Consider the following 121,896-nt stretch of genomic DNA (forward strand, 5'->3'; position numbering starts at 1 on the left):
ATATTAATCGATATTTATTTAAAAAGAGGTTTCCCAACGGGATAATATACATCTAGATTTGCAAACTGGTAGTAAATTTAAATATAGAATCAATTTATAATCCTTTTTGTTGACGTTCAAAGAGTACATCTAAATATGAATAAAGTTATTTTGAGTTTGAATTTGGAACAGGCAAAAATAATAATTAAATAAGAACTTTGTAGGATGGATGATGTCAATATAAGTGATAACCTTTGTCTTACTATAATAAACATTCATTGAATAAATATGTTTTATTTATTACACCGATAAGTACACTGGTTGGATCTAGACTAGCGAACATGAAAAACATTACAAATAAGGCAAACTTAGGTTATAACTACTACACACAAGTGCAATATTATTGTATGAGTGAATATGCTGTCACTACAAGAGCTAATCGTTCACTCTTTAAGACGCAAACTGCACATACACATAGTAACTGTATGTGTGTAGAGAGACTTAGTTTCAGCACTTAGTCGTCCATTAGGACCGTTGTGCGTTAAGTCCTGTCTAAATAAGCCAGCCTAGCTCTTTCCAGAAGTTCAGAAGTTTCCTGGGAACTTCCCAGGCGACCGAGAATTTCTGTTCGATGGCCTCTGCACAAGAAGCCGTACGTCACGCCAAGGACATAGAGATGTTTATGTACCGTAATTGTAACTATCATTATGTTGCATAATAATTCTGATTCCGATTTACTAATAATTGTCAGAGAGATTAATAAACAATAATCATGTGATTTAAAAAGCGAGAAATATAAATGCAACTCAAACATTTTGGAAATGTCTCTGCTGTACTGTGAGTAAGAGAGGTGAGATCAATTTCAAGGGGAAGTATATTACTTACACATCCTAGGAATAGCAGAGTCATAATCTAGTCGGTCGGTCGGTTATATCAAGGGGATGGCAAATTATTGGGAAAACTAATTCCTATTTTGATAATTTCATACATAAAAGATCCTCTTAGTCGATATCTCTGGACAAAATTTTTAACGGATCAATCGCTTTTAAGCTATTGCATAGATTTTATGGCGGACTTTGAGCGCGGCGACTGAATCAAGAAATTTGTAACGAAAATTAAATCCTAACACACGATGACGCAATATAGGTGCGGCCGTTCCCGTACATGTTAGAAGAGGACAGAACGCATACTGCATCTCTCATCTTTCTGGCGTAACCGGTGACGTAGCGCATGTGCGTTAAAGTGGGACAGAACTCATACTGCGTATTCACATCTTTCTGACGAGATCGGTGCCGCTGCGGCTGGTGCGGCTGGTGCAGAAAATACGCGTTAGAGTAAGACAGACTGTATAGTCGTGTTAGTCTGAGTTGAAAAAAAAATGCTATGCAATGCTTAATTTACCGCGGCATTCCAGGAGTGCCACACTTTTTTTCTAAAAGACCTGTTGAGTAATGTATGAGAAAATGTCGAAATGTTATTGTCTTGTATTTGTACGACCAGTTCCACAAGGTTGAATTTAATTACTAAGTATGTTACCCACCCAAATAGGTTGTTGCAAAATTTTACGATAGAAATGATTTATGACACTTACTAAGAACTCCATTCGGAAATTCAACATATTAAAATGCTCGTACTATTTCATTGTGAACTTAACAATAGAAATGATTTATGACTATTCACTAATAATTTTCTTCGGAAATTAAATTCGTATTAAAACTCATACTATTGTGCACCTATCAAACACAGCAATACACTTATTAAATACGAATATCCCCGTACTAGACTATCTAAAATTACTATTTCTTTTTTGGGAAAAGGGATACTCTTATTTAATAAAATCCCTTTAAATAAATTTAAGAAATGTGTTAAATAAAAGCTGTGTAAAAAGGCTTACTATAAAGTTAGCGATTATCTAGTCGATAAAAGGATAGTGCTGGGCAGTACTTCTAATTAATTTGCTATATTTGTTTTTATAAAAATGTTATTTGATGATTTGCTTTTTTAAAAGAGTACCGAGAGATTTTACGCCAGCTTTTTCTCTCGGCCTACACCCTCTGTCTTACCGATGAGTAGGGATGCCTACAGGTTCAAATTTAATGACGTAATGAATAAGTGATACCTGTGTGTTGCGTTATAACCGTAGTTTCATTTTTATTTCATAATAGAATTAATAACACAATTAATGCGTCGATATTTGAAATAAATTTTACGAGGAACTTTTGACAACTTGTTTTCGAACAATAAATTATAGTAACTTACACTTTATATGGGAATAAAAGCAATTTCAAAGCTTCCCAACTTAGCCCATAAACACAAAAAGGTTAAATCTTGAGCAATCACGGCATGCCCCTCGCGTGCCAACTGTTATTCTTATTAATGTGTGTTAGCAACATTTTTATACGACCAACGCCCAATAAATACTAAATATTGCAATACAGTTAGGGTTCTCTGAGCGATGTACACGATTTTGTTTTGCTAATAAATAGTTTGATGCAACTGCGGGGTGCGGGGGAAGGGGAACGTGTGATGTGTTAACATCTTCTCCAATCTCCATTCGCTTTGCGTGACTGACTACACACGCCGCATGTCACTGCTTCCATAGGTGCACAACTTTACGAAAATATTCTTTTAATTTTTCGCTTCGTCATCAACAACGTTTCTTCACATTTGCTCATTACTAAAATATTTTCGAATGAAGGGTATATATATATATATATATATATGTGTGTGTTACAGCCAAAGTAATTAATCTGGATATTATGTATATTATCTAGCCATTATTTATAATGTCTACTCAATTTAGACAAAGTGATAATTGACACGGAATTAATCACATTAACTAGCAATTTTATATAATATCTTCAAAGACTTGGATAATGTAATAAAACAAGTAGGTACTGTTAAGGTTTATATTAAGAATTAAAATGACATTGCCATAGATAATAATTCTACATTAATTAACATTGTTATAATGTAATTAAACTTTATAAAGCTTACTAGCCGTTAAAAACAACAAAAAAGAACAGATTAATACAAGTATTTGGTATCTATCGTTGAAGACTACAATATTAAAATATTTAAAATGAACTGACATTCATTAACTGAGTCATAAGTATTATTATTATAGTCAGTTAGACCGTATTTATTACTTTGGCTAACTTTGACCCGCTATTTTGAATAATATCCGGATGAAGTGATTAATTTATCATATTGTCTAGTCAATTTTGTTATTATATATAATGACCAGTCATTATGTATAATATCTATTTAATCACTGTGACTGTAACATATATATGTATTTTTAATTTTGCGCTCAAGGCCCGGGCCTGTACTTTTATAACAGTTTTTTCATGCAGATTTTTTTTTCTGTGCGCGTAAGTAACGTACAAACGTTATGAATAAAAATATATTAATAAAACTTTATTTATTAACCATTTTCGGAGGTTATAAAAGCCGCTATAAGCCTGCAGAACCATTGGATGCGCGATGTTACGAAATAATATTATAAACGTTAATTTTCCTAAGACCTCTACAAATTATCACGAATTGCTATAAGCCAGCATTTATAGAAGATACATTTTCTATTCTTCACATATATCTGTTTTTCAGTTGTAAACGGGCGAATAAATTCTCCTTGTATTTCATCTAATATAGACCTTTTGTAACGAAATTTGGGATGTTTTACGTAAACTATTTTTGTACAGAAAGTGAAAGATATAATTGAATAAGAATATTTCATATAAGAGTCGGCACCGCTTTTCATATTTTTGTATGTATCATGTGTTTGTCTTAATTTTAATAAAAATAAATCAGTGGCGCTACAACCTCTTTAGGTCTTGGCCTCAGATTTCTGAATCTGTTTCATGATCATTTTTTAAATCTTATAGGCAAGTAGGTGATCAGTCTCCAGTGCCTGATACATGTCGTCGATTTTGTGGGTCTAAGACATGTCGATTTCCTAACGATGTTTTCCTTAACCGTTCGAGCAAATGTTAAATGCGCACATAGAAAGATAGTCCATTGGTGCACAGCCGGGGATCGAACCTACGACCACGGGGATGAGAGTCGCACGCTGAAGCCACTAGGCCAACACTGCTCTCTAATTCGCTTAATTTTGTGGTCGAAAAAAATGCCACCATTTTGAAGTCTTCATTAATTCTAATGAAGTAAGTTTGAAATCTTAAAAAATTGTCAAAACATTGCTAAAACTAAATATTCTGTATTCGTTATAGTATCATTTGCTTTCAGTAGAAGTCAAGGACAGTAATTACGTATATATTATATGTATTCTAACCAGGTATTTTAAATAACCGTTAACACCAAAACACTCTTCTCTTCGTTCCACAACTAAGCGATTCTTTAAGCAATTTCTGCCGCGCACCACCATGACGTGGAACCAGCTGCCCACTGAAGTATTTCCGAACCATTTTGACTTAGGGTCCTTCAATAAAAGAGCGTACCGATTCTTAAAAGGCCGGCAGCGCGCTTGCGAGCCTTTTGGCAGTGTGAGTCACTTAACATCAGGTAAGCCTCCTACCCGTCTGCCTCCTGTAACATAAAAAAATGACTCAGATAGCATCCGGATACTGGAAGGGAAGGCTAAGTTAGCCTCTAAGAAGCTTGGTGTGCTCAGAAAGGTGAGACGGGACTTTACTCCGGGCCACCGCTTGCTCTATAAAACGCAAGTTCTATAGTTGTTCTCACCTTTGGAGCTTCCCAGTAACAGGTCCTTCCACATGCTCGAATTCAACTAATCGACGAATCGACGAATAGTCACTTTCTGAGCAGCTTGCTCCCTTGGCGTTGTGTAGAGATGTGGGGAGTCTCTGAATCTTTTACCGTGTGTACCATTATGAGTGTTCAGAGCTGTTCAGATGACCTGCGGCTAAGATTTATCATCGGACGTTAAAGAAATTCCACTTCGTATCAACTCGACGTCCGTCGTTCTATAACTGAACTTTTGTTAAGACAGTTTTTGCCGGATACCATCACTATGTGGTGTCCAGCCTACTGAAGTTTTTCTGAGCCTTTTGACTGAGTCCTTCAAGAAAATAGCGTACGCATTCTTAAACTTAAAACATATACAAATTATGAATGTGCCACAAAACTTAGCCTAAAATTATCCACGCATTTCTCAGCGAGACAATTATGACCTTATAAATATAGCAATACCAAATCGTAACTTGCATACCTAATGTTCTGTACGGGTAAGCAATTGGCATCACGATCACATACTATACCGACTAATCTCGCACATTAGTTACATCACTATTCAACTGTTCACGGAGTTAGTTCCCAACCAAGAGTTATATTTATTTATTTTTTTATTATTATATATATCTATCTTTATTTATATATCTTCAGATCAACACCAAATGAATAAAAGTCACGAACTGATGCGTTTTCAAATAATACGAATTGATCTTTTCGTATGAAAATTAAACACACAGTAAAAAGCAGTGCAATACGAAGCCTTACAAAAATAACAAACAAGAGATGGGTCAAACATTCCCTTACTCACAATGTCCCAGTGCCCAAAAACTAAGAAAATGAAATAAATAAAATAGATTGGCGAGAGAAAAATTGAAGAATTTGGACAAGCCTTCACTCAGTTGATCAGTTCTTATATTAAATACTAGCGACCCGCCCCGGCTTCGCACGGGTGCAATGCTGATACTTAAAACGCTACAGAAAATCTGTGAACGTTGTGTATAAAATGTGGGTTATCCATAAGAGATAGACATATACGATCACGGACTTTTCTGTAGACCTTTTCAATGTGTACAATACTTAGTACATTATTTTGATATATTTATTTAAATTAAAGATCTATAAAAATATCCCCATATCCCCAAATTATAGACGATCAATGTAATGAGTATGTCATCTATGCGACGTCATCAAATTAAATTATATATACGAATTACCTGCATAATCCGCCAATGTTTCGGCTTTTATCGAACTATGACATCCATTATCAATCCATTAAAAAAGAGATGTCAAAAAGTACTTGAAGAAGCGGGAAGACTCAGATTTTGTTTAATTAGTAGTTTTATTATTTGTTGTTCAAATGTTAAATTTCAGTTTACTTTAGTTTTCTTTTTATGTATTTTTCTTTATTAATGTAATTGATTGTTTTCTGTTTAATAAACATATACAGTTTATCTATGTAATCTGTATTGGGTTTCTGTATTGTCTTAGTGTTTTTTCTTATAATATGTATAAGTATAAGCTGTAAGATTACTTATAATTAAATAAATATATGTTTTCCGAAACCATTTTCATTTGGTAAGTGCAAGTACGATCTATGTATCTTAGAAACTCTCCCATAGCAATTCCCTCGATATATCTAGATCCTATATCCAATCTTAATATACTGACATCAATGAATTAATGTGTAAATCTACTATAAGTAAAATACGTTGTTACGTGGTAACGACTAATTATTTATGTAACAGTGAAAAGGACACTTGACATTCATAGTTTTATTTATAAATAATTGGGTAATTAAATGAAAAAAATATGGCATAATAAAGTAACTACACTACCTAATACACAGACGTCGTTTTGTACTATTTTGATAGCATTTTTCGCAACAAGTACATAATATACATATAAAGTACTTAATTCTGAAATCTAGATTTTTAAGTATATGAACCCTAGGATATAGAAATCCAGCCTATTCTAAAGCCCTCTTTATTGGTGTTGCCGGGACCAATTCCACCGCAGGCGTCCCGTCACATGGATGCCAATGTAGGAATCGTACACTCCACCAATTGAAGATACTATGAAGCATACTTATTCAAAATAAACAAAAGATGCCGACGAATGAAGAACCTCTTCCTTTGAAGCTAAAACACACATCGTTGACTTTTAAAACAAGACTTAACTCGGGACAGTTACAAATTATACTTTTAATGAGATTTCTGTTAATCGTTTGAAAAGCAAAAATCCTAGTAGAATGATTTAGTTGGTGCATGCAAACTCATTATGAGTGCATTTTAAAGCTTATCTCATAAGCATCGTTGCATAACCATTGAAATTTCAGATGCGTTTTAATGAAGTATTCGAAAATGCTTTTACGTTAACTATGATTTAATTACACACTTATAATAAACCGTTTCTATGATATTTTTGATCGCGAGATGACGGGAATCAATTCTTAATACAATTATTTTTATTATTTGATTATTTTTAACACTGTTATTCATAGTGTATAAAAAAAAAATTTGAAGAGTAGGGCTCCGCCCACAAACTCTGTCGACTCTGGTGGCTTCAACAGATGAAGAATTTGGTCAACATACGAAATAGAAGAGCTTATTTTTGCTACTATAAAGCAGAAGAAACAGGAGAATTGGTTGAAAGTACAACGGATATCTCCGAGTATCCCAATACTTCTGCAAAATTTAAAATATAATATAATAATAGTAACTCAATAATAATAGATTTATTAGAAGTATACACTGTATTTTATAACAGTACATCGAAAAATAAATTAAGCGTAAACATGAATTTAACATTAAATAAAATATAAAACTTAAATTACTATTTCATAAAATAAACAAAGGAACGTAACAAAACATTTATTGTTTCTGATAGGTATGGAAGTATATGCCATAATTCACAATACGCCAGCTAAATACTGGGTTACTAGGTACTACGATTCTAATGTGATTCATAAACGCTAGTGGGCTTATTTAAAATTTATAAGCTGTACTGGGATTTTGTAAGGTCTGACGGTGAGATTCATAATCCAGACTTAGAGAGAACTGTGCCTTGCATATGTCCAAGAATCGAATACATTTCTGACGTACGAATGACTGTGGAATTGACTGTGAAAAATTATACATACCTTCCAGCTTACGTTTGACTTTTGTTTGAACAGGCTGTTACGAAATATATTGCTGCATAGCCGAGAATAGAGAATCTTCCGCCGCACCAGCGATCCGCACTGCGTTCGTATTGTTGTGAAAAAGCAATCAACGCGCTCTTCGGTAAACGTTCGCGATGCGTTGCGAGGCAACCCTAACAACACTCTTTACGCATTTTTATAAAACTATCCCATAGACTACATTTGTAGAACGTAGTGCCAGTGCTTCAAGAACCTCAGAAGTTTCGTGAGAGTGTCGCAGGCTTCACGGAGTGACCTTACTGCTCCGAGGATTTCCGTCCGTTAGAAAGCCACCGCCATTGCAAGACTAGGTGGGTGACTGAAAAATCCTCTGCGCATGAGACTGTCGCGTCAATGACCAAGAGATGTTTATTCAGGACACAATGGCCCATAATTATCCCTATTATGATTGATATTAATTCTGTTGAGGCTTAGAAGTCGCTTTCCCATTATCAGGTCTACTGCTAGCAGTACCATTTTGGACTCTCTGCAGTCAACTGTTTGGCAGGTTCGCACATTCAAGAAGGGCAAGGGAAGAAGCGGTTATGGGTCAGCCGGCATCCGGAACCTCTCATACATAATACATGTAATATTTAGATGAGAGGAGGCAATAATAAGTAGTAATTGTAACTACGACAAAAGCAATACAACTCTGAAAGCATAAAAATTGTTTTAATGTATTCTTAAACGAAAAAGTAGAAGGGAGTTGTTCTAAATAAAGGGTTGTGTTAGCCACTGGTTTATAAACGAATTCTCCGCATTTAACTTCCAACTGAAACTTCCATAAAATATTTTGCGAAACAGAATAAAATGCGGTTAGTACTTATAAAGTAACTAGTCCTGGATTCGTGAAACACACACTCGCCCAAGCTTCCGAACAGCTAAGCCAAACTCTTTTAATTATTCTCAACTCTCAAAAAATTCAACTTTTCCGACGCTCTTAATTAATTCTACTTTACTATCGCGCTCAATTCTCTGTAATATAATCAAAACATAATATCCTGAATATTTCAAGCCCTGCTTTTATTGAATATACCAATTTTCGCTTGTTTAACACTTAATTAGGTACTTAGAGCGATATGATTATGGCAATTTAATTATTAACAGCACGCTTAATGAAATATCTATAATAATAATAAGCCATTATTCTTCCACATCAAATTAACATAAATTAAATAAAATAGATATGAATACAATTTTAACTGAGATGCGGTCCCTGTCCGGGAGAAGGCTTCCTCCAACTTTTTCCACCTTAATTTATTTTGTGCTATCGTCACCTAATTTCTTCCAGCTACCCTCTCGATCCCGTCAGCCCATCGCTCTATTGGTCTTCCTTTGTTTCTTGTTCCTTTTGGACCAGTCCATTCGGTTACTGCTGCTGGTACCATCTGTCTTCTGTATGTGGCCTGCCCATCTCCATTCAGTTTTAGGGCATATTGCTCAGCGTCAATAATTTCGTTTTTCTGCGAATATATTCACTTTTTCGTTTGTCGCGTAGTTGATTTCCGAGAATACTATACTTACGTAAGAAAATATTAATTTAACAATACCTTATATATTGTTAAATATTACTCATGAGAAATACTTCTCCCCATAAATTTAATTAACCTAATTATTGTATTGGAAATTTTATGAGGAACAAAGTAATCAGCTTCAAAGTTTAAGGAGTGTAAATTAAATTGCCAACACTGGAATTTCAAGTAAAACATAAAGAATTAAGTTTTAATACCTTTGAGGGAAGGTTTGCTAATTCCCATTGAAACGAGCAGTATTAAATAATTCGCGAACAAAATCCTGTGTTGTGTGGATTCTGCCTTTTGAATAAGTTAGTCGCTTGTTACTCTTCACTTGCGAATTAGATAATTTAGCTTCTAAATGCCTACGATGTATATGTATGTATATATATATATATAACAGCCGTGTTTTTCGGACGTAACATTATTGTTAATTTTTAATATTATTTTTCGTAGATTGTTCTTTTCTTCCGCTTTTGCGTTTCCGTTTGCCTGGTGGCAAAGGTCTCCTCCAGTATACTCCATTCTGGCCTTTCTACCCCATGTTGTTCCCGCGACTTGTCAAATGTCGTCGTCCCACCTCGCCTACGATGTAGAACTTGTTATGTATTATGGAGCCGTAGATAAAAAATATAATCAGAGAAGAGAAGTTAAAACTAATAAAAACATTACTATTTCAACCCTTTTTTCTATTGTAGCATTCTTTAAGAAACATTGCTCTCTACTCCCCACAGAACAATTCAGTTTAACGTTTCAAATTTCTCATAAGCAAATACGTAAACAGAACACTGAAATTTACTTAGAGCCTTATTAGAAGATAATCACTATTCCGTTTTGTGTATCAAGCTTACCTCTACCATAAAAATGAATAAAAATGTAACGTGTAACGTATATGTAATATATAAAACCTATCGTAATACATAAGGCTGTGAGATTCCCTTTTCATTTTTTTTAGATTTAGTTCGTTTTTATATGATGTGGTTATGCGCTTTTTGCACTGAAACCATCATATTTCTTTTTTTAGCGTTTCACTTACTAGGGTTGCCTGGAAGAGATCGTTGGCGATTGATATTCGAAATACATAATTTTAATTTAATAATTTGCATTGAGGGTGATCCCATATTTTTTCACCGCCGATCGTCATATTTATTAGTTTCGTAATTTATGAGATTTACTCGGATAGACGCATGTATTTTGATATCTACTTTTTTTAATATATTTGATAATAGTTACGTCCCCAATTTAGAATTTTGAGAACTAATGAGGCAAGGTATCATTTCAACTTTGCTATTGTTTCACATATTAACGGCCTAAGTTTTGTTTTGCTTTCTTTTCTGTAAACGTTAATAAATCTATACAGGTGTATGCTAAGTCAGTTTCGACAGGTGGTACGAAAAGATTTGTTTGAAAACAATAGCCCTGACGCGAGCTGGAACATAAATCATACGAATCCTATTCTAATACTGAAATCTGTTTTCCAATATATTGTTATAATTATGTGTTATTTTTTATTCATTGCCAGTATGGCACGGAATCGGTATACCTAGTATGTTTTACATACTAGTTTTTAATAGTCCCTCAAGTCTGTGATATATTACATAATTATAAAATATATAGTACAGTGTTGGACTAGTGTGACGCTAGCCCCAAAGAGCCGACGATGTATGTCAGACACAGACGCCTGATCTACTTGCCAATTATAAAAACAAATGAACACGAAATAGATATATCCATAGCCAAAACCAACGGTTGTGGCGCCACTGGATTTTATTATAATAATGGAAATGTAATATTTTATTATGTGACAAATACTCATTACATATGGATATATATTGTTAAAGAAAAACAATTACAAATAGTATTGTCTTTCATTAACATAACTTTTACAAATTTTAAGAAAAAACATTTTTAACGAAACGTCGGTTAAATTTAAAATTATGTTTAATTAATTATAATAATACATAACTTCTATCCGTTAAAAAAGTGCTTTCTCTTTAACAATTACAAAGAAAATCTTGTAAAAAATATGCCGTTACTAAACTCGCTAAAGCGATATATTTTCTAAGATCGTGCAGAAAATCATTATAATAATGCTTCTGGTTATATATTTTAAGGGAAACGCTAGAAAAAGCGAATAAATATTAACTTTGGAAACGAGTCAAATATAATTAATATTTTCGTTCATTTTTTCAAAGCATCAAAGACCTTTCCACAAATAATCTGACCATTGAGTTCGCCCTCATTCATCATCGGCATCCGGCTCCGACGCTTTCTCAAGTGATTTTAAATGTTTCCGCTTGGATTTTTTGTTTTCTATAATTGTACCGTATACCTTGAATAATTTTTAAAATATTTTTAAACTTTTTAGACTCACTGATAGGTATTAAATCCATATAAATATCTCTTTGTACCCCTTTTTATATTTTACATATACCTCTGCTCAAATAAGAAATTAGATATGATATAGTACAGATGAAAATTAGAATAATTTATTTTCTTTAAATAATTATAATTGGATTAAGTTTTACTTGGATTTTGTAAGAAATAAATGGCTTTTTCAATATTCATGTATTTTATGTCTTATTATACATTAAGCTACACTGATTTAACCCAATTGAACACCCACTCGTACAAGATCCTTATTATGATATTAGATTTACATTAATTTAATAATTCAATCCAAAAATTGATATTAAGGATAACTTTGTAAATTAGAAACTAAATGAAGTAAGAATTCACATCTATGCTAATTAGTTTGCAAGGTAACTGAGATTAATCAATACGTCAGAAACACTCGACATAATTAGTAATAAATTAAACGAAACTTTGATGTGTTTGAACACAACATTTTGTGTGCCTTGAAGTCAAATCAATAAAAATAATAGGGCTCTGTATGACATAATATTAAAAGAAAAACAAATGAAAATAGCGCTAGAATCATTAAATAATATCGTAAACTACGCATTAAGCACTCCTGGGTTGAGTGTGCGACTCTTATACCCGGGGTAGTAGGATCGAACCCTAGCGAAGACCAGGGAACAATGGACTATATGCTCAACCAACGATGAAGGAAAAAAACTCAAAAACCACAGAAAGCCTTAAAAAACAATTGATCGTAAACAGTTACAAAAAATTGATCTCTTGGTTTTTATGATTATGTTTATGTGTTGTTACTTCAAACTCTGTCAAAATCAAAGAACAGCTACTAATTAAAAACATCAATGTAATCAAATACGCAGGTAAGTAGTAACAAAGGTATTTAGTAAAGCATAGTTCTTCGTCTTATGACTTCCGCCTTGCTGGCCAGAGGTACTGGCCAGGGAACGGAGATCTATTGATGAGGGATACATTTTTCTTCTATAGACCCGGTGTAGAATTGTACCCATATATCGATAAAATACTTGCATTCTTGCAGCTAACTTAACAAAACGTCACGTAAATTTACATTAACTTCCACTCTCTCCTCCTGCATATTATAAAGCAGTTAAATATTGTAAGTAAGAATGAATATATATTTTCTAAATAAATCAAAAAACTGTTTTAAAAACTTATAAAAATGCTGTTATCAAATCGCGTGTTTTAATATAAATTTGAGTGCAACTTCAAAATGATGGGGCGTACGACGATGCGGTGTACCCGAACTAAATTGCGGATTCGAGTGCACAAGATATGTGGTGAGCCGCACATCGCACAACAGCAATTAAATCAAAAGCCTTTTAACAAAGGATGATTTGTTTATATTTAACATTTTGTTCAAGAGTTTATTATTTATGAAATCAATATTTTTAATTAATTACTTCAAAGCTTCATTTGTTTCTTGTGGAATTATGTTCTCGCCATTATGGGAAACTGGCACATTATTTATATAACTTTAAAGTTATCAATTATTTTCGATTCAGTGTTATCAATCAATTAGTAACCAGGTAGAATTATGAATAACTTTATGGTGCGACTGACATTGAATATTCGCTCGATGTGAGCATGTTACAAGTCACATACTCGGCATGTCAGTCCATCGAGCCGAGCAGCTTGATACAAGCACCGAGCGCCCGAGCGCGCTCCATTCGCCTGTCGGTTTTTAGGCGAATCCCTTCGAATGTTACATTACATGTCAGTCGCCACCACCTCGCTATTTTGACTGGAACTGTGGATGGGATGGAGCACAGGCGAATCGCGAATATTCAGGTGTTGTGAGCATGCTGACAACGAACATATATTCACATGGAGCGAAAATTCGATATCAGTCGCCACCTTTCCAATACTGAGAATACTACGATAAAAAAGTGAGGGTCCTGGCTGTATTTGCTTCAGAGGCGACTCTCATACCTAGGGTTCTAATCCCAGCTATTCACCAATGGATTTTCTGTCTATGTGTGCATTTAATGCTCGCTTTTACAGTAAAGAGTACCGTGAGGAAGCATATGTTTGATGCATAAATGTATCTCAGGCTTAAAGCTCGCCTTATATATAACCTACTTGGCTATTACTAAAAACATACCGTCACGAAAGTACTAAAATCTGAATCTGAGACCAAAGGTTGGCGCTACTGTTCTTTTTCGTTTTTAGCCCTTATTTTCTATAAACTCGAAAGCAACAACGTTACTGTAAGTACATGCGGCGTGTATAAAAAGGTTCGATCCCTGAACATTAATTGTTATGAAAAAGTAGGCAGTGAATTAAAGTAGGCTGACTTCACTTATAATTAGGGCATACACAGAATTGTTTCTGCTATCGTGAATATAACTGGTCTTTAAACTCTCTTTATAGTGAAATTTAAACCGTATTAAAATTTAACTAACGTAATTAATCTACATGTGACCATATTGAAAATGTGCTTTAATAACATTAATTAAGTGGCAATCGATTATATTGTACGGCGCCATTCATAAATTAACCAAACGGCAACCAACTGTAATATGTTTAATATATTATCTTAATAAAATATTACACAATATTGACTGATTACTGAACTATTCAATAAAGTAACAAATGTATAAAATGTTTATAAAACTTGCGTTGTACAACTTTAAATATTTTTTTATTAAGTTTATTACATCATACTTAGTACTAAATCCACGGATTATTTTACAAAATATTCCATCTAAAATGTATGACAAAGTACACATAAGTTTTTCAAATAACAAACATGTCCTCTCGTGGGCCACCATTTTTATATATTTATATATATAAATTCGAATAAGTAATATTAGAATTTATAATAGTTTTATTAAGTTTAACCATATCCTTTTAACCTCGCAATTTTCTCTTCTAATGAGTAGTGCAAAGTTGCTCTCTTGCGAGTAACAGACTCTAATCTTATATACTTTACAATCTAACTTGTGCTGTTCTAAAATTGAAATACAATATTTTATTTAACAAGTGTGCATTTATTTACATCATTTAATTCTTTAATTAATATTGAGACGACTTAATATTTTATACAAATCGACAAAATTGTAATTGTTATTATCCAATATTTGAAGTTTTTAAATATAATGTGTAAATTAAAACTAAAAATAATGATACTTATAAGTAACGATATATTCACTAAATCCTAAAAAACCGCACATTACAATATTAGAATCCAATACTGAATTTCACTGAACAGTAAATGTGTAAAAAACAGTGGTGTTAATAAGACTACATATTGGAAGCAAAATGGTTTATTGAATAGAAGCTTTCAATCAATTTTGGTTACCACCAATAAAATCACAGCTATAAAATACGTTTTTCATATTAATTAATGGTACAATTTAAGCCTATTTATAGAGACGATTTTTGAAAATTGAATTATTTATACGTATACAGTCTGCGCAATGTAATGACATTATGTAGTCATGAAGGCTACGAATATAACGCCGTTAATGCTACGCTGTAGGCCTGTAGCGCTACGTAGACTAAGCTCCGTTTCAAAGATTCTTTTGTAGATAATTAAGTAAGATCGAGACATGGACTTACACCATTTATGAATATCAGATTTTGGTACATTTTACCTTAACATTACATAATTAATCTTTTTAGGCTAGTAGGTTTTGAGGCTTACTAATTGTGCATTGTTGACATAGAATGTATTGTTGCATTAGTTGAGAATATAAGCAATAATACTTTGATCAATCATGTTCAAATATACAGGACGATAGTGATAGTTTCTATTCTTTAAACTGAAAAATCGTAAGACATGGTGATTTTTTTCTATTATTTGCAATACGGACGTTGTTAATAATATATAATGTTTGGACATAAAAATAGAATCTATTGATATAGGTTAGATTAACATTGATCGATCATATTCTTAAAATATAATTAACAAAAACTTAAACTTCCGTAAGTAAACAGTAATAATTTAATCCAATGGAAAATTATTTTGAATCTGATAGAAACTTTTAAAATGAACGTTGAGGATCAGCTATAAAAGATTATTGTGCAACTTTAACATTTCATGCTGTTTCAAAGTTTCTCTTTCATTGGCTGTAAAACAATAAGAAGTTTGGCTTTTAACTTTACGCTCGTTTGATGTTTTTATTACCATTTACCTAATATCTATAATATACAAAAGATACTAGACATAGATATAAATCATAATTTTTGTTTTCTCTACTAGATATTTATCTATTTAATGAAAGCTTATAGGAGCTGTAAATTTCTTTAGGATTATTTATTAACATATTTCCTCCGAGTGAAAGCAACCGGTATATCCAGGTTTATAAAAACCAAACAACCGTGTAGCCATAGCGCATTTTTCTGATTTTGCTCTATATTTTATCTATTTTAGCAATTAACACATGCTTTGACGATGAGAGTAAACATCGTGCGGAAATCAACAAAACAAACGAAGACGTTTCTAAGGCACAGGTGTTTGATCGCATCCATGCTTATAAATAAAAATGATACAGATAGAGAGAACTGTGGTTCCAAATGAGTCGTACTAAGTCTTAAAGAAAAAATAAGATCAAACATTTTCTGTGACAAACAAAAAAAAGTATAATACATAAATTAAAAGCTTTTAATTTCTATAATAAAAAGCTTAAATTAACTTTTTTTACAACAAATAACATAATTCATGAAAATATACCTAATAACTAACCTTAAAATTTAATTATTAAAAAATATTATTAAAAGGACTCCCTTTAGGCAAGGTTCCGAAGATACTGGCAGCGTTCCCCCTTTGAATAGCTAGACTAATTCTTTGTGCGAGGTAGCTGCCAGCTCTTCGTTCTCCTGTGATGTCGACTAACCTTTTTGATAATTCCCTAAAAAGCCTTAACGCGCTAGGACCCCACGGACCAAGGGTCTCGACACCGAATGGGACAAAATCATATTCAGAGGCTAGACCCCTGTATTTGCAGGCTTTAGCTTTTTCAGCCGCAAATACAGGGACTATAAATTAAAATATACGTGAAAGTCGATTTAAGAAGTCATTGTTAAAATATTAAGTGACGTGCTTTTTAAATACTCAATGTTACGAGAAACAGTGTTGATTGCACACATTAAACGTTGATTGAGGATCATTCCGAGTTCGTTCGCCTGCTTTTAATTAGCTCTGATGCATTGATTAACTTTTCACTTCATTTTAACTTTAACGTGAATAAAATGAACAACAAACATTGATAGTGTTTTATTTTCCAATCGCAATTGTTTTATTTATTTTCGAATCGTATTTGCTATACGATTGTGTACAATAAATACGGAAAAGTGATATTTTATTTCTCACTTGTATAGAGAGAAATATACACATCTTACTTTTCTACTACGACATTTTTTATGTGGACTGTTGGCTTCAGCCCGTCCCTATGACTCGTTTTTGCTAGTTTGATATTAAAACTATAACCCTAGACCTCAGATTTGACACTTTCCTCGCTCAACGAACAATCATTGCAGCGAGAACATACTGTTAAAGGTACACAGCCACAGCATTGTACCATTAACAACAAATAAATAGCATGCACAGATTAGCAATATTTTAAATTTGTTGAAATCTTCTATTATGAAATAAATTAGTTGATGACACGAAATATTTCTTAAATAGTTTCAACATAAAAATGTTAAAGTTTAGAAATATACTTATCCAAGATAATATACACTTATCCAAGACGGTGCGTTGCATAAAAAATCTGACATTAATGACATTGACGTAAAATAACATATTCTTTATAATAACCATTATATTTCATACATAATAATATTGGACTTTCCAGAGAGTTTGTATTTTGGGAAATGGTAAATGGCAAGTTGGTCCTTTACGGTTTTGCTAATTATTCAAAGTTACTTAAATAGTTAGATTAATAATATTTAAATGAATGTTATTCACAAAGGATGTTCTCAAACGGTCCTAATTATACGTACCAACAACGCATTGAACAAAACAGCCTTTGGCAACAAGTGAGGTTGTTTGCTCTAAAAACATTCCATTTATTTTACCAAACGTATGAATTCGTTATACAATCACAAACACTTAATTAATTTTTACTTAATAATGTGCTAGTTTCGTTTGAGAATCTATATTTTTCTGTACATATAACTTGATCAATACCACAGACTACTCTGTGCTATTGAACAAGTCTTCATTCCAACTAAAATGTAATATAATTACATTTTACTGTAATATTTTTATAGACTGTAAATATTTTCAGATACATAACACATGAGTATTTTATTGATGTGGTCCTACTTAAATACTTTTTCGAATTTAAAGGTATATATTTTGGATGTCTCCAATTATGTTGAATAATCCTAAAGAAATAAACTTAAAAAAGTTATCACAATTATTCGGAGGTTATGACGTCATCCAAGAGGTACATTCTACTCGAAGCAGACATTTTTAGTGGTTGAACAATTATCAACAAGATACGTGATTCTTCAAATTACTATTAGAATCACTTACAAATTTTTGTTTGTAATTAATAAATATTTTGCTAACTGAATAAAAAATTACATCAACAAAATGTAAATAAATTGCGGTTGTGTTTAATATTCTGAAACAAATTATCCAAATCTTCATTATTGTTCCCAATATGTCAATATCTCTTCATCATAAAGGAACTCCATAACAAGCTTAATGCGAAGTTAGCAACTTCAGTGAATTATGAAATCCTCCCTAACTTTGCTAACTTCATTAGGATTTTGTTACTTTCTTCATGTAAGAAATATAACGTGCTGATATTCTAAAGTTTAATTATATTGGTTTATGAATGATAAAAACCCTATGCGATAGAATTTCCATCTGAAGTCCTAACTACTAAACAAATACATCAACCAATAGCGTGTATTTTACTCGATCTCCCTTTCTCACTCTCTCTCAATCGGTCTAAATCTATCTTTCCTTTTCTTCGACAAAAACGCTGCACATCTTCATGACGTTTCATCCGTAAAAATGTTACCATCATGCGCCGTCTCACTTCAAAAATCGCGTTTCAAAGAAGTTTTAGTTTATTAATCGCTATAATTAAATACGGCAGTAGCTTATTTCGCTTTTCAATAAATATCTAACGAAACAGACAGATGGCTAGCCTAAGGCACAAAAATATTTTATAAAAATACTTTACCGCAAAACTCATTAGTGTAGGAACATAATATTGTTCGGCCCTTGAAAAAACTTTACAAACATCTTAATTAACGTATGAAAATTTTCTTCGTTGTCTTTATTATGGAAATTTAGGTTATCTTACTGTATTGTTAGAACTGCTTATGAGAAATGCGAAATAACTGGCTTAAAAACAGAATTTAGCAAGATATTTGTCGAAGTTTTTTTTTATTGATTTGGGAGAGGATATGAATCTGGTTACAGGCAAAGATTGGGAATAGGAAGGAATAGAAAAATTGGCAAACAGACTAAAATTCGTTTTAATATTGTTTGTGAAGTAAAGGAACGTCTTCGGAGTTTTTCAAAATCTATATATATAAATAAATGAATCCCTATTTCCCTTGGTCACGGCATCACGCGTGAACGGCTGGACCGATTTGAATGTTTTTCTTTTTGTATTCGTTTGGGAGGTCTGTCCCTGGTCCAGTAATCTTATACTTTGTTTAATATACTAATCGCTTGAAATATATCGCTAGTAAGATAAAAAAGTTTGTTTTCTCTCTATGACTGCATTATTTTATTTTATGTATTGACATTAACATCCAACCCCACTACGCTCCAAACCCAATCAATTACTCTTTTTACTCCTACATCAGTTAATAAACAGTTGGCATTGGCATTTTATTACGAAGACCCTTTATGGCACAATCTTAAGGCGAAACCTAATGAGGTAGGTCTTTCAATTCCCTAAGGTATTATGTCGTAAACTTGGAATTACGTGATACGCAAATTCAATATTAAAATAGAAATTCAGAAACTCTTTAAAATATATATTGTATAAATATTTTCTATTTATAACTTAATGCTGGCTTCGAGAATACGAAACTTGGAAAAGTCAATATTACAAATAATTTGGTTCAACTCGCGTAAACTGTGTTCTCAGCTGTATCAACATCTACATAGAAACTTCGTATATGTACAAAACTATGGGGTCAACGTACCTAAATAATTCCCCTAACTAATTTCACTAATCGGATCAGAAATATTATAAGCGTCATCCTCCTAAATTGTTTACGTAAATTGTGTTTGTCTAAGTAATATTCCTCTCTTTATTTCATAATAAACGATATTCTAAGAGATTTATATTCCTTTGTTTTTAATATACTGTTTTTAATACAGTCACGGAGACTTTGGGCAATTGGTAGCGTATCACCCAAGAGGTTTCTAACAGATTTTCTCTTTCACCGAGTCAGTGTGGATTCCGTTTTCATCAACTGGGTGACAAGCTTTGGGCAGACCATTTCGACTTAGCTTGTATGATTTTATAAGGTTACTAGTGGATCCGACAGACGTTGTCCTGTCTACACGTCTTTAATTTCAAAATTTCAATTTTTAATAAGCCATTTTGATGAAAATTATTATTCAAATGTTATGACAATATCTAACGATCCAGCACATGGTCACACACGATATAACACAATGATAACAAAACTTTTTTTAAATTTCGGGACAGACTAAAATTAAAATTCGAATATTATTTAAAATTTGACCCTGCGATGGTAGCGCCGTCTGTCGGATCCAATGTAAAACTTTCCAAAATCAACAACAACTAATAAATTGAAAATTAATTAAAAAAACATTGTCCAGCGGACTAAATTATGAATCTAAACCATTCCCAGATCCCCTTGAACACACACAAAAAATTTCGTCTAAATCGGTCCAGTCGTTTAGGAGGAGTTCAGTCACATACACACGCACACAAGAAATATATATATTAAGATTATTTTTCAGAAAATTATCAGTTCAAGCAAGCATTAGTTTGTAGGTGATAATCATCCGGAGGATTTTTGACTGATATCGTTTTAATATTTCAATAGTTTGATTATTTATTTAAAAAAATGATAAATGGGTGATAGTACTGGTTGTTTTTTACTGTTACTATTAACAAAGCTATGTTGATAATAGTAAGCGGTGGCTTTCCAGTGGCTGCAATAAACTTTAAACCCATCACTTTAAAGGTCACCTCGGTCGGTCAGACGGCTTTGCAAGAGTCTTTCTGTCTATTTATGCATTTGACAATTTGCTTGTGTACATTCAAAAAACAATATCTAAGAACAGGAGTGGTTGTAGAACCTCTATTGTTTTTTTATGTTGATAATATTATATTGACTAGACTATTCTAGATCATATGGCCAGGTCAGACACGCAAACGTTCCTTACATACTTGACACCAGTTTTATGAAGTTCCTTAGACCAAAATTTAAAAAGGTTTTTTTGCATATGGCGTCGTCAGTAATATTATTCATGGAAAATGTGTGGATTTGGTCTATTGTCGCGTAGAGAATAGGCGTGGAGGTAGGGTCGCTCTTAAGAACTTTTCGTTTGAGGAACACTACCTATTGTGTGAAATAAACTTTTGCACGAAACTGGAGCATTCCCAAATTACTTAGAATATAAAAATACACTATTTAATTTCCTACTAAAATGAACAATAATGAATAATTAAGAATTATTTTTTATACAATTTGAACTTTGAATAGAGTGTCTTAAAATAAATAGATAAAGACTGTAGGTTATTGGACACTTTCTTATATTACAAATCCTTTTTATTAAATGAGATTAGTATATAACTTACTAAATAACTTATTAGTCTGAAGTTAGTTGTTTTAATGTTCAATTTTCTTAATTTTCTTAGTTCTGTCTTTATACAGGGGCAATTAAAAAAAGCAATAAATATAAATCATATTATGATGCGTATATATTAATTATATTCGTTTCCGATAATGTACAAAAGTGTCATTTAGATTTGTTAATCCTTAGATGTAATTTTATATTAGTGCTGATATTTTTATTCATTGATCCATTGTTACCAGCTTCAAACAAAGTGTTTCATCTAAACATATCCATACAACAACCGCCGCCAAACGTAATTCATGTAAATAAATTTTAGTAATGTGTAGAAATATAGCTTCCGCTTACATAATTGTATACACTTTGGTACATATCGTTAGTCCTACAAAACTTGTTCGAGTAAATAAACATATTAATTAAACGTAGAAACTCCCAAAGAAGCCGAGTAAATTAAGTATGGGAATGCTAAGAAACTGGATTTCCTTTAAACTTATGAGGAAACCATCTTAGTTTCAAAGTCCTCGCATTCAAGTATAAATAAGGCTGACTGTGTGACATAGTGAACACACACATTGATATCAAGTGTTACTATTTATGTATAGAGTAAGAAATAACGTGTATTATTAGTTTAATATGATGCAAAACAATTGAACATAAAATTTATAATATCATTAGTAATTAATAATAGCGTGGAATGCCAGCATACAATAAATAATTTGTTCTGTTTAATTTAATTTTAATTAAATTTGTTTAGTGTAAAAACAAAGAAAATATTTTTTACACTGGGAATAGGATATGTTAGCTGTTTTTGATTACAGTAAATTTAGATATGATTTGGAGATCAACGTATTAAGAGGCGATGATGCGTGGTGGCCGGCCCTAAGCTTGACATTCTGAGTCAGTTACACAATTACTTAGATGTTTTACAGAATATAGGATGCCTAAAATGGCGATTGTTGACATGACAAGAGCAAGTCGTCAGAAATGGACAAAACTATTAAATGGTAACCCTGACATGAGAAAAGAAAAAGAAGTCGACGATGAAGATTCTGTGATCCTGAGGCTGTGTTGACTATATTTTCCCGGCTGGAAACAAAAAAAGTGACTACACTAAATATTTTCTTTTGATATATTAAATTATATAGATAATATTTATATATATCTGGAAATAAAAAGGTTTTAATTTAAAAAAAAGATAACTAAGAAGTCTTGTTAATTCAAGCTTACTATAGAAAATATAGGATATTATAATATAATATGGATTTATTTGGAAAGCGATATTTTGTGGGAAAGGGTAAAATTTTCGACGTTTAAGCCTGAGTCCAGACCGATACTTTACACTCGAATAATTCAAGATGTTTGCGGCTTTGTCGCCTCACTCGAATCTATTCGCTTTCTCCGTTTCTTTTCTGCGATTTACTTTTGTTGCTCTATATTCAACACGCTCTGATGGCTAGATTTTAGTCAAGATCTAATCCATTTTACAAATATAGAATTTCTACAGACGCTTTATTTTCGCCTGGATGATAAGCGACGCTTAGATAATGTTATGTCGGTACCCATTTAACTGTATCTACAAGTAGAATTTATATTGAACATCTAAAAACGATGCAACTAAGCTACAAAATAATAATTATAACATTAATAATTCCTAGTCTAGGGCTGTGTAAGACACCCTCACTTAAACACCATCACACAAAACATCAATTCAAATCATTAATTAGACCACATAAAGTAGCACTTTGGAATGTTAAATAACATATAAAGATTTTTTTAGTTACCCGTTTCAAAAGGTTTAAGGTGTAGTTTCGTATGCAGAATAATGGATAAGAAATTCCACACTTACTCTTTTACAATAGAATTTACAATATTTGTATACATTAGTTAAATAATCTATATATATATATATAATGAAAATGGTTTTGTCGTTTGAGGCTCTTTCACGCCTAAACCACTGATCGTATCGACATGAAACTACCACTATTCGATGCGAAATTTTTCCTAGATGGTTTATGGCTATTATTTATACTATTATTATTATTTTTAGAATTCTAACGTTCCTTCATTTTTTTTCTTGCTGTTTTACTTTTATGAACATTTATCCCGCTAATTGCAAGCGTTTTCTCTTGATTCTTTTGTTTCCATGGCAACGGAGTTTACTAAACGGATAATGTTCTTTTACATTCAGCTAAGAATTCCAATTTCTATAGTTACTCATCACGAAATCTTGGGAACTATAGGACTTAGAAATGTGAAACTTGGTAGGAATATTACTTTTGTTATGTAAAGGTCAACTAAAAACGGATTTTAAGAAATTCATCCCCCCAAGGGGATTGCGGGGGCGATAACAATGAACAATTCCCGTTTTTAAACTATAGCTCCTATAAATTCCAAATTTGGTAGGAATATTCTGTAAGAGATGTAGAAATAGTCTATGAACTAATTTTATGGTAGCTCACCCCACAGTAGGTTGCGGGGGTGGTTTAACAATGAAAATTTTTATTTTTTAAGGCGTAGCTCCTACAGACTCCAAATTTAGCTAGAGTCGTCTATATGTGATGCAGAAATGATTTAAGAGCGGATTTTACAACAACCCACCGCCGAAAAAGATTGCGGCAGTGGGTGTTAAAATGTGAAATTTCTATTTCCAAACTGTAACCTCTATAGACTTTAAATTTGGTAGTAATCTTTTATTTGTCATGCAGAAATCATCTCAAATAGGATTTTACGAAATTCTATTTCCAACAGGGATAGCGGGGGTGGGTGTGAGAATGTTAAATTTATGTTTCCAAACTGTAACTTCTACAGACTCCAAATGATTATTTTTTTACTGTTTAAATAGAAAAGGTTAAAGTCAATTGTTTTTTTTTTATTAATTAATTTCATTTGATTTTATATAACCTAATTAATTTTATGATAAACCGAAAATAAAAATTTCAGAAAAAAAATAAAAATTAACAAAAAAGCAAAAAAAAATAATTAAAAAAAATATGAATAAAATTTACTTTATTTCCTTTGAAAATTCGACCAGCGAAGCGGGCGGGACCGGCTAGTAATATATATTTACATTGTACTTCTAGAATAATATTACTATACAGCTAATTTAGGTATTTAATCTCTTTTTTTAGATTTGTTTACTTTTGTATATGTTATGTATTCCAACTTTGGCTATATCTTTAGTATAATTGTCTTTTTTATATATATAATTTATGTTAGCTGTGGAATTGAGAAATAAATAAATAAATGCAACTCAAACATATATAAGCACGGCATCATAAAGAAATAAAAATTATCTTTGTATATAAACAATATTTATGTACATAGCATATTTAATGAATACATTAGAATTTCGGTACATAACATTTAACTATACAAAAATACAAATGTTTCTTATTTGTAATATTAGTAAATGATGTATTAATAACTAAACACTAATATGTAAAAATAAGTCTGACATAATAACAAACCTTAACAGGTAATATCTAAAATATATAATTAAAAGGAGTTCCTTTAGGGAAGGTTTCGAAGATACTGGCAGCGTTAGCCCTTTAAATAGCTAGACTAATTCTTTGTCCGAGGTAGTCAAGCGTACACTTTAATTGGCCATACGTCACGATATGGGTACATAATAAATCAATCGTCATTAATGCTATTCCATTTACGAGGCATATACGAGAATTACGTAATTATTTTATCCTATTACCCTAATCCGTGTTTAGAGACACTTAACCTATAAAATGTAATGACAAAGCGCTCCGTACTCGGGATTAACAGTATTTATTCTAGCGCTGAAATGGCTGAACTATTTAAGTTGTTGAAATATTTCCTTGCTTCCTTCGGAACTACGAGTGGAAATGAATGAGAGCCTCAGTGATGAATCGCTTTAGACTTTAGATAGGATGAGAGGTATTAAGAAATTCGTTATATCAAGAGTTTAATGAATTATTTACTCGAATGCATAATTCCACAGCAGAAATAGAGCTTTAAAAGTTTTCTGAGAATAGTGCAATATTATACTCGCATCTGTGCAGAATTATATTACTTTTTGTGTCAATATTTCATATAAATTTATTTTAAGTATATGCGTAGGTAAAATTTAATTATTTATTTATTTATAAAAAAAACACTCCTGCCTTAACAGGTAACCCTAAATTGACAAAAGTGAACTATAAGTGAATAAAATTTACAGACGAAACAAAAAAACAAATATATGAAATTAATTAGTGAAAGCAAAATAACAGAATAAAATACAAGAAATGAACTAAGTACCTGCTATAGCAAATAATAGAACTTTTGCAAGTTCACTCAACAGACAATGAAAAAGGTCCGTTTACCGTGTTTGTTAATACATCGATGTTATTAAAGGCTTGATACCTGGGTAAATAATACTTTTTTCTTATATTTTATTAAATTAACCTATACGGGATACAGCTAAAGAAGTAAAGATGTCTCCATCGTAAAAGAAATTTATAGTAAAAACTTCATATGGTGTCTCATTAATTCTATTTTATTAACTATTTTATAATGCTATTTGTCAATCAATTTTACTTGTACCTAAACGTCAACCTTTAAGAATTACCAATATTTCTAATTAGCAGTTTCAAATGACTTCAATGAAAATTATTATCAAATGAGAACTTTATTCAAAGCAGTCTGACCCTAAATCGTTGTGTAGATTTACAATGATTACTTTCTGTTTTCTAAATTTGGTCCGAAAACTTCGGTCTAAGTAATTTGTTTGTATCTTGCGTAATTGTGCGCTCCATCACAAGAAACTTAATTAGAAACATATATTGCTCCAGACGTACGGATTTGTACTTGTATTTTTTTTCTCCCAACAAAACGCAATTCAACCTAATTACAGTTGAAATAGTCTTTGATTTTAATAGATTATAAACCGGTGTATTTTGGCGCCTTTTTTGTAAACGTATGATTATTAATTTTATTTAAATAACATGAGCAATAGCTACAAACACATTAGTTTGGTTCAACACTAAGTTTGTAGTATTTTGTAAATAACATGCAAAAACGTGTATCAAATATTCAAAGTAAACTCTTTAAAAGTTTTGTCTTACGACCGTAATCCTTAAACCTTCAACATGAACCTTTAAATTAATTAGATCTTTCCTCGCCTCAGTTACCAAGGGTACGATTAATATCCAATCTACAAAAAAAATATTCATATAATCCCAGTAACGATAGAATAATACTTTGGGGCTTCAATCATAACACTCTCGAAACCATCTATTTTTTCATTAATACAAACGAGCCGAAAATCAGAGCCCTATCGATTTTAGTTAGGGTCTTCAAAATTCCGATAATCTCTCAATCTTTTCTATTGCCGTATAAAGAAGTGTTAATTGTATATAAAGAATATAAAGTTTTGACCTTAAGATTGCGGGGCGTTAGTTTTATCATACAATATCGACGCCAAAGAGCTCGCGAGTGTATTGCCGGCTTTTTAAGAATATAGCTCTTTTCTTGAATAAAAAAAATCTAAGTTCTCGAAAATATTAGAGTGAGTAGCTGCTTCCACATAGTGGTGGTGCGGGAAAAAAACTTCCTCAAACAACGCTCAGTTGTGTAAAGACGGGTATACATTTCAAAATAGATCAGTTGAATAACGAATGATATATACGATGGATGCAGATATGAAATTTTACCCTGTGGAGTAAGCCTGAAATGGAAGATCAATACGTAATATTTTTAGAAGTATTCAGGAATTAAAATCATTATCTTTGTAATTAGAACGTATGTAAGAATAAAAGATCGACGTTATTCTGTTGATCTTTGGGGTTGAGTGTTGAGTTTTGGGGGTTGATCGTAGAGGGTTGAAAATTTCGGGTTGTATGTATTTTTTAATGCTGTTGATACAGTTGATACAGTTGATAAAAAAATAAAAAAAAATCTAAAAATAAAAAATATATATTTAGGTTTTTGCGTGTAGCATTTATTTGTTTATTGTGTTAATATTATCACATCGACATCCGTCGTTTCACAACTGAGCGATATTTGAGGCAGTTATTTACCCGCATCACTATGTGGAACCAGCTACCCCCCTAATATTTTCGAATTAACTTAAAAGTTCTTCTTTTTTATTCAAGAAAAGAGCTATATTGTTAAAAAGTCAGCAACGCACTCCCTTTGGCGTCGAGATTTTATGTGGGTGGCAGTATCACTTAACATCAGATGCGCCTTCTTCCTATTCTTAAAAAAATCAATTTGTCGGTAAAACTCATTAAGTATATTGTGATCATAATACGTAAAACTTCAGCACGATGCGATGAACAAAAGCTGATTTTAATTAGCATAAAAATTCCCGCTCTCTCTTTATTATTCTTTACACAAACAGCTGTCCATATGACTACGAGATAGTTTTTATTTATCAATATAATGTTGATTTATATCCTATTACAACGACTCGTTTATGCATTCTTAAATGGTATGGTACCAAGATTAGCACTTAGACTTTAAACTTACATTTTAGCTGGAACTTTACTTTTCATCAAGCTAACATAAATTATACATTAACTGAAAATATAACCAAAGATGGAATACATGATACATTTTAATACAAAAAGATTTACAAAAGGGAAAAAAAACAAAAATTATTTAATACATTTAATTAATTGTGATTTAATATATTTAACTAAGCCTAATTTGGTTGTGTTGTGTGATGGTGTAAAAGTGTGGGTATGTACGTGATGGTGTGTATGTGGGGTGTGCGCATTATGGAAAGATATATTTATAAAAATATATTTTAGTCTTAGTAAATGTTATAAGATTGTAATAAGTTACAATTTTATCAGTACCTAATACCTATATTCGAATTCTGCAGATATTTTCGTGTCTACGATTTCATTTTAAGTAGGCGAACCTTTAAATCAACTCCCAATAAAATTTTGTGTCACCCGGGTCAATACGTAAAAACTAAGCTAATGTAGTCTCCAACTAATAAAAAAAATCAGTGGCGCTACAACCTCTTTAGGTCCTGGCCTCAGATTTCTGAATCTGTTTCATGATAATTTTTAAATCTAATAGGCAAGTAGGTGATCAGCCTCCAGTGCCTCAGGTTTCCTCACGATGTTTTCCTTCACCGTTCGAGCAAATCTTAAATGCGCACACAGAAAGAAACTCAATTGGTGCACAGCCGGGGATCGATCCTACGACCTCAGGTATGAGAGTCGCACGCTGAAGTCACTAGGCCAACACTGCTCCAACTAATACTTATCCAGAAATATTCACTTTCCCTAAAGCTTGATTAATAATTTACCATCAAATCGTTAAAATTTTCCTTGATCGTAAGTTATACAAAACAGTTGATGCTTCAAGTATCCCTTAGCAGAAACACCTGAGCGCTGAAATGTGAGGGACGTCGAGAGTTTCGACAGGACCGTTAATTTGTTCTCGATTTATGTGATTCTAACTTTCATAGTATATAACATTTACGTAATACCTAAGTAATTACATTGTGGATTTATTATTTTACGTAACATGGCTTGGAGCAGTGTTTAAAGAGACTGCAGATAATGAGAGATTAGCAGATAATGAACTAAGAGAAGTAGAAGAGAAGACTACTAAGAGAGTAGAGAGAGAAGCAAAAGGTTCGCACGTCTTCTGTGTATTCCACAATGGGTTGAAGTCATGTGGCGATTCCGATGAGGTCGCAGCAGGATACAAAAGGACCATGAGAACCACTTTGCTGTGGTAATTAGGTGTGTAGAAGAGGATTATCCTGATAGAGGACAAATGTTTGTTTTTATTTTTTTGACGTGACAACGTCTTAGAATTCGACTGCACATTCGGCTGCACGAAAATCATGACTCATGCGGCGTTACCTCGCTCCGAGGCGTTCAATTTAAGGCTTGCAAGCGAGAGCGCGGAACGAGCGACATAAAGTGACTTAACAGACAATCGATTTATTTTTTATTATTAATTAACTTTTAATTACTTAAGATCTATTGTGGAAGATTGTGTAATGGTTGCAGCTCCTAACAAACATTGTGTAAAACAAAAAACTTGATGATTAAAAATAGTGGTGGAGAGTTTATTGCTAGTTCTTCTCTTTCGTCCTGCGCCCTTGATTTGGGAACTGGCAATCTAAAATTAGAAGCAGTTTATATGTTTTTATTAGTGACGTTCATAAGTGTATATTGTGTTAATTAAATGAATAAATGATTTTGATTTGATTTGAAATAATTTAGCTTGAAAAATACAACCTTGCTAATGAACCACGTAGGTGAATACAGTAATAAAAAATGTATGCTGCTTTATCTGTTACCTGTGTGATAATATACTTAATTAACTTAACATATATAAATCGACTTGACTTAGCAACACCGTTGTCCAACCTTCTTAGTTAATTACGACCAACAGAAGATACTATCTTAAATTCTGGGTATTTATATTTCTATAATAGCAAAGTATCGATTATTTGCATACACAAGAAACATTTAGATACTAAAATTGCTTTATCGTTTATATTATTATTTTTAATAGCCTATGTAATTCAAGCAGGTGTTTTAGAAATAAAACAATTGCTTATTAAACGTTAAACATTTTATCAAGAAATTTCTCTACTCGTAACATTCTTTTATTGGTACAAAAATAATGTATATTTTTGTACCAATAAAAAGCATGGGAAATATCCAGCTGGGTTATGATTATGATTGAAATTCAAAGCATCGAATATCGGCGGGTCGTTTGTGCCTCGTTGTACATTAATGGATCATTGGAATTGTATATTGAAGAGACATGCGATTTACTTAACAGTGACTGGATTGAAATAACAAATATATTGAAAAATATTTTATGGTTAGACAAACATTTGAATTTAGAATTATATTTTGATATGAATTTTTGAATAAATGAACGGTTACCCGTGTTAGCAATACTGATCTTATTTACTATTTATATTTGGATACAGATAGTAGATAATACGTATACTAGAGATTATAGAAGTTAGTAAAGAACCTCCTAGTAAACAAAATATCACCTTGGAAATCTTTTTCGTACATAAGACTAAAGAGATTTATGTCCTCCTGGAAACGAGCCATGGTCTCTAAATTATAACCATTTGTTGTTCAAGTTGGTTAGCGCTAATTAAACCACAGCTTGATTAAAAGTATAGGTTATATCATGTCGTCAAACCATAAACAATAAAATGAAAGAGTTTAGAGAATTATTTGATTAATCATGTCGTAGACGTAAACGTCACGTCGGCATAAAAAGTATTTTATATAAATATAATATTTTAAATAAAAAGTAGGTAAATATTATATGCTGTACAAATTGTAAATAGGAGTAGGTACTTGTAAAGTGTTAATTCTCATATATATATTCGAGTCTATTTCTATACGTCTAAAAGATAATTCAGAGTCATGAGTTAACGCTAATTATGATCCATCACATCTATAAAATTACATTATACTATTTATCACATCTATACTATTACATATATAAAATTATTAATTAAGAATAACAGTTTGAATCAAAAACAAATTGAAGAGTTCAATTTTTAATTATATTGCAATTGGATCTTGTTTTGGTATTTGCTCGTGTTACATCGGAAGCCTTTCTGATTGAAATTAGGTTTTCGATTTGTTTACACTCAAAGAAAAGTAAATTCAACTTAGTTGTTTGTTTATAACAAGTAATGCGAATCATTTAATATTCTATTAATATTTCGTATTTTAAACCAATATACTCAAATATACATATCTTTATGTAACTGGTATTGTATATTTGAAAAGTATCAACTGATTTCGAAAACATTATCTTTTGACTAACATAAAGAATGTACTTATTTGCATATAAATGTATGGAATATTTTTTCAAATAAACATCTATTATATGCCTAAATACTATCGACTTTATTTGTAAGACTAAAGTTATAATACATATGTGCGGAGGCAATTAAAAGGCCGAAAATGCGCTTGCGAGCCTTCTGGCAGTGCGAGTGTCCATGGGCGGCGGTGTCCTTTAACATCGTGGCCTCCTGCTCGTCGGCCGCCTGTAACAAAAAAAATAATTATATTTTCAAAAAAAATCTGTAGATTTCGTAACAAGACAATAGACTCGATACAATCGTACATACGCCATACACTTGCAAGCAATTTCGTTCAGTACGGGACCATTACGGCTATCCCAATGTTCTTTACAATTGCCGTTCTAGATAATACGTAGCAATCTCGTGCATTCCACACGCGTTTCTTGGAAATGTTGTCACGTCTAACAATATTGTGCTATTAACTACTGGTTATTCCATTTTTAAATTACTGGATGACATGTTTTTAACTACCTTTAGGAGATTATATTAGTAACGGGGCTGTTAATTTTTATGTTTGTTTGTGGGAAAATTTAATGATTACTAAAATTACAGTTTTTGATATATTTCACGTATTTCTCAAGTATACATTTATTTTTTATGACATACACTTTTTCCTAAAACTACAGTCAGCCACCAATCAAATCTATAATCTTTATATATTTTTTTCTCACAAAAACTTCGTACACAAACAAGTTACAGTTATTTATAATAAATAAACAATTGTCTTTCTTATATTGAGGTAAATGCTTATTCCTGTGAGACTGATGCCTGCTAACGGTCCCTGTATTATCGGCCTGTAAACCACCCAGAATAAACAATTATTATTACATGTCGCAACGTTAACAAAAAATATATATATAAGGATGTATACGTATATATAAGAAACCCACATGTGTGTGTGTGTGTGTGAATATGAGTGTGGCTGTGTAGCATTACGTTTTGATATAATAAACTTAACACTATTATACTCTAAATTATTACCTAACATTTAACATAATATTTTGTGGCAACTTTATACTTAACTATTGAATTGTGGTCAGCATTTTTTGTGTATCCTCATGCCTCAACCATGAGCCATAGTGTACATACATCCAGTAGCCATAGTGCATGTGTGTGTCTTCTTGCCAAACCTAATAATGGCATGTTTAACTTTGTAAGATACGCTATGCTGTAAAACAGAAGTGGAAATTGGCGATGTGTACAGGAAGATGCACACATAAAAGATGGCCTTTAATGACAATTAGATAAAATGGAAAAGATTAAGAGGAAGAAGAAGAAGAGGGCGCCCTAGAGAACGGTAGATATGAGATTTAGAAGTATTACTAAGAAGCGTAAAGAGAATAAACCCATATATACAGAAATTTGGAGAAAGTTGGAGTAGGCGGTTTTACTCGTAAAGGTTTCCAGTCAATGGTACTGAAATTAGGATATCAAGTAACAAGAAAAATGTGTATAACAAATGTAAACTGTATAACATTTGTAGGATTGGAAAATAAATTATTATACTACTTAGTGCATTTTAATTTGTCAAAGTGTGTGGTCCATTGTTGGCTTATATAATGTACTTATTTTTCATATCTATGTATATTGTAAAAATAACGATTAATGTCTAGACATACGAAATAGAAACCTGTCATGCAAAGTTGCGTCTATGTAAATACAATTTATTTACGGGAATGCAGAATTGAAATAGCAATACAGTTGTGAATATATGAATAAGTAATTGAGGGATCATGAGGAATCCAACTGGTAGAAACGCTTAAACTTGAGTTGACAAACCAAAAATATTAATATTATATATAATAATCAACAGGTTCTTTTTCGTAGCAACTCTCAGCTACACTCAAATACATTCGCATACACCATTTACACTTTCATAAACTCACTCATACTTAATTTCTTAAAAGACATAGTTGTAACTCTAAAATTACTATATTTACGGAATAATTATTATCTAGCTACCCATAACAATGGGACTCCTAGCGATATATGAATTTTGTCACAACTCTTTTGTCATAAATAGAGTTTATGACAAAATTATTATTATAATTATAAATTGTATTTACCAGTTGCCAACCGACGTACCACACTATGCGTACCACACTAGGCGTACCAAACTTTGCGTACCAAACTTTGCGTACCGCACTATTCGTACCACACTATGCGTACTACACTATACACGTTATGAGACTTGGTAGGTTCATAACCGGCATAGTGTGGTACAAAATATGAATAAATACGTAGGCATATCTCAGAATGCATTACTATATTTAACACATTTATCATTGTCCGTTGAGAGAACTGACAAAAATTTACAGTGCCTTAATTTTTTTTAATGTTTTTGTTTATTTGGTGTTTGTATTTCTTTTATTAAATTCCAGTTGATTTAGAGCCTGTAAGACGAGTTCTATTTTTGTAAATAAATAAATAACGTTACATATATGAACCATCTGTTCAGACATTTCAATAATATTGTCGGATTGTGGCTGGCATAGCCCATAGCACTATCAAAGATTGCCAGGTATAAAATATCCTTTAGGCTAGGATATTGAATATTGACGAATATTTAAATGATAATATAGTGACCTAACATGTATTTTAAAATATCATGTCTGTCTTCGCCAGTAAACATGCATAAACATAGTTTAGACAGTGAATATATTCGTTCAATAATATATAAATTTAAAATAAACGTAACTTATCAGAACCGGTAAACACGCGATCATTGTTCATAATGAATACTAAGCGATAGTCAGCAAACTATCACGTTAATGAGAAGCGACCTAATTTAATTCAAACGATTAAAGTCGTATTTAGTAAACATTGCACGACTGTCAACGAAAAATATTCTAGCATGTCACAATACCCACATCACACGTTATCTTCAACACAAATACTACGCAAACCTGAAAACACCCAACAACAAAACTTACGGCTATATTTAAACTTTAGCTTGCGGAGTTTTATGAAAGGTCAATAACTAAAGTTTCGAAACGATAACGAAGTATTGTGTGTGTTACATCTTGATTTTTAATTCAACATGTACAAGACAGATAATCAGAGAATGGACGGCAGCGGGCAGCGTAGAACAACCGATGTGCTTGGCTAAGAAGTATGACGAGCTAACCACCTACCTCCAGTAGTGGAGAGGCACTACATGAAGAAGACAAGACAGATGCTAATTTTTTTTTTGAACATAAGATCATCATGGTATCACTTATTCCACGTCATTAAATTCGAGCCTGTTGGCATCCTTACTCATCGGCAAAACATCCCCAAATGGGTGATGGCCCCAGATTGTATACGATTCTGCGATCATTTTATAGACAAGTAGGTAATTAGTCTTCTGTGGCTGGCAAGTGATGGATTTTTGTTTTTGAGACATACCGTTCTGCTCACGATGATTTCCTTCGCCGTAGAAGCAAGTGATGATTGATACCGTCATTCGAACTAACAACCTCATGGATAAGGCTCTCACTACAGCCACTAGGCTAACACTGTTGTTTTTATGTACGAATATACGTATAGATCAAATGCTATGCAGTCACGTACCTCGCAACTATGAAGGGTGTAATCCAATCAATTATTCCCACCACTCCAGTCAAAACTGCAGTTGCGAATATAAAAATGCAAATTGATTTATAGCCGAGCAAAAATTACTATCATCTGTTCCACAAACATTTACGAAACTATTTAAAAATATTTGCTGTAAAAATGTATGAGTTTTATGACACAGGTGTTAAAATAGATGGTTAATTTAGTTTATGTTGTCATATAGGTTAGGGTAGGAAAAAACTTTATTATTTTCCGTAAACACCTTCTGTAATAACAATTTTATTAAAGCACTGATTGACCAAATGATGCTAATAATCGTCGTAGTCGTTTATTGCCAGTTCTTCTCTTCTGTTCTACGCCCTTGAATGGAGAACTGGGAGTAAATGTAAAATTAGAAGCATATAATGTATATTTCTTTTTTTGACGTTCATAAGTGTACATTATGAGCAGTGGCTTCAGTGCGACTCTCAGACCTGAGGTCGTACGTTCGATCTCGGGCTGTGCACCAATGAACTTTTTTTCTATGTGCGGTGAAGGAAAACATCGGTGAAGGAAATAACAAAACGTCGACGACGTGTGTCAGACTGATCATCTACTTGCCTAATAGATTTAAAAATGATCATGAAACAGATTCAGAAATCTGAAGCCAGGATCTAAAGAGGTTGTAGTCTACGTTATGTTACCTACATGAATAAATGATATTTGATTTGATTTGTCACCATTTCGGCTGCATCTATTGACACCCTACATAGAAACTCCAGCAGATAAGATCGGGACTCCTTGTCTGCTAACAGAGAGAGTTGCTTTCTGTGCCTAATTGTGATACCGGCTTGAATGTGGTATTCTTGTACTCTACAAGACCTCAATACTACAGGTATTAGAGAACTTCATCTAAATTATAGACAAAGGCGTACTGATAGGTGTCGCGATAAGTATTGAAAGTGTACCATTATACACACTATTTTATACAAATAATTAATTTCTACAATAAAATACGATCGTACCAATTCTTAAAAGGCCGGCATCGCACTCGCGAGCCCTCTGGCATTGAAAGTGTCCATGAGCGGCGGTATCACTTAACATCAGATGAGCCTCCTGCCCGTTTGCCCCCTGTTCTATAAAACAAAATACATTGAAAAATAATATTTAATGTTTGTTATTGAATGAGAAACACTTGTACCCTTTAACGAAGTCAAGTTTTTTTATAAATAAGTGGCAATTGTTAGGGTACCTAGATTGAATAAGGATAGGTAAAAACATAAATTTGTACTTAATTTTTTTTACATACTGCAACTTATATATTTTATAAATTTATTGTTCATCGAATTTGTCATGTATTTTTGAACAGAGAGATGGTAACTTAGACTGTAGAAAATGTATATATGAACTATTCTCTTAAAATTACAATTTAAAAGGTCGCCAATGTGACGTTTAGTGGAACAATGTCAGGGCTCATCAGCTCAAATCGCATGTTGATTTATGTACGTACTCCAAACTTGAACAACGGAGAGAATTTATTTCTGTGTAAGCGTGAAATATCTGCATTTGTAATGTTACAGGGCTGTCGGCAGCGACACGGACGAATGGAGGGAACTTCTACGGATTTACTGAACAACTTGTTAGATACAAATGCTAAGGTTAAGGGTGTTTGTTGAAGCAAATTATTTCATTCCAAATTTGAATATCAAAATTTTTGTCTTCACGTTTAATTTGGGTTTTTTCGACATAGTATAATACTTAGAGTCACGTTAAAAACCTGTTCCTTGGCTTGAAGTTTCTGTATCTGTTTTCCGAATCATTTTAATATTTTGTAACAGAACGCGAACCGGCAGGAGGCTCATCTGATGTTAAGTGAGATTGCCGCCCATGAACACATTGCCACAAGACTCGCAAATGCGTTGTCGACCTTTCACGAAGTCTAAAAAGTATGATATTTCTGTGCCTGACAGGCGTCATCAAACTGGGATTTGACATGCTCATGAAGTTTTACTTCAAAGTAAGAATCAGTGTTAATTGTGAATATAAAAAGAAAAATCAATTCTAACTCTAAATTAAATTGTGTTCTTGCATATATTTAGAAAATATTCTAAAGTTTTGCTTACGAAAACACTTCTAATGTTACATTCAATATAATAACGTATTAAATACGATTTAGAAGAACTAAGTATATAATTACTCCGAGGAAAATGTAGCTAATACTCCAGTTTCCGAGACGTGCGGCCACATCGTACGCAACAAACAACTTTTTAAGGAAATGAGCTAACTTTATGAAGCTATCGCCATTACGATTGTACTCAGAGTTTAATGGATATAACTCGTACATATGAGTTATAAATACAAAATATATGTATGTTTCGTAACAGTACAATTAAACAGTGTGAATATATTATATGTATATACATAATAAATAAATATTATTTTGGTGTTTTAAATCTATATCATTAAGGATATAGATTTAAAAACATGGGATTAGGTACAGGCCTATGTGCATAAATATTATATTTTTCCCCTCAGCCTTAATTTGCTAAATTAATTTAAATTTTCGGCCATATAATGCGTAGAGATAATGAGAACTTAGATAAACTAATCGTGGTTGGTAACACGGAAGACAAGATCATGGTCCTCAAAACTTTATACTGTCATAAGAGAGGCGCTGTACAGAAACCGGTAGAAACAGACAGTCCGCTCCAGATGCTTCTTTGATGACCACGATGTGCAGACATGAGCTGCAGATTAAAGCGAGAAATTAATTTAAGCTTATTTTTTATTGCTATTCCTGTATAACTAACTGAAAATTAAGGAGTAATTGCCCTAAAACATTTGAGTTCTAAATATGTTGAAGAGTTATCTGACATTAACTGCACACTGAACTCTAGCGTTTCAAGATGTAGTTCTTGAAACTGTCTTTAATAAGCCGTACTATACTCAAGACTGAAAATAGAAAGAATTTCGTGTGACATTTGTTGGTCTGATACACAGCCCGAGGCTTCAGTGGCCGACGTTTCAAAGCTATCTCCGAAATGAGTCGACAAAAAGACTCGCTACGAATCAATCGGATCAACGATTTTGTACCGACGTCGTGATTGCATTCATGAATTTAAAGTATGTACATTTACATAGAATGCATTTTCAGGAAAATACGATTTATAACGGGTATTATTTTAATGTAGACAAATATTAGTTAAGGCGTCTGTAATATGGAGTTTTCAAATGTACTAATACTTCTACGATGAAGAATAACCGTTTATGAATGTGTTTTAGGTCTTGGTACACCAGTATATATACCGATTCATGTGTGTGTAATCTCGTAAAACATCTCGACTTTTCTGCTTTATTTACGCGAATTTTGTGCTTAGTTTTATTGAAAACGTACCAGCTCGAGGCCGTGTACGTTATTCTACTATCAGAGTTTATACGTCAGCCTCATGTTTCTTATTATATGTAATTTTTTTTTAATAGAACAGGGGGCAAACGGGCAGGAGGCTCCTTTTAAGTTGTTGTAAGTTGCGTGTTGTTCTCACGAGTATTGTAAGTGCGTGCTCCTATTACACCATGCCTCCTGCTGATAGAGGACAAATCTTTGTTTTTATTTTATTTTATTATTCTTTATTACTCAAGATGTCATATGGAACATGGTGTAATGGTTGCAGCTCCTTACAAACGTTGTGTAAAAGAAAAAAAACTTGGCGATTAAAAAGAGTGGCGAAGAGTTTACTACCAGTTCTTCTATTCCGTTCTACGCCCTTTATTTGAGAACTGGCAGTAAATGTAAAATTAGAATCATTTAATGTACCTATATATCTTTTTTTGACGTTCATAAGTGTACATTATGTTACCTGTATGAATAAATGATTTTTGATTGATTGATTTGATTGAAATACCGCCGTCCATGGACAATCTCAACGCCAGAGGGCTCGCGAGTGCATTGACGGCCTTTTAAGAATTGGTACGCTCTTTGCTTGAAGGACCCTAAGTCGAATTGGTTCGGAAATACTTCAGTAAAATAAAAACATGACGAAATATTTATAGTCTATGCCTGCGTAAATAGCCTTTTTTATCTATAACCAAATTGACATGTCGATAAAGACTGTTTGTCTGAAACTATAACAGTGTTAACGGGCTAACTGGCATGAACTCACAAAGAGGCCCCGAGGTACTATAAGGCAGGCCAAGTTTTGCTCTATATTTAGCCGATATTGTTGGAAATTCTGCCCATTTACGTATGAATGGAGGATAATTTTAAGTTTTAGGAGCAATTTGTGTTTAAGGGATTCCGATGCCTTTCCCTTCATCCTTGAGATAGTTGAGCAGTTTATCCCCTTAACTCGCTTTATGCTAGTACTACGTATATTAATATCTCTTAAGCAGTATTCATATATTAACCTTTTTGGCGTCGCAATAAAGATGACTTTTGCAGGAATGTTTTATTTATTTAAATAATACAGAAATTTATGTGACGGTCGAACATAAATTGGTCGCAATTTCTCCGTCTTTAACAGCGTCTACTTTTATTATAATAATATTACAGTATCCAAAATCTATATTAACTTCTTAAAATTAAGAAAAAAAATGCAGTAGTGATTAACGATAATTATTAAAATTAATCAAAAATATTTTATTTAAATGAATAAACTATTAGTAACTACCGATACAGATAGTATCAAGTCAATATACCGATCGTATATGGAATTGATCTTAAAACACCAAAATAATATTTATTTATTCACACTGTTTAATTGTACTCTTACGAACACGTGTTTAAATATAAAAACACTAAAAACTTGAACATAGTTATCGATTTCCATACCACCTAGACCTAACTTTACGATGTCGAATTTAGGTGTTGGTGTGCGCGCGCTACGTAAAAATTCACTCTCTATCTATCATCATCTATCTATCATTTTTCTCCATCATGCCAAAAGAAGTATAACTTCAAAAATATAAAGCATTATAAATGGTTAACAATCTTAGTCTTAGGCACAAAGTGCTAAAGTAGAAATCTGTTATTGATGGCCATGCCAAGTGTCGAGTAATTAATATTTATATACACATTTCATCATCTCCTTTAAGCAAGTAGGCCTTAAAATAGTATAATCACAAATCTTCGTAAAATATAAAATTGTGTCTCAAAAAGCTGTATTTAAACAAATCAAACGTAGCAATCAACGACTTATTTTTCATCTTTGATATTTCGTTGATATATTGACATATATTAAATATGTTAAAATTATAAAATATGTATGTTAAAATTCATGTTGAATATATCTAATAAAAGCATGTAATTTCTGCTTAAATAATAAAATTACACAAAATGTGTTCAATTCAAATACACTTATTAGAGAGTATTAAATGCTTCGATCTATTTAAAACGATTTATCACCGGAGCTTTTCATTTCATTTCCACTTGAATTTCTCTATAGTGCAAAGAGGAATAACAGTTGATTGACAAAAAAGGACTATGTAGCAATATCCAATTATTTTTGCAAACGACTATTAGAAAATACACGACAGAGCTAATGTTTGTTTATATTGTGGTGAAGATTAAACTACTATTTTATGAATTAAATATCTTCGGCAACACTCAATAGAAAACTTGCAGTTTAAAATATTTTTAGATAAGTGTTACTATCGGTACTAAGCATGTACAAAGTAAATTTAATTATGTAATAAAGAGTCATGATTATGTATTAAAAATTTTAATATAAAATATAATAATTTTCGTACATGTAAGTAATATTTAAAGTTTAATCATTTACCTTAGAGCTTTATCTCGCTTGTTCACTTATTATAAAAAAAACTATATTTTAAAATATATTTTATATCAGTACATATTATACAGTACATTAAGGTTTTGCTAAGAAGTACATATCCAAGAAAATGTTATTTAACATAGATCTTTTATCTCAACGTTCCTCACATTATGTACTTGTTATATCTAATCATAAAAATCTATATATATAAAAGAAAGTCGTGTTAGTTACACCACTTATAACTCAAGAACGGAAGAACAGATTTGGGTGAAAATTGGAATGGAGGTAGCTTAGAGCCAGGAGACGGACATAGGATACTTTTTATCCCGTTCGACAGCGTTCCCGTAGGACTTGACATGAAACGTCAGTCACTATAAAACGAGGTATAACAAAAAAGAATAATAAAACGCAAATGATAGCTATGTAATTGACGTATAATGACAGCTATGTAATGACGTATATATGACAATTTGATATTTGTAAGAAATCAATATTCAAAATATTTCTATTAAATAAATAATTAAATGTAATGATAGTGCCATTGCCCATTCGTATAGTGAAGAGAACTATAAAACTAGATATGGTCGTATGTATACAGTTCGTCCAAAGAATGATGAATGTTTCTATTTGTTGTTGTTGTCGAAAGACGCATTTAATCGAGTATTGGAACGGGAACGTGAATATGATCACCAGGAATTAGATTTAGTAGTTCAAACGAATGTAACCCTGTTGAATTACCAACAAAAGGAAGTTTATGATACTTTAATGAAGGCAAACGATGATGAAAATGGTGGTTTATATTTCCTAGATGACCTTGGTGGAACTGGCAAGACATTCCTCATGTCATTAGTTTTAGCAACTGTTCGGGCGAGATCCAACATAGCGGTTGCAGTTGCTTCTTCTGAAATAGCAGTCACATTGTTAGAAGGATGCCGTACGGCTCATTCAGCATTAAAATTACCGTTAAATCTTCAAACTATTGAAGAACCAACGTGTAATATTGCAAAACACTCAGCAATGGCCAATGTTTAGCGGCATCGAAAATCATCATCTGGGACGAATGCACAATGGCGCATAAACGTGCATTAGAAGCACTTAACCGAACTTAAAAGATTTACGAAATGACTCAAGATGTTTTGGAGGAGCAATGATTTTACTGTCTGGCGATTTCCGCCAAATACTGCCAGTAATTCCAAGATCTACGGCTGCCGACGAAATAAACGCTTGCCTCAAATGGTCAAATCTATGGCGCTATCTGAAGAAACTGCAGCTGACAACAAACATGAGAGTTACATTGCTTACTGATACATCTGCTGAAGATTTCTCGGAGCAATTGCTGACTATTGGTAACGGTCAAGTACCTGTCGATGGATCGAGCGGATTAATATCATTTTCAAATAATTTCTGTAATTTTGTCTCATCAAAAGACGAACTTATCAACAATGTATTTCTAAACATTATTTCTAGCTACAAAAATAATGAATGGTTGAATGAGCGAGCAATTTTAGCGGCTAAGAATAAAGATGTAGATGACCTGAACTACATAATTCAAAATAAGATCATTGGAACAATGCATTCATTCAAATCTATTGACTGCGTCACAAATGAAGATGAAGCCACCAACTATCCAATTGAATTTTTAAACTCTTGGACGTGCCTGACTTACCACCGCACAATTTACGCCTAAAGGCGTAGTAATCATGTTTCGAAACATAAACCAACCAAAACTGTGCAACGGTACGCGTTTGGTGGTTAGAAAATTGATGAACAATGTAATTTACGCTACGATAATGATAGAAAAATTCAAAGGTGAGGAAGTTCTTATTCCGAGGATCCCGATGATCCCAACCGATTTGCCGTTTGAATTTAAAAGACCTCAATTTCTGATACGTCTTGCATTTGCCATGACCATCAACAAATCACAAGGCCAATCCTTAAAAGTTTGTGGTTTAAATCTAGAACATTCATGTTTTTCCCATGGTCAATTATACGTGGCATGTTCACGGGTCGGAAGACCATCTGCGTTGTTTGTTTTTGCGCCTGATAATAAAACAAAAAATGTTGTGTATCACAAGGTACTTAAGTGAAGAGTAACCTATGTACTAAAATACAGAAATAATAATGAATGATTAATGTAGGTATTTAATTTTTTTGTATTTTGTTCCAATAAAAAAAAACTGCTTATTTATTGCCATTAAGGCGGAACAAAGTTCGCCGGGTCAGCTTGTTTTAATATAAAATATAATAATTTTCGTACATGTAAGTAATATTTAAAGTTTAATCATTTACCTTAGAGCTTTATCTCGCTTGTTCACTTATTATAAAAAAAACTATATTTTAAAATATATTTTATATCAGTACATATTATACAGTACATTAAGGTTTTGCTAAGAAGTACATATCCAAGAAAATGTTATTTAACATAGGCCTTTTATCTCAACGTTCCTCACATTATGTACTTGTTATATCTAATCATAACATTCCTCTCTCTCACTTCACAGACGCGTGTGAAAATATTTTACTTCTGTTGAAGATATCTTGCATGTTTTCCGAGAAAACCTTAGATAATGTTTTACTTAGATAGTGCAACTTCTCTATTATTTAGCTTTCTGCTTGCCTGCTTAAAACTTTTATTCATAATAAAAAATGCATTATTTTCTTTCTTAAGGATGTAGTTGATGATTAAAAGCTAATGAGCAAAATTAAGAATGATATGTGAACCACCAAAAGAATTAGCATGAAAACTTTTGATTGTCTATATTTACATATTGTATATGTATCTTATTTTTTAATTAATGGAGCACATCCCAGTCATATTCATGTTAACACCTTTAGTATCTATTAAGGGGAAGACACTCTGTTTTTGTGTTATATTTATTCCATATTTTATTTAATTAATACTAATTTAAAAGAGATTCTTTTTAGCCTTCATATTCTTGACTTGAATGCGATTAAGATTTATTTTTAAAAAATCTAGTTGATAACAATATAAATGTATAATGAAAAAAAAATTTGTTTGTATATATAAATATTACATTTGCAATCTTTACACACATATCTAGTTATACATACATACATACATACCTACCCAGTTTTGAAGATAATTAATTATTTTTAGAATAAATTTCTATTTCCAATTAGCATTAAGTAGTAATGAGAAATATGTCGTTCAGACAGTGAGTACATAATTAGCGTTCAATTCAAGGAAAGCTCCTAATAACAGAGGAACACTCTAAAACATCCTTTCAAATACCTGTATCAAATTAGGGTGGTAAGTGCGGATATCAAAATAATATAAGATATAAATGATTAATAATAATAATAATGTATATACTTAAGAAGTTTATTTGCATATTATACCAAGATCTCTTTTTTACCTTAAAATTATATAGTAACATAAAAAATATATTATTTTACTATAAAATATATGTCTCTCTGACGTTTGTTATCTTCAAAATCAGTTTTACCTGATCTTCATCCTATCGAAAAATGACCGTTGTGTAATAGACACACACATGTATGCATTGTTCACACATACACATGTTTTACAATTACGCTTAAATGGCTGTTTCAAAAGAAATAAATCGACTTGCCCAAATTGAAGAACAAAAATTATTTAAAATGAAAAAAAAATCCATATGACTTATGTGGTCAGGTACAGAAAAATATTTTATTATTTTTTCGATAATATTCTTCTATATTAAATGATACGACCTCCAAAGCCTCTTAAAACATTTTCCTGTTCTTTTTACGAATGGAGGATGAGCTGAGGTCATCTCGGGTATAATAAATTTATAAAAAGGAAACTTACTTTTAGAAATAACAGCGACAAAATAAAATAGAGGTCTAGAAACGACCAAATTACAACAGCAATAATGCATGCTAGTCATAACGTTCCACAATAGCGCTGCTAACAAAAGTTGTCTGTAATTTAATTAAATTAACTTGACAATACAATGCTTATTTTAATAAACAACTGTCCATACACCACATTTTTATCAGTCCTTTATCTCCGTTGGTTCTTGGTTCAAAACTGAGAAAAAAAATTATGAGTCTTCTTGAATTCTTATCTATAAGTGCCTTTTACTTTTGAATTAATAATTGATTTTCTGAGAACAACTAAACATTGTTTCCTGTTTTGTTACTATACAATATATATATTATTTATACTTAACTACTATACTATAATTTGTAATTTATTCATAGGTTTTTGTTAGTTTATGCTGCCTTGCTAGTGTTATTCCTATTGTCATTGTCCTTTTAACAACCTTGTTCCACCTTCCACGGTGTTTGACTCATCTCACAAGCGTATAAACGTCACTAAAGGATGCAAAAATACTATCGTAACACCAACGATGCAAATTCCTATAGATTCAAATTGGAAGATGGTCAGTATAATTTCCATCATTGTTTATAATTTAGTACAGTATGTTTTATTCTCATTAAGAGTAATTTTTCAATTAACTGTGTTCAGTAAACCATTGAATATTGCTACGGTGTTGCTACAGTTTCTGCGTAGTCCCTCGTAGCACCGCAAAAGTGAAGACTTGTAACATTTATAACGGTAAAAATCTAATTAATAAAAATAGTTTTTATTACTTATTTATTTAAAAAAATTTTACGTTTTAATAATAAAATTTAAATAATTACGTAAGTAGGATTTTCTCAAGTACAGTGTAAAACATTTATTTAAATCAACGGAAGGAATAACTTCATTTAACAACCATATTTATTTTTCATTAGCATAAAGTTCTAGTTTTCAAGTCAGTTCGTTCAAAACAACAAAAAGTAATGAGTTTCTATAGCCACACTAATTAATTCTAGGAAGATTTTTCATATGTATGAGAAATGAACGTAAATCTCAAGCGAATTTTATGACAGAAAATTAAAATATACTCTTCCAGTTCTCGCTCGGTAAAATTATTCAATGCTCTAATAAAACGATTTTATTCCTGTATTCAGTCCTATGAGAAAAGACCGTTTGAATTCTTAAAAAGCCGGCGACGCACTTCCGAGCCTTCTTGCAATGTTTCATGGCCGTATCACTTAACATCAGGTCAGCCTGCACGTTTACCGCTGTTTAAAATTAAAATTAAACCAAGATGAATAACAGTCCTATTTACCTCCTAACTATCTATGCTGTAATCAATATTATTAGTACTAAAAGTTGTGAACAGTAAAATCAATCAATACTACAATGAAATAAGAATTAAGCTTAGATGCTGTAAACACTTGATCACATCCAAAAGAAATGTAGAACCGCTTCAGAGTTAAGAAGTAACCGGTCCTAATGCTATTACACAAGATGTAAACATTTTATCTCTTCAGAGGGATCGACCCCGTACGTAACGTAGTACGTGCTTCTGAGACGTGACATTACGTTATTTATGAAGCTACACAAGCTTATAACAAATGAACGAAAAAACAAATGACCATCTTTTGTACTTTGTACTCTAATACTAGTTGACCTAACAATCGTTATCAAACTCAAACTCAAAAATATCTTTATTCATATAGGTAAATATGTACACTTACGAACGTCAAATAAAACAAATTAAATTAATTCTACAACATATATATGTATATTGTTTACATTTACAACCTGTTCGCAAGTCAAGGGCGTAGAGCGGGTAAGAAGAACTGGCAAAAAACTTTCCGCCACTCTTTTCAATCGCCAAGTTTTTAATACAAATTATTTAAACTGGAGCAAATCAATCCAAAATCGATTAGGATCATTTAAGTATTCGTCACATTTATAAGAGGCTTTATTAATTAATTTAATTTTAACAAGGGCTTTGAATTTAATTACTAATAGTTCTCTAATTTCGCTTGGGAGTTTGTTGTTAAAACGAAAAATATCCTATATAATATGTCTACTAAATAAAAAGGGTTGAAAATTAAGTGTTAAGTTTGCCAAATCATTAAAATATAACCAGACAAATTGGCTTGGGACACTTTGCAATAGTTGTGTAAGCAAAAACTTCAATCTATTTTGATAATTCATAAAAATCACCAAAGAGGCCGTTTAGAAATTTTATTATCCTATTAAAGAATAATATATCAAACACAACAACTTTCGTAATAAAGTAATTGTTTATTACAAAAGGCGTCTAAAGGTAAGAATACAAAATGTTGTATGAAGCTCAAATACAAATACAATACAAATTACTAAATCTATTTAACAACTAATACAGTATTATCGCTTATCTGTAGCACTTTAGTACGTCATTATGACCGCGGATGGCTCGATACTGAATAGACATTGGATTTTACGATGTCATTAGGATTCGTTGGATATCATTGGACAAATAAAATGCTCTCTTGTATGAGCTTTGTAATACTACTATTTCATAGAGTAATTTGTAACATTACCCTATTATTTATAGAAATGCTATAAGGAATCATATGACAACTCTTTTTAACTAATGTGTGGCCTTCTAAGTTTTTCTTGATTCGCATTTGTTTTCCTCGAATTAAACCCAAATACTTCTTGTGTATCGCTTTTACAATGGTAAATTATCGTTCGCTTTGTTATCTAGGTATGAAAGTCTTTCAATTATAGGCATATATGTCTGCCTATCCTAATTACTATTATGAAGTAAACAAGAAGTCTTATACGTCTGACCCATGCCCTGATTTTTACGTAAGGTTACATCGCCTAATTATCTCTGTACTAGCAAATCATAATACGAAATTTGTAATATGATTACAATTATTATTATAATCAAAAACTCGAATAAAACAGCTCGCTATCTGAGTCTTACGTCCCAATAAAGCTATTGATGTATTACCAAGTAGTATATCTGTAGCCTATGCCTTTGGAATCAATCTGAAATTATAAGAAGGAATATATAATAATATTTTTTTATATAAAAGCAAATATTATAGCGTTAAATAAGCCTCATTTATTCCTTGAAACATTTTTAAATATTTCAATTTAAAAGTGGGGCCGACGAAATCGTGGAAATGGCTGGAAAGACCTGGACGAGATTGATATACAATATGGAAAAATGGAGGAAAATGGGGAAGGAAAGACTTTGCCCGTAGGCACAGAATAAGATATCTTAGATTAAGTAAAACAATAGCTATAATGTATATATTTTGTATTCTGATATAAGGCTATAAATAAATATTCCCTGAAATATTTACAAATTATACACACACTTAAAACACATTAAAAAAATCCAAAGACCTCTTACAGATTATAGACCTCTTGCAATTGGCTCCATCTCTCTCTGTTTTCTCTCTCCCAATCTGCTTTACCAACTGTTTAAGCTCGTCAGATCACCGTGCAGGCGACCTTTCTCTTTTTCTTCGTAGCCCTTTCTACTTTATTACCCTCTTTGACCACCTGCCATCGTTCATGCGAGCGGTACGACCCATCCATTTCTCCAAAAAGTTGTCGACAAAAACAGTGTTTTACACAAGGATTCGGTTCAGGTGTAGTCAACGATACATACTCGAGTAACCGAGTTGAGTCGGTTTCAGCTTTAGCTAGTCAAAGAATCCTCTAAAACAAATTGCATTTTGTACTACACTTAGAAAGAGAAACGTTAAGTAGATGTACAAGCACAATATTTTCTAGATAAAGAGAAGATAATGATTAAATTTAGACCAATATTTATTTTTATAATTTTTTTTAAATTAGTAAACTTGCTTGTGCAAACATAGAATGTTGGTCTGAGCACAATTTTTGTAATTAGTTTTATTCAGTAAAAAATAACAATTATTTTAACCAATACCGATCTAATTGTGACAAAATGATTTTTTTTATAATCAACCAAATATTTAACAAGCTACTTCTACAACTTTAATTACCAAAAATATTTAATTTAATTTATAAGTTCTAATACAACGTGTATGCATAAAATTATACAAGAAAATTTACAAAAATAGACAATGTTACTGATATTTCTTTAATGTTTATTCAACGTAAAGCAAATCTTCAATATATATTAAAGTTAATATTATTCGAAAATCAACTCGATTATCTTGAAACATTCAGAAGAATATTCTTTACAGAAGTTATTCGGGTGACTGGCTCACAATGAAAAGTCACGACTCCCAGCCCGCTCTTGTAGCGTACCGGTTGATAATTTAAATATTTCTCTTTAGCCATCGTATTTACGCCTAAGTGAAACGCAAGCATGTCTAACACAATAAGACTGGCTTTGTAGATACATAAATTCATGGCACAAAGAATTGAATAAGGTTTATACGATCACCATTTTTATTGAAAAGGGGCAAAGGTCACCTGATGTTAAGCGATACATCGACACTATCAATGGCAGACGGCTCGCGAGTGCGTTGCCGGCCTTTAAAATAGCATATTATAACAGCACAGTGACATTACAGGCTCAACCTATTTAAACTGCTATATTTAAATCAAACAAAATATTCCAATATAAGAAAATATTCCATAATTAAATTGCGCAACTAATATATACGTAAAAATATCCTTATAATAACGTGTAAATAATATAGCTTTTTATTACCAAATATATTACACATTAGTATTTTTAATACAATTTTTTATCCTCGGTTTTAAGTATGTACCCCATGATACGCCTCCTCCATAAATTTTTAGTAGTGAATTGTAAAGCTATTTGTATCAAATATTTCCAATAGTTTCTTCATATTATGGAAATGATATAGAACCATGAGACTTACGGAATGTTATTATTACAAAAGTTTTCTACGCTACGTTTTTGAATAACTAAGTTATAATTTGCAATATGCATGCACTTTGCAACTTTGTTATTTATGTGGATATTTCTCGGAGGTAGTCTGTTAATACGACTTGATTTTATCCATACGTTCTTGTCTTTAAAACTACATTCAACAAAGGACAGTAAACATATTTGTTAAAATATAAGTTGTGTATAATTTATCCTGTTTATTCTATTGTAAATTTCGCGCCTTTCTATGACTGTTGTAAGATTTCTCTCTGCTCTGTGACATAATAAAAGACAGTTTATTGTACTAGATAACTTTTATTACCCAAAAGTAAATCCACTATTGTAACAATATCACTCAAACAATCAAAGTTTGATAAGAAACACTACTTTCTTTTATTCATATCTCCCGTAAATTGACAATATTTGGAAATAAATACACATTTGGTTTTACGCCTTGCCCATCTTTGGAGATTTAAAATAGTGCCTTAATGTGTGTTCAGAGTGTGTATCCGACATCAAGGCAGAATACAAAATACCATCCGTATGACCGTATGACGTCCGTCGTTCCACATTTGAGCGAGTCTTGAGGCAGTTTTTGCCGCGTTATGTGGAACCAGCTGCCAACTAAAATATTTCCGAACTAAGACTCGGCGTCCTTCAAGAAAAGAGCCAATTCTTAAAAAGCCGGTAACGCAACGAGTCTTCTGGCAATACGAGTGTTCAAGGGTGGTGATAATACTTAACATCAGGACAGCACCCCGTTTGCCTCTTACATAGAAAAAAAGATTTCTATCTATATAAATACACCAAATATATATATCTGCCTAAGTACTTTGACAATAGTATCCATTTGTTTTATATTAAATCTTTATGAAATTCTACCTCATACAAATAAAAATAAGGGTTTAACAATAATTGTATTGCCGTGTACGAGTCACTCTCTTCAGCATCATAGCATTCATTTATTATTTTGTTAGTGAGTTGAGTTTGAGTTCGTGGGTCATAAATAAAGACTGCGAAGAATGTCCTCTATTATTAAAAGCAAAGTCGACCCAGGACGCGTAGACATTTGCAAATTCAATAAACACAACGAAGTTTATATACCTATTCTTTGATTAATAAATGTTCTGTGGTCTGTACGATTAAAGGAAAGACCATTTAAAACCAAAAGCGTATATAACATACATACATATGTTAATTGTCCTCTTTAAATTGAGTGAGATTTATGAAGTCCGCTCATATTAACATGTTAATTGAACCTTTTTCACTGTCACGCTGTGCATTTTTCATAAAACGAGTTTATTATTTATTCATTACAATCCCGAATTTTTACTTTAACCTTACGTTAGGAGAATATCAAATGAAATTGTATATGACCCTTTAAAAGAAGGCTTTTCTTTTTTATTCTAAAAGAGAAGATAAGGGTTGCCTGGAAGAGATCGCTTGATAGCGATAAGGCTGCCCGTTGCAGCCCTTGTAATTTTTATGTATTGTGTTATTTATGTTTCTTTGCAACGAAGTGTGAATAAATTAAAATAAATAAGATCTGTGTGTGATCTGTTAAATGTACAAAATTATGTTATTTTTTCTTAAATTGTTAGATTTCCAATGTGTTATATAATAATTAGTTTGTGATGAAATCGTTTTTCCATCACGCTAAGATTTTTTTTACACTTTAAATTAAATTGGAATAACTGCATGTAGTGTTAGCTAGATTGAGATCCCGAACCAATACTCTAACAAGAGGAAAGAAGACATTTTGGCACAGTTTGGCCTTTATAAATATACACATTAAAAGATTGACGATAACAGGCTCATTGTCTATCTAGCTGGACGATATCGGCTTTATTGGCTGCAATAAACCTGTCGGTGATGATAAACCGGTCCCAATAGAGCGTAGTATGACCATTATTAAACAGGCTAGGTCATGAACTGTGTATCTCGTATTCAACAAGTGTGAAAAAGCTTAATCGTTCTTCTATAGATTAGAATATAGATATGGACATTATTTGGTCCGTGCTTTTTATAAAAACTATACAACTGAACAAAGATATTATTTGATATATATGTAATCTATGTAGATTGTAGACGTAATATGAGCGAGTTAGGAACTTACACACTTTTGCCTTTTTATTTATTCTTTACAGAGGTTGCCTGAAAGAGATCGCTTCCTATTTAATAAATAAGAAATAAACTAAAGATCGTCATATACATATTTAGGAATATTTGCAAAAACGACAATTATATATATTTAACTTTTTCGTTGCATCACAGCAGCACAGATGGATTGGCATCGTTAGGCGTGTCTTACACGTATCAGATACAGAAGGTGGATCATCTGGGGACCAATTCACCCCTATCGACGTTTGAAGGTCATAGACCCGTCGTTCATGAATATCATTGTTGTTGTGTTGTTTAGATTAAAGTATTATGTAACACATCTTTTTAAAATTCGTTTGATTTTAGTTGTAATATTTATTTTTTATTAGGCAACGAATTATAATTGTTAATTATTATAAACGGTCTACTGTAAAGTTTTTATTTGCAAACTTTTATTCCAGCTTCAGTGAGATTTCTTTAAATCGATAAAGCCTATAAAAATCAAAAAATATGGAAACACGAAAATAATATCAGTCCTATAAAGACTTTATTTATATTTTTACACAGTATTCAGTAAAAATACTTAACATACTATTAAATCAAATCATTTAGACCACCCAAAATGACACTTTTGGACGTTAAATAAAAATCGAGATGATTCTAGTAGCCCCTTCCACCAGTTAAGTGAAGACAATGTACTCCTAATATAAAACTACTATACAGGTCAATTATATTGTTAGCATACATGTTTCTCATATATTTACAAATATCAAAACCGTAAAATATTATTACTATACAAAAAAATAAAACAGGGTGTGAGATAAAAATAACATAAGTACAGTTTGTAGTATTATAAAAAAAAATATCAGAAATAAATAAAATAATTAATATTATTTGCTAATGCAACAATTTGATTTTAACAAGGATCTTTGATAGCCCTATGGAGAAAGACCAGCATGTTTCCCAGGATTCTTATGTTGAATATAATCCTCTGATTTGTTTGTTAAATGCTTTGCTTTATTCCATTAATATTGTCTGAGTAATTTTATGTCTTGTTTCGCACTTCTTGGGCGTACCTTATCTAAATTTTTTTCATTGATTGCGCATAGGAAGAAATCGCTTCCTCTTTAATAAATAATATAATAATGATTAATTACATGGTGTACTTTTAATAAAAAAATAGTGTGTGTACTTATTTAAATAAATAAATTATCAGTAAAAACTATCACCTTCGTAAATGAAATTTATTTAACAACACGAAATAATATTTATTTAGTCACACTGTTTAATTGTACTGTTACGAAACACGTGTTCTAAATATAAAAAACTAGAATATACAACTTGAACATAGTTATCGATTTCCATGCCACCTAGACCTAATTTTACGATGTCGAATTTAGGTGTTGGTGTGCGCGCGCATCGTAAAAATTCACTCTCATCATTTTCTCCATCGCGCCAAATGAAGCATGACTTCAAAAAAATATTTCGTTCATTTAGTTTTACAATGTCACAAGGTATTTTATTTTAATATTTATTAACATACCCCATAAAAGATGTTTGAACTTTGACTAATCTGAATGATGGTTGAGCTTTTTTATCTATATTTCTGGTAATAAAATTATGTCTATCACTTATTAGGTATATAACATTACCTAGGTTAGACCGTAATATCCAGGTATTTGTCAATGTGCCCTAGAAGACAGCAGTTCATGACTCCTCCCTGATTTACGGACAACAATTTAATTGAATTATACCACCTGTTCGGTTCAATATTGTGCATTACTCATGGAACCACTGATATACATTACAAATATAATTCATGTACAATGTAATTAAACGAAAATCAATAACTTACCTGAAAAATATAATTGCTAAAGTATATTATTAAAATGCCTTTTAAGCAAGGATACTGGCAGCGTTCCCCCTTTGAATAGCTAGACTAATTCTTTGTCTGAGGTAGCTGTCAGCTCTTCGGTCTCCTGTAATATCGACTAATTTTTTCGGTATTTCCTTAAAAATATTTAAAAAACATAATATAGTATTGTCTTTTATTAACATACCTGTTACACATTTAAAGAAAACACTTTTTTACTGGATTGAAGCTATGTATTATTGTAAACTATAAAACTATAGTCACCGTGACCACGCACGATGTAAAGCACACGAAACTTCGGATAAATTTAAAATTATGTTAAATAATTATAAGTTTACTATAAGTTTACTTTTTTATAATACATGGCTTCAATCCGGTAAAAAAGTGTTTTCTTTAAATATTTTTATTTAACAATTAAATATAGTCCTTTAACCTGAAGTTTGACTTTCAACTCTGAGGTTGTGGTTTCTAAACCAGACAAACACACACACACACAAATCCCTTACTTCTATTAAGAAAAATGTATGATCACCAAACACATTAGCTTTTTTTTACTTAACACCTGTACGGTTATTAAGAAGCGTCCTTGCTCATCCTTTTTGGCAAGTACCTAATCTACTTTCCTAAATACAAACATTACCAATGAAATGGTGGGATTATTATTATTACCTACTAACCAGAGTTAATTGGTATTATGATAGCTCCTTATGAAACTTGAGGATCATGTTACGGACTAGCGTCTGTCTTTATTGGCAAACCACTAGAAACTTGGGCAATGAAAGATGTTGGATACACAACTTGCAACGTGCACTTAATAACCAACGAGGTTTCATAACATTGATTTTGAAGTTGAGCAACCACTCAAAAGATTTATTAAAATGAATTCCTAACAAATTGATGTGGCTAATATTTTAATACTATGTATTGTTTTTTTTGTTTACGTAATTTTACGCAAACGTAAATGGGGTGGTTTAATTAAATGTGATTATGAGAACGTCGCAATATTCTTAAAAATCAAATAATAAACAGAATTTCTATCGAGGTAGATCTATGTGTTTTTACACTGGCTAAGTCATTAGCGGCTTACTATATTATTAGTTGTAAAATTTTAGTAAATAAATATATTCTTTAAATGGTTTTTTTTTGTGTAGAATAATCTGTATCTATTAGTGTCGTTTTATCGCATAGAAGTAACTATTAAGATATGATAATAATGTGAAATAGATTAATAACAAATAAAAATAAATAAAATCTTTTATTTTCAACATTTTCGACCCTTTAGGTTTATATATTTTTGTTATTTTTTTATAAACTTTTTAAAAAAAATATTCTTACTGATCCCTTATACACTTTTATACCGCGGCTAATTTTAAATATCTTTATGGACTCTAATATGTTCCTTTAATTGTAAAAACAGTAAGAAGTCACTAGCAGCAAGGTCGTTTGATTATGGAAGATTCAATCAATTCGTAGCTAGTTTCTAGAACCTGAACTCGCGGGGGCGTTACCCTCGAGAAACAAAACAAAATGTTTTGCGTGCTTTGCGTGTTTACCACACAGGTTTATTATTAGTCATGTGTGCTCGTAATGGTGGCTCCTTAAAAGTTATTAGATAATTACTGTCCCTAGGCTGAACCAGAAAAAAACTGTATGAGCTAACCGGTCGATAATATCGACTTATTCTTTAAAAAGTTATGGACATGTTCATAGTTATAATCCAGCCAAAAATGGGGCGAGATCTTGTTTCAACAAACCCAAACAGTTTAGGAAAAATTTTCACTCACGCGCTGACATTTTTTTCATACCCAAATGTTGTGTAATATTATGGACACGTCCTATGGAAATCTTCATTGCATTTGCTATAAAACAAACAGAAACGACGACCCGCTACCGATGTATGGCATCCCGTGCGGAGGTCGTATTTAATGGACGTTCTGCCTCAGTTGAACTCTGCATACAAACCTTAGAAGCATAAATCCCTAATGTTGCTCTGAAGGCTTGTTGCATCAAAAATATGAAGAGATATGTTCATACCGCGCTAACTACATTTTTATCCATTTATAAAAACACGTTCCCATACGTCGCCTACAAGGACTTCTAAATTTAAAAAAGCAAAAGAAAATCGATTGCGTTTTTTAATTTCTATTCAATAATTAAAAGTAATTTGGAAAGATAATTAATTTAATTTTCTACTTATTAACTTTTAATTATAAATAACAGGCAGAATATACTATACATTTGTGTGTTGGAAATAAACTATCTTCAAATTATTTGGAAAGATCAAACCCACCTTTCAACACCAATTACCAAAGTACTCTTACCTCATACGTGTCAGATATACTTGGATACCTAAAAAACTACTGAGCCGATTGTGAAGAAACTGAGACTCCTTACAAAACTGAAACGAAAAAGATTTTTTGATATGACTTTTAGTTAAGAATTTTGTTGTATATGATGTATGTTAATATATACGTATTTACGTATGTAAATGTGATCCGATTTGAACAAAATAACATGCAGTCCAACGAGATAACTTCCATAACAAATTGCTGTAGTGTTTCCAATACCTTACCAAACAATTCATATATTTAAAACTCAATAAAAAGTGACTAAATAATAACGTTTTCGACAAACGTTGAAGCAAGAACTACGACAGAATTAAATATATGAACGAACATCTAATTAACGTCCGCTGCGTCGGGCGAATGAATAAACTTGGGAACACAATGAATGCGCCAGCTCTACAAATATTTAAAAAAATTATATGTTCCAGACTTAATTAATAATTAGCTTTGTTATAACAGTTTTTTATATGGAAAAGTGAAGCAAAAATCTCTTTTGAACTACGAAATTATAGGTATGGAATTCGTATTGTAAAATAAAAATTAATAAAATCATTTTATAAGCATATTCGCAAATATCATCAGATTAAACTATATTGTATAAAAACATCGATTCCATTATTAGATTAAAATGGTACAATTTTACAATTTATTTTATTTATTTATTTATTGTATAAATAATCATAAATAGAAGAAGTTGGTGTGGTGGAAACACAAACTGGACACAGTTTTTCTGTCCACCAGGACGTCGAAAATATTTAGTTAATTAACATATATACATACTAAGGCCAGTGACATAATATACAACAAAACACCTGTGTGTGTTCTAATATTCAAATATGAATTAAATATACATCTACAATTAAGATATCTTGCTCAAACTCTGTGTCAAAAGGTGTTATTTATTATTATATTATTAGCAATTTGCTGCCCAATACACGAACAGTCATTAATATCATGTTAAATTTTTGAAGTTATACTTCTTTTTGGCGCGATGGAGAAAAATGATAAGGGTAAATTTTTACGTTACGACCAACACCTAAATTCGACTACATAATGTTAGGTCTAGGTGGCTTGGTAATCGATAACTATGTTCAACTTGTATATTCTAGTATTTTTATATTTAGAACACGTGTTTCGTAACAGTACAATTAAACAGTGTGAATAAATAAATATTATTTTGGTATTTTTTAATCAATTTCATATAAAACGGTGATAGTATTTACTAATAATTTATTTATTCAAATAAAATCTTTTTGATTGATTGTAATATTTATCGTTAATCACTACCGCATTTTACTTATTTTCCATACGCCAAAGAAGTATAACTTCCAACGCGTGTACAAAAGTACACACACAGTTTTTTTGTTAATGTTTCAAACAATAATTATTTTTTAAAATATGCTATAATTCTGCTTTATTACGCCCGATAAAAAAAATACATGTAACCTGCTATTATTATAACTAGAGTGGTATAAATTACCCTCCCCTTTAGGCCGTACGTGCGATAGTTTAGACACAATTAATGGGTCTGTTTATTAACTAAAAGTGGACATCATGATCCGCTGTAAATGACCAAAATGGCCGTAAAATTAGGCAATGTCGAGGAAGCAAATCTGTAATGCTGAACGGACACCATTAGTCAGCGATGTCGATATTTATGGCTCAGTTGCGAGGCTTAACACGTCCGTATGTTTGCTCTAACGACGATAAATTTCTAACAAATATACGAACTTTTTCAATTACTTTCGGTTATATTTGGTTACCCGTTATTTCAGCTCTGGAGTTTTCTGGTTTTAAGCGGTTGCTTTTAGATAAGCTTTTAAAGTTTTAGTGCCTCGATTTTGTTATGGTGTAAAATTAAATTGATCAATCCGTTTACATATCAGTACGTCCATTGATTTCAGTTCAGTACCGGATTTTTTTTCTAGATTTACTGTTTGATTGAACAACTACATACCTTATTTGATTTTCTTCCCGCCACACTAATCATATTCAATTTAGAATCAGGTTTCAGATAAGTAAAACGTTTGAACATAAAAGAAATTTATTAATGATAAATTTGGAAGCTGCAATTGTGTTCACACTAAAATTTAAAAAGATTCTCAAGTTAACTTTAGTGTTTATAATATTCATATTTCGGCAGTAGTTTTTTATATATATTATAAAAGTCTCATTATTAAAAGTTCGGCTCGGATGATTTTCCCCATTAGGTACACACATGAATATTTTAATCGTCCGATGAGTGAAATTTCAAAAGGGTTCCTATATGTTAGTACATATTTTGTATCACAGTTTGAGTAGTATTTTTTTATTTACACGAGATAGTGTGTGTGTTAGGGTGATCTTTAATAACAAGTTCAGTGCATCAATAAATATAGTTACGTAATTCGTGAAACACATTATATCTGCTCACGAATTTGAACGACTCATAATTTTCAATAACATCGAATCCGAATGCAAGTGATGTCCCGAAAGACATTACCTGACTTGATTGCGAAATTATATGTTATTCATGTCAGAGTTCATCGAATGCAATGAAATCGTATGAGCCATAACACATTTTATGTCACAGTGACTAAATATATTGTGTCGCATCCAGAAACGTGTACAGAGATCACGTACGAAGCGCCCGATGAAAGGTATAATCCAATCAATTATTACGGCCGTGCTCCAATTCAGCAAATGCAAAGAGAAAAGATTTAATCCCCGATGAAAAATATCACTTCATATTTGCGTATTAGCAAAGCAATTACTTGTGCAGTTGAGTGTAAGTTCCGAAGTGATCCGTTTATAATCATACAAATTGAGCAAGTTTTTGTATGCCTTAGATAGAAAATGGGCCCCGCGATATTGGGTAGTAGACACCCGTAGCTCGTCTAAATACTCTTAATGTATTGCGTTTAACTTCATATATACTATAACTAAATTAATAACGTTAAAACACTATCAAAAGAAACGAATTCGCATGGAATTATAACAATAAAAGATTTCCGAAAACACATACATATCAAGAATATGGGTTCTTATTTCTTCGAAGTATATGTAGTATATAAGAGCTTCAAATCCATATGAGGACGTGCCTATAAAAATATAATTAAAACAAAGGCAGACATAAACCAGTTTGAAACCCTATTATGTGGGCTTACTGTCGAATTTTGTCAAAAAACCGAAAGAAAGAAGAATTTTTAAGAATATCGAAAGTTTTATTTAATTTCGATCTGAATCTCCAATATTTTCTTTTAAATACAACTATACATTTTGACTCAAAAAAAGCGGCTTAGAATTCAACGTGTTTTTATATCTAGCTGTCCTAGCTGATGAATCACGGTCGCAAATCGGCTAACAGCTGAATAACCAGCACCCAAAGCTTCCTACAATTTTGGTTTATCGTCATCATCCAAAAAAGCCTTATTTATATAGACTTGTATATAAATATTGTATCATATAACAAAAATGGTGTAACTAAACTACGTTAGAAATATTTGAAAATTCAATAAATTAATAACATAAATAGAAAATTAGTATACATAACGTAATTAATTGTAAAACTCATACGAGTGTTTGAATAAAAGAGAGTTTGTCGATGTTTTGATAAAATAAAAGTAAATATTATATACTTTTAGTATACTTAAAAGTCGGCTATATCAACGCTTATTCAAAATGTTAGGTAAACAGAATCCTTTAATCTAAACGCCATTTACCACAGCCTTCTTTTCATCGATTCACAGCCTGTGCAATGAAAAGTCTGCTCATTTAAACTGAATTTACTTAGCCCTTGATCGCTTGTGTTAGTTAAACTGGGTTTAATTGAATAAAGTTTAAAACTTAATCGATTGCAACTCTCGTTTGGTGTTTACGTAGTTTCTTAGATATTAATTGCCGTGGCAAGGGTGAGTAATGGCCGGCATTACATTTTAAAGTTTCGTTGGCAATTTAATATCAGATTTAAAATAACGAATACAAAACAAATCATGATTTATGTTTATTTTTCTTTATAAAGAGAATTTTGTTAAAATACATTAATTATACGATGGTAAAGCGGCAAGTACACTAAAATCTTTTTTGTTTGAATCGCCAATCCAATTACAGAAAAGGCATTCTGTTATTACTGCTTCGGTACTTTTGTTATGATTTATGATAATATTTGTAAACCTTTAGTAATGTTTATATTTATTGTTATCATTTAGATTTTAAGCAATATGTTAGTACTGTGGTCGGTTATAATTTATTTCTTTTCTTCTTCTGTTTTTGTTATCTGTGGCCTTGTTGGCGTGGCTCTAAAAAAATCTGTAAATTTTTTATGACGTTTGACATCTAATAAAAATTTAACTCTCACGTCGCATGATCGATATTGCATTGGTCATTCTTAATAATAATATTTCTATAATTGGTTTTTAAATAAATTCTTAAAAACAGAAAAAGAAAATTACTATATAATGAAAGAGTCTTTTGCTTCAGCTCCGGACTTAACAAGTAGACGATGATTATGAAAAAGATCTTAAACTTTTGTTCATTTGAATTAATTTCTCTAGAAAAGGTGAATTCTTTCTAGATTGAACCGTTCTTATGCAAGTCTCCACTCATTTAGCGAGTACTCTGCGATTGAGTACAAGAGTCTTTCATTACTTGATACTGATTTCTCTATAGATTTCGAGTAATTGAATTGATTTAAATTACGAGACCTGTATCTTGGAAAGACCGAGAATGATTATTGTTAAAATCTATTTGCAAATAAAATTATAATTTTATTTGTTAGTATAGATTTAGTAGTAGATTTCTGAAAATTTTAATACTTACTAGTTTGTATTAACAATTATATTATTAATTGCACAAAAAAATTCTACAGGCGTGCATTGAACACGCGGTTTCAGGGTCCTTATTACATAATTTGTGATATAAAATCATGTTATCTACTACCGATCTACAAACATATTTGATTGACTAAGACATATATTAACAGCATCAACAAGCATACAAAGGCATATAGAGGTACTGCGAACGTACTGTAAGACGTGTCATGATTGTAAAAAATCTATAAGGTTGTCAGATTTCTAATAAATGAATCCGTTCCTGGGGACGCATCTGAGACCGATCTGACAGACAGACTGAACAGATTAAATCGGCCACCAGATTCAATGGCACAAATGGAAAAAGATCGGTTACACTGTTACCCAACTAAATCCCCAAACTACAAGGAACTAGACTAGACGTTTTTAAACCTATAGGATTATAGCAGCGGTCTCCTTTTAGGGGCCCAAGAGGCTAGAATAATAAGTCAGTATTTGTTTATATGTTACAGAAAGTAAGTCAAAAGTAAAAGATAGTAAGTAATCTAAGTCCTTCAGATTTCTGTATGTTTCGTAATCTTTTGTTTTGTTCTAATGACGTAAAAAGGCAAGTAGGTCTAAGGGATGCCGGTAACGTCATACGAATGTTACATCTAAGGTCATAGGATTCGAATCTATGACCTCAGGGATAAGTGTTGTATACTGAAGCCTCTAAGCCAACACTGTCATAAAGACAAAATTTATTTAATTATACATTTCGTAGGGACTTTTTGAAAGTATTTGGGGGTTTCGCTCATACATCTTGAAGAATATCTTGGTCTGACAAATACAGCAATCCATTTGTAAGAAGGCCAAACATTATCACATAATGTAGGTGACTCGTAGCTAGTCGCATAAAAATGATCGCTAAATTAAATATTAAAAAAAAACACATACAAAAGTTATTCATATATTTTAATAGGAAATAATAATAATCATTTAAACTATAATTTCATTAAACTATCACAGGAAGTTCTGAGCTGACACATATTATATATAATTTAAATTAATATATTAAAATAAACCGACCAAGGTATAAAGTTTATTCTAAAAGCTTTTTTTTTAAATTTAAACATTGTAATGATGCATGGTTATCGTGAAATGAAATTGAAACACGCATTTAAATCCTTATAATAATTTAAATCTATATAAATTAAACTGTATTTGTTATTAAAATGTTTAATACTTCATATTACAATTATTAGAGTAATCGTTACAATGACGTTAGATTTAATTTATTTTATTTTTATTTAATAATTATATTAAAATTAAAAAAAAATGAAATTTGATCAGAATCAAAAAATAATTTTAAATAATCACTTATAACTCTCTGCTAATACTATGCGAGATTATTTAGTACAATTAGAAGAGCCATTTGTGGGAGAACAAAAAATAGTAAATTTTATTCACAAGAAAAATATTTGAATATTTATTATGTGAGTTTATGATTTGTCTATATCGAGGACTGTACTAGAAACCAGATACTTCAAAGTCTTCATGAAATGTACTATTTAAAAATACGTTTATACACAGATAATAACTACATATATTACAATACTAGGAACAATACTATACATTTTTTTACTTAACTAAATGCCTTTTTTAAGTTTCACGAATTCTATTCGCAGTCTTTGGCCTACGATATATTATGTCTACCAACCTTAAATATTAAATAGTGTGATATTTAAGTTAACGTGAATTTATTTATTACTTTAGGATACATTCATTCTAAACGGACTAACAAGTGAATGAATTGTCTAACATTGATTTTTGTTTTGACAAAATAATGCGCCTGATCAAGTTAAGAGAATAGGTTTATTTTCCGGCAAATACTAGGAAAGTTAAAATCAATGATACAGACATAGAAATGCGTTTGCCTATAAATAGGTGAAGAAAAAGATTTATAAATAAATGAGATTCAAGATTTTAATTTACGCGGTTATCATGAATTATAATGTAAACAAATTAAGAATATTAAAAAAAAATAACAGCACTCTATGAGCGTAATTTAGTACCAAACAAACACTTCAATTGAATAGTTTTCATGTCAGACGATTGAGCTGTGATCATTATTGTATAGATTTTTAAAACACGCTGCATAACTATGAAAGTTTCATAACGAGTTCTTGAGACTGAAATTACATTTAATAACTTATAATTACCAGGTAACATGAACTACAACGCTTACTTCGCAAAAAGGTGAAGTTTCACCATCCATAAATTGTTTACAGTTCAGTGAATGCATCAACTCGAAGTTCTTCACTAATTACAAAGATAGTAATTAAAAATTCGATTCCGCATGTACGCCGATTGCATTACGCGGGTACGAGCGCCGACACGAAGGGAAGTATCATTGTTACACTGAGTAGAAGTAGACTGAGCTGGTTTGAGTTTCCGCTGTCCGTTAGACCGCACTCTTGTCCGCGATAATCCAGACAGAAGTTCTGCGAAAATAGAGCATGTTTGAGCCATAAAATAGCTATGTACTTATGAACGTCAATAATTAAAAAAGGAAGACCTTAACCAGTTATCAAATCAAGAGCGTAGAGAGAACTGACAACTTTACATAAAAATTATTATTGAAAAAATACATGTTGATTTTGAAATCCCCTAAAATCTTTTTCACGAATATAATTATGAATATTAAGTTTAATAAATATGTTAACAAAAAAATAATGATAATATAATAACAAAAATATAGTAAATAATCTGTAAAAAAATACAATTTAATTTAAGGTGTATTTATTGAAGAGAACTATAATTCCATATTTTTTTAATATAAAACGTTTTAATCGCAAATGCAAATTTATCATATTCCTCACTTTTGGGTGTCAATTGTCAACACAAAACAGACTAAAACTCAATACATAAATATAAAAATTACAATTATAATAATGTTACTATAAATATTTTAGCAGATGTAAATTTGCTAATGTTAATACCTTTATGATATTAGATGCCATTCTCTTGAGGAATGCGCTTGTGAACAAGGCAGCATCGTCTCCACACGACCTCTGAACCGTCCGCTCGGAACACTGGAGGTATTCTTGGAAAGAGCTGGAATGTGCAATTGGTTATGAATACACCGCAAATAATTTAGCCTTCATGTTTTATTTTTAACAGGATTTATCGTTGTTTATTTTTAAACCGATGCAGTAATGTAATTAAAAAATTTGGGGTCAAGCAATGTTATTTAGACAATTTTTCGAGGTAGCTTTTTCGAACCACAGATAGTCTACACCGGATAAACCGACAAATCCAACGAGTTTGTAATACAACGGAATAGACAAGAATATTAAGAAGCACCGCAAGAGTACCCCGCGATATTTAATATGCATACATTTGCATATGGAATGAAATGAATTGGGAATCAAAGGCACTGATTATAAGAAAAAAAGCAACAAAAGACTATGACTAAACAATAGGCAAAAAGTATCTTATTAAAATCCAAGGCATAATTAAGTTTCGAATATTACCCTTAAACTTTCGCATACTACATCTTAACTCTAGTATTTAGAAGGAAAGCCCTGGTCCAATACTTGACAGTAGAAATTAAATTATATAGAACTATCGAATTGAAAAACCGCTCTATTGTTGGGATAATTATTTATTTATTTATCCTTTATTGCCTTATACAAAAACACACATAACAAAAATAAAAAATAAAAAAAAACAGTAACAAAAGATATAAGATATGTCGAATACAAGCAAGCAGCAAAAGTAATTCCTGATAGAATGTTTGAACTATTTAAATATGTCAGACTAAAATGCTACGTGATTTTTTAATTGCGTAAATTTTTTATTCTTAATTCTATTTATTTATCTTTTATACTGAAAGAATATTTATTCACTTTTCAATTAAAGGGTTTTAAAAGTTCGCAGTTCACACAGTTCGCACTGCAATTTTCAACGGAAATAGTTTTGTTTTTGTTTATCGTTTCATTGTGTCGACGCACGGCCAGCGATGTATAAGTCCGGTGATATTGGCTGAATGACTTTATAGAAGCTAGCTTTAAAATATTCAAACATTTTTTCTCATCGAACGTGACTGAAAAATAGCAACGGACCGTTAATCGTTAAGTGGCTCCAAAATCTCGAGTATTCAATGAGAATACTAAATGTCGTTGAGAATTTTCTTCTCACCTATCATATCAGTAGAAAAAACAATTGATGGTAAGTGATACCGTCGCCCATGAAGACTCACGTTGGCAGAATGCTCGCAAGTGCGTTGCCGGTCTTTTAGAATTGGTACGCTTTTGTCTCGAAGGACCCTACGTCAAATTCCGTTCGGGATTGGGCAGCTGGTTCCACATATTGGTCAGTAAAAACTGCCTTAAGAACAGTTGTTGAACGACGATGACATTAGTAAAATTCTTACATAATTCTTAAAGTACGTAAAGAAGCGTATTAACGGAATGTGTAATACACGCAAGTGTGTCGCTAGTATCCGGTGATTTAATCATACTTAATAGACTGAAAAATTGCCCAAAGAGGTTATTTATCTATTCCAGGTCAACTAGGGTTTATACATTTAATTATTTAAACAAATAACAATAATATTTAATAAAAAAGGTAATATATGTAAGAGTTTGATTGTACAAAGTTCTTTATAATTATAAAATGATTTTTAAAAATATTAATAAATGACTGTAAAGAAATTTTAATGTAATTATATACATAACAGAGTTAAATTAGAATTTGTTAAAATATAAAGTTTGTGAATTTATTATCAAAATTGTGGCAAGGTAAAGTTTCTAATGTCTAAGTAGTAATTAATTCTCTACGACTCGTTTTAGTAGCGATAAATTCCATTTCTTGACAGCTTTTGAAAACTTAGATTGAGTGATTACATTAAACGCGAAGAAACCTAAATTGTTCAAAAGGTCAAATATTTGAGCCACAATCAGAAGTTGCATGAACAACTAATTATTGTAATCATTATTTCACAATTTGTAAATTAATTAAGAAATCAAAAGAATGTCAGAACTTAGAGAACTTTCATACAAATTGAATATATAAAATTGTATGAAAATTAAATAAATCGATTAATTATTTCAGTTTAGCAAAAGTCAAAGTGCTCTGGACCAATTATCGACGGCTAATATCTAATGATACTGTCCTTTTACGCATTAATGTAGTGCAGTGATTCCCAACGTGTTACGTCACACAGGGGGCATATTTAATCAGCTGAATATAACACAACGTGGACTTAAGACTGAAGCTAACCGAGTTGGAACCCAATATAAATATCTGTGCAACAAGGATCTCATAATTTTAATATAGAAAACCCTTTTGTAAAATTATTTGTAATTTGAATATTTTTATTTTGTTTTGAATATCACTACGACTAAACGAAATAATACTTAATAAATTCTTCCTAAAACCTATAATTTAAATTTCTTAAGTGAAAAATTCAATTTCTTAGTTAATTACGTATGTTATTAGCGGGGGTGACAAGAATTTTGGGTAAGTGCGCATAAAGCTTAGGAAACACAGATATAGTGCGAAAGTATATGTGGGCAAGCTGATGTCGGTCAACTTTGGGTTATAAAATATCATTGCCCGCGCTTTTTTTTACGTAACCTACATAAGTATGAACTAAGGTATTTAATAAAATATGTACTGTGGTGTACTCCTTCAGGCACCAATGTGGTGGAACCACTTTTGGTGTTTTCTGTACTTTTAATTATATATAACTAGCTGACCCGGCGAACTTCGTTCCACCTAACAGTCTAATAATATCGCATTTACTTTATTTACACTTAATTAAGGATTTCATTGAATTAATAAAATTAACACAGAATTGCAAATACTGGATTGTTTTATTACTTGTCATTGCGAAAATAGAATTAATAAAAAAAGAATGGCAGTTTACTCAATAGGCCTCTTCTCTCAAGATATACAAAATTGTTTGATGAAGTAACACTTCAATTCAACACGTCATTCACCTCAAGATCGGAATTTCTTGAACTGACAAATGATGCGTAGTTTTATCAACGGATGCTGTTTGCAATGGTAAAATTTATTTATTATTACATAACTTATCCGATTTTATTACTTATTCTGCTATTCGAAACGACGAGGTTAGACGAGACGATCTTGAGTGGTGTAACTGTTTAATATGTTTAGATGTATATATTAAGCAAAAATAAAGCAAGAAAATTAAGCAATAATTACAAATATATCTTACCAGCACATAGTTCGAAGGTCTTCATGGCTTCCACTATCAGTCTCATACTGGTCTCTCTCCGGGTGGTTGCTGAGTGACGTCAAAGTCACCTCATAGTTCTTGCTACAAGTTTCATACTCCGGTCGAACCTTCTTCACACAATCAGCATGTCTCAGGTACTCATCCTGATATGTGCCTCGTGTACAAAGCTCTTGAACCACATCAGTTATCCCGGCGTACATCCGCCGAAACACGACTTGTTCGCTCTTCTCCATACAAACTTCCGTGTAGTTGTCTATACATTTGATACCCGCGCGAAGTTCTCTATAACAAATTTATTTCGATGTAATACAACCTCATTAATATGAGACTATAGCTAGAATCAGTTGAATCTTTAATTTTAATTATTAATACTGATTTTTTAAAAGGCAAAAATTGGTGATTACATACTTATTAATTATCAACAAAACGGACGCATTCGTCCCAATACGAGATTTCAGATACAATATTGCCGTAATACACAAATTGTATAAATGACTTTCTTCATAAATGCTCTTATGCATCATTAACATCTAACAGTAATTTAACACGTTAAAGTTAACACGTAAAATACCCAAGGACACTTTTAAAGCCAGAGGGCCCGCGAGTGCGTTACCGGCCTTTTAATAAACGCTCTTTTGTTGAAGGATCCTAAGAAGAATTGGTTCCGAAACACTTGTGTGCAACAAGTGCTCAGCTGGTTCCACAGCGGTGGTGCGCTGCAAAAACTCACAGTAGTGGAACGGCAGACGTCGAGGTGATACGAGTGGAATTTCGTATTGTGCCCCGACGGTCGATGATGAAACTCAGCTGCAGGTTTAACCATGGTAAATCCGGTAATGTTGCACCACGAACGCTACCAACTAATTATAATGGGTTAAATCCAGGGTAAACGGCGTGTGGGTCGAAGGAAGAAGTCAAGGCTTCGCAACGTTAGGGAGTGGACGGGTATTACAAATGCGGAGGAGTTGCTGCATCTGGCGCAGGACGAGACGCGTTTCAGGAAACTGACGGCCAACCTACAGTAATGGAGAGGCACTTGAAGAAGAAGAAATCCGGAAGAAGATGCAAAGTATTGTGGGGTTACTACTCTACGCAACACCAAAAGATCAATGTTTCACAAAAAAATTCGAACCGCTTTTCGTTGAATACGCAAAAATAATAAATATAACAAAAATAATATAAACACCTTCCAAGCTCATTAATTACGAGTACGAAACCAAAAAAAAATAATTAAAAACCTTTAATATTTCTGAAAACTATCTCCTCTAGAAAGTTTACACAATGATTCACTCGGCCAGTTAATTTTCACAGTCAAGAAAGGAATAAACTTTGAAACTGCATTAGTTAGTATGCGAAATTTATCTTACTTCAAAGTTTCCTGGTAACATTGAAAGGCTTTTTGTCAATAGTACTGAGTTCGTGGCGGAATAAAAAAGACTAATGAAAAAACTTAAGAATAGAATATTATAGTTCAGAAATACAGTGTGGGTTTATATATATGTATGTGTAGTATGTGTAGGCCGGCAACGACCTTCGAGGCCTCTGTTAATATGCTTATATCACTTAACATCAAAATAAAAAAACACTTGCCCCGTTACATATAAAAATAACATACAGCAATACTTGCTCAATCATATTTCTCTCAAGTCTCAACGGTTAGTACATAAAAAAATATAATATTATTTAATAGGACTCGCAGATCTACGTTACAATAAGAAATCTACGATACAAGAAAAAATATGTTTTTTTAAGTTTTAATGATTTTTTTAATTAAATCTTTGCTTTTAATCTAATTTATTATTCTTTATTACTTAAGATGGATAATGAACATGGTGTAATGATTGCAGCTCATAAGAAAAAACTTGGCGATTAAAAAGAGTGGCGGAGAGTTTATTGCCAGTTCTTCTCTTCCGTTATACGCCCTTAATTCGAGAACTGGCAGTAAATGTAAAAGCATTCAATGTATATTTATGTTTGACGTTCATAAGTACATTGTTGATGAATACATATACATGAATAGTTTTATCGATTTTGATTATGATTTAACAATAAAATCTTAAATCGTACTTTTAGTTTTCTGACCGTATAAAAAAATAACAAGGGTTTTTCAAGATACGCGGTCAACTACAAGACATCACAGGGCAATGTTCACGGACTTTCACTTGAATTCTTGGATAAACAGTTTTCCGTTTCGAATAACTGCAGTCATCCAGTATAAACTCAAAATAACTTGATTCGAATAGATAACCAAGTACACTTATGAAAGTCAACAGAAAAGATGTTAAATTGATTCTAAATTTACATTTACTACCAGTTCGCAAGTCAAAGGCGTAGAGCGGGCCAGAAGCTTTCATGGCACTTAAAAAGCCATACCTTCTAACCTGATATAACCCAAAAATTCTTTTGTGATTGATTGTTAACATGATGCATGGCCTTTTAACTGGGGTTGTCTGAAAGAAATCACTAATTGTCGATAATGCCCCCCGTTGTGCTCCTATTTAATTTTATGTTTTATTAATATTATATTTACGTATATATACCTATATATACGTAATATATAAACCTTTAAACTTAAACATTCTGTATTAAATAATGTAAACTTAATTACAGAATTTAAAATCATTGTTTGCAAAGCTTAAAAAAATGTTATTTATTCGTTTTAAAAGGGCGTTGACAAATTTCATCCAAGTCAAACTAAAAGTTCTGTACAATGCCTATGTTAGAAAAGTAGAGACTCGCAAGTATGGAACTCCCAATATGCAGTTTATATAGCAATCGTGTAGAAGTCATACAAATGTATCACACATCTCCAATGTAAAGCTAAGACCGCACTACCTAAACACTAACAAGCATTTCCACATTCTTCCACTCTCAGTTAGACGTAAAATAGGAGATGTTACATATTTAATTAATTTGGCGCAAGAAAATAGACTGTCCCGAATTACAAAATATATGTTTCACCGTGCGTACACACGCTTAAAAACATGAACCTATATATAGAGCTGAAGTCAACACATACATAAGGGTTTGACAATTTTACTATTGATATTGCCCTGTACGCCACAAGTATGTCGGCAAGAGCTCTGGCATCTGAATTATTTAGAAACAAATATAGTATAATATTTCCCTAAGTGTTCTTCAAGTAATTTATTTTGTTATACCATTTAGCTTAGATTAAAATGATTTCATGTATACCAATCCACCTAAATAAGTACATAGTTATTTACAAATAAAGCCTTTTTTATTGGCGTAGATTTTTTTGTATTTAACACATAATTAAGTTATTGTAAATCTTCTCAATAAATAAATTTTAAAAAAAATCTTGTTTTTGTATTTGGAATACTGAATCAAATCATGCCTGATACGATGCTTATATAACGAAAAAAATAATGATATACTGTTATACACAAAAACATAAACATTTAAAATCAAGCCGGAGATTTATTATTGAATATTAACTTTACAAACAGAATCCCACTAATCACTTATCAAGATAACACGCGATTATCTGTTGAAATTATTAAACGCATTTATTATTACAAAAGCAATAGAATCTTTAATATAAATATGACTAGAAACTGATAAAATCAAGCATTAAATATAGCGTTAAAATTATTCAAAGCCAGTCTCCACACAAGTTCTGACCATTCAACCGCCCAATCAAGTGGAATCTAAAGTTGAAGGACGACTATTCTAAATTGCTGTTTACCGCAAACAAGAACAGCAAATTAAGATGAGCTAACTGCGTACCGCGGACCGTTTTGCTGGAAGTTAGCTGGCGCTGACGGCATCTTGCAAAACTTATTCTACACGAACTTCACTTAAATGAAGCCGTAAATTTTCCCTTGGTACCAAAGTGCAAAAGGCTAAATGAAGTTATGAAGTGTAAACTATGAAACGATAGACGTAAAAGTTTAACAATTACTGAACTTTTAAAAAAAAACGTTTTTCATTGTAAAAAATTAAATCAGTTGTCGTACTACGCATTGTTGGCCTAGCTTCAACGACCCTCAACGAAGTCGTGGAAATTAAAATATCGTGAAGAAACCGGCATGTCTTAGACTCAAAATGTCTACGGCGGGTATTAGAAAGCTGATGCAGAAATCCAGTCCTACAAAGCTGCTACTGTTTTTTTTATTATCTATTCCCTAAGTCGACATTTAATATTTTGATGTAACAGAAGGAAAGGAGTAATATCGCCACCCATGGACACTTATATTGCAGTCGCAAGTGTGTTGAACTTTTAAGAAATCTTTCTTGAATACTTGATCTTATGTGAAATCTTGTTACTGTGTACTGTCATGTCTGTATTTAACTATTCTTTTTGTTTCTGTAAAACTGTTTGATGATTCCCCAACTTTATATTTAATTTGGCTTCTTTTTTAAAAGAGAGCTTCAAATTATACAATTATAAAATACGAATTATACTGTTCTAGAATACAGACTATTAATGTATCTAAATTAAATATCTCAATATGTGTTCATAATACAGTTTGGAATTCTCTCACTCGTGACTTGAATATTATTATATAAGTTTCTAAATGTAATTTAATTTTGTAGCATAAGAATTACTTTTATGATTTTATATATATATTGTTTTACATAACTGTAAACTCACGACTAAAAAGTCACTCAGCAAATATGTATATTTAACTATATAATATACTTACTGTAATAGAATAGTAACAATGCATTTTTGTATTGAAATCACAAACAGCGCTTAGTTTCTTCGAATTAATTGAAAACGCGTTAACACATTTCGAATACAATTTAGAAATAAAAATTAATCTATGATTTAGTGATATAGAAAAATTTAACGCGAATCCTTCACAAAACTGTTGGAAGTACTTTACTCACATGCAACTTTTGTCCAGTTCTTCTCTTGTGAGGGCGAAAGATATTTCCGGAGAACTAAGTACCGGCAGGGCCATCGAACACCTCTGAAGTAAATCCTCTTGTTTATTGCAATGTTCTTTCAAAGCATCTGCAACAATGAAAAATTATATATTATAACTAGCTAACCGGCTAAACATTCTTTTGCCATATATTTCTTGGAAGCTTTTTTCCATCAATAAGAAGAACTATTTACTATAATAAAAAATAGGGTTTGATTGTAGAGGGGTGAGAATTAATGTATTTTGTATGTAATATCATAAAAAAAATAATAAAAAATTTTTGGGGTGGACAAACCCCAATCACTTTCGGGTTTCATAGATACATAGTTGACGATTTTCCGACTGAATATGCATAAAAATTTCACAAGAATGGGTCCAGCCGTTTCGGAGTAGTATGGGAACGAACATTGTAACACCAGAATTTTATAAATATATAATCAATTTTAATAAAATCCCGGAACTTCAATACGTCTACATGACGTCAAAATATTTTATTAAATTAATTACGATTATAATATATGCATAATTTTTAATTAATATATGATGATGAAAATTTTCAGTATATAACATAATATCATACACGAATACTATAACAATCTACGATATTATTGTATTTACATGACCAAACATTTGTTAAGATGATGTTGAAGACTGATTCCACGTGGTTATCACGCATCTAACAACGATTGGAAAAATTATACAGAATTCATTGAACGGAAATCTACCGTTAGGGTATTTTGTATAAACGTCATTATCACAAACTAGTTAGTAAAAACTGTATAACACATTGCGAAACCAAATATGGAACGCATAGCTGTAGTTGAACATTATCATCCTCTATTTAATACACGAAGTTCTCAAAATTCTTTAAATTAATTAATAATAATAAATAAATAAATTATGAGTACTATATGTTTACAAGACAAGATACAGCAGTGTCCTTTCACTTATCTAGATAACTGATTCTTGATAATGGCCTCGAAACGTGTGTGGCTCGTTGACTAGTTGAACGAGTTTATTTTTACCGGTGCCATTCTAACCTGATGCATTCCAATGGTGGTGGGGTGGCGAGCCCACCACGTGGCACCATTCCATTGGTTGTCCACATCGTACGATGCCTTGAATGTATCAGACGTCAACCAATGTAACATGTAGACCAATTTGACGAACATCTGTATACGCAATCAATTAAGTCCATCTGATACCATAGGAAATCTATTTCCCTTGGTATTAATTCTATAGATTGTTGCTTGACCTTTTCATTACTGGTGCAGTCGAGTCACGCTAATTTAAATTGGGAGTTGTCGAGAAAACAAATGACGCGTTATCTATTTATACATCTAAATATAAAGTAACTTCTTTACCGTACAGCTGTACAAATGAAAACGTGTATAAAACCATAATTAGAATAAAGCCGCGATTATATCTCGTGATTACGTGGCAAATGGCGTTAATTGCAGTAATTGTTAGCAATATTAACAGTAATTCAGTATTAACATAATATGTACGGATTATCCAGCCACAACAAGCATTAAAAGTCAAATGAGAATAATAAATTGGGGATAAGCCAGCGGCTAGCTACGTGTGGTATCATGTGCGATACATACTAAGTTTTAAATTACACTCTCAAAAATTAAGCATTTTATTCTATGGCGGTTTAAAATTTTTAAAAAAGATAAATGTCTTCTCCTTTGTATTTAACAAAATATATGAACATGTCATTATTTTTTGGAGTAATTTTTATAGAAGTACAAATAGTAGTTATTTAAAATAAATTAATTTTATCTGCCGCGCGTGATCATACAAGTGTACTTTAAATTTGTGGTGCTTCGAATCCTTTCAATAAAATTGTCGATTTAAATTTATTCTATAAAAACATTTCCAGTAGTTTATTTACAAACTAAACTGCGTCGTTAGGATAGTTCATGCTCGCGCTTATTAACCTTGAAATTGAGCCAAAAAAAATAGATAAATAACAAAAACCCGGAATCGAGAATCGTGTTATCTTTCACTATAGCAAGAACTGCGAATGATAATATATCAAATTGTTATCTGAATAGATATTCCCATGTGAATAGGGGAAACTAGAACTGATCGCGAAGCAAATCGACCATCACTGATATCCCCGCGTGCACAGTCATTTGTCATTTCTCTCAAATCAGATTGGGTCACTTTTTTACCTTTTCTCGCTTCGCTTAATCAGGACTCGTAAGGTGTGACATCTATCTTATTTGATCTAATCCATGTGATTTTACGTAACTTTAGCATTTTAATTTACGTTAATACCTTTAAATAGAAATTATTATTATTTAAATAAGTGACATTTCTGATTCTTTCGCCAATCTTCTGCTATTTTCGTTCGACGAGATCTGCGTACCCGAAATCTGTTACAAAGAGACAATTGATACAGTCAACCAACGATCCCGACATCAGTATTATATATATATTGAGTTAATTATAAGAAAGTTACAGAGAGCGGGCGTGTATTTCCATGAAATTTTATTAAAATTGTAACATTATTAATTGATATTAAACGTCAATTAATAAACAATAGACTTTATGTATACGCTTGTTAAATATACAAACTCGCGAGCCCTCCGGCATCGAGAATGTCCATGGGCGGCGGTATCAATTAACATCAGGTGAGCCTCCTGCCCGTTTGCCCCGTTCTATAAAAAAAACACTCGAAAACACAAAATCATTGTAATAAATTAGTATTTTGGTGCATATCTGATAAATATCGGAATTGTACAAGCCGGTCTCCTGTGGGCTATAAATTATTATCAATGCTACAATTTTACCAACCTCATACTGACAATTCAGACCATTCATAGATGTTCTCAAATGAATATTTACATTTATTACCTATTTGAATGTTATATCTGCTATATGTACCGTTCTTATACTAAATCGCTGAACGCTTGATTAAAAATAAATATATACATATCCATATTTTTTTCTTTTTGTTTCTATACGCCGATTGATAAACTATTTTTTTTTTAATTTAGTATGTGCGGAAAGAATACCGTCGTGGACAGTTGGACAGTAATGGTCTTCACTCGTATGAAAAAAAAATATAACGTATGTGAATAATGGAATGACGTAAACAGAATAAGAATTAATTATATTGATTCGCACAACCGCCACTCCGGTTCTCTTTCATACTTACTAAGAAGAAGTAATTTCCCATCTGTTCATGTATGCATTGAATCATTTTAAAGCGTAGGAATTTAAGATTAAAATAAAATTACAAACGTAAAATAAAAATAACGTTAATATAACTGCATTTACAAAGTGGCATGGTATCGCAATGGAGCCAAAATTATTATAATTATATTAGATTAAAATAGCCATCAAGGTGTTTGGATGATCGCCTGAAATATCCCTACTATACACAAATATACTGGAATATTTCATTGAGATCGCTTATACTAATAATATTATTAAATCACATACATCATCTGAATAACGAAGTCGATTCAACGTGGTCTGTAATTGTAAAAGTAGGTCTGTACTTTAGCGTAATCGCAATATTATATATTAAAGTAAGAAATTAGAGTATACCTCCTTCGGTAAAAAAGTGTATAAATAAATAACCAATTTAATATCTCAGATTTTAAAAACCTCGACCTCATTTGATTTTAGTGATAACAAGTAAACAACAATAAAAAGTACAAAAAATCACTATTTATTGACCTTGCACGGATGTAATATTTATAATAATGGTAACAGGAATTCCATTTTTAACAATATCGGATTTTGTTAAGAGATAAATATATCATAAAATTATAGTCTTGTAAACCTTACTAAACAAGAGCTGATAACTGAGCAAATCGAAGTAATAAAACTATGTATTACATTTGTCGTGAAAAGTAAAATTAATTCACATTTTTACCTAAATCTTTAGTAACTTACCAATTTTATTAATTAAAACAGCGGCCATCCAAAATAATATAACTTTTTTGTGGGTCATTTTGTAAACTTTCGTAAGAGTATAATAAATCTCACAAAGTATTTCTGAGTCAATATTTGCCACTGTAATAAAATATTTTAAAATAATTTCACAATAACATTCGTAAATTTAAAACTGAAATTTTGTTTCGTGATGAAACGTGTGAATTTTTAAACTTTTCCTAAGACACGACACAATTCCCCCATACCCAAGGCAAAACTAATTTGTTTCTGCTCTCTCATATTTTCTGTGACTTTGTCTTACTCAACAAATAATGTGTTCTGTGCTCAACACAGCCCATAGACTTAAATTTCTATGAAATATTGTATATGTATACTTGCTCTAAACTCAAATAATATAAGCTCTGCATACTCTGTGCCAGACGTTTTGGCGTTTTAGAACAATCAAACAAATGACAGTGCTTCCAAATCCAGTCTCATACACTCATTCATCATTTCCTCCCACATGAAGATGCATTGCCTACTCACGCCAACATTGTAGTTTGAATTTTAGCGCCTAATCAATTTGAATTTACATTCGAGATTTCTGATTTCGTAATTTAGCAATATTTTGTGAAATTTTAATTTACCTACTACTAAAAGCATTTTTTAGTTGAGCAATAAGTAAAACTGTTTCTGGACGCAAAGGTATTATTGAAAACTCGGGAACTTAAAAAAAGGTATAATAATTAATGCTATTATTGTAATTTTAGAAATGCGACATTAACGTCATTATTTTTATTAGAATTTTTCTTCGGTAAAGGAGACCCTAATTAAAGAGTTCATAAACAATAATTAACATTTTTATATTTTATACGTTTTAATCCTTAATGAAGCAAAAAAATATATACATGAATTTTATATTCATGCATTGTGATTTTTAAAACAAACACAATATGTCAATTTGCGAAAGAAAAGCCTAATTCTTAACGTTATCGGTGATTTGATATCCCAGACATCAAATCACCACAATAAGGCACTTATGTTAATCAATACAAAAATATTAATATTTTCAAAACACTTACACCTAAGAAATAATAAAATATTTTGTAAATAAAAGCTCAAGTAACAGTTATACAAATTAAGGATTAACAAACTTACAAAAATAGTTACATTGAGTTTCAAAATCATTAACAGCTTTAACTTTTTCTATAAAATCTGAAAATATTTTTTTATAAACATTTTTATCTGTTTCATTTATATTATCAGAAAGTGGCATCAGCGACAATGCAATAAGGGCCCTCTCTTTATCACAATTAGTAATTAATTTATTACAAACATATGCCTTAAGTAAATTTTCGTTAACATTTTTAGACAATGCAAAGTAATGAATATTCTCAGTTATCAATGTGGTAAATGTTTCATTTAAACTTGTTATGAAGTGATTTGTGATAACAAGGTCAGATATAAATTTAGATAAGATCTTGAAAATCAATTCTGAAGCCTGTTCAATGCCCAAAATTTTCTCATGCATAATTTTCCTTATATTTATAAAAAGTTTCATGTTCGATATTAATATAAATACATCTGAATGTGGAGAAAATTTGTCAAGTAATGTCACAATATGCTCAATTAATGGAACAACATAGACATTTTCCTCTTGGTCACTTTCACAACTAATACTTTTGATTTGATTAATAAACTGATAGCAAAATTTTATGTAAACAAAATTACTTTCATAAACAAAGTTCCATTGGTTAAAAGTCTCTTTTAAAATTTCTGTTGCAAGTTTTTGAGATGTGATAAATTCATCATCACTTTTGCATGTTATTAGGTATTTACCAGTTAAATCCCATAAAGCTTTATTTAAAGCCTCTTCACACCAATCAAAGTGCTGTTGCATCCTCTTTTCATAAAACATTTCTTTAACATGCATTTCAATTATATTGGCACAAAACTCCCGATTTACTAGGTCAATATGTTTATCTATATGACTTATTAATTTATTTTTAATTAATATGTTTTTCTGTTTTTTATGTGATAGATTTCTAACAGAAGACCAAGTAATTTCAAATAATTTACCTACAAATCGCTTAGGAATATTCTGTGATACAATAAGATTATAAATTTTATCTTGGTCATCTTCATGTAAAGTTAAAGTAAATGATTTTAATGTTTCAAATAAATCATCTTGTATCATAGAATTGGATCCTTCAATTTTACTTACAAGAGCCTGGTAAATAATAAGTCTAAGTGATACATTTTTTGTTTTGTGCCAAATACCTGTTATTAGAGTTTTTAAGTCTTCAGTGCCATAAGCTTTGAATGCCAATCTTATACCATGTTTTTGTATAGAAAGTGGTGCTTCTAAAATAGCAGCAATGAACTCAATTGATTGTGGCAATGGTAAATTAGATGAATACACATTAAACATGGGTAAGCAGTAATGGACATAATCTCCTTTAATATACTGCAAAATATAATTTAGAGGGACTGGTGGCCTTGAATAACAAGCAAAACGGCATATTGCTTCTTGAATATCCAACAATTTTCTATCAATCTTGCTGTGATCAATTTTAGGCTCTTTAGGAACATATTTAGACAGCAATTGTGTTTTAGCCTTCTCATCACCCAATACAAAAATACCATAAATTGCTAGTCTTGTAACCCAATCATGGTACTCCTGTTTATTTTTTAAATGTTCATTGAAGAAGTTTAAGAAATCCCGATCTATATCATTATGAAAGTAAACTTTTATTTTCTTTAGTAAAGAATTTATCTTAATTCTTTGATTTTCTAAATCTTTTTTTATGTGTGGTACTTTTTGCACTAACAAACTTTTATCTTGTTTTAGAATTCGTAAAAGTGATGCTTCTGTTGTGCTCTCTATTTTTAGTAAAGAGATAAATTTAAATGCTTTTATATTTGATTTTATAAATCCCAAAATTGATTTTGGTATATCATCTTTAGTCTTATCAAAACAATCAAGAATATTTAAATATGTGCGGGTCAAGCTTGTCTTCTTTTCTTTTATATCATTATCATTTTCTCCCTCAAGCACTTGAAATTTCTCCAAAAAATAGTCACTTAGATAGTTGTAAACAGTTTGCCATTGTTCTGATGATAATTTTTTTGAGTGACGCTTTAAAGAATTGCAAGTTATATCATTATCTATATAATATTTCAATGCTTCTGGCATATCCAATTGGTGTAATATATTATAAATTACACAGAAAACTCTACAGTTGTTCTTTCCAAAAAATCCTGGCGTATAAACTTCCATACTGTACAAAATTTTATTGAATGCTGTCCAACATGGCTCATCAAATTTAAAAATGTTATGTTGGTTAAGAACTGTTTCAACAAAATATTCTTTGTGATGACCACTTTCATTGACAAATCTTTCATAATAATAGTGGAATAATTTTTCCAAATCCCTTTGAGTTCTACAGGATTCTATTAATATAACTGCCATTTCATTCCTTGCATCCTCATCAGATGTCACAAGAATGTACTTCTTGATGGCATTAAATGCTTGATCATAATTAACAAACTTATACCAAATATAATCCCGGTTGGTGCCAAGTATCTCCTTTCCTTCTTCAATATGTTTTAAAGCCCATTTCTCCCTATCTGCTTCATTAAATAGGTCATAGTAGTGGAACTCATAAAATTCAAGAGTCATTTCAAATGGTTTATCTCCAAATAAAGTGTTAAATGCGTTTTTAAAGAAAGAAAAGACCACATTTTTAGGAATTAAATCAAAGAGATACTTGTATGTGCCATAAATATTTTTGAACCAAAACTTTTTTATTTCAGTTGGCATTATAGCAGTTAAATACTTTTTAGCATCTTCACTAGTGCTATTACGTGCCAACATATACTTATTAAGTTTATGTATGTATAGACTTGGGAATTGCAGAATTCTATTTTTATGTTTCTTGATAATACTTTTAGATATTCTACCACCAAAGCATTTACCACAATTAGTTGTCACATTTTTTTCAAGTAGGTCCAAGTACTTTTCTTCATTTATTGAATATAAGTATGAAAGTTCCATAATATGATATTCTTTAACAGAAGCAAACTCTATTATTGCTACAAATGCTTCTGCTAATATAAATGAATTGCCTATAAAATTCTTCAAATTTATATCATTCTTGACCAAACTATGGCTACTATTGATAATATCAAGTTTAAAAGATTCTGATGTAAAATAGAGAAACTTTTGAGCAAGATGATCCATTTTAAGATTTTTAAAATATGTGTAAAAGTCAGCTGCCCTGGACTCATTTCTTATTTGTGAAGCAATTTTGTTAACAAATTTGGTCTTCATTTTCATTGACATATAAGGGAAGACTTCATGATGTAAATAGTCAGGGTTCACTACATGTGAAAACTCATCATTATACAACCAGTCAGCCCTCATTGCCCTGGAAACATACAAACTGTCTCCACATTTAAGAGTTGCAAATATGTAGTCTTTATTTTTATATTGTGAAGCAACATCAATTTTATACAGCCTCTCAATATCAGAAGTTTCCTCAATCTCTTTTAAATTGTCGAAATCTTCCTGTTTCTTAACAGTTTCATAAACTTTTTTATTTAGGTCTTTTTGACGCTCTCCCAAGTTTTTGCCAGTCAACCAAGTCATTTTCTGCAAAAAATTTACTTAAGTTTTAGACATATTATTTTAATGATTCCATTTTATTTAGTAATCCTACTTATATTCTAAATTGATCATTAGTTATTAAATTAAATACTCTTTAGACTGATTTATACCATGCTAAGCAATGTCACTTGCATACCCATATTATCAAATACTCATTATTAGTACACATAGTAAAGTTATGATTATTAAGCTTGACTATACTTCGGCACCAGTCAATTTAGAGTTTAGTGAACCAAATCAGCGTATTATAAAATAAGAATATTAAGGAGCAAAATTAACTACAAAAGTGGCACATACCTACATTTGTAGTTTGAGATTTAGATGGTTTAAACTATTTTGATTAGGATTAAAGATTTTATTACAGAAACGTTAAGAGCTTGTAAAGCTACTTAAAATAATATAACAAAGAAATTTATCGATATATTACTCATTAAAAACTTGCGCGTGCGTTAGTTTAAAAAATAAAAAATCCTTACTTACCCACTTTATTCGAACTATCAAGTTTTAATTCAAAATAATATTTTAGCAATAATTTCCGGCCTAAAAGTTTTATCTTGATCTAATCTGCGAGTAATTTTTAATATTCAGACTAGTTTCAGTAGATTAAAAGTGTTACGTTCTAAGATAAAAATTTGAAATGACTAATGCTGTAAACGGGGCTTAGACAAGATGGCTTAACAGCAGTGTATGTAGAAAGTCGGAAACTAAATTTGTATGAAAACGACAGTCGGTACCAGTGTTCACAACCAGAAGCCAGGCAATTATCGTACCAGGGCCGAAAAATTATCGCACATGGCTAAAAATTATCGTACAAGTCAGGAAAGTGGATAAAATACTTTTAAAAATCATATAAAACCTGACAATAATATGTTGTAAATGATTTATAGTTTAAATCTTGTAAATTTGTGTTTTTTAAATTGAAAAAATAATATTTCAAACTAAATGGCAAGACCTGAGCGGGGAGTGGACGAGGGCACTTCGAGTGTGATGCACGTTCGAATTTATAATTCGAATTGAACAACAGTAACAACCAATAAAAGGATTGCGCCATGAAGCAACGGCATGTGATCCTAATAAAACAATGAGGCAATAGATGGCACTAACACTAAAAAACTGTAATTATTATAGGGCTATCTATGTAATCATCAAATTTTTCATGAGAACGGAAATTATCGTACGATCTGCGTACGATAGTCGAGTACCATCGTACATCGTACGTAGCTATGAAATTATCGTACGGTTGAGTGTAATTAGAAGTTTTAAATATAAATATTGCAATAATTGTATTTGTGCAAAAAAGCTGATTTTTGAAGGTTTGTACGGATTTATTTCTTTAAAATATTGATTTCGCGTTTTAATAGAAACCTAGATTAATGCACAAGATGCCTTTTAGTTTAAAAGTTTCAAAGAAATAGCTGTTACAACGCCATAATCCCGTACGAGCGTTTGTATAAAAAGACAGACAGGTAGGCCGCTCTTAAATCTTCATTTATCAATCCGCAGTACTTTCTTCAGTTTCTTCAAGGCAGTAACTAAAAATGTTGCTTAATGCTTCCTCAATTAAGAGCTTATTACACCACGCGATATTCAGACAGTCTTACTAAGATTCAGCCTAATGTAATAAGAGTTAGCCAGTTAGCCTGTCTAATTAGACCGACCGAATGGGTTCGGCGGTGCTTACTGGCTTACTTGCTGAATATCGTGTAGTGTAATAAGACTTAGCACGCTAAACCATTCAGTCAGCGCGCGGCAGTCGCAGAGCAAAGACGTTTGTACATGATAAATAAATAAAATAAAATAAAATACGTTTATTTTGGAACATAAGATCTTCTAGGTATCACTTATTCCACGTCAATCAATTCAAACTTGTAGGCATCCCTACTCATCGGCAAAGACAGAGGGTGTAGGCCGAGAGAAAAAGCCGGCGTAAAAAACTCTCGGTACTCTTTTAAAAAAGCAAATCATCAAACAATATTTAAAACAAATATATCAAATTAATTAGAGGCAGCCTGCCCAGCACTAGTCCCGGGCCCTTTTATCAACTAGATAATCAATAACTTTATAGTAAGCCTTTTTACACAGCTTTTCTTTAATACATTTCTTAAATTTATTAAAAGGCAGAGATAAAAGAGCCTCTGGGATTTTATTAAAGAAGAGTATCCCTTTCCCCAAAAAAGAATTACTAACTTTACACAGTCTAGTACGGGGAAATTGCAGCCTGCGTGTGTTCCGAGTATTGACATTGTGCGTATGTTCTAATCTAGTATATTTATCACTATTTTTGTATACAAACATAATATTTTCATAAATATATTGCGAGGGAAAGGTAAGTAAATTAATTTCCTTGAATTTATCTCTGAGAGATTCCCTACATTTTAAATTATAGATTGCACGAATAGCCCTCTTCTGCAGAATGAAAACAGATTCGACATCAGCAGCGTGACCCCATAACAATAAGCCATAAGTCATTAGGCTGTGAAAGTAACTAAAATAAACAAGTTTAGCTGTATCGACATCAGTCAGTGAGCGAATTTTTTTAACCGCGTAAGCTGCAGAACTAAGTCTCTTCGCCAATCCGTTGATATGAGGGGACCACTGAAGTTTTGAATCCAAGGTGATCCCAAGAAATACAGTTGTATCATCCAGATTCAATTCTTCATTATTTATAGTTGGTCTAGTACCCATAACCCTCGCATTTCTTGCACAAAATTTAATGCATTTCGTTTTCTTAGCATTAAGCAGAAGGTTATTCATACTAAACCAATGGACAATCGAAGAGAGAGCGTTGTTCACATCGTCAAAATTGGTTATTTGTCTTTTGATTTTAAAAATCAAGGACGTATCATCTGCAAACAAAATTATCTGATGTTTTTTCTCTACCATGAAAGGTAGATCATTTATATAAACAAGAAAGAGGAAAGGGCCAAGAATTGAGCCCTGTGGTACCCCCATATCCACTGCCGACCCAGAGGACCTCTTACCATTCACTTCGACCTTCTGAGTTCTACCATGTAAGTACGAAGTCAGAAGATTCAGTGCGGTATTCTTGATGCCATAGTGGCGGAGTTTCCCGATTAAGGTCTCGTGTTGGACACAATCAAATGCTTTGGATAAGTCGCAGAAAACACCTAAGGCGTCATGCGACTCCTCCCAAGCCTTAACTATATATCTATATAACTCAACGCCGGCATCGGCTGTCGAGCGACCCTTGGTAAAACCGAACTGATTATTGTGTAATAATTTGTTTGCGTTAAAATGACTTACAAGTTGATTTAATATAGTTTTTTCAAAGATTTTACTACAGGTAGGTAGTACGGAAATAGGTCTAAAGTTACTGGGGTCGGACATATTACCTGCTTTAAATAAAGGAATTACTTTACTATGTTTCATAAGATCGGGAAACTCCCCACTTTCGATACAATTGTTGAAAATTATAGCTAGATGGGGGGCAATTATATCAATTATGCTACTAATTATTTTTACAGAAATACCCCAAAGATCGGTAGTGTTCTTAATATCAATAGTTCTAAATATTCTAACTATATCGTCGGCACCAATGGGTCGGAATGTAAAACTGACCTTGCACTCGTTTACATTATCTTTGAGCAGCGATTCAGCGAGAGCGGGAGACGATTTAAGAGACTTGGTAGTCGAAATTGGAATGTCAGAAAAGTACTTATCAAAAACAGTCGCTATCTCTATTTGTTATCTGTGGCCGCGTGCAACATGGCGTGTTCGCAAGAAAAAAAAGTACTTTGGAATGTTTTTTATTTTTTATAGATAAAGTTAGCCAACGCTCGACACACTGATACATTGGTAAAAACAAACATGAATCTTAAATTTAGAAAGAAGGTTCGGACAATCAATCTTATTATAAATTATCTTAGCTGCAAGCGATGTGTCAAGAAATTTAAATAAATTTTCTGCGATTCTCTAATGACAACATACTAAAGTGTGCCAGCCTGGTTCTGTTCTTGATTTGTACCGAGACATGCCATTTTTATTGCCATATTGAATGTATGGAGTATCTATTAAATTACATATAATAATATAAATTACTAATATAACATTTTAATAGTCATTCAAACTCGGCAACTCCTACTATAAGGTAGTTTCTTAAGTCACATGGTGACATCCGTCACCGACTACGTACGCTTTGCAAATGAGTAAAAATGAGTTAGCATGCGGTATTCAGTCCAGTGTAATAGCGAGCTTGCTAATTAGATTTTAAGACAGTCTGAATATCGCATAGTGTAATAAGCCTCTTAGTTGTTGTGATATCTCACAACAACTAAAAGTACTACTAATTATTGTATATCGCTAGTGTGCAGATTAAAAATATCGTACTTATTTATAACCTTAAATTTAACACGAAACAAACTATACATAATTATAATATGCTATTTACAAATATTATGCCTTTTTATCCACTAAAATCGAAAATTGTTACGATTTTGGTCGAATTTTTATGTCCATGTTGCAGCTTGCTATTGCAAATTATACCTGACTGCTGACAGCTGACATAAGATAACTGACAGTGCCATTAAATTAATAAAAATTTTGAAAACCAATAACCAAACTGAATTTAAATTTCTGAGAACAACTTTTATACTAATAACTATTTACTAATTAGTTCAAAGGGGCAAGGGCTCGTTAAACGAGTAATGAGTTGTACCAGATACTGGGCCGGAAACATAAAAAAAAAATTGTATGAAGATTAAAGAAATTATACCATTATTTCAGAAAAATATTTAACCACTTTTGGTTAAACTTTCCAATATGACCCGTCGATTTTTGAGGTTTTTTTGATGGGAGATGGAAGAGGGGATGGAGAAATACCCCCTGTGTCATTCCCAACCTGCGGAAACCCATAGTTACGGAGATATTCATGTTTAAAATTTTAAGGCTAGAATGGTAACAATTTAGAAATGTGTCCCTGAATTTGATAATACTGATTATGTTAGTGTCTCTTTACCTTTAATGGAACACCTCCAAGTTATTTTTTCTGCCGGAGTTCCGTCTAAATATTAATAAAGATTATTTAAACCTGTATAATGTATAGAAATTCGTAAATAAATCGTACATTTTCCATTGCTTATTTTTTTTTATTTTCAATTTATCCCTAATGGGAAAGGCAAAGGACTTTAGCCATACAGATTCCATTAGTTATTAGAGACGTGACATTTTGCATCAAAATCGTTTTTTTAATTTGTCGATAGTTTTTTTTGAATAAAAACTTGAATTTTATTCAAATATAATATAAATATTAGTTTTAATATGATAAATATTAGTTTTTATATGATATAAATATTAGTTTTTTATATGTTTATTGATGATTTCAGAAACAGTTCTTAGAAAAAAGAAATTCATATACTAACCTAACCTAACCGAACTAGATAATCATTCGGTTTATGAACGGCTCCGGCGCTACGGAAAACGCAGCCCCTCCACCCTTGCGTACCAAAGCACAGGCATTTCATGCCTGTGCTTTGTTACGGCGGGTGGGGCGCCTCCGATTTTATATACACTCTAGGGGTAGGGCAGACAAGACCACGTGGATAGTGGGGTGCTCTGATTCGGTGTTGGGTACTTTTAGGTTATTAAATACGAGTGATGAGGAAACCGGCATGCCTTAGACGACGGTGTAAGTCACAGAAGGTTGATCACAAACTTCCCGATTCACCGAAATTTCTAATTTTTACGGAACATATCAAACTCAAACTCAAAAATATCTTTATTCGTATAGGTAAACATGTACACTTATGAGCGTCAAAAAAAATTACATTAATTGTAAATTTACATTTACAACCAGTTCGCAAGTCAAGGGCGTAGAGCGGGTAATTAAATCAGACACCCATATATAAAAGATAGCTGACCTGGCAAACGTCGTCTTGCCAAACTACTACCTTTAACTCAGCGCCATCTGTTAGAATTGTATCAAATAATAAACAAATGTTAATGTTATCGTAATTTTAGTAAGGATGCCTATTTTTTTGAAAATGAAATATAGCCTATGTCACTCAGGAATGATGTAGCTTTCCAACAGTGAAAGAATTTTTCAAATCTGCCAAGTAGTTTCGGAGCCTATTCAATTCATACAAACAAACAAACAAAAAATCAAACCTTTCCTCTTTATAATATTAAGTATAGAAAATGTTATTAAAAAAAAATATTCATATACTAACCTAACCTAACCGAACTAGATAATAATTCGGTTTTTGAACGGCTCCGATTATTTATATACGCTCTAGGGGTAGGACAGACAAGACCACGTGGATAGTGGGGTGCTCTGATTCGGTGTTGGGTACTTTTAGGTTATTAAATAAAATGTTATTAAAAAAAAATATTCATATACTAACCTAACCTAACCGAACTAGATAATAATTCGGTTTTTGAACGGCTCCGATTATTTATATACACTCTAGGGGTAGGACAGACAAGACCACGTGGATAGTGGAGTGCTCTGATTCGGTGTTGGGTACTTTTAGGTTATTAAATAAAATGTTATTAAAAAAAAATTCATATACTAACCTAACCTAACCGAACTAGATAATAATTCGGGTTTTGAACGGCTCCGATTATTTATATACACTCTAGGGGTAGGACAGACAAGACCACGTGGATAGTGGGGTGCTTTGATTCGGTGTTGGGTACTTTTAGGTTATTAAATAAAATGTTATTAAAAAAAATATTCATATACTAACCTAACCTAACCGAACTAGATAATAATTCGGGTTTTGAACGGCTCCGATTATTTATATACACTCTAGGGGTAGGACAGACAAGACCACGTGGATAGTGGGGTGCTTTGATTCGGTGTTGGGTACTTTTAGGTTATTAAATAAAATGTTATTAAAAAAAATATTCATATACTAACCTAACCTAACCGAACTAGATAATAATTCGGGTTTTGAACGGCTCCGATTATTTATATACACTCTAGGGGTAGGACAGACAAGACCACGTGGATAGTGGGGTGCTTTGATTCGGTGTTGGGTACTTTTAGGTTATTAAATAAAATGTTATTAAAAAAAATATTCATATACTAACCCAACCTAACCGAACTAGATAATAATTAAGTTTTTTGATTACAAATAATTAATTTGATCATAAGTTACAAATAATCTATGGTCCATATTGGAAAGTTTAGTAGTATCGATACGTCAAATTTTTCGAACCCTTCACTAATCGATACGTGAAATGGTTGATGTTTGACATCAGTTATTTGTCAAATTCAATGTGTTATGGCGTGTTATGGAATGATATTTGTCCATTTGTATGGAAAGTATAAATAAATATATCTCATGAACCGTAAGTTTCCGCAACTTAATACTTTACAAAACGCTTTCTTATGGTGAGTACTATCTACAAAAAAAATTTGAGCATTCAAATCGACGGGTCATATTGGAAAGTTTATCCCCACTTTTTATCGCAATACATACATTTAATTTTACGCTATTAAATGAACGAAATATATACAGGACTATAAAATACTGTGCAACTGGTACATACAATTTATAACCTAAAATGGCCACTAATATTTTCAAAAGTTTTTTAAGGCCTAGAATAAAGACCATATTTTTCAAAAGATATGAAAGTTCCGAAAAACGAGTGGCTATTCACGACCCATTTTCTAATAAGCCAGAAAAAAATAAAGAGTCATATTTGCAAGTTATTAAGTTTTTCGAAGGCCGTGATCAAAGAAGACGGGGTCACGTAGAATTTATTTACGCTGCCCTAGGTCGGATGAAAGAGTTTGGTGTTAATAATGATCTTGAAGCGTATAAAGCTTTAGTAGATGTCTTACCAAAAGGAAAATTGGTTCCAACAAATATATTTCAAGCAGAATTCTTACACTACCCAAAACACCAACAATGTGCAGTTGATCTATTAGAACAGATGGAAAATAATGGTTTGTAGAATAATTTCCTTAGCCATGCTAGTAGTAGTTTTTTATATTACTCCTAAATTATAATTATTGTTATATTAATTTGTCTTAGGTAATTTTATTATTTTAAATAAAAACTTATAACATTTCAGGTGTAATGCCTGATATAGAAATGGAACAAATGCTACTAAATACTTTTGGTAGAAGAGGTATACCTCTTAGAAAATATTGGAGAATGATGTATTGGATGCCAAAATTTAAAAATCTGAGTCCCTGGTACCTGCCTGATAAAATGCCAGATGATACCCTAGAACTTGCAAAACTTGCTATTCAGAGAATCACATCAGTAGATCCTGACAGTAATATAAATGTTTGGCAGGTGATTTATTCAGTTACAAATTTCATAATTCTTCTGTTTTATGTAAAATATAATATTTATTTATGTACTTTAACTGAAATTTTATTAGACAGAAGAGATAGAGGTTGCACTAGACAAGACTTGGATAGTAAGTGGTCAGAGTCGATTACAGAAGTTGCTCTTAGCTGAACAACCAATCGAAGAACCGCTTGTAATTAAAGGCCCTTATTATGTATACTTGAGAGATCAAAGTGTTACTTATTTTACTCTTCTAGGTAAAATAAGGCCTGAACCAAAAGATGACATTGATTGGGACGGTAAGTGTTAATTGTTTTGTATGTAAAATATTATTATGCAACTTATATTTTTATTCATTACTTTCAGATGTTTCTAAAATTGAAAAACCCTCTGGAATACCTGGCTTTATTGGAAAGACTACATTACCCTCAATAAAATGTACAGTTCATGAACAAGATGATGGCACAATTTTAGCCATTTGTGCTACAGGTATTTATTTAGATCAATTAAGTGTTAGTTAACAGCCTTATTTTTAAATCAGTTACATTATAATTTAAATAGTAAAAGTTTTGTATAAAACCAAAAAATATTTTTGTATAAACCCTGTGTATGATTATTTACATTAACATTAATATTATATACTATAAACAACAGTTTTAATGCCTAAATTAACATTAAGACTATAAAAGATGTGCAATGTACTTTTTCCTTCTTTAATTAAAAAACAAATTACTTAATAACATTGCTCAACATAAGCACATACTTTCATTACAGTGTAAAGTTGCAGTACTATTGTTGAAATTAATATAAGTTAATGAGACTTAATTTTAAGAATAAGTATGTATACTTATTCTTAAAATTAATCCCATATTAAATAAGGCAATTCATTTCTTCAATATATTTCAGGTACTTCATCGAGAGATTCATTACTTTCATGGATAAGGTTACTAGAAAAACATGATAATCCCTTACTTGCTAATATACCTGTTATATTCACTTTGCTGGCCCCAGCATCAGATGTCTCTCTCCAGGAAACCCAACCAGCCTTACAAGAAGAGGATAATATAGAAAGAGCCGGGTAACAGTTAATAAGTTAATAAAAAGTTAATCATGTAGTGATTTAAAAATACCATAACTTATGTAAAGATTTATTTACACTTTATACAATAACATTTAAGTTAAAACTGTATAGAATTATAGAACAAATTACAAAGTTTTAAGAGTTTTCAATTTATCATTTATGTATTGTTAATTTTAAAACTATTAGATGCAATTAATACTAAGGACAGGAAGATCTTTTTTGAGATAGCACTACTATAACAATATTATGTGAAGAAATATTCACTGTTAAGTCCAATCATACTCTTCATCGACCTCAAAAGAGATTATACCCCACTGTCAAGTAATATTGTGCCAGTCTGTTTGTGGTAGTAGATATGTATCATTATCACTTCTTATTACATTAACACCAGCTCCATAGTAGGGTATAACATAAGCAGAACCATCAGATGGCCCAACTACCTGCAATATAAAAAGAGAATGGAATAATTATGAACAAGTATGTTGTTATTAATGTTTTAACTAAAATTATGCGAGATTTAAACATCTTTAAATTACACTATTAATCAAATTGTAGCAATCAATATAAGATAGATAATATAGATTTACCTGTGCTGCTATAAGTATAATGTCTAGTAGTTGACCTAGAAACATGAACCCAAGAGTACACAGTTTTGCCAGTCCTATGCCAGGATATCCTAAATAAAAGCGGTCCAATCCAAACATCCCTAAAAATACAGACAGCAACAAGGCAATTTCTAAAGAATATCCATTCCTGAAAAGGATGAAACTCATTTATTTTTATACTGTTAAATTTAACAAATAATTGTTAAGATCATTCTACTTACGTCCATTTACATGGCATTTTTCGAGTGAATGTTGAATTATTAGTTTCATTACAAATTATTCCATCAGCAGCGATGCATCGGACTGAAACAAAAATATACATTCTACATGTTCTTTCTTAAACATATTTTTTTGATGGAAAAGGATCTACATTGTTGAATATATTAGAATGAGTAGTAGATGCTAAATAAATGAATGTAAGGGCATGATAAAGGAACTGTTCAAGAATGCTATATACAAGTTTTGTTCATTGGCTATGTACTATAAAACTTGGGGCTGTTAATATATGCTTATGGTATAAGTACCATCTGCTTCTCCTTCAGAAGGCACGACAGTGCCTTTGGTACAACCTCGAAGTTGCTGAGTATCAGGATCAATGTGGTTAAAGGTAGGATCAGGGCAAATAAACTGCCCTAAACGTAGCGTACTACAGTCAACAACTACATTTTTATCTCCTTTAACTTCATCTGAAGCTGTTACAAGAAATGTAAGTCTGAAACACCATAAAATAAACAAAATCGAGCGAAGCATATTTTGTTTTATTTCATTCTAATGCACTGCACTTTTCATTAGTAACTTTTAAGAACAATGGTATTTAATTGTTGTATAACTATTTAATGATAGGTTAAGGTTTACAAGTCAATACCTCGATTTTGAGGTCGGGGGAGGGGATACTTATCACCCCCAACCAATTTCAAGTACTAGAAACAGTTATATCAGTAGAAAAATAAAAATAAACCAAAACATACATATAATACCTAACATTAACTGGGCCCATCGTCCTCAAAGTCATCCACATAAGCCGGTCGTTTACCAAGCAAAATTCACCAAATTTAAAAAAAAAACAAATAAAAGCACGCACATTGACGAGAAAACAACAGAAATGTAAAAAGTAACGGCTTTTTAACGAATAATCTGCACTGTAACACTAACACACTGTTCTGGCGGATTGTTTACAAATTTCTAATATTGCACAAAACATCGAAAAAAAAAATTAATTAGCTTAAATTACAACTCAAGCAGCATAAATTACTCCAAATCTCACAGAGGTTTTTGAATCAAGGTCCCCCGAGACTCCTACATACTCAGTATAATCAAATTCAAGGTATTGAATATAAGATCCAACCCCTGAGCTGTAATGAATCATAAAATTAAAACACTTTTTAGTATTTATTTTTAAACAATAAATGTCACAGATTAATTAGTGGTAAAATATACGTACCATCTATCAATGTCAAGTATCAACTGTAATGGATGTTATTTATCAAACCTTAAAGGCGCGTACGTTGGTACGCATTATACTCTGTAGCCGGTAAGCGACTACAAATAAAACACAAAATGTCTTTTATTAATAAAGTTAAACTTTAAAGTCGTGTCTCGAGATTATGTATGCCGTATGTATGTATTGATTGATAGGACCGTTAATTAATAATAAAAATATAGTAACTTTTATATATTGTAAAGCCAATTATTCTAAAATACCCCGACTGACATTGATATGCTTTGTTTTATTAGCTAATACATCCATCTAATTCATTCATCAGTATCATACATATCATACCAATCCACGTCGCAGGACGTATACAGTATACAGAACGTATTCCAAGGCCCCTGAAGATAAAGAAGGTAAATACAATTATATCCTAAATAGTAAACAAGGGAAGAAATTAAAAGAACTAAACAAAAAGCACCGCTGCATAAGAGGTAGGTATGAGGTCACTGAATTCCAGAGCGTGTATCTATAGAAGCCAATAATATAGCCACAGAAGAGTTGAAGCCAAGAAACTAATTACATTCACGCTTGAGAATTATACGAAGGCTATAATTCTCAAGCGTATGGTAGAAGATCCCGAATCATTTTGGAGTATCAGTGGTAGCAGATAACCATCGGGTACTATTGAAACCGCAACGCTATTGCCCAGTACTTTAGCACTGTCAATGGTGTTCAAAAGCCAAAGCTATACCGCGTCTATGGCCGAAGCGAGTATTAATTCATATTAGTAAAACCTATTGTGGATACATCCAATGTGTTTATTTTATGTTTTATTTTAAACTAACTTTTAACTTTATTTTTATTGTAAAGATGTATCTGTTTTGTTTCCAAATAAATAATGGTGGGACAGTTGATATACAGGAGGCACACACGGACTTAAGACAAAAACAGCCAACAGGCCAGGATGGTATACCGCAACCGTCATTAACGGATCAAACATTAAGAGAGGGATGCCAATCTCGGATGACATTTGTCAAGAATTATTTTTTAAAGAAAAACATCTGATCGAGAACAAAGAAATCATCCGTTACCTCTACAAGAGACTGCACGGAGTACCTTAGTAGTACTTATGTACCCGACGGCCGACCGTATTTGTTCTGGGTATTGTGGATTATGACTTTTAACGCTGAAAAAAGCTTGCTATATGAGTGCTATATCATACTTACGGGTCGAGTGCATAATGTGGATATAACAGAGGGACTGAATCTAAAGCGGAAGTCACAACTTTTGTACGTACCCGGTACCGCGCGTGCACTCTATTTTAGTAAGCGAGTCGTCAATCACGCATGCCGCAAATAAGATTTTTTGGTATATTATTAATTATAAAATCTAGGTATATTTTTTTTAACTTTGTATATTTAGTAGTAGTTCTATAATTACCGTTATAGAAGTTATTGCGTAGTACTATCATAATATAAGTGATAACTGTAAAGATAGGAGAATTATTTTGGAAATAAATACAATATTATAGTTATACTTAGCTTTATAGATTAACAATTATTATTTTTTATTATATTATTGTGCGTCTGTAAAATGTATCCTTGTTGAATGTTATATGGCCAGAAGTGTTGATTATAAATCAATATAATGTCATTAAGGCCAATCGGGTGACGCATCTAGTATCAAAACATCTCATAAGACACCGATAAGTACCTAGTAAAAAGAATCAAATGTTCAAATCTCAAAAACCTTCGCACATAAGTCGATAAACTTACCAACTTAACATATAAAGAAAATACCAGTAAAACAATTTAATTAAAGAAACGATTTAAAATGAACACTTGAATATATCGTGAGTTCTCGAATTGATTGAGAGTACTTATAACTCGCACTCCACTCAACAGATATAATTGCAATTTTCATGAGAGCAAGCATGCACAGTAAAAATGTTTGAAGTAGTGGTATTTTTATAGTTTATTAACATACGATTTAAGATTAAGTTTCCCGGGAGAAAGGGAAGCTCTCTATATCAACAAATCAGCGAAGCAGTGTTGGTCTAGTAGGGGTCGTAGAGTAGGTCACCAATGGACTTTCTGTCATAGACTGTCAGACACAAAAGGCTCATTTTCTACTTGTCTATTAAGAGAAATAAATGGTCACAAACACAATAATGTGGGAAGGTTGTAGATTATTTTTTAGATTAAAGAATAAAAAAAAACGATCGACTATTTTGGACAGTTGACACTGCATAGAAATCAGATCTACTTAGTACGTCTACCAGTCTGTCAGCATATTATTTATTATGCATAATAGTAGCTTTGTAATAAGTTAGTCTTGTTAGCGCAGTAAAGTTAGTGGCGCCTGGCTAGTTAAAAACTCGGCCATACTTTTAGCTAAGTTGATAACAAACCGTCGTATCTTTTCAATGTTCCAACGAGCACCAAACGAATCTAGTTTCATCATAACGAATGAGAATAGTCGAAATAACATAACTGTGTTACAGTTTTCTTCAACAATTTTATTATTCATGAAGTCCGATAAGGTTACTTGATTACCTTATAGTTTAACTTTTTTAAGTTAACATCTCTAGTTAGCATTCTGCGATGTTTTAAGTACCTCTAATAAATCCAGATTTAAGCGGGAAAATATAATTATCGTTCGAAAATTCAATTATACATCCATACATTTATTATGTTGGTTACAATTTTGTCCTAAATGCAATTCTTTAGTAAAGTAATATTTGTTTTTGTGCTCTTTAAAAAGTGTTGAGTTTATAACTCAACACTACTAACTTTATTGCTATTATCCCCATGATCGGATTTTACTCAGTTTAGGACCTTCAGACAAAATCATTCTTCGATAGGCTTGACCTAACACCAGACGACTTTGTATGAAAAGGGTCACGTGACAAAATGTCATTAGCCAAGTCTCCACCGGGCGCACGCGGCCTCGCGAACCAAATACTCGGTCTGTGTGGACGTTCCTAGGGGTTGTTCGAGCGCACGTTGTATCGGCCGAGCGTGCCTCGGGGTTGAGCCGATTGTTGTCGGTAAACGGGACGCGCTCAAAGATGCCTCAATGTGCGCTGTGTGTTCGATGTGGACGGTTTAACATTCGTGTAAAGTTACGAACGGTTTTAATTCCACATTGATTGCGATGCTTGCGATGGTTTTTAATCCAAAAGCATCTTGGTATTTTTTTAAAACGTGACTTTTTCCTAAACCATAAGCTACTATGAAAGTCGCAGGAAAAATTACACAACTGTGCATTTTGGATACTCGATCAATTATGATGGCTCGGCCTGGCTCGCGAGGTTCGCCTCGGTGTTTCCTCGCAAACTACCGAGGCTGCCTCGCGAGGCTAAGCTCTGGAGGAGGGACATAAATAATTTAAACGCGTCCAATAAAGTCTAGGCTAAAGACTTGTATGAAAAAATGTACAACACCTTCTGTGGTCAGAAAAGCTAAGGCTGACTTAGCGCTAAGCCTCAGAAATGCATGGATTTATTTGACGTATTTTTTTAGTTATTATTAACTTTTGTCAAATAGACCCTTGCCTTTGCCGTTGGAATGAAAATAAAAACAGACGTATAATTTAAAAAAATATTTTATTACAAATATTAATATTGACACATTATTTATTAAAAATATTTAAAGAAATAATTCTAGACTATCAACCACGCCAACCAGTAAACGACGGCGATCTGAAACAATACAGAGAAATTATTTTCTTTATCTTTTACAATTGTGAGAATAAGACAGTAAGTTTACTTAGTTTTTTTTTGGTTTTTTTTAATGTATCTATCTATTAATGCACTTGCTTGTTTTCTGTTTTATATACATAAATTGTTTATCTATGTAATCTGTTTTGTCTTAGTGTTTTGTATTATAATATGTAAAAGTATAAGCTGTTAGATTACTTAAATTAATTAAATAAATATTGGAGATATAAATACTAACGCGTTAAAGGCAGGTGCGGCAGCCGGCGCCTGTCCAGAGTTCTGAGCGAGATTTCCAAATGTCAACGTGTTCTGAGTAGCTAAGTTCTCGAACGTTGCGTTCGATTGCGTCGGGGTACCAAAGCCTGCTGAATTAATAAAATATTTTGAATTAATTATTATTAACATTTTAAATAGTAAATTGATTCTACCACAGAAATTTAACCACAATAATATGTAGACCAGAGATTTTTTCGCGATCAAATAAAACTTTAGCTCTATAAATTATGGTGTCAATTATTACCAGTACAACTTTTTCGAAGTTATACTTCTTTTGGTGCGTTAGGCAAAAATTACACACACCGTCACAAAAAACCGACACCCTGAAGTTAGCTATACATTTTAGTTTTTTCTAATGTTAGTGTAATTTTTTCCATAAACAGAATTAGGCGAAAGATAAAAAAATTAAAAAGTTTTTTTATCTTATTGTCTCATGAAGTATAACTTCTAATGCGTCTACATAAGTACACACATGTTTTTTTAGAACAGGGGGCAAACGGGCAGAACTCTAAAACGAATTGGTTCAGAAATATTTCAGGGGGCATCTGATAAAACTTTAAGATTAAATTTAAAGTAAAAAATACTTATAATCTCAAAATATATGTAAAATATATCCGCGTAAGTGCCGGTAATTTGTAATATTAAATTAATTAATTACATTTAATAAAACGACACTTATGCTATTCTAATTATCCACACGTCGTCGACAACACTCGCTGTAAGGAGTTAACACAGTAGTGATGTACTGATACATGTAATATATTAATCTGAGTTATTAATTAATAAATATAGCTTTTATTCTGTGATTACAGACAAATAATTGGTAAAAAAAAACCAATTCATAGGTTTTTTTAGCAAACAGTTTTTCTGTCCTCTGACAAAGGCAGCCTATTTAAGCCTATTCTGATCTATCCTGCTCTATCTCTGCAGGTCACCTGCTTCTGCTTCTACCTTGGTCTTAATTAACAAATACTTACTGGGTGAAGCGCCACCGAAAGCTTTTCCAGGCGAAGTGTTCCCAAAGGCAGTTCCACCGAAAGTCGCGCCACCACCAAAAGTGGCAGATGACCCAAAACCGGGGCTTTTATTTACACCACCAAAAGCTGGGCCACCAAAACTAAAAAAAGAATTATATTAAATACTTTTCCATAAAAATGAGAACATGATATGACTTTTAGTTTCGAATTTGGTATTTTTGCTTCATTGGCATTCAGAAGTATAATAGTAACTAATACATTCATGTTTAATTCGGTATTTTCCTTTTTTGTGTAAGAAAATAATGGTTTTTTTATAAGAAACGCATGAAGACGCAGAACTTGTGTGTCCTCATAATTTAAAAGTATCCATTTTTTAATTTAAGACAGAATATAAGTGCATCTAAAATTGTACGTCCAAAATGATAAAAATACTCTAATAATAATTATTGTTATTTTTAATCTTTGAAAATGTTTGGCTTTAAATTTAAGCAACTATATATATTACTATATTTACCTTGTAGGGGAACCAAAAGCCGGCTTCCCACCGAACACAGGTGAACTTCCAAAACCGGGAGCTAAAAAAAAAAAGATTTTTAGCGTACAAAATACACTACAAACCATTATTGCAATTTACTTATTGTATATAATATGTATAACTATATTTATTCAAAATATGTCTAACTGTGCCGGGTAGTAAAATTTTAACGTGAGGAAGTATTCCACACTACTTATAGTCTATTAAGGAATTTTAAGAGATGAACAAATTATTACTAAATTAAAGAAATACTGAGATTTAAAAAAATTACCTGTTTGTTGAGGTGACCCAAACGCAGTCTGCTGTGGGCTTCCAAAGGGTTGTGCACCCGTTGAAGGCTGACTGAAGCTGCCTGCTTCTACTTGACCTAACAAAATCCTTTTAATTATTAAGATATAAAACTATTGTTTTTATTTAAACGAAATGGGATGGGAATATAAAACCCATAGATTATAACTATATCGAATTGTTATATTAAAAACTGAAAAAATGTGTCTGAAAATATTCTGTAAAGATTAAAAACGCCCTGACTCAATTGATGGCTGACCATCAATCTCGTGAATGGGTGCTATTAGTCGGACTTGAAGTTGTGTATGCGTTGAATTAAGTGTTTTTTTTTTACTTTTTAATTTATTTTCACTACAATTTTCTATCTTAACAGTAATTACTAATACGATAGAATTCCAAAATCCCACACCAACTATTCTGGATAAAAACATTAAAAAATTAAACTTATATTCCTAAATCTATCTATCCATAACTAACAATATTACATACAAGTTATTTCGACTATGTATTTGCGTGTTTTTACCAGGAGAATGTAAGTGCGTGCTTCTATTTTACCATGCCTACTGCTGATAGAGGACAAAGATTTGTTTTTTATATTTTATTATTATTTAAAGATGTCATGTGGAACATGGTGCAATGGTTGCAGCTCCTTAGAAACATAAAAAAAAACTTGGCAATTAAAAACAATGGCGGAGAGTTTTTTGCCAGTTCTTCTCGTCCGTTCTAGCTTCTTTATCCTATTTGATTGCGTTTAATGTAAAATTATAAGCATTTAATATGTACATATTTTTTTATCGACCTTCATAACAATACACTGTGTCACCTAAAGGAATAAATGATTTTGAATTTGAACTTATAGTTTAAAAAAAAGTTGAATTTTATGTAGTTTAGAGTAAGTTTTTATCGTTCATTGATGTTTGTATACGGATATTATTTTAACTTCAGACTATTGCAGCTTTAGAGGTCAAATTTTATGAAACAATGAAACCTGTCAATTGAGGAGGGCGCTACTGAGACGCGGTAAACAACACAGTCCGTATAAAAAGTTACTAAAAATTATAATAAAAGTGAATTTAGTGATAACAAAATCGTACAAATGACTATAAACTAGTGATTAAGTCTATATAGTGAAGGCAAGACTCTAAGTTAACGAATAATACAGAAAAATCCACAAAAATCTGAAGTGTAAAGAAACAACAATTTCGAAGCTCTTCAAGTCTACTCTCGCTAATCCAAGAACTTAAACTGTACCAGTGCTAACTTATGAAAGTGCCGAAGACCCGGAGTGCAAATAAATAGTGGATGGTGAAAATTATCTCGTTTTTTGAGAAACATAACCTCACACCTGAATGAATCTGCAACTTCCCTTGTCATAGAATAAAGAATTGTAGTACAGCGCCATCTATTTGAAAAGAAACGCACTACCTTCGACTAGACTTGTTCGCTACAGAGCGTACAACAGATCAAATAATACTACCCAGTCCTACTAGAGGGCGCCACGAGTATCAAAACAAAAATAGTCACCATGGAGGAAATTATGAAAGCTTTAGAAAATATCCAAAAAGAACTGAACGCACAAAAAATTGAAATCCAGAAAAATGGTGAAAGGGTGACAGAACAAATAACACATAACATAACCAACAAACTAGAAGAAAAATTTACAATTCTGGAAGGAAAACACCAGATCTTGAATGAAAAAGTTGAACAACAAGAAAAAAGAATTCAATTTATGGAAAAACAAGCAAGACAAAGAAATATAATTTTCTTCGGTATTGAAGAGGACGAGACGTCGTACCATAGCTTGGAGAACAATATATTGCACTTTATAAATGAAAAACTGTCCTTAAAACTGAATTGCCGAGATATTCAGGAAACAAAGAGACTGGGAAAGAAAGGTGATAAACCCCGGCCAATAAAGGTGACTTTTTCTACCCTTGGTTTAAAGGTCAGTATTCTCAAGCAAAAAAGATTATTGAAAGATACCCAATACTATTTGAACGAAGACTACCCTAAATACATATTGGAAAAAAGGAAAGAATTACAAGAAGAAGCGAATAAAGAGCGTGAGAAAGGAAATAAAGTCACAATAAAATACGATAAACTCATTGTACTAAAATCAAACAACAAAAGATCACTGGCGAATTCACCAGAGTCAGATCCCAAGTCTCAAGGACTAGTTGGTAACAACACGAGAGCCACCAAGAAAAACAAAATAAACCAATCCAACCCATCTTTACCTCGATCAAACAGTGTCTCAGAAGGAATTCTAAAACCAAGCATACTAAGCTACCTAGCGAAAAATAACGCCAATAAACAAATCAACGACAAAACAGCCAGTAGCTTACACTCATAGCAATTAACAATCCCCTCCCTCAAAGATACAACATCTAATAAATTTCAACTAGACGACGAAAACCATCTTCCAACCCGGCTGGTCACCGTGGAAGATCAAGACCAAAACCCTCTAAAGAAAAAACTTCAACATTCTTCAACGAAAGAAACTAAATCCCTAGAAATACTTAACTCAAATAAAAAGAAGAAAGACCAGCTCTACATATTATCTACGTTGAACAAGAATATATAGATATAATAAAACAGCTGGTACCTGCTGGCCGCAAATAGCTCAAGATAGAGACTCATGGAGTTCTTTAGAGGAGGCCTTCACCTTCACTTGAGGAGGGGTTCATGCAAAACAAACCTAGTTATACATTTAAACTATTTTCTAAATTAATTGGAAACAAGTGTAATTAATGTCTTTACTATTATTTCTTTCTTTCTTAAAACTACACATGTAACCTGAAAAAATTGCATGAAATAAAAGGCTTATTATTATTATTATATTATTAATGAAGTGTTTACCTGGGTAGAGACTATAGATTAGTCCTGTCTGTCTTCTTTTTAAATATGAGTTAATTGTTATGGTTTAATTTCTAACTGGCTGTACTTTAAACTAGTCTCATATACACATAGACAATGAAAAAACTACGTAATATTTTATCGTGACTATTTTCTGTATCTTCAAATAAATAACTCAAATTATGTTTCATCTTACCAAAGCCACTTGATCCAAACGCCGTGGTGTTACTTTCCCCACCCCAGAAATCAGTTGCAGGCTTTTGACTGAAGGAAGATCCGCCCCCGAATATGTTTGCAGCTGTCGTATTGGAGCCGCTAAACGTAGATTTTGCCCCAAAGACGTTTGTATTTGCACTTCCAAATCCAGAACTATAATGATAAAAAACTATGATATCATAGCATAAGAACCACTGGAATTTGGACGTATACGAACTATATAAGACGGGTTTCTCCTAGGTTACATATACAATCTAGTTGAAATATCAAGATAAAAAGAATATTACTATTTGTAAAGTTGAAAAGCTACTCCATATGCCAATCCTAAAGTAATTGTTATTTAAGAGATCAGTAAATTATTCAATTGTGTAAAAGTTAAAACTATCGAATAAATTTGTATTTATAAGTCATAAAGAAGTTTAATTACAATGTATAGTGCGCGCGTAAACCAAAGATTAAGTATACAACGTTATAAATATTTTGCTACAATATATCAATGTAATCATTGCAAGAACGACATACCTTGCTCCAAATAAGCTGCCTCCAGATTGTGAAGCACTACTGGTAGAGATATTGGCAGCCGCGAATAAGTTAGAAGCGCCGTCACCGAACAACGACCCACTGCCAGTATTAGTAGGAGACCCAAAGACTGAGGCTTGCGTCGTCGGAGTTGCACCAAAAATTGACGATTGAGTAGTCGGGGTACCGAAAACGGAGGTGGGTGAACTTGATCCATACGCGGGCGTTGATCCGCCGAACACTGGCTGCCCTGACCCAAACACTGGCTTAGGTGATCCAAATATAGATGTCGTTGTTGTTGTTGCACCAAATGCTGATGTAGTCGGGGCTGATCCAAATAAAGACTGCGTAGTGGACACTCCGAAACCGGCTTGTGTTGTTTGACCAAAAGCAGCTTGAGCAGCCGATCCAAAGACCGCGCTAGGGGAACTGGGTGCAGCACCAACGACTGATGAAGTGGCAAAAGCCGGAGTGGTACCGAATACACTGGACGCGGTCGTTGCAGTGCCAAAAGCAGAATTGGCAGCGCTAAACACACTCTGCGCGGTACCAAATGCTGAAGATGTTGCAACAGTGGTGCTAATAGCGGATGTTGTGATAGCAGCCTGACCAAAAGTGTCTTGGGGAGTTGATATTGAAGCAGCCTGTGTTGTTGGTGAAGTTGGTGCGAATAACGGCTTTGCTTCAGACGTAGGGCTGAATAAGGACTTCGAAGCGCTACTAAACACAGATTTCGCAGTTGGGCTTGTGGACTCGCTAGTGACAGGAGTTGGCGTGGTTGGTGTACTTGGTTCGGTTTTAGCAGGCACAAGGACAGGTTTTTCAACCTCTTTATCAGATTTAGTATCATTTGTTGGAGTTGGATCTTTTGGTGTTACAGCCTTAACCGTAACAGTTGCGGATACTTGAGGTGTAGAAGAGGAAGCTAAAATAGAAAGAAACAAGAAATATATAATAAAATATTAGTTATAGTTATTTAATAAACAAGACGAAAGTAGTACCTGGAGTTGGAGTTGAAGTATAAAATGATGGAGGCAGAGACGATTCAATCTTAACTTCGCTTGGTTTCTTTGGGTCAACTGGAAAATTGAAACGTTCAGTATATGCAAGTAAGATTATCAGTTATAAAGCACAATATAATGTTGAGTTAAAGAATATATCATTACCTATAAACACCGACTGCGCAGTAGAGAAAGGCGGTACAGTTGTGCTCTGGATGGTAAATGGCTTCAATTCTTCCTTTTTAGGCGTTATTTTAACTTCAACTTGTGGCACGTTCTCTTTAGGTTTTTCTGTTTCTTCAGTCTTGGGTTTTGATTCCGTTTTTCCAAGGATAGCTTGATTTTTTAGGACGTCCGGAACATTTTGGACATTTGTTAGTGGCTTTAGACTAAATATGCTGCCTAAGGGCTTCTCTTTGACTGGTTGGATGGGAGTCTTGACAGGAGTTGAGGTAGATTCTACTTCTCCAGTTTCATCTGATGTCGGGGTGGGCTTGACTGGTTTAGTATCAGGATTCGTCAATTTATTAAACATATTACTCATCTCCGCTATTGGTTTTGATGAAAATACTGAATTTGATGTCGTTTTTGGAGCTAAAAAAATACATACAATAAAGAAATTGTTAGGGCTTGTTATGTAAAAAACAAGCACACATAATTTCTTATAGACGATACTTTCAAAATATACATTCATTTTAATATTTTCTTAGACTAGCGGAAGATATCCGGCAATTCAAGTAGTTAACAGCCAACCTTAAGCAATAAAGTGACACCAGCAGAAGAAAAATATAAATACAGTGTAACTCCATTTAACATCACTCGATTTAACAACAGACTCTTTAAAACGTCGAAATCCATTGAATTTGGTTGGTTTAGCTTGTCTACCATACAATGATAGACTCTACATAGCATCACACACACTCTCAATAACGACAAGAATTGTGTAACAAAAAGTACCTTACCTTAAATAAGCAGCTAAATTTTTGAAAAATTTCCTTTATCACCAAGATGTCTCAATATCACAAGATATGAATAAAATAAGTAAAAAATACAACAAAATTACTGCTGCAGCAAAATACGTCAGACAACAATAACAGACTATAAGCAATAGTGTTCAAAAAAGATTCTTTTTGTATACATTACTATTAAGACTAGTCTGAAATATACTATTTATTTTTCTAATTCTTATTCACACACACCTCTCTATAACGCCATAAGATGCAGTCCTTTCAGTGTCGTTATATAGAGTTTACACTGTATTTAGATAAACAGAACGTTCAAACATTTCTTTTTCAATTGGACCATAACACAAAAACACTTCACTTACTTGCAAAAGCAGTGGGAGAGCATATTTTGGGCAATTCGACGTCACTTTGTAAGTAATCTTTCAAAGATCGCTGACTACTTTCCGTTTTCACGGGCTGAAGTGGAGGCAAGGGAACTTCTTGTTTTGGTACTGAAATATATTTTTTAATAAGTTTCGGAAAGTTTGTGTAATAGGTTTGTAAGCATTCAATTGAAAGAAACCTGTTTTTCTCTATTCAATTGTCGTTAAGTTGAATTGTTAGGGAAGGTTAAAATGGTCCCTTTTTATGATAAAGAGGTAAGCGTTTATAACCTATGAGTCGAACTTGAGTAGAATATCATTAAAAATGTTATTTACCATAGTAACAATATATTTGTGTCTGAAAAATTGGCACAGAGACAAATGAAAATTAAACAGACTCTTTTTCACCTCAAGTCAAGACTTAGATAGTTTTGGAGAAGATTTGAGAATGAATCAAGAAGTATTGACAACAATAATAAATAACTTCTTCTCCGTCCACTTTTTTATATGCCTGATTGTGCGGTTCTTTTATAATTAACCAAACTGAATTTCCCAGTTTCTTTTAAAGGATTTATTAATAAAAAATATACATATTCGGAGACTATAAACTATCAAAACATTGTTAAACATACCATTGCTAAAAAGTGGCTTTTGCAAGTTGGCAAAGGCCGGTTTAGCCGGTTTTATTGAAGGAGCAAATGCGGCCATAGGTGCTAATGTCTCTTTGGGACTTGGTTCACTCTTTACGAAAGAGTTAATTTGTGGTGCTGAAGCTGCAAATCACGCTTTGTATTATGGACATATATTTATCATATTATTATCCTGATAGTAATCAACCATTCTTGCATGCAAATCATGACTTTGCACCAATTTTTAAGTGCGATATTCTAAATTAGCTGGAACGCCTAAGAAAAACATCAGAAACACTCATGCGTTAGACCCAAAAAACTCTAGAATGTAAGTGCGTGCACCTATTTCACCATGCCTCCTGCTGATAAAGGACAAATCTTTGTTTCTAATTTATATTATTATTATTAATTACTTAAGATATCATGTGGGACATGATGTAATGGTTTATACCAAACATTGTGTAAAACAAAAAAACTTGGCGATTAAAAAGAGTGGCGGAGAGTTTATTGCTAGTTCTTCTTTTCCGTTGACATCCCTTGACTTGAGATCTGGCAGTAAATGTAAAATTAGTAGCATTTAATATGTATTTCCTTATAGACGTTCATAGGTTTACATTGTTATAGGTCAGTTATCGAAAGCTGATACGTTCACACTACTCACACTAATGCAATTTCACTATACAGTATATTTAAAAATCCCACTTTTTTGCCAAGCTATATTTACTCTACTCTGGTAGGGTGGGTTGAAAATAAAATCGTACAATTCTATCATTAAACTGTTTTCATTAAATTGCTTAAAATAATGAAAATCATTGTACACTAAACTATTTCACGAGATTGTCCTGTTAACATTTTGCCGGAATCAATTACGAGTTTTTCCTAAGTATTCTAATCTCCAAATAAGTAAACAATCACAGACAAAATAATAATGAAAAAAGAGATCAACATGTATTTATAAACACTAGCAAAAGCAAAAGAATACCTGTCTCTTTTATACTCATAAGCTTGTCTGAGCGCGAGAGAGACAGACAGTCTTTTCATGATGCATATTCAGTGTGACGTCACGCCTGGCGCTTATTCACAGACACTACACAAGCACAAAGTGTAAATATGTTGAAGCCGCCAGCTTTACTTAACAGACCTATACCTATATGAATAAATGATCTTGAATCTTTACACAGCCTCACCTGGTGCAGGAAGTTCTGTTTTCAATTGCGGCTTAATATCTTTTTGTCGTTCAGCTTCAATTCTTTGTTCCTTCTTAGCTTCCATTAACTGGTACTGAATTCTGGCTTTCTCCTGAATTTCCGCCTCAATTCTCTGCTTCTCTAGTTTCATCTGTTCATGCTTTTCAAACTCCCTCTTTTCTGCTCTCTCTTTTACTCCTTTCTCGTACCTCTGTCTCAGGTTCTCCATATATTGTCTTACTTCAACGCTAACAGGTTTAATTTTTTTTGGTCTATGGTTTGACAGCATGTCGCGAAGTGCGTCTAACTTTTGCGAGGATAGCTCTTTATCTTTGTTGTCTTGTGGTTCAATACTCATGTTAAGAATATTCTTCGTTAGTTTCGATAGCGGATCCCTGTTAAGTTATTATAAAACAGATAAGCAGTTTGTTCTACCGTCACATAAATTTGTATTCATTCAAAATTTTAATATGTACATACATTTAAAATAATATTTACAATGGATTTTTAGTTTTTAAATGAAAACTAATTTATATTTCATAAAAAATTACGCAAGCCGAATTGGATTCCAATTGTACAGAGGCCTGATGTTTCAAAAAACTAACACAGACAAAGCGTATACACACGCACACATTCACATACAAATAATTTGATTAGAAAATGTATTAACATGCACCATGTATCACGGAATAATTGTAATCCGATTTTTAATTCCGAAATCTGACATTTCATTAGTGTTGTTACTTACAAAGTTGAAAAGACAAATTTGTCCCCTTTTCAGTGGAGGTAATAAAAAATAAAACGTATTTTTTATGTTTTACCTACAAAAAGGTACTTAGGTATTTACTTACTCAATTGACCTAATACAAAAATAACAAATATTTCAATATCACAAAAAATATATCGAATTAACTTTAATTACTTTATTTTATTCTTTAGCTCGTATCACTGTCTACTAATTCCAGGTTTATTAAACTTTTTTCAAAATATAAAATTGTATCTTTACTTGTGCGTTTTTACTGTTTGTGGTGAAAAGGGACGTAATTATTACTCGTAGAACCACTTTTAATGTGGAGCAACGCATTTAATAAGATGGATACATTCACAAATAAAATGTATGTATAAAATTATATTACTCGTATTGATATTGAAAAATATGGCCGGCCAAAAAATGTTTGTAATCTCTGACATGTCAAAAATGACAGCCGTCAGAATTCTACGGAATTAAAAACAGAGTACAGTTACCAACATTGGTGTGGGAGTTTTGTTAGATCAGTACAGTCACAACCATATTTCTGTCATGAATAAAAGTGACAAAAGAAACCTTACAAGCATGTTAGATATTATTTATAAAAATTGATTCTACAATAAAGATAATATTTTGTTACTCACTTGTTCTTAAAGGGCGTACTGCGTAGTAGTGAGGTGGATTTGAAAAGGGGCGTGGTATTGCACTCGGTCATTGTATTTCTCAAGGTTCGAAGTACGGCTTTTTGGCGACAAAGGATTTCTTGCTGTTCCACCAATGGCTGGTATACGTCATCTAGTATAGGGCGAATCATACGGTCACCCCTGAAAAAAGTTAGAAGAACCAATAGTTAATAATAACGTTAAACATAACCCCTTTTTTATTATATAAATTTCAAATTTTAGTTTTTTTGAATAGTGAACACACATATATAGATTCATAAATAATAGAGTAAATGTTACTACAGCTCAGTAACCCTACCACAGACCTTATTAAAGAAATATATTTTCAAATAACAGATGATACACACATTAAGTTATTGGGTTATAGTACGTGATGATTTGATTTATACGTACGTACGTGATTACGTTACTTACACCCTTGCCTTGAGAAGTGGTAAATATAAATTTTGAAATATCTTCAAATATTAAAAAAAAAACCTTGAAGGCTGCAAACTTTTTGGGTCTTGGCATCAGATTTCTGCATCTGTTTCATGATTATTTGTTAATCCAATAGGCAAGTAAGTGTTCAGCGTCCTCAGTCCTGTGCCTGACACACGCCGTCGACTTTTTGAGTCTAAGGCAAGCCGGTTTCTTCACGATGTTTTTTTTCAACGTTGGAGCGAATGTTATATAGCTACAAAGAATTGGTACGCAGACCGGAGTCGAACCTTCGACCTCAGGGATGAGGATCGCACGTTATTATATACAAGTTACCTATGAATAATTGAATTTGTGATTTGATAAAAAAATACTGAACATTTTCCAACTAAGTTATGACTTAAAGGTCTAAAAGGACAGTTGCCAGGTCATAAAATTAAAAAAAAACAAATGATTTGATATACATATACGTACTTCCCACGTTGCGTCTTCGAAGCCATATCATTCCACCTGCTCTCAAGCTCCTTTTGGGCTTGATCTAATTGGTTCTGTACGTAGTAGGCCAGTTGCTTGATAGAAGAGAAACGTTTGACTGTGAGCGGGTCGACATGGCTCCACTCAAGATGCTCCTTCGCTCTGAAATAATTAAAATGGTTTATATAATAATTTCCAACCAGAGAAAAACAAGTGAGAATGTACAACGGAAATGCACGAGATAGATAGATTTATGCTCTTTTTTCTCTTTTGCTCTTTAGACGACTGAACGAACTAAATGTGATGCTTTCTCAGTCTTTTAATGCGTTTATTGGAGTGCTTAACTAGTATAGCTTAATTTAGACTTATTTTTGTATTATTTATTTAGACTGACACATCAAAAATAGTACAACGAGAAAACTTAGGTCTTAGGGCAACGAAGACATTGACGCTTTTCAGGCAATTAAGTATTATTAATATTAAATTAGTAATAATAATACTTACTCAGCGTGTGTCCTGGCTTCAGCAACTACAGCGCAGGCCCTCACAAGCTCTAGTTTGAGGTGAACAATAGAGTCCCTTAGTTCTTCGAGACCACATTGCTTTTTTAATTGTTCTCCGTCCAAGTTTCGGAGGTCTAAGTCCGGTTTGACCGCATCCAGCTGTTGTTGGATCTGTTAGTAAATATTTGTATCAATGTCCGAATGCACGTTAAACAAAATTTGACATTTTTATGTCAATATTGCCTATTTTCTGAGCCCTAGGTGACATTATTTAGCACAAAAATGTTGTACTAAGAATGGATTCATTCTAATTTCTTTGGTCACTTGCTTTTAAGTTTAATGCATGTACTATCTGCCTTTTATTCTGATTATTGTATTTACACACCGATTCTTGCATATAATATCTGTGTATAAGGCAAGTCGTAAGAGATAACTTGGCCCTTTGCCTAAATAACAAAATTGTATGAAATTTTTGGAGATTCTTAACCGCCCCATCTAATGCGCCGTAAATGTTGTTTTCTGTTTTCTATTTAATCTGTGTAATCTGTTTTGGCTTTGTGTTTTGTATAATAATGTGTTAAGTAGCTGTTGATTACTTATTATTAAATAAATAAATAAATAAATTCATCGCACCAATTCCCTAAGTAAAAAACCCTACCTGGATCTGACTCCCACAAGTATTAACACGAAACTTATGCAGCTCCGACTGGAAATCGTTGACTTCCTTTATAAGTATATTCTTCAACTCTTGCTCTACTTTGGCTTGATTCACTTTCTCTTGCTCCTGTTTGATAGCAGCGGCTTCCGCTTTCGACTTCTCAATTTCGGCGGCAGATGGCGCGTTTGTTTCAAGCTGTATATATTTAATCAAGAATTGCTGGGTTTGTTCATATTTGTAATAATAATTAAAATAAATTCAGGTTCGCAAGGCATATAAGACTGATGAAGTATTTATTAAAACAAATGTTTTTAGTATCTATTCCTCATATTTGGCAGATACATTGTGCATCAATATTCAAAATGATGTCCAAACATATTGTGAACCATTAGTATTGTATGTCACAAGATTGTAGGTATGTTTTATAAAGCAATAAAAATTCTATACAAACAATATATTTATGATTATATTTTAGTCTGAATTTAGTATATTTTTACTTTATACGTCCGTTAAGGATTACTTTCTTACTTTTCTAAGATTTGTATTTAAAAGGGGTTATTTTTTTTGGAAGGAAAAAGTTATAAAATGTTTTTTTTTAAAATATAGTTTCTTACCTTAACAGAGGCCGCCACCGCAGCCGCTGACGGCTTCTGGGCGTTTGAAGATTGAGAAGCTTTGGTAAAAATAATTTCAATTATTTGATAGAGGAATAAATGTTTGATAAACAGTATTTTTTTTAGAAAATCTGTGGTTAATGTTTAAAAAAAATTAAAACTTGCTCAACATACTGGGCTATTCATGTTGTTAACAGCCTACCTTTAACAATAATGAGGGGAGCGTCTACCATTATTTTTGAATATTAATTAACCGGTGGCTACAACCCTATTTTAGGGCTGTTGCTCATAAAACTGTAACTGTTCCAAGATAATATTAGGTGATCAACCTTCTATGCCCTGTTGAACTTCTACGACCGGTTTCCTAACGATGTTTTCTTGCCAGTACGAGTGTCAAATGCGCACATAAATAAAGTCCATTGGTGCAGCCGGAGTTCGAACTTACAACCTCAACGAAGAGAGTCGCTGAGGTTACAATGGCAACACTGATATAATAAGAATGATAATACATACAATTAATAGTCTATTTCCAAGTTATATTTTCCATAAGAAAAGGTAAAATGGTAATAGATAAATAAATTTTCCAGTATTATTCGAGTTATTACTAATTATTAGTATTTTTCAGAAATTCAATCTAAAATAATTTATTAGGAAACTCTTAAAAATAAACATTACTTTGTGCCGAAAATAATTCAGATGACGGTTCTACTTTCGGCTGCGCTTGGGATTGAGCAAATTGTTGACCAAAATGGCTTATTGCTTGTTGGGTCGGTTGGGCAACTTGTTGAGCGACCGGTTGGGCAATTTGTTGAGGGACTGGTTGGGCAACTTGTTGAGCAAACGGTTGGGCAACTGGTTGAGACTGTTGGTTGGCTGCTTGAAGCGGTTTGGCAATTGGTTTTTGACTGATTGGTTGCAGTTTTGGTGGTTCTTGTATTAGCTGTAAATTATTTAAAAATAAATTAAGTTTATGTATTGCTTTATACAAGCTTTTAAATTTTTTTTTCTTAACTCAAAGCAACTTACCTGTTGTGGTTGAGCGGGCACATCATTTGGTACCTCACTGTAAATGAGAAAAAAAATCTGTTTTAACAAATAAAATTCCAGAGAGAATAATACAATTTGATCAAATTTAAATGACGAACAAAATGTCATTAATTAATTTAATTAAAATATTTGAATTTTTATTGAATGAATAATTATTTTTCATACGCCACAGAAGTATAACTTCTAACGCGTGTACATAAGTACACACACTCTTTTTTTTTTCGCTGTACGTTCGCTTCACGTAAAATGTCCCATGTTTTGTTTGTTTTCGCAAAAAAATATTTTCAACAAAACTGTTTGCATAGTGGAGATTAGACCTTAGAAATAAGACCGTCAATTGTGAGTATATAAAACTTATAAAAAGATTTGTACCTTGTAAACGCAGCTTCCGGCAATGATAGTGCTTGTATGGGTGTGCATATTTGTGGAGCGGCTTTATCCAAATTGATGATGTTGAATATAGTCAGCATACCAGTATGGGATAAAGCCAAGAGGAACGGCATGGGAGGTAAGACTTCATTCTCACCTGAAATATCAAATTAAATAAATATGCGAGAAACATTGGAATTTGAAGAAAAAATATATTATACTCCACGTTCCAAGAATTTATTAGATTTTGACATGACGTCAAGGAAATCGATAAATTCCGGCTGTACGCAGAAAGTATGACTAACTGTCTTGTAACGCTCATTGTACGCTTTCGCCTGATATTTCTCCGCACTCGAAGATTTAAGTATGGAATCATTTGTAATGTTTTTATGACATTGTCAAATTAAATTATCTTCCATAAACTTTTTAACAGACAACCATTTTTTTGCATAACTCAACTGTTTGTGACAATGATTTGAGTCTAATTGAAATGTTGAAATAATAATGTATGTAAAATTTGGAGTTTAGTATTAATATTAAATAAAAAAATTATATTATTTCTTTTTTATAACTTACCCCAAGGTAACTGGTGCGCCGCAGCGGTATCCACACACAGACCGACGGGGTAATTTTCCACTTTTCTATCTGTTAGCGGTAACTCAGGTCGCGCTTCATCGCTCTAAAATCAATTTCACGAATTCAAGTTTTGTTTGAAAGACGATACGATTTACGATCCGTTGGATTATTGAACCATCTTAACTCTCCGAATTAAGATGGTTCAATAATCAAATCTCAACTTTTCCGAATGCAGATTAAAACAATAGATTTATAGACAAAGTATGCGACCCTTATTTAACCCCTTCCTGCATTTTGGTACAAATATGATCCACACCGTTCTTTGATCAATATTTCCTGTTTGAATAAATAAAACTTCGTTTTCTGCAAGAAGGATCCTAAACGGTACATACGCTTCCATACTAAATACTAACAACACCATCTTTGAGTAAATAGCTGTACTAAAAATTAGTTGCAAGTTAGAAGGACATATTTCGACCGGTGCCCCGCGTAAGTGTCTTTTTAAAATTGGTTTAAAAATAGTTATCATCCCAATTTCTATAAGTAAAAATACGTAACGTTGGTGAAATATTACAATTTATCTGGACAAGGTAAGGTTTTCTGTATTTTTATGATTTTACTCTGCGAAAATGTTATTTTAAGGTTTGGACTAAATATGAGCTAACATGCAGAAATATTCCTTTTACTGTTGGTTTATATTTGGTACATTATGCATTAACGTAATACTTGCGGACTGTGGCTTTTTATTTCATTGAAAGGCAGCAGGTTCAATTATCGCATGAAAAACATTTTTTTATAATTAAAGATATAGAAAATTCATTTTTAACATCAATAAATACCTATGTGATTTAGGCTGAATGCAATCTAAATGAACAACACCCCATTCGGATGAAATACTAAGAGACTCAATTTTTAGATTCATATTGTTTTGTTGTAGTACATATAATGGACCCAATAAAATTTTATGGTAGTGTACATACATACCATCATTCAAAAACTTCCTAACGGCACCACTGATGAAAAGGTTTCTGATTATGATAACTACAGAAAACGGGCTAGAAATCGGCCACCTATAATACTACCTGAATCAGATTCTGACATGGAAGGCGACATTCCATTATCAGAACTTACCAGTACCAGTTCACGTGCTAACAGACACGCAAAAACTAGATGGAGGGACAGCTTTTTAGAGAAAACAGAAACAGAAATTCAGTTCTTAGGCAGTACCAGCTTGCCTGCAGATATAACGGAATTAGAGTTATCATCCTGTAATCGCTTTGAAGAAATTAAACGTTTCTTACATTTCAATGATAACTCAACCCAAATTCCCAAAGGTTGCTGAGTTTGTTGAGGAGGAGATGAGCAAACCCATGACCGAAGTGAGACGTTACGATGAAAAAGAAAAAGTGTACCGAGCTGTTCCCCGACCAAAGGCTGTCACGACATACAACAATCATATGGAAGGCGTGGATCTGTTTGATGCACTTCCTGGTTAGGCGGGATCCAGATCTGATCACACAAATTTTATCACCGCATATTCTTTCATCTTTTATATATGACGACGCTCAATACTTGGCTGTTATATAGACGTGGAAATATTGACGCTGGTGCATGGTTTCCCCTTAGCGATTTCAAAGTAGCTGTGGTGGAAGCCCTTACTATGACCAATAAGCCCAGCACAGTCGCCAAACGCGGATCCTGCAATCTTATCGAAACTGCAATCCAAGGGAAGAAGTCCAGAGGAGCTATTGCAATAATGCCATCTTTTTGGATTCGAACTGGATGTTCGTCTTGACCAGCTGGATCACTTGCGTATCGGGTTATCCAGGTAGCGTTGCAAAGTGCCTGAGTGCAAGGGTAGATCCCACATGCTATCCAGGAAATGTCAAGTCAACTTATGCTTGAATGAGAAGAGAAATTGTTTCCTGCTGTTTCATACTATTTAATACTTTTTTTCTGCAATTTCTGCATATTGTGCCATATTTGAACCAAAGTGGAAAAACCTGATTTTCTTTCATATTTTTGAATAAATTTTAATTTGTTAAAATACGTGTCTTTTTATTTATTTTTTTACGTAACATATATTTTTTTGGCTCGAAAACAAAAAATCATGCAGGAAGGGGTTAAGTTTCATCCTGGGAAGCCGTTTAAGCATCCATGTGTTTCGTATGAGCAAGTTGTCTCCTGCGTGTTGTCCATTAATGCCCGCTCTACGCCCTTGATTTGCGAACTAGGTATTTAAATTTTTTTGACGTTCATAAGTGTACTTGTTTACCTAGATGAATAAAGATATTTTGTTATTGTTGTAATGTATGGGAGCAAACTTGTGCATTAATCCTTATTCTTGTAAAAAGGCCAATTGCACGATTTTGACTAGGTAATCTAAACGTTTATTTCATTAGTGTAAACTATACCAGATGACTGAAGTGTTTTGAGCTAGAATTAATAAGTTAATTGCACTGTATTTAATAACTTTAAAATACACATAAATAACAGGTTGAATAATATATTATGCAACGGGCCTTAACGCTAACAAGCGATTTTGCTGTTTTCCATAGTAAAAATAGAAATATCCACAGAGGTTAGTGTAAGAAGTGCATACGTAAAAATAAGATTACAATTATATGTACTAAAATAACGCATTGTATGGTATCGCAAAATAATTTATTGAAAATAATCCCTTATAGCAGTGTTGCCAGATTGTTTAATATTGGATACAATTTATTGTAGTTTGTATTGAATAGGACACACACATGAACATTAAAAAATCTAAATAAACATATAAAAATTTGTTTTCAACATGCTTCATTAGAAAAATAATGCTATGGCTTACAAATTAATTCTTATAATTTTATTTTTTATCTCTGGTTTGTTTCGATTGTGTCAAATTTGGAAGGACCTTTAAACCTACCTGACACCATTGTATCCAGTTGGCGCTATCTTTGGATCCCATTGTTGCAATCTCCATACTATTTGATGAAGACGCTATGATTATGTTCCTGTAAATTTGACCTTATTAGTTATACACAATTATTTCTTAAAAAAAATTATGACAGTCCTTATTCATACGATTTGTCAATTAATATTATATATATATATATATATGTTTTGTTTTTCATAGAACAGGGGGCAAATGGGCAGGAGGCTCACCTGATGTTAAGATATACTGCCGCCTATGGACACTATCAATGGACGGTAATTACAGTGGGTATAGTTATACATGCGACCTTTATATATTTTATACCATAACTGATTTATTGATTGAACTTGATTAAGATAAAAATATTCTATATTAAATCATCCTGAACATGGTAAAAAACGATAGAACTCCATTGCGAAATTTATTGTTAGATTATATAAAAACTGCAGTTTTTAGATTGTATTTGCTATTTCACTATAAAATGTGTAGTTAACGAAGAATTATTACTTATGCTTCTCTACTCTTTCTAGCATTTAATGGATTTTGATACAAGATACACAGTGAAATTCTTTGTGACATAATATAAAAAATGACACACTAAATATTACAGGATTATAGTGAATTTAAATATATTAATTAAAAAGGAATCAAATGTTTAAGCATGGAATATAAAAGTTGGCCTAAATGAAAAATATAAAATAGTTTAGAATTGTACCATTGGGATAATCCTTGTAAATAGTAAAACCAGGGTCGGTTAGAGCCCATACTGTAGCATATATCTTCCAAGTTCAGGCATGAAGGTTTTCCACCCTTTGGAGTATTTACAATTGTGACCACTGAAATTTTAAACAAAAAAATAGCAGTAGATGATATCAGTAAATACAGTAAATAATATCAGTAGAAATTACTTCTATACTATCTTGTAAGTAAGTTCAAAACCTTTAAAGAGTCTGTATTATTTAAGACATAATTATTGATGGAAACTTTTAAAGTTAGAAAACTTGCATTACTAAAATATCATCAATGTTATTAGGACATTGGGAGGACAGCTGTAAAAGCAATAGGAACTGGATACCCAATTAATAGCGGGAACATTATTATATACATTGGACAGAGAAGTACACTTCTTACACTTAAATACCTGGAGTTTGTATCTTCTGACCTTCACTTAGAGCCAATTCCACAGTAGGAATAATAAATAAATAAATAATTAAATTTATGTTTCTATTAATATTGGGCTGTATATAAAATACCACATAATTTAGTAAAGAAAAGTGAAATCCACTGTTACCCAAAGAGGAAAATAAAAAACCAACCATTTTGTATTCAAACTTGGAGGTAGCTTTACACTGTTAAAATTTTACTTTGATTGAGATAAATATTTATAAATCTTTAAAAGTATAATTTTGATATACTCATACTGGAAATTTAGGAGAGGTCTATGTCGAGTGGATGTTGATTGTTGATCAGATAAAATAATAGATGACATGATGATTCTGACATGGTAGTTTTAAACCATTATCAGATTTCAAAAGGATAAATCATGTGCTTGTTCAAATTCAATTCAACTGTATCTTTCAGTAGTAATTCTGCCGTTATCCAATCTGGACGCTAAAAATACCAATACATTCTCAATGTATGTGATAAAATAAAGTACCTGGTCGGCTATTATCAGATGCATTCCTATACACAACTGCAAACTGAAAAGTAGATATCCAGTAAATGGCAAGGGCTTCAACGGGTGCTCCTTCAAACAAGTTGGGTGCTGGCACAGACTTCATTGGAGACAGATCAGGCTTGTACTGGCAGAGAGTTCCATCAGCATTACCAGTCACAAGCTGCTTACCCTTTGGGCTCCAACACATGCACCTAAATTTACAAAAGAATATGAACTTTTACAACTAAGATTCTAGACATCTTTAGGTTTAAAAAATTAAACACTTTAAATATCACATTTGTAAAATGTGATATTTTAAATATTGTCATTATATGGTCATAATTCCTATTGAGCCACTCAGAATATTCTATATATTGTATTGCATAGGATCTTTAGTTTTATGAAGACACAAATCAAAATAATTTCAACAAGGCAAATGGTGTCATTTCAACATTGTTTATATTCTAAATGAAAATGAACTGGTTATTTTGTTTGTCCAATATAGAGAAAAAATTTTTTTATGATTTTGATGATATTACTAAAATCCCGTTGAAAATATTCTTTTTACCTGGCATTTGATTGTATCTGTTTCTTCTGCATGGTGTTTACTTGGCTCACAACAAGAGTACCATCAAAATACACTAAGGCAATTGTGTCTGGGATGCAAGGATTCCATTGTATGGATGATAGAAAAGTAGATGTATTTACTTCACATCTTATTGATATTGAAGGACCTACAGCCTGAAAATATAGAACATTATTTTTATGTTTGTACTCCTCCACTGATCCTTTTATATTATATTTATGTATCAATAATCATTATAATTTAAAAAATAACTTTGCTAAAAAAACACCTGAATATAACTAAACAAAAGTAACCAACCTCATGAAAAAAAAATCAAGTTACTTACAGGATTTTGAAAATCAGTTATTTTATAAATCAGAAGCATTTGGCCTCCCACCACAGCTAGCCATTCTTGATCACAGTTTACTGCTATATGAGAAGGTTGTACTTGAAGATTTGTTGACAAATGTCTTGGCTCAGATGCTGGGTCTATTAGTTCTTTAATGGTATAAGCTGTAAAAAAATTATTATATGGTAATCAAGGTTATCAAGCAGGAGAAAAAGCAAGTATAATTAAATGACTTACCAGACAAAACACCCTGAGGAGATGCAACAAAAACAATCCCATACTTGCTAGATGTGGTTATTAAATTATATCCACGGTGAGGTAATGAGTTAGACGTATTAAACACCTTAACTTTACGTTGTAGTTTGTAAAGCAAATTCTGAAATGCCGGTAGGTTATTGCTCGTTGCTTTATACATTTAAAATTTAAATAAGGTGGCCCGAAGGCAATATTTAAGTTTCTTACCGGTTCATCTACAGGATTTGATCCAAACTGAACTTCCATCGTAATACGATTCTTTAACTCGGTAATAAAAAGTTCTAAGCTAGACTATTTGAGGAAAATCAACTAATTTTATTTAATTTCCTAAATATTTAAGAATTATTAAAAGCAGTACAAAAATAAGAGTTTAGTCGGATAACTTCCAATTTCTTCGATTAAAAATAAGTAATTGTGGTAAATATAACATTTCATGAAATTCTTTAAAACTGTAACAACTATGAACTAACAACTAACAAGTAACGTTTTATACTGACAGTGACAATTCACTAATAGCAGCGGACAAGTAATAATAAAAACTTCCAGATTGACAATGACCCGAGCAGTCAATCAATCAAAAGGTTATGTTAAAAATATTTTCTGTGGTAATGACAAAAAAAAGGGTAAAAGTGTTTAAAAATGAAATACTTTAATATAATCAATAATAGTTTATTATTAACATTGTCGGTGGCTTAACTTTATTATTATTCATATATTTTAAGCGTAAATATATATAACATGCAGTAACCAATTGTATGCTTATAATTAAGGTGCTTAATTAACAGAGTTTAAATATATATATTTTAATGATGTTTTTGTTCGTGCGCACGCGAGACATAGGAATCTAGTTTGTAATAACTCACACTTATGACACATATTTTAATATCTATGCTTTAAACTGGAAATCTCAAAAACTTCTTAATGAGCCAAAGATGTATAATTTCAGGAAAAGGTAATTTAAACAAAGTGTAGTAAAACTTGTAACGCCAAGATTCCACTTTGTATTGTAATTTTGGATTTTCTGACAATGCAGCTTTCACGAAAGTTTCGATTAAGTTTTCATCTTTCATAGCATCGAAGCTAGGTGATTGTACGTTTGGACACAGATAATGATTTAACGTTTTAATTTTGGTTTCGTAAATCGGTTTTTGCTCGTTGTTCAAATGGTTTAAGATTATTTCTTCTTGGCTTTTCTGATTGGCCATGAGGTTGCTGATACTAACGAATCCTCCTGCAAAAAAGTGATTGTTTTAGGTTTATATAAGATATAATTTGTATTTCGATATGAATAGACAAAGCATATATCCATAGTACGACATGACTTAGATAATTGTCGCTGTCTCTCAACGGTCTTATGGTTAACATGTGTAGAAAGTTAGTGGCTGATAATGAAAGATTGCATATTGCATATGCTGTCGACAGTCGACAAATAAAGTTATTAATAAAAAAAAAATATATTTTAAATACTAAAACCCCAACGGATTACAAAACCATTCAAATATTAACCCATAATACCTGGTATAAAGGCCGATACACTCAGCCCGGTACCATAATGTTCTAGCCGTAGAGCTCGCGTCCACGCAAGCAAGCCCGCCTTACTACCGCTGTATGGGGCAAAGCCAGGCAGTGGCTGCAGACCGCAGTGGCTGGCGACGTTAATTATACGAGGTTTTAAACCCTGCAATTACATATAAATTTTATAACCCAAATGCGTACATTAATTACTTTGTGTTTCATTAATGAGACATTTTAATCGTCGTTGTATTAAAAAGTTCTTTCCCGTGATTTCGTTTGGGTATAGCAAACAAACTCACATAAGGGTATTTCAAATGTTGATCAGACGATTTGAAATGCCATATATTAACACATAAAACTCAATAATACGTAAATAAATTGAATTCAATAGTATGGCAACACATGCTTATTATTATAATCTTATTTCGAAGGTGTGTGTAATATTAACATATTTCTTACCTCAGAAGCATTTTTTCTAAGCTCAGGTAGAAATGTTGACACCATCCTCATTGGACCCATTAAATTAACATTTATTGTATTTTCAAATATTTGTGGTGGTTGTACTTCGTAGTCTGCTATGGTCATTACTCCAGCATTGTTGATCAGGGCATATAATTCTATTACATTAAATATTAATGAGCGTATTATGTATTATTAGGTTAGGTAAAAAGAATATAATATGTAAGTTCAATAAATTTTCCCTCGAAGTTAATCTCTTACTTACAGATTCGCAGAGCTACATTTTCAAATAAAATCAATGACATAATTTTCTTTATTTTTTAGTCAATTCGCTCAAATTTTATTTTATCTTACGTATTTGGAATTTAATTGTATCTACCGAGAGATCCAACACGGCGGTGGGTACCACAGGTTACAGAAAACTACCGTATTATGCATTCAAGAGGAAAGTGATTCGATTTTTAAAGGCATGGTGTTTCTATAATGTGTGTGAACTCACTCACTCACTCTTAGATTATAAGGTTTGAAATACTTACATAGAATATGACATACTGAATAATATAATAGTTATTAATAATAATTTGACACGTGTAATGTGTATGATAGTTTGATTTAGATGATTGTGTTATTTTTTAATTCAACCTTCATAAAATATCACTTTCAAGGCAAATAAACAATTGATTTATAACTTATATAAATCGAAAAAGAATAATTATCACTGACTTTAATTATAAATACGATATTTAGAAAATCGTAAGTAGCATAATTTTAGAGAAGAAACTTACTGTATTCGGGATTTTTCTCTAAAAGACATTTAATATAATCATAAAAATTGGCTATGCTTTCGGGCTTCGTCACATCCAACATGTGAGGATGAGCACACAGAGCGCTTAGGGCTTTGGAAGCTTCTGTGTTCGTGCCCTTGAACATGCCTGGAACAAAATTATTAATAATGTTATCAACCATTGCAGTGACTTCTATCAGATCTGTAGCTACAGGCATCGCGTACCTAGGAACTGCCATTAATAATACTTGAGCCGCCTAATCAGCTAGTCGTCATAAAAGTAGCCATCAATGGCATCAGTAACTATTGTCTTCACGGATTTTTTGTTTAGATATCATTTTATTTTATGGAAACAATTTTGTAAAATAAATGATTATAATATTAATAACTTCCGAGGGTTTCAGTTTTCTCTCACCGAGCATTCTCTACAGTTCCAATTAAAATGTAAATAATCCAGGAACCTATTTTAGTTTATTACATTATGTGCTAGCAATAGTTACTTTTGTTTTAAGGACTATAAACTATATATATATATATATATATATATATGGACTGTTCTGTTGTTATAGTAGTTGTGAAGTATGGTGGCTAAATAGAAGTGTTACAATTTTTAGTAATATTTATAAGTATTCCTCTCACATGGCAACTAAATATAAATAATTTATAGGTTTATTTTATGCGCACGTCTATTAATGTAATACATAACAGGTATGTTTATATTCTAAGAAAAATTTTAGTTATAATAATATGAATTTATAAAAAAAAACAAAATCGGAAACAAAACACGGCCGACCTTAATTATAAAATATTGAACGGTCTACTAGCAAACTTTCCTATTATGTTGAGTGTATTTTTTATCAAGATTATTTTCCATAATCCATGTTGTATTAATGAATCTCCGTAAAGTTGCTATACAGTTTTGGTTTTCGCGTGACACAAACATCCATCCATCATAACAAACTTTCGTTTTAGCATTAATGTACAAACTACCGGACTCAACTGCTGCTAATGGCACTATACGATTATTTATATAAATATACACAAGCATTTGTATATGTAAACACACCTGCCACTGTTACAAGTCCTTCCCGAGCTAATCGAGCCGCTAGCGCCCAGCCAAGGCCGCTGTCGCATCCTGTTATGGCCACAACTCGAATCCACTTCATAATGGACCACGAATTTCACCTTACAAACATATTCATATTACACCGGCCATGTTCAAAGATTAGCAATGGGGCCGCAGAGCAGGGAAATAATAAGTTCAAATATATGAGTATTTCCTCTAACTTCGATTTTGTTCCGGTTCTGACTCGTGGACCACAGCGTATAAGTGAACAGGCGCTAATTAAATATGGGTGCTGGTGCTTCGTAGATAGTGACCCCAGCGTTAAAAATACACCGCCAACTTTTTAACTTTGTTTTAATTTTCATTTTTATTATTAGTAGGGAAATCATAAATACTATTTATTTGATTGTTATAATTATTAATAAAAATTAAACGGTAATACTCACTATTCGAACAATGTTTGAGACGCAAAAGCTGAAATGATACTGATGATCTTGACCCAGGCATTGAGCGTCAGGTATCGTTGCATATGAATCAGGAATTTGTAGGAATCACATTATCTTGCCGCTGGTATCACATCGTGTTTTAAAAGACATTTTAAAAGTTTGATTTTTTTCGTCAGTACCATTAAATAGATACTGCAAAATTTAATTATTAAAATCAATATTACGTGTTTATATGATAATGTAGATAGGTTAAAAATTTAAATACATATTTTAATCTACCTTCAGAAAATATTGTAAAGAGGAAATCGTTGATTATTTATACACTTATAAACTTTTTTTATTATTTATTAATTATTTCTGAAATACACAGATTATCTTTATAGCCTATGCCAATACGGTAATGTCGAGAAACATTTAATAAAATATAATAAAGAACATAAAAATTAAACACATAATATACACAATATCGCTACTGTGAATTCACTCTGCGAACATACAAATATGTATAATAGATAGTGTCGGAGACAGCATTCAGTAGGCGTCACGTCTTGGATAACGGGGATCTGTGCAACAGACTGGTTCTTGCCTTTGGTATCGCAAATAACCTAGGCCTTCGCCGACACACATAACCCTTAGATACTAAGAAACCTAAAGTACCAGTACACTCGAGTTTCACACTACACCCCTTAAGACTTATAAACTTATATAATATTATTT

At 32.1% G+C, this 121,896-nt stretch overlaps 6 protein-coding genes across 9 annotated transcripts; 1 reads left to right on the forward strand and 5 right to left on the reverse strand.

The window, feature by feature from the left end:
* Positions 1–61,459: 61,459 nt before the first annotated feature.
* Positions 61,460–75,781, reverse strand: LOC110999034. 2 transcript variants are annotated; one of them, XM_022267910.2, is made up of 5 exons: positions 75,513–75,781; positions 71,560–71,686; positions 66,682–66,984; positions 63,434–63,548; positions 61,460–62,935 (listed from the first exon to the last, which is right to left on the reverse strand). In XM_022267910.2, exons 1-5 carry the CDS (start codon positions 75,568–75,570, stop codon positions 62,807–62,809), a joined length of 732 nt encoding a protein of 243 aa, XP_022123602.2. In that variant the 5' UTR covers positions 75,571–75,781; the 3' UTR covers positions 61,460–62,806. The 2 variants fall into 2 exon arrangements, with proteins under 2 accessions (XP_022123602.2, XP_045485219.1); XM_045629263.1 differs by lacking the exon at positions 75,513–75,781 and adding an exon at positions 72,517–72,589.
* A 568-nt stretch (positions 75,782–76,349) lies between these two features.
* Positions 76,350–80,839, reverse strand: LOC110999026. The gene is made up of 2 exons (XM_022267899.2): positions 80,641–80,839; positions 76,350–80,145 (listed from the first exon to the last, which is right to left on the reverse strand). Exon 2 carries the CDS (start codon positions 80,140–80,142, stop codon positions 76,630–76,632), a length of 3,513 nt encoding a protein of 1,170 aa, XP_022123591.2. The 5' UTR covers positions 80,143–80,145; positions 80,641–80,839; the 3' UTR covers positions 76,350–76,629.
* Positions 80,840–87,404: 6,565 nt separating this feature from the next.
* Positions 87,405–89,641, forward strand: LOC110999029 (evolutionarily conserved signaling intermediate in Toll pathway, mitochondrial). Its single transcript, XM_022267904.2, has 5 exons — positions 87,405–88,072; positions 88,201–88,427; positions 88,516–88,723; positions 88,791–88,913; positions 89,331–89,641. The coding sequence occupies exons 1-5, from the start codon at positions 87,688–87,690 to the stop codon at positions 89,504–89,506; spliced, it is 1,119 nt and encodes a 372-aa protein (XP_022123596.2). The 5' UTR covers positions 87,405–87,687; the 3' UTR covers positions 89,507–89,641.
* On the reverse strand, positions 89,559–90,964 carry LOC110999030 (TM2 domain-containing protein CG10795). The gene is made up of 4 exons (XM_022267905.2): positions 90,635–90,964; positions 90,332–90,413; positions 90,093–90,258; positions 89,559–89,945 (listed from the first exon to the last, which is right to left on the reverse strand). Exons 1-4 carry the CDS (start codon positions 90,858–90,860, stop codon positions 89,823–89,825), a joined length of 597 nt encoding a protein of 198 aa, XP_022123597.1. The 5' UTR covers positions 90,861–90,964; the 3' UTR covers positions 89,559–89,822.
* A 4,168-nt stretch (positions 90,965–95,132) lies between these two features.
* LOC110999027 (nuclear pore complex protein Nup214) lies at positions 95,133–117,358 on the reverse strand. 3 transcript variants are annotated; one of them, XM_022267900.2, is made up of 28 exons: positions 117,117–117,358; positions 116,892–117,030; positions 116,652–116,818; positions 116,309–116,481; positions 115,741–115,952; positions 114,799–114,919; positions 114,075–114,162; positions 111,164–111,266; positions 110,591–110,744; positions 110,198–110,234; positions 109,847–110,111; positions 109,172–109,230; positions 108,558–108,752; positions 107,901–108,070; positions 107,397–107,558; positions 106,467–106,646; positions 105,075–105,469; positions 103,891–104,025; positions 103,259–103,387; positions 102,097–102,525; positions 101,932–102,009; positions 100,934–101,855; positions 100,392–100,564; positions 97,323–97,418; positions 97,031–97,091; positions 96,517–96,656; positions 95,502–95,628; positions 95,133–95,245 (listed from the first exon to the last, which is right to left on the reverse strand). In XM_022267900.2, the coding sequence occupies exons 1-28, from the start codon at positions 117,153–117,155 to the stop codon at positions 95,215–95,217; spliced, it is 4,980 nt and encodes a 1,659-aa protein (XP_022123592.2). In that variant the 5' UTR covers positions 117,156–117,358; the 3' UTR covers positions 95,133–95,214. The 3 variants fall into 3 exon arrangements, with proteins under 3 accessions (XP_022123592.2, XP_045485076.1, XP_022123593.2); XM_045629120.1 differs by having other exon boundaries at positions 103,891–104,031; XM_022267901.2 differs by lacking the exon at positions 103,891–104,025.
* A 213-nt stretch (positions 117,359–117,571) lies between these two features.
* Positions 117,572–121,370, reverse strand: LOC110999033 (D-beta-hydroxybutyrate dehydrogenase, mitochondrial). Its single transcript, XM_022267908.2, has 6 exons — positions 121,180–121,370; positions 120,734–120,852; positions 119,669–119,815; positions 118,884–119,041; positions 118,425–118,587; positions 117,572–118,140 (listed from the first exon to the last, which is right to left on the reverse strand). The coding sequence occupies exons 2-6, from the start codon at positions 120,831–120,833 to the stop codon at positions 117,803–117,805; spliced, it is 906 nt and encodes a 301-aa protein (XP_022123600.2). The 5' UTR covers positions 120,834–120,852; positions 121,180–121,370; the 3' UTR covers positions 117,572–117,802.
* Positions 121,371–121,896: the final 526 nt, after the last annotated feature.

Source organism: Pieris rapae, chromosome 8 (assembly GCF_905147795.1).
Source record: "Pieris rapae chromosome 8, ilPieRapa1.1, whole genome shotgun sequence".
NCBI lineage: Eukaryota > Metazoa > Arthropoda > Insecta > Lepidoptera > Pieridae > Pieris > Pieris rapae.

What these genes read in the sequence shown, in the direction of transcription:
- LOC110999033 (XM_022267908.2), bottom strand. Translation starts at nt 120,833, where the DNA reads ATGAAGTGGATTCGAGTTGTGGCCATAACAGGATGCGACAGCGGCCTT. An exon ending in AGAGAAAAATCCCGAATACA is followed by an intron (nt 119,042 to 119,668) that starts GTAAGTTTCTTC and finishes TTAATGTAATAG; the next exon opens with AATTATATGCCCTGATCAAC. An exon ending in TGTATCGGCCTTTATACCAG is followed by an intron (nt 118,141 to 118,424) that starts GTATTATGGGTT and finishes ACTTTTTTGCAG; the next exon opens with GAGGATTCGTTAGTATCAGC.
- LOC110999034 (XM_022267910.2), bottom strand. Translation starts at nt 75,570, where the DNA reads ATGACCCACAAAAAAGTTATATTATTTTGGATGGCCGCTGTTTTAATT. An exon ending in GAACTGGACAAAAGTTGCAT is followed by an intron (nt 66,985 to 71,559) that starts GTGAGTAAAGTA and finishes AATTTGTTATAG; the next exon opens with AGAACTTCGCGCGGGTATCA. An exon ending in GACCTTCGAACTATGTGCTG is followed by an intron (nt 63,549 to 66,681) that starts GTAAGATATATT and finishes TGCACATTCCAG; the next exon opens with CTCTTTCCAAGAATACCTCC.
- LOC110999027 (XM_045629120.1), bottom strand. Translation starts at nt 117,155, where the DNA reads ATGGAAGTTCAGTTTGGATCAAATCCTGTAGATGAACCG. An exon ending in CTCTCCCACTGCTTTTGCAA is followed by an intron (nt 102,526 to 103,258) that starts GTAAGTGAAGTG and finishes GTATTTTTTTAG; the next exon opens with CTCCAAAAACGACATCAAAT. An exon ending in GCCGCACCTGCCTTTAACGC is followed by an intron (nt 95,246 to 95,501) that starts GTTAGTATTTAT and finishes GTATTGTTTCAG; the next exon opens with ATCGCCGTCGTTTACTGGTT.
- LOC110999026 (XM_022267899.2), bottom strand. Translation starts at nt 80,142, where the DNA reads ATGACTTGGTTGACTGGCAAAAACTTGGGAGAGCGTCAAAAAGACCTA.
- LOC110999030 (XM_022267905.2), bottom strand. Translation starts at nt 90,860, where the DNA reads ATGCTTCGCTCGATTTTGTTTATTTTATGGTGTTTCAGACTTACATTT. An exon ending in TTCTGAAGGAGAAGCAGATG is followed by an intron (nt 90,414 to 90,634) that starts GTACTTATACCA and finishes TTTTTGTTTCAG; the next exon opens with TCCGATGCATCGCTGCTGAT. An exon ending in AAAATGCCATGTAAATGGAC is followed by an intron (nt 90,259 to 90,331) that starts GTAAGTAGAATG and finishes CATCCTTTTCAG; the next exon opens with GAATGGATATTCTTTAGAAA.
- LOC110999029 (XM_022267904.2), top strand. Translation starts at nt 87,688, where the DNA reads ATGGCCACTAATATTTTCAAAAGTTTTTTAAGGCCTAGAATAAAGACC. An exon ending in AGAACAGATGGAAAATAATG is followed by an intron (nt 88,073 to 88,200) that starts GTTTGTAGAATA and finishes ATAACATTTCAG; the next exon opens with GTGTAATGCCTGATATAGAA. An exon ending in TTTAGCCATTTGTGCTACAG is followed by an intron (nt 88,914 to 89,330) that starts GTATTTATTTAG and finishes AATATATTTCAG; the next exon opens with GTACTTCATCGAGAGATTCA.